This window comes from Mustela lutreola, chromosome 14 (genome assembly GCF_030435805.1).
Source record: "Mustela lutreola isolate mMusLut2 chromosome 14, mMusLut2.pri, whole genome shotgun sequence".
Classification (NCBI taxonomy): Eukaryota; Metazoa; Chordata; class Mammalia; order Carnivora; family Mustelidae; genus Mustela; species Mustela lutreola.
Genome location: NC_081303.1, coordinates 6,318,132 through 6,462,310, shown reverse-complemented (window position 1 = coordinate 6,462,310; position 144,179 = coordinate 6,318,132). Strand labels below are relative to the sequence as shown.

Below are 144,179 nucleotides of genomic sequence, written 5' to 3'. Positions count from 1 at the left end.
AATAATGACATATGCACAGGGTCTTCACTGCAATGGTTTTTAACATCACTCTCAGAACAGCAAAGTATTAGAACCGGGTTATGGCTGCCCAGATCCCCGGCCATAGGAATAAAACATTCTCACTTTGGACCTGGCTATCGACCCATGTACAGGAAGAATAGGTCTGGAGTTGTGTATTGCTCAGATAAGGTATAAGAAAGCAGCAACCCAAGTCCAAGCATTTACACCTGCTGTACCTACGTGAACACCTCCATTAAGTTGAACTATTCTCCTAAGCAGAATGGACATATCCTGCCCAGCAGAAAGTTATAAGATAAAGACCAGCCCAGCAATTAGATTTGGGTTCAGATAGTGAACCTGAGAACTGTATAGTTACAGAGCTTCAAAACTCCTTAGAGAGGAATGAACATACACTCTAGTCTCCCCAGGAGAGCTCCAGTTCTTTCCTAGGGCTGGTATAATTCACTGTAGAAAGTAAATTGTATGATCGACCTGCTCAGAAATTACCTAGTGTTCACTTTACAGATGAGACACTTGCCTGGGCAATGAAGTAACCAGCCCAAAGTCACAAAGCTAATAAATTTAATGGCACTTTAACGGAAACATCCTAAATGAGAAGAATGTTTTTCATTCCAGACTATAGCCAAAAGGTTCCTTTCTGCAGAAAACTCAGGAGAAAGCTTTCACTTCTCTATTAGGCAATTCTACAATTACTGAAGCAAAAACTGAAGGAAAACACTTCAAAGAGACTATTTTGTTTCCCAAGGCTTGAGCTCTAGAAGCGTTTCTTCATTCCTAAAGAAAATGCATAGATCTAGGAGGAAACATTTTGATCTGACGCTGACATTGGCCTCATCTCAAGTAAAACCTGTAATCATGGCCATCCAAAGGGTGATGAACTCCAGTTCGGTGGCCCAAGCGGGACTGAGACTCTTCCTGGCATGGGAGGCAGGATGGGTAGTCTGGCCACCAGGAATAACATTTACTGCCTTCGTATTAGTGCACTGGATATTTATAGACATATTTTTTAAGGATTTGTTATAAAACATTCCTTGCTACATAATACTTTGGACCCTAAAACAACTCAGTACAGAGATCACATTTAGAGGTCAGGGAAAGTCTCCAGTAATCTTAAGCAATCCATTGAATCTTCACTGACAAAAAATAAAAAAATAAAAAACAGTTGAATCATCTCATGAACACAGAAAGCATAGTGAAGATACGTGTGGTCCTTATGTCAGAGGACTAGTTCCTCATGCGGCTGGCAGGTTTTCCCGGTTCAAGCTTCTCACAAGAACCCGGGTTAATCTTTCCAGTGGATGATCCAGTTGACTCCATTATTTCCCTAGTTTCAAACACAGAGAACTCATGGGCCTAAGGGAAATTTTAAAATATCAGCAGAATTTAATAAATAGGTGTCTTGCAAAGGCCCAAACACGGGGCCCTTATTTCAGATGCCTTTGGTCCCTTAATCTTCCCTAATGTTGTCCAGTTGTGTTCACATCTCCAGAAACAGAAGACCAGGTGATTCTCCACAATGAGAATTTCCTTTCACTTACAGTCCTGGGCATACACAGCAGTCCCAAGATGTTTCCTACCAACCTGAGAACTTCTGTCTTCTGAATCTCCCTAATGGCTCAGCTCTAGAAGAATCTGTAACACAGACTGTTCCTTTACAGAGTAGAAGAAACTCACCCCCAAACCTGATGGGTTCCAAACTCTTAATAACAGGAACTGTGTGTCTTTTTTTTTTTTTTCCAATGTGAAGTATGTTATTTATTTATTTATTTATTTGTTTGTTTATTTTATTTTCAGCATAACAGAATTCATTGTTTTTGCACCATGCCCAGTGCTCCATGCAATCCGTGCCCTCCATAATACCCACCACCTAGCTCCCCCAACCTCCTACCCTCCGCCCCTTCAAAACCCTCAGGTTGTTTTTCAGAGTCCATAGTCTCTCATGGTTCACCTCCCCTTCGAATTTCCCTCAACTCCCTTCTCCTCTCCATCTCCCTATGTCCTCCATGTTATTCCTTATGCTCCACAAGTAAGTGAAACCATATGATAATTGACTTTCTCTGCTTGACTTATTTCACTCAGCATAATCTCCTCCAGTCCCGTCCATGTTGCTACAAAAGTTGGGTATTCATCCTTTCTGATGGTGGCATAATACTCCATAGTGTATATGAACCACATCTTCCTTATCCATTCGTCCGCTGAAGGGCATCTTGGCTCTTTCCACAGTTTGGCGACTGTGGCCATTGCTGCTATAAACACTGGGGTAAAGATGGCCCTTCTTTTCACTACATCTGTATCTTTGGGGTAATACCCAGTAGTGCAATTGTAGGGTCATAGGGAAGCTCTATTTTTAATTTCTTGAGGAATCTCCACACTGTTCTCCAAAGTGGCTGCACCAACTTGCATTCCCACCAACAGTGTAAGAGGGTTCCCCTTTCTCCACATCCTCTCCAACACCAATCTGTGTGCACAACTTCCAAAGTCAAGATGTTAGCAGAGTTATGCTTCCCCAGAAGCCTCTCAGGAAGGACTCTTCCTCATCTCTTCTAGAGACTAGTGGTCCCAGGCACTCCTGGGCTTGAAGCACAAGAACTCCTCTATCTTCACGTAGCTGTAGTCCATCTGTGTCTATGTCTGTCTCCAAATTTCCCATTTCTTATAAGGATATCACTCATATTGGATTAAGGGTCCACACTCACCATTTCATGTTAATTTGATGTTGTCTGCAAAGGCCTCATTTCCAAATAAGGTTGCATTCGTAGGTACCCAGGGTTAGGACTTCAAAATATCTTTTTAGGCAGACACAATGCAATTCATAATAAGGATCATCATTGGTTAAAGATTTCTTCCTCATGCCTTATCATTCTGTTTTCTTTCTTGATTCTGCTCTTTCTATATCCTTTCCCTTGGAATTTTGGTCCCCTTCCATAACTTCAAACTGAATCTTTATTCAGATGATCTCAGTGTGAATCCTCAGCTCAACTTCGCTCCTGAGCACTTTATAACTACCTAAAAGAAATATCACCTATGATTCAATGAATCAGGAACACTAAATCAAAAATTAATCATGTACTGTAGGGTGACTAACATGACATAATAAAAAAATAATAAATCTGAAGAAAAGAAATACCACTTAGATGCCTCACTATTACTTCAAACCCATTATTTTCAGAATATTATTATTATGGAATATTTTTTTCTCATCTAATCTAATTTTCATTCTGACTTTCCAGTTTCAATTAGTACTAAGATAATTGACCCCCTTACTCTGGTCAGTAAATAGCCATTCTTGACACCAGTGTTCCTCATATTTTCAACTGAGGTCTTCTTATTTCTTCCATGATGATCTACATTTTAATTATCCAATTTGTCACTTCCTTTCTCTTCATTCCCATGATCCTGTCCTTGTTCTGGCTTCATCACTTTTTGTATGATAATCATGTAGTCCTCTCTTCTTCATTCTGGTCTATCCTGGAGATCACACCATCTATGCCCTAACTGGCTTATTTAGTAGATAAAACACCTTTGATGATTCTACATTGTCTATATGATGAAAACCAAAGAAATGAATCCACAAATGAGTGAATTAATTCAAAAAGAATAAAACTCAGCCTGATGCAATAAGTCGTGGCTGTTACTGCACTTGTTTGTCCAGAAAGTTTGCTCATTTCTCATAGGATGACAGGTGAGCTGGGACACAGGCTTGTCCAGTCACAATGCCCATTCTCACTGTTACGTGATTGGACGAGGGTCATCACATGACCGAAGCCAAGTGGATTAGAGCCCAGTCACTTGGTTTCCTGATTTAGAGCTGGAGAAGAGGCAGCTTTGCCTCTAATAGCAATAATAGAGGGATGGGTAGTTAGGGTGATAGGGGGCCATTGTTTTTAACTCTATTCTGCAAAGACTTGCAGAATAGCAGGAGAGAAAACAACCAAACCAAGAGAAGAAAATGAAACAAATGGGTGGGGGCGGGGGGGTTGGAGTCCTAGAGCCCGGCATGCTGGTTGTCACCCTTCTCATCCCTGTAGTCTTCTCTTGGTTTTTTGAAGTGCCATGAGGTTTTTCCAACACCTTATTTTCCTGAAGCCTAGAGGTTTTTTGTTGTTGTCATTTGTTTTTGTTTATTTTCCCGAAGAGCTCTAAGTTATTCATGTATTTTGCATTTAGTTGCTTACAATGAATGAATGCTGACACAACTGCCATTCTTGACCTTTCTAGTGACCCATGTCCACTCTGCAAATATTCCTCCTATTCCTTCCCATCATCAAGGCTCTCCTCTGGATGAACAGGCCTGCACGCTCCCTGAGCCATCTCTGAGCCTGCCAGCTCTCTTTGTTCCTTGTTGATCTACCTTCTGGGAACGTTCTTCCCCTATACTTCTTTTATTCCACGGACCAAAATCCTCCTCATACTTCACAACCGAGTTCAAATTTCACCTCCTCCGAAGCCTGTCCTGCTCATGAGAGCCAGAGTAATCATTCCGTTGAACTCCATAATGTGTTTCATCTCTGCTTTTGCTTGCATTTTGGATAATTGTACACAACCGGACTCTTGTTCATGCAGGGCTTTGTTTTGTGTTGTTTGCATTTCCCAGAATTCTTATCAGAGTCCTATTCACAGAGTGCCCAGTAAGTATGTATTGAGCAAATACCCCTATAGCCATTCGGGATTGCTTTTTCAGGAAGCAAAGGGATCTTTCCAACATGAACCTATCTTATGAAAGAGGACAACCTTCCAGAAATTAGAAAGGAAATCAATGAAATTTTTTGACTATTCCATCATAAACACTACCTCTCTGCCTCTCACACACTCATGTGTGCATGCGCACATGTATGTAACCACACAAACGCACTTCCTTTCTGAACATAGTGATGTAACTTGCTCCCCTCCTAAGGGGTACTTGTGGCTTTAGGAAAACAGCATTATCTCCATGGAAAAATGTGGGAAGGTTTTTAGAGGAAAAATTGTACTTAAATATTGACATGTATGTGATAGTACACACAGGGTCAGGCATCTTACCAAACACCTAGAAATGACAAACTTGTAAGTGTGCGACTGAGTTAGAGAAACTTTAACTTTGGAGGTGGACCTGCATATTTGCAGGCTTTTCTTACTCCAGACACATCCACTTGGAAGTTTTTAAAATGTGCTTCCAAAAGTAATTTCTGGAATCCTTTGGGAATCGTTTTGGCCTTTCCTGTTGTTCAAGCGCGTCCACATGCCTCTTAACACTTCAGGCAAAATAGGAACTCTGACACCATGCTGGCGTGGCCACATGGCCACGAGTTTGGAGCAGTTTTCTTGCTTTCATGGTGGGGATAAATTTAGGGAACCAGATCGTGGACAGAGAGAAGGAAAGTCATTGGATAGGGGACTTGCCATGGCTGGTCAATTAAAAAAGTACGTGGGTATAACACTGAAACTTAGCTGGTTCTCTGTCACTTCATGTGATCTGGAAGGCTTGCCATCCAAGTCTCTCTTCCAAGTTCATGGGATGCTGACAATGTGTTGTCCCAGACCTGGTAAGGAAAAACCTCTGGATTTATCCCAAACCCACTGCATACTTTCCATTTTTTAAAAAAGCAGCCAAGTACATTTTCCAGCAGGGACACTTCAAAGCCACTGCTGATTCATCAACCCATTCAGTCAGCAAATATTTACTGAGCACCTATTATGTGCCAGACATCATGGTAGATGCTCAGGGAAATTAATAGAAATGGGATATGGGCCCTGCTCTCCAAACCTGCTCATAATCTGACAGGAGACAACCATAAATGAACAGTTACTCATAATACAAAAATAATAATATCAGTAAGGTCAGTAGGTAGCAATTATTAAAGAAGTATAACACATGCCAAACATAATGCTATCCTCATTTATACATTTTTTAATTCTTAGCACAGCCTATGAGTTTGATTATTATTATTCCAACTTTATGGATGTGGAAATTGAGGCTTGAAGAAGTTAAGTAACTTAGTACAAATCATAGAGAATTTATTCTAGATCTAGGATTTGAACCCAAGTTGATCTGCATCTAGGGCTTATGACCTTAACTACTAGGTCAAAGGAACAGGGGCTCTTGACCTTCCAGATCATGGAAATAATGATGGTTGTAGCGTCAGAAGGAGCTGGGGTGAGGAAAATGGTGTGGATCTCCTTCTGAGGAGTTGTCTGGGGTGGGCCTTGAGATAAACTCCTGGTGTAGCTCAGGACATACCATCTCTCAGCAATGTAAGTCCTTAGGCCAGAATGGGCAGGTATTCACACTGTCAGTCTTCATTTTCCATGAAAACACAGATCATGTTCTCAAAATCCCACGGGCCAGAGTATAAGCCGTAGCTCACTGCCTTCTAATCCTCCCCCTTGGTCATGCTAAGATGTGGAGTATAAAATGGAGCAGGCTGCTTTTGAATTTAATACTTAGATAGGGGTCTGTCGAACACACACCAGGTCTTGGATTATCTCTACAATCAAAGTGACAGATAGCTTTGGAAATACTCTCTTGATATCTTATACATAAACCCTTCATCCTCTCTATCTATTCTACTCTAGGTCCCCAAACTGGCTCTTTCTTTAGTTTTCAATCCCCTGTTAAAGCTCACTTCTTTCAAAAACTCTACCATGGTACCAAACTAGGGAAACCCTTCCCAAAAGGATGGCTTTCACATCTGGAAAATTAAGGGAGAGATAAAGAAAGTAAAAAGCAAACAATCTAGATTTTCCCAGGTGTTTTGCTTTAATACTCCTTAAAAAACAAACAAACAAAAAACAAATACTTCCTGAGAACCTGATTTCTCTTTGCAGCTGCAAACCCAAGGGACCTTAGTCAAGTGATTTAATTCATCTAAATGCCAATAGATATACCTGAAAATTTAAAATAAAACTCACCCTGTGTCTCTCTTACATTTGAAAATCAAGACCAAAAAAATGTATGTGAAGAGAGGTGCCTGAGTGGCTCACTCAGTTAAGCCTCTGACTCTTGACTTCAGCTCCCCAGTCATGATCTCAGGGCTGTGAGGCTGAGCCCTGTGTCAGGCTCTGTGCTCAGTGGGAAGTTTGCGCAAGGTTCTCTCTCTCCCCCTCCCTCTGGCCCTCCTCCTGCTCACTCACTCTCTCTCTCTCCAAATAAATAAATAATCTTTTTTAAAAAGTATGTGAAGTATTTGGAAAGAAAATGCATATAAATGCTAGGTGTATCCATTTTCTCCTCATTCATAGGTACCACAAACATAGACACTAAATACCCTTGGAGTAAGCTCACCATTCTGTAGATCCAAAGTCCAGATGGGCTCATCTCGGATGACGTGCAGGACATCACAAAGCCAAAATCAAGGTATTGGTTGGGCTGGGTTCTTATCTGGAGGATCCAGGAAACAATCCATTACCAAACGCATAGATATTTGGGCAGAATTCAGGTCCTTGCAGCCCTCCCACCCTTAGCCCCTCTAAGCTGCCCACACTCATCACATGCCCCTCCTCCCCACCGTCAGAGTCAGTCATGGAGTATGGAGTTTCACACTTTGAATCTCTCTGATTCCTTCTACCTTCTTCTCTGTCTTCCTCTTCTGCTGTCAGCCAAGGAAAGTTCTCTGCTTATAGAGGCTTATTTTCTTAGATCAGGTCCCCTGGAAAGTGTTTCCATCTTAAAGTCAGCTGTGTACTATAGACCTGTATGTACCATGATGTAATCACGAGAGTGGAAGTTACTCGTGCTCACAAGTTCCAGAGATTAGGGTGAGGAGTTTGCCGGACCATTTTTTAGAACACTGACTATACTATACTGAAGCATTGAACTTAGCCAAGCCAAAGGAAAAACAAAATGTAGGCTACCCAGTGAAACTGAATGTTAGGAAAGCAACAATAATCTCTTCATAAATGTCATGCAATATTTGAGACATACTAAAAATTTCTATTGTTTATCTGAAATTCAAGTTGAACTGGGCATTCTATATTCTACCTGGCAACCTTAACAAATATAAACCACTATTATCATTCTTTCTTTGCCTTATTATGCCAAAAAATAAGATTCCTTATGTGTAGATACATTCACTTAATATAACTTTTGGTTTGATGAAAAGTTATGTTCTAATGAATCTACTCACACAGAAACTGTTTGTATCTACTAACTCAAAATTACTTAAATACAAAAGGAAAAAAATAAACACTTCTGAATGGATACTATATACCAAGCACCTAATTAGCCATATAAACAGGGGAGAGAGAGGAACGTAAAATTATAGACATATATTCTGCTTTATGCCTCACAGCACAACACTACAAAATAACTTCATTACTCAGATAGTTTATCCCCATTTCTCAAACTGTATTAATCATTAATCCCATATCTTTATTTTCTGTATTTTTGGTGCTTTGACATTTTGAGGGTTCCGCTGCTGGAGAGACTAACCTTCCCAGGACCAGCCAATTCCTAGAGATAACAAACAGTTCACCTTTGAATAGGTCTTTCATATGAAAACAAGAGCCCATATACCCAATCACCTCCTTCATGGGCTGTCACCCTCTGGACTACTATCCACCTGCCCCAATCACCCCAGGACCAGACACCAGACAACTAGGGGTAGCCCTTGGGCCCCAGATCCCACTGAAATAATTCAAGCAGCTAATCCTAAAGTTAACTTGACTTGTTCCCCTCATTCCTTCCCATTGAATATACGGTAAAGGCCCGTGTTTTTGCCTCACTTTCTCTGCCTCCTGACTGACCTCAGTGCTTCACCATGTCACCCTACAAGGCATGCTGTGCCTCCTGCTTCTAGAATCTGTGAGTCTAAAACACTTCTTTCTTCATTGCAGTCATTCCTGTGTCTGCACGTCTGACTCTATCCGAACAATATAAATCCCAAGTCCCCATAAAACACAAACATTTCACGAAAAGTCAACTTCATGCATGTTATTTCCCAATGGGTAGTGGGAAGGATGGAGGACACAGGGAGGAGTAAGGCTCTCAGAGGTGTTGATTTTCGAGATGGAGGGTGCACTTCTCCTACACAGAGTCCTGGAAAGTAAATGGTTTGCATAGGAAACAAGGGCTGAGAATACACATTTCCTGCCTCAAGTTTCCAGATGGAAGCTTTGGTCTTGAAGCACGGACTTGATGTTGCGCTATCATTGCTTTGCTACCTCCTCATCCAGATGCTCAGGACTGGATAGCAGGTCTGCTGAAGCATTGTCAAGTTTCCCCTACCAGCCATTTTCAGTAATTTTTCCATAGAATTCATGGGAAGAAATATAATTTTTGAGTCATGTTTATAATACATAAACATAATTCACATAGCAACTGGGTATACATATATAAGTATGTAATCATATACAAATCGGAAGCAAAACTTCACATCAGAAAATCTGTCCTTATTACATGTACTTTGAAATTTTCTGTTCCTTTCTCTTTTCTTCTATTTCATCCCATGTCATTATTTTTAATCTTGCTGGTCACAAACCACTAACTAACTAACTTGATTTCACTTGATACACTAATGTGTTAGGGTATCGAATTTAAAAATCATTACTCCGAATACAGTGGATTAAAAAAATATGGTGGCAGCAGTTTTCTCAGAGTCTGGGGCCCAGTTACAAATGTTTCTATCCTTCTTCCTTCACTAGCTATCAAATAGAACTATTGTTTGGGGGACTATCTGTCCATTTGAAAGTGGAATAAAAGTGGTAGGATTTGGTCCAGGAGCAAGATGGCGGAGGAGGAAGAGACCTAAATCTCATCCGTCTAGTCCCAAGAGTTCAGCTAGATAGTTACCGAACCATCCTGAGCACCTACAAACGCAACAGGAAATTGAAGAGAAGAGCAGCAGCAATTCTACCAACAGAAAGGCGACCACTTTCTGGAAGGTAGGACACGCGGAGACGTGAATCCAAGGTGATATGCGGGAAGACAGACTGCAGGGGGAGGGAGCCTCCATCAGCCACTTACCTGCAAGTGAGAGAGCAGAGGAGCACAAAATCGGCACTTTCAGAAGTCTACTCCGTGGAGGGACGTCACTCCAGTGACTAAGCGGGGGGTGGAGCCCTTGCGGCGACAGTGTGGTCTCAGGACCCACGGGGCCACACAAGGGCCGGGGGTGTCTGAGTGCAGCAGAGCCCCGGGTATCGGAGCGGGGCAGCCGGGGGCAGAGACAGAGCTGAGGAGAGGGCTGTCAGCTCGGGGTTGTCATACACTGGGACCTGAGGCACAGTCGGGCCACTACTATTCAGCAGGAAACCCGCAAGAGGCAGATGCGGGGAGACGACTCCTTCCATCTCCGGAAGAGCGGCGGGGGAGCGCAGCAGGAATCTGCTGGGTTTGGAGACTCCAAACGGGGCCGCACCAGAGACAGAAACGCTGGGTCACAGGCCAGGGGAGCTCGGAGCGCGGCCAGAGACCAGGGAGACGGGAGGGACTGACAGCTTTTCTCTGAAGGCGCACTGAGGAGTGTGACCGGGAGCTCTCAGTTTCTCCCGCCAGAGACTAGAGGGCCGCCATCTTCATTCCCGTCCTCCAAAGTGGTACGGAAAGCGCTCAGGGAACAAAAGCTCCGAGCGCGAACTGGAGCAGATCGCTTAGCCCCGCCCCTGGCAAGGGCAGTGCGGTTCTGCCTCCGACAAAGACGTTTTAGAATCAGGGCAACACACCCCTCCTGCAGAAGATCAGCAAGAACATCCAGCCAAGACCAAGTTCACAGATCAATGAGCTGTGGGAACACGGCACATGGAACTCATGCCTTTTTCCCCGTGATACTTTAGTCTTTCAAAGTTAAATTTTTTAAATTTTATTCTTCTCTTATTCTATTTTTTAATTTTTCCTCTTTCTTATTTTAACCTTTCTAAACTATTTTATCTTATCAATTCCTTCTAAAAAATCTTTTTAAATTTTTATTGTTATAGTAATATTCTATCCCTTCATTGTATTTAACCTTATTTTTTTGTATACATATAAATTTTTCTTTCTTTAAATTTTGAGATACAGTTTTTTCTAACAGATCAAAATATACCCTAAATCTAGCATATGGCTTCATTCTAATCTCCAGCCTGATCACATTCTCTCCTTTTTTTTTTTTCTTTTTTCAACCAACTTCTTATGTCATCAATTCTTTTTTTAGAATCTTTTTGAATTTTCATCTTTACAGTCATCGTGTTTACCCTTATTTTTGTATATACATAAGTTTTTCTTTTGTTAAAATTTTAGGAAGCAGTTTCTTCTAACAGACCAAAATACACCGAAAATCAAGTGTGTGGCTCTGTTCTATTCACCAGTATGTATATATGTATGTGTGTGTATATATCTATATACACGTGTGTGTGTGTGTGTGTGTGTGTGTGTATTTCCCTCCTTTATTCTCCCCCCAGTTTAGGGTCTCTTCTCATTGGTTAGTATATATTTTTCTGGGGTCATTGCTACCTTTTTAGTATTTTGTTCTCTCATTGATCTATTCTCATCTGGATAAATGATGAGGTGGAAAAACTCACCTCAAAAAAAAAGAACAAGAGGAGTACCAACACCTAGGGACCTAATCAGCATGGACATTAATAAGATGTCAGAACTAGAGTTCAGAAAGATGATTATCAAGATGCTAGCCGGGCTTGAAAAAAGCATAGATGATACTAGATAATCCCTTTCTGGAGAAATAAAAGAACTAAAATCTTACCAAGTTGAAATCAAAAGAGCTATGAATGAGGTATAATAAAAAAATGGAGGCTCTTACTGATAGGAAAATAAGGCAGAAGAGAGAATTAGTGATATAGAAAACCAAATGATGGAGAGTAAAGAAACTGATAAAAAGAGAGAAAAACTACTACTAGACCACAAGGGGAGAATTCAAGAGATAAGTGATACTATAAGATGAAACAATATTAGAATAATTGGAGTCCCAGAAGAAGAAAGAGAGAGGGGGCCAGAAGATATATTGGAGCAATTTATAGCAGAGAACTTCCCCAATTTGGGGAAGGGAAAAAAGCCTCAAAATCCAGGAGGCACAAAGAACTGCCCTCAAAATCAATAAAAACAGGCCGACATTCTGTCATCTAATAGTAAAATGTACAAGTCTCAGTGACAAAGAGAAAATCTGAAAGCAGCTTTGGACAAGTGGTTTGTGACATATAATGGTAGAAATATTAGATTAGCAGCAGACCTATCCATAGAGACCTGGCAGAAAGGATCAGCATAGTATATTCAGAGCACTAAATCAGAAAAATATGCAGCCAAAAATACTATACCCAGCTAGGGTGTCATTGAAAATAGAAGGAGAGATAAAAAGCTACAGGGACAAACAAAAATGAAAAGAATTTGCAAACACCAAAACATCCCCACAGGAAATACTTAAAGCAGTCTTCTAAGCAAAGAGAGAATGTAAAACTAACAGGCCAGAAAGGAACAGAGACAATATACAGTTAACAGTCATCTTAGAGGCAATACAATGGCACTAAATTCATCTTTCAATAGTTAGCCTGAATTAAATGGTTTAAATGCCTCAATCAAAAGACACAGGGTATCAGAATGGATTAAAAAAACAAGACCCATCAATATGCTCTCTGCAAGAAACTCATTTCAGACCCAAAGACACCTCCCAATTTAAAGCAAAGGGGTAGGGGCGCCTGGGTGGCTCAGTGGGTTAAGCCTCTGCCTTTGGCTCAGGTCATGATCCCAGGGGCCTGGGATCGAGTCCCGCATTGGGCTCTCTGCTCAGCAGGGAGCCTGCTTCTCCTCATCTCTCTCTCTGTCTGTCTCTCTGCCTATTTGTGATCGCTCTCTCTGTCAAATAAATAAATAAAATCTTTAAAAAAAAATAAAGCAAAGGGGTAGGAAACTATTTACCATCCTAATGGACATCAAAAGAAACCTGGGATGGCAATCCTTATACCAGAAAAATTAGATTTTAAGCCAAAGACTACAATAAGAGATGAGGAAGGACATATCATACTTAAAGTGCCTTTTAAACAAGAAGATTTAACAATTTTAAATATCTATGCCCCTAGCACAGGAGCAGCCAGGTGGGTAAACCAATTAATAACAAAATCAAAGAAACACATCAACAATAACATAATAACAGTAGGATACTTTAACACCCCCCCCCTCACTGAAATGGACAGAGCATCTAAGCAAAAGATCAACAAGGAAATAAAGGCTTTACATGACACATTGGACCAGATGGACATCACAGATATATTTAGAACATGCCATCCCAAAGCAACAGAATACACATTCTTCTGTATTGCACGTGGAACATTCTCCAGAGTAAATCAGTCCTGGATCACTAATCAGGTCTTAACCAGTACCAAAATATTGAGATTATTCCCTGCATATTTTCAGACCACAATACTTTGAAAATAGAACTCAACCAAAAGAGGAAAGTTGGAAAGAATTCAAATACATGGAGGCTAAAGAGCATCCTACTGAAAAATGAATGAGTCAACCAGGAAATTAAATAAGAATTTTAAAAATTCATGGAAAGAAATGAAAATGAAAACACAACAGTTCAGAATCTTTGGGATACAGCAAAGGTGGTCCTGGGAGGAAAGTATATAGCAATACAAGCCTTTCTCAAGAAACAAGAAAGGCCTCAAATACTCAACCTAACCCTACACCTAAAAAAGCTGGAGAAAGAATAGCAAAGAAAGCCTAAACCCAGCAGGAGAAGAGAAATAATAAAGATCAAAGCAGAAATCAATGAAGTAGAAACCAAAAGAACAGTAGAACACAGCAACAAAACCAGGAGCTGGTTCTTTGAAAGAATTAATAAGATTGATAAACCCCTGGCCAGACATATCAAAAAGAAAAGAGAAATTAGCAAAATCATGAATGAAAGAGGATAGATCACAACCAACACCAAAGAAAAACAACAATTATAAGAACATATTGTGAGCAACTACACACCAGCAAATCTGACAATCTGGAAGAAATGCATGCATTCCTAGAGATATATAAACTACCAAAACTGAACCAGGAAGAAACAGAAAACCCGAACAGACCCATACCCAGTAAGGAGACTGAAGCAGTCATCAAAAATCTCCCAACAAACAAGAGCTCAGGGCCAGATGGCACCCCAAGGGAATTCTACCAAACATTTAAAGAAAAATAAATACCTATTCTCCTGAAATGGTTCCAAAAAATGAAATGGAAGGAAAGCTTCCAAACTCATTTTATGAGGCCAGCATCACCTTAATCCCAAAACCAGACAAAGACCCCATCAAAAAGGAGAATTACACCAATATCCCTGACAAACATGGATGCAAAAATTCTCACCAAAATACAAGCCAATAGGATTCAACAGTACATTAAAAGGATTATTCACCATGACCAAGTGGGATATATTCTTGGGCTGCAAGGTGGTTGGTTCAACATCCACAAATCAATCAAAGTGAAACAATACATTAATTAAAGAAAAAAAAAGAACTGTATTATACTCTCAATAGATGCTGAAAAAGACTTTGACAAAGTACAGTATCCTTTCTTAATCAAAACTCTTCACAGGATAAATACTTCAATATCATCAAGGCCATCTATGAAAAACCCACAGCAAATGTCATTCTCAATGGGGAAAAACTGAGACCTTTTCCTCTAAGATCAGGAACACTGTAGGGCTGTCCAATATCACCACTGCTATCCAACATAGTACTAGAAGTCCTAGCCTCAGCAATTGGACAAAAAAAAAAAAAAAAAAAAAAAAAGAAATAAAACACATCCAAACCACCAAAGAAGAACTCAAACTCTCAATTTTTGCAGATCATATGGTACTTTATGTGGAAAACCAAAAACACTCCACTCCAAAACTGCTAGAACTCTACAGGAATTCAGGAAAGTGTCAAGATATCAAATCAGTGCGCAGAAATCAGTTGCATTTCTATACACCAACAACAAGGCAGAAGAAAGAGAAATTAAGGAGCTGATTCTGTTTATAATTGCACCCAAAACCATAAGATACCTAGGAATACATCTAACCAAAGAGGTAAATAATCTGTACTCAGAAAACTATAGAGCACTCGTGAAAGAAATTGAGGAAGACACAAAGAAATGGAAAAATGTTTCATCCTCATGGATTGGAAGAACAAATGTGGTGAAAATGTCTATGCTACTTAGAGTAATCTACACATTTAATGCAATCCCTATCAAAATACTACCAACTTTTAAAAGAAATGGAAAAAATAATCCTAAAATTTGTGGAACCAGAAAAGACTCCAAATAGCCAGAGGAATGTTGAAAAAGAAAACCAAAGTTGGCGGCATCGCAATTCTAGACTTCAAGCTCTATTACAAAGCTGTGATCATCAAGACAGTATGGTGCTAGCACAAAAACAGACAGATTGATCAATGGAACAGAATAGAGAGCCCAGAAATGGACGCTCAAGTCTATGGTCAACTAATCTTTGACAAAGCAGGAATGAATGTCCAGTGGAAAAAAGACAGCTTCTTCAAGGAATGGTGTTGGGAAAAGTGGACAGCCACATGCATAAAAAGGAATCTGGACCATTTCCTTATATCACACACAAAAATAGAATCAAAATGGATGAAAGAGCTCAATGTGAGGCAGGAATCTACCAATATCCTTGAGGAGATAACAGGCAGCTCATCTGCATCAACTTCTTCCTAGAAACATCACCAAAGGTAAGGGAAGCAAGGGCAAAAATGAACTATTGGGAGAAGAATGAAGAATGGGAGAAAAAAAGTTGGAAACTTAATACACAGTCGTTGCTTAATATAAGCTAAAAGTTTATTTCTCATCTATTTTTCCCATTTGCATTTTCATCATCCTCTGAGACTTACTAATATTGATTATAACTTACTATATATTCTATATAACTAGTATTAATAATAGTATTTACTGAGTACCTATATACTATACAACTTGTGTTATCTTCATTTTCTTACTTAATCCTCACAATAACCTTTCAGGTAAGACACAGCTACTAAACTACTAATACCTATTTACAGGTAAGAAAATAGGGGTAGGAAGATTAGGTAATCTGCAGCAAGTTACAAAGCCATTAAAGAACAGATAGAGCTAGTATCAAAATCAAGTGTATTTCCTTAACCTCCAAAGTCTATTTCCTCACAGGAGACTATGATGAAAGAAGTGATGTACCATTTAATTTACTCCCTGATTAGAACAGACCCCGTGCTCAGAGTGAATACATTATCATCTTAGGATGCCCAGTCATTAAAGGGTAGAGAGATGCTGTGTTTATGGCTACTTCAGACTTGATGATGGAGAGTCCAGCAAGTAGAGTAGTTGGGGAAATCTGGCATCTTCTAGGCAATCAGCAAGGCAAAAAGAGTTTATTAACAAGCCACATATGTCTACACTCACCACATCAGTCAGACACATATGTGGCCCACACTGACATAATAGCAGCCATGGGGTCTGAGCTAGAGGATTCCAGCACCAGGTTTTACAAGGAGTTGGTGAAAGACTCCATGTAACCGCACAGTAGTACGTTGTTTTCTTGGAACAGCCTCAACCCTTTGTGTTTTTGTCTTTTATTATATCTCTATTGTAAAACTACCTAATTCTCTGACTTTCCACCCTAATGAAATAAGAGCCCCATTCAACCCAATATTCAAATACCAGAACCTATAGGAATTGTTCTGATGTGCGAAGAAGCATTCAGACTTAGATGACATAAAGAAGGATGCTAAGGAACAGAGGAGGGTCAGATACAGAAGAACACCGCATTAGAACTTGACAGAATTCATTGCCACTTGACAGCTCTGTGAATTCAAGCAAACCAATTCCTGACTGAATTTTTGAGTTCTTTTCGCTGATGAAAAATTTTGTCTAATTTAATCCTCCAACATGCTTCCAAATGTTCCTCCCCGAAGGATAAAATATATTTTCTTCAGCCGATGTACCTATTCTGGGCTGAACTGTGTCTCTCCAAAATTTGTATGTTGAAGTCCCAACCCCAAGTACCTCAGAATATACCTCTATTTAATTTTAAGAACTTTTAAGACTTAAAGCTAAAATGAAGTCATTAGGGTAGACCCTAGTCCAGTCTTACTGGCCTCCTTATAAGAGAAGATGAGGACTCAGAGACCCACAGAGGAAAACCCATTTGAAGACACAGGGAGAAGACAGACATTTTTAAGTAAAGGAGAGAGGCATTCTGGGAGAACCAACCCCGCTGGCACTTTCTTCTTGGATTTGCAACCTCCAGAACGGTGAGAAAATGAAGGTCTGTTGGTTAAGTTACCCATTCTGTTAACTTCATTATAGTAGTCTTGACAGCCTCTAGTAACACTTCGTAGAGCTTAGGAAGTTGGTGTTACAGTGGCCATGGGGTCCTTCTCAAAAGGACATGGAGCCCAACTAAGAGTAGCAGAGCCTCTGTATATTGCCGTGTGCCAGTGCTGGTGTGAACACTCAGCAGGGATTAAATTAGTTTACCCTCACGGAGAATCCTATGGGTACCCCTACTACCTTATTGTACAAATGAGAAAATGGGTAATTAAAGATTGGGGCACTTGCTGAGAATTTTAAAATGAGTAAGCAGTAGAGCTGGGACGTAAGTCCAGACACTAGGCTCCTAACCAATGAGAGGTTTCCAAGAACCTGCAAGAAGAGAATGTAACCATTCCAAAAGGACAATCTGCTTCTACTGCCACTCTTCCTTCTTAGTCCGTTTCTTATCTGTTCAACCTGCTAAGATCTGAAAGATCTTACTTCTTTACTAAAACTGTTCTTCCAAGAATCAAAGGTAGCTGCTTCAACCCAAAATGTTGGATAAGGTTAATTGGCATTTGGTACCCATTTCCTTCATCTACATACCCCCACTCAGCATCAAAAGGGATGAAAGGGTGAAACTATGGTTTCTAGACTCCAGCGCAGTTAGAGTTCCAGGTACAATTCTGTTCAGCAATGAGAGGCATCCCTGTGAGACTCAGAAGGCTGAGGTATAGCAGATGCCCTCTTCCTGCTGATGGGGACAAGGGTGGTGCAAGAAGTTCTACGGCCAGCTCCATGGAGGGCGGGGTGTGGTGACAACAGCAGGAACAGGAGCAGAACTTTGCTGACCACTGGATTTCCATGAAGATCACTTCTTCCTTCCAACCCTTAAGTGTTATCACTCAGGACTCTGGCCTCGATTCTCTTCTTTTTGTCCACACACACTTTCCCTTGATCACATCTTTTCCCATAGCTTCAGGTACAACTTTTAAGATAATAATTTTCAAGTGTCACCCAAACTCTAGAGTCCAATGTTTTGTAATTGCTCGAACCTCCTCATAATATACCCTGCGGTCACTTGAGACCCAGTTGAACTCAGTACCTAGGTATTTGTCTGCCCAACCTCAACCCTCTGTCAGTCCTGCTCTTCCCAGCTTCTGGCCCTTTCCAGGAATCCCATCACCATTCATTTCCGTCATGCGGACTCAAGGTGCTCTTTGCCCTTTGTTTCTCTTACTTCTTCTCTCTAAACCATGAGACAGATGCCCTTTCTATTTCCACAATTCCATTCACATAGTGTGGGCCCTTCTTAACTTATCCAGGAATCTAATGTGTTACCTTTTCTCTTTTTCATTCATTTTCTTCTTTTTCGTTCATTGCAAATTTTCATGGTGCACCCACCATAGGCAAAGCACTGGAAAGAGGCCAATTCATATTCAAGTTTTGGTCAACTTCCTCTTTCACTTGGTGTTTTTCTTCTTCATTTGTATTTAGCCAAACTATGTGGTTAGGTTTTGTTGCTATTAATGACTATATGAGGACACTGATTGAAAGAGTTCATGTTGCAGTATGGAAGACAGATACACACATCTCTGTGTAATACACTCATTTATGTGTATATGTAACAGCAACAGGAAGTAAACTGACATCACAGTGGTGTGAGTACACTGCAATGGGACAAACTAACTCTGCAGAAGTAACTAACTCAAACTTTGATGACAGAAAAGGATTAACAGAGGAAGCGATACCTGAATGGGTCCTTATTGAATGAGGATTTAGGTGGGAAAACTAGGAAGGAGAGAATACTTAGGCTGAAGGAAGAGCCTAAGAAAAGGGCAAACACTGCATGCATACCTGTTTGGGAGAAGGTCAGATTGTTTGGAAAAGCTGAAGGATAGGATGTGTGTGTGGTCAGGATATGTTAGGGAAGCAGACTGGAAAGTAAATTAGGTAATATTAAGAAGACCTGTGTATAAAATTACAGAAATTTATACCTCAGTTTGTAGGCAATGAGAGATCCATTCAAAATTTTAAACCATAGCCATGGCATTTTTATTTCTGGCTTTTTTGGCTTTTTTATTTCTTTTTATTTCTTTTTTTGAAAGCTCCATCGGAGAGAGTTCTGGAGACTAGACTGGATCCATGGTTTTCTACCTGGATTCTACCAAGCCTCAATAAGGTTATGGTTGCCAACAATTAAATATGAATTTAAATTGTGTATGTGATTATATGCATTTTTCTAAAGAAAGTGTCTATATTGAGACTGCCCAGGAAAATGTAATGTGAGCTACACATGTAATTTTAATTTTCTAGCAGTCACATAAAAAATAAAGGAACAGGTAAAATTAATTTTAAGAAAAAGTTTAATTTGCTAAACCAATCTGTCAAAATATCATTGTTTTAACATATAATCAATAAATATATTTTACATGCTTTTTTAAAATATGGAGTCTTTGAAACCAGGTACGTATCTTACAGTTACAGCACATCTCAGTTTGGACAAGCCACTGTTCTAATGCTCTATAGTCACATGTGGCTGCCATATTGGACAGTGCAGGTCTCTACATTTTAATAGACTCCCAAAGAAATCCATGGCTTACCAGAAAATTAAGAACTAGCGAAACAGGGGAGAGGAGTGGCAAGCAAAAAAATGTCGTTTCAAAAGTGTATGAAAGATATAAAGAGGATCTGAGCTAGAGCAAGGAGATTCAAGATGATAACAGTACTTGGTCATCCGCTGTACAGAAAGCTCAGCTGAGGGAGAGAGGAAAATAAAGATGGCTGGAGGATTTCCAGCACTAGTAACTGGATGTTGGGAGATGCCATCTGCCTCTCTCCCTTACACATCCCTCTATAACTCAGAGTTATCTTCCAAATATAGACTGTGATCTTGTCACACAAATCCTTGCTCCATGGTCCTCAATTATCATTCACCCTTCCCTTGTCATTTCTGGAAACTAGTGATTCCAGCTCACTCCAGGTGTCTGTCCACACCAACATCTGCTTCTTCCTCCTGGTGTCCACTGAGGGTTTGCCAGGTTCCCTGGCTCTCCGTGCATGTGCTTCTCTCCTTCTGCTGCTCCTATGCCACTGTGTGTGGTCACGGTCCTATGAGCCTGCTTGAGCCTCCTCTGCCTAGATCACCCTAAGGCGTGTCAGCTTCGCACTGCATGAGAAGAATAACTAGGACCTCACGGGTTCCCTCTGTCTTCATGGGACTTAGCCCCGGGAGGCAGTTGGGGTATCTCCTCAGACTCCCTTCTGAGAGACCCTGAACAATTCCTAAGTCCGTTGCATTTCCTCAGGCTGTTCTGTCTTTCACCAGCTCTGGGGACGTTTTTCCTCCTCTTACATTTGCGTGCATGATCCTAACTCTATTATCCGTGGTTGGAGTGACTATGAGTCTCTCAGTGTGTCTGGGGACAATCCAGACCTAACCTCTTTTCCCAGCATAATGAATGGTGCTTCCTTTCACAATCAAAAGTGTCCTGGTTTGGAAGACAGAAAGTCTGTTTTGACATTCAAAAGCTGAGCATTGAATAAATTCTTTCTCTCCTCAAACTTGCCCCAAAGCATGGATGAACATAAAGAGGAATAACCACTAACTACATTTTCAAAATATTCTCTTACTGCCAAAGAATTTTTCCCTACCATAATTAACAAGTATAAAATAACATATAATAACATGGATATATACATATAATAACAACTATGATATTTATAAGAAAGATTTATATGTACCAATCACCCACTTTACTTAATGGGGAAACAGTAGAACTTTCACTCAGGAGGGAAAAAACCTAAATCTGTTGATTAGCATCTATGTTACTGTGAAAATCCCCACAGCCAAAAGGATCAGACCATTATTTTGTTAGTGAAGGGTTGATTAAAGCAGGGAAGTGGGGAAATCATTTATTTAAAATATAATCTATATATAAAACACATGTAATCTAACATATATACAAAAATCTAGTCTAATATAAAAAAATCTAGTCTAATATAAATTAGAAGCATTAGTTATTCCCCAAGAATGTCATCTCACACTATGTAATGAAATACATTTCACCTAAATTAGACTGAATTTACTTAATATTACTTAAAATTAACCAATATTAATAAATTCCTCTTATTAAGCTGCTAAGTTTTACAATTCAAACATAAATTTATAAAAAAAGAAATACAGGCAGGGCACCTGGGTGGCTCAGTGGGTCAAGCCTCTGTCTTTGACTCAGGTCATGATCCTGGGGTCCTAGGATCAAGTCTCACATCGGGCTCTCTGCTTGGCGGGGAGCCTGCTTACCCTCTCTCTCTGCCTGTCTACCTACTTGTAATCTCTCTCTCTCTGTCAAATAAATTTAAAAAAATCTTTAAAATAAAATAAAAAGAAAGAAAGAAAGAAAAAAAGAAAGAAAGGTAGGTAGGTCCTGGGCACCCTGGTGGCTCAGTGGGTTAAAGCCTTTGCCTTCGGCTCTGGTCATGATCCCAGGGTCCTGGAATCGAGCCCCACATCAGGCTCTCTGCTCAGCGGGGGGCCTGCTTCCCCTCCCCCCAGTCTCTGCCTGCCTCTCTGTCTACTTGTGATATCTCTCTCTCTCTCTCTCTCTCTCTCTCTTCAAATAAATAAATAAAATTTAAAAAAAAGAAAAGAAAAAGAAAATACAGGCAAATTTGACTTCATCCTTGGATGAAGGTTTCAAATATTGCAAAATAATGAAAGAAATAACAAAGAAATGTATTGCTATATTAACAACATACACTTCGGAACTTGTAGGCTGTATTTCTACAGTAGCACGGGTAGATGTAGAGGGAAACAATATATTATGGAAGCATTTATGATAAACATGACAAAGGGGTAATACCATCACTACCTGAAGAGCTGTTGCATAGCTTCAGAAACTACATACTATGATCTGGAAAATTGAAGGAATAGAACACATGCAAATAAACTGTGCAGAATAGCAAATGCACGTGGTTATCATAAACACCGGCTCCTACAGTACAGATGAAAATAACAGCTAACTCGGGCTGGCTTGCCCCTGGTCCTCCCCTCGGTGAGTGTCAGCCAGTGCATCTGAAGCCAGACTCACACGTGGCCCCCACGCTCTTTCATCTCCTGGATGGCAAGAGTGAAAAGCAAGAGGCAACTGTAAGTGGAGAAACTGGTAAACACGCATTGAAAATTTAAAACACACACACACACACAAACATCTAATTGTCCTGTCTCTAAAAACAGGAAACGATAAACAACACATCTCACATCTCAACTTGGACAAATGAGAAGAAATTAATCACCGGTATTAAGAACTAGAAATTTCACATATTATGGAAGAGCAGATGTGGACAGCAATTTTCAAGCAATTTTAGATACGTGTAGGAGTAACCTTTAACAGCATTATGTACTATAGACATTCCTTGAATTTATCACGTTTCTGAAAACCCACTCAAATGCCAAACATGGGAAAGCTGACCAGTGGAAAAGTAAGTTCTGAAGACCGTTGTTTTCCAATTTTAACGTGGCTAAGATTCTCCTGAGGACTTTATTAAAATTCCATTTCTACCCTTACTCCGGGTAGAAGCAGAGGAATTTACATTCTTGAAATGTACCCCAGGTTATTCTGACACAGACTATCCACAGGCCACACACTAATAAACAGGTCTAAGGGGAAATTTCAATGATCAAGCTGCTAAAAATCATCCTAATACCCCGAAGTTCACTTCCCTTTTTAGGTACCATCTTTTATAGGAATGTCCAACATTTCATATGTTTCTTAACTGTGAAATGACTGAAGGATGGTAAGGGTCAAGTGAGGATAAAAATTTGTCACTTTGGCTATACATAATAACTCCCATTTTCTATCTTCCATAATTTCACTCACTTTTATAAAATAAATAGGATAAATACATAAAATATGAAAATGATTGACAAACCCTTGGTGTCATAGAGACGAATGAAAGCTCACAGAGAATGCACTGGAACCTGGAAAATATCTAGCATTTCTTTTCCGGGCAGAGACGAGGCAGAACAGTGAACCATTCAGGATTATAGAGGACCGAGGTAGTCAGACTTAGAGTGTGATTTATATGAATTCTTTGAGGTTCACGTTAAGCTTGGCTCTGTCTGGAATCCTCTCAGAGGTATGTTAATCACCAAAACCTAAGTGCACAAACAAATATATATTACATTAAAGAAGATATTGCCAGAAATGAAGAGCTTGAAGTATTCGTTAGCTGATGCATGGAATCCCAAATCTAGCATGTCAATAGGTGACTCAGGATGTCCCCATGAGAAAATTAGTGTCACTTATAAGCTGAGTGTACAAAATGTATGCTTAGAATGTACAGATGCTTTCACATAATACATTTTTTAAAGATTTTATTTATTTATTTGAGAGAGAGAGAGAGAAAGAAAGCACAAGCAGGAGGAGAAACAGAGAGAAAGTGAGAAGCAGACTCCCCACTGAACAGGGAACCCCACATGGAGCTCGATCTCAGGACTCCAGGATCATGACCTGAGCCAAAAGCAGCCGCTGAACCGAGTCACCCAGGTACCCCTACATAATAGAATCTTTTTACAGTTTATTTATAATAGCTTATCTCTGGAAATAATTTAAATGTCCGATAAGAAGGATTGGTTTTTGTATTCATACGTATCCATATATATCCATTATGTGCCCGTACATACCCATAATGCATCCGTGATCCAGAATATCATGTAACCACAAAATTATTTATAAACAATCTTGTTTCATATTTGAAATGCTCTGAGATAATATTAAAGAGAAAAGCCATATGGAAGTTGAATACGGAGTATGATCTCAACTGAGCACAAAATGAACAGTCAGAAAACAGAATACTAAAAATGTAGAGGTAGAATTAGGACTGATTTGCTTTCCTTTAACTGTGCACTTCTATAAAGAGCTTTACAGTAAGAATGAATTACTTTTTAAAACAGATTTTATTTATTTATTTGACAGAAAGAGAGAGAGCACAAGTAGGCAGAGAATCAGGCAGAGGCAGAGGAAGAAGCAGGCTCCCCGCTGAGCAGGGAGCCGGATGTGGGTCTACATCCCAGGACCCTGGGTCCATGACCCGAGCCAAAGGCAGCCGCTTAACCCACTGAGCCACCCAGTATGATCTAGATCATATTCTAGATCTTCAGTTTTCTGATTAGGGAAACCTCTTGTTTCTTTACCTTTAAAATCAGAAAAATGATATCTAATATAAAGCATTATAGTTAAGTTTAAATGAGTTAACCCCGGGGCCCCTGGGTGGCTCAATAGGTTAAATGCCCAACTCTTGGTTTTGACTCAGTAACGATCTCAAGGTTGTGGGATGGAGCCCCACGGCCAACGCTGCACTCCTCCAGGAGTCTACTTGAGAGTCTCTCTCTCTCTCTCCCTTTCCCTCTGCCCCTCCCCCTGCTCTCTTTCTACTTCTCTACCATAAATAAATAAATCTTAAAAAAAAAAATAGTTAACCCATTGAAAGTGCTTAAGTCTCAACAGACCTTTAAGAAATGTTAGTTCTGGGGCACCTGGGTGGCTCAGTGGGTTAAGCCTCTGCCTTCAGCTCAGGTCATGATCCTGGGGTCTTGGGATCGAGCCCCACATCAGGCTCTCTGCTCAGCAGGGAGCCTGCTTCCCTCTCTGTCTCTCTGCCTACTTGTGATCTCTCTGTCAAATAAATAAATAAAATTAAAAAAAAAAAAGAAATGTTAGTTCTTTCTCTTAATTTATCCCAATTCCAGTGAAGACATGGTAAGGAGTTCCTCAGTAGTGTAACTACTGAGTAGAGAGAGGAAGCGACCAAGGTGCTCAGGTGTGTAGTGTGATATATCTAAACGCCGTGGTGTCTCCCATTAAGTTCAACCCTGTCTTGCATCCTGTCGGTGGGTGACTGCCAATACACACAGGCATACATGCATACACACATACAGAAATATTAAAGAATCTTCTTGATAATATGAAACCAAAGAACAGACTCTGATTTCAGACCTATTTGCCAGGACATGGGGTGTGTCTACTGGTCTTGATTTCTTTACCCACCCAAGGTCTGATTCTGCTGCCCGAGTTAGAGATCAATGTTACCAATCAATTTGGTTCACTTTATTAACTCTTAATAGTCTGACACTTGGGTGCAGAAGTTGAATCAATATTTTCCTATGGTGGCCACATGCATTTATTCAATATTCATGAATTTCTGAATTTTCAAGACTAATAGAACATACTCCTATTATAACCAAATCCCCATAGATCTGTGACTTCTCGACCCTGACTCTATAACCACCCTTGATGAGAAAATCCCTCCAAAGGCACCAGCTGGGGAGAAGCCTCTCATCCTTGCTTTTCTAACAGGACAGGCCTGCAGTCCTTATGGGGCTAAGCTCATTCTGAGGCCAGCCAGCTGTCCCCCTGTCACTGATCCCACAGGGAGATATGTCACTCTCGGAAGTTCATGCAGGGGAGCCCAAGATTCACAATAATACAAGACAGAGGTCAAATGCTGTTCCGTACTAACTTCTGTTCCCTTCCAAATATATCAGGAACTTTTGCTTCGGGTCCTTTCAGACAGCAGGAATGTGTGTGGGGGAGAACAGAAGCAGCAGTGAGGGTTGCTTTATATTAATTCTGGCTCTGGACTGGAGAGGGGAGCCTGATCAATCGACTTTGTAAATAACCCAGAGCAGAGGTTAAGAAATAATAGTATTGTATATTGCCATTCTTAACAGAAACTAATTAAAAATTAATACTTTCTACTATTACAAGCACAACTAGAGAAAATCTCTTCAGAGTATTTAAATTCTGCCTGTTCCTCCAGAAATTGCTCTGAGATGTAATCTATGGCTATTATGCAGTAGTTGGGCAACACACCTATTAAATAAAATATACCAGAAGATGGGGAGGAGAAGTGTTTCTTACCACAATGGAATAAGCAACCTTTTGTTCATTGGACAAAGGTTATTTGTATGTCTCCTACCAAGAACTCTGCTGGATACATCCATGAGGAAGGGTTATGGATGTCCCTCTTTCAAGATGGGGAAACTGAGTCAGAGAGCGATTGAGAGACACTGGTAGAGCTAGGGCTTGAACCTGGGATGTCTGAGTCCAGAATTCTTTCTCTTGAAGATGTTGGCTAAGAATAACAAGAGAAAGAGAGACTTCCTATGGTGGGAATTCTAGAAGGAAAGGAATGCCTGATCCACGACAGAGGAAGGTGAAGGACAAGGTTGGCATCAGGCTGAGTCTAGAAGGAGCAGCATGCATTTTCAAGGTGGAAAACTACTTCAGAAGGAAGAAAGTGCACACTTTAGTGTGTGCCATTGTTCAACACTTTGCTTAGCTAGGGGGTCATTTTTACACAATGTTGGGTGGTAAGTCTTAGCATTCCCATCTTACAGATGTGGAAACTGAGTCCTGTAAAATGTGGTAAGTCATTAAGGCTGGTAAGATTATAGCCCCACGTTTGCTATTGTCCTTCCTAGGGGGCCCTGAAGAAGGAAGGGAGCCCAGACACATTCAGAGGGCCAGTCGGTCTGGATGTTCATTCCAGGACCACAGTTGTCAACCCAGTGTGTCCTCTGTGGCCACATGTCAGGAAATGAACTTCAGCCATAGTCACCAAGTGATTCACGTGAGTCTTGTATTCAGAAAGTGTATGGCACTGGGGCGGGGGGAGAATGAACACTAAAAGGAGATCTAGGTGCAAAATCTGATACTTTTTTTTGTTTTGTTTTTTCTTTATGGGAATTTCATAACATAGCATTCACATTAGTATAATATCTAGTTTAAGTAAGACAAGAGGAAACATCTATTAACAAGCATACTGAATCTTATCTATGCAAAAGGATTCTGGTCTCTGAAAAATGACTTAAAATGTATAGTATATGTATAAATAAACTGTGGAGTATCAGTCGGCTGAGGCTATGTTGTGTGACAGTTACCAAATGACTACAGAATTACAGTGGTTTGTGACAGCTAAGGTTTATCGCTCATCCTCGTATCTGTCTCAAACTGCTTATGCTCATGACATCCTGATTCAGAAACCCAAGGACCTTGCTGGTCTCCTGGCAGGAAACAAAAGCAAGTGGGGGGTGGGGGCCGTGCATGGTGACTGTTGCTTTGTTTGGGAATTACACGTGTAACTTGTGCCCAGAGTAAGCCAAATTGCCAAGCCTCAATCAGGGGGAGAAGGCATATACAAGCCTCTCTTAAGGATAAGTCCTGTAGAATGCAGAAATGAATATTTTGAACAATAATATAATCAACCACTATCAACCACTTAATTCAGACGGTATTTCTATTGAACAGAACAGATTGGAACCCCTTCTTTAGAATTACAGTCCAAGCCAGTTCATAATCCATATAAAGAAGTTTTCTTTCCATTAACAATTAACCCATCCATCAGTTAACTTTCTCATAAGAGTAGTTAGAAAATAAGTCATTGAACTAACCTTGACTGAGGGCCAGCTATGTACCAGACACAGTGGTAGGTGCTGGATATAGCAAATTAAATGAGACATAGTCCCTGCTTAAGGAGTATAGACTCATACAATTACACTACCTTAATCTGTGCTAAAATGGAAATAGGCAGCTTCTTCTCTTCCCATAAGGCACAGCTCAGAACGACTTGGGATTACTTCTAAAAATCAAATCAGGGACGCCTGGGTGGCTCAGTTGGTTGGACAACTGCTTTCAGCTCAGGTCATGATCCCGGAATCCCGGGATCGAGTCCCGCATCGGGCTCCCAGCTCCACGGGGAGTCTGCTTCTCCCTCTGACCTTCTCCTCGCTCATGCTCTCTCTCACTGTCTCTCTCTCTCAAATAAATAAATAAAATCTTTAATAAAAAAAAAATAAAAAATAAAATAAAATAAAAATCAAATCAGTAGACTATACTGTGTGGGTTAAAGCCAATTCTAGAGAGGACACCCTCCCCCCAATTCATGTGGAATAGCCAGATTCTCCCCTCCACATCCAAACATTGATTAGTGAATTTCAACAACTCCCGCTATCCACGGAATATGAAATGCCTGCTCCAGTGAGCTTTAATTCCTTATCTTATTAAGTATTTTCTCCGGACCAGGCCCTGTATAATCTCTCTGAAGCCAAATCTACTTTAATCGTCCTAAAACTCGACATTATAGGTATTTTAACCTTATTGTATATATGCCAAGACCAAAACCCAAGAAGAAAAGCAGAAATCCCAAACAGTAAGAGACTCAGCATTCACACCCTTTGTTGACATCGAAGTCCACACGCCAAACGATGTGCAAGAATGTCCGTCATTTAAAACTAGCCTGAGGTTAACCTAACTTTTCAGATTATGGGAGATGCCCCCCTATTTCACTGTTTTTTTTTTTTTTTTCTTCTTGTAGTCTCCTTTCCCAGGAGGAGAAATTCACAAAATTTACCTCGAGCATTGGGAGATTTAGTATAAGAACACACACAGAAACAAGGGAAATAGAGGTACAGCCCATTGAAGCTGAGAAAGAGTGAGCAACGGGACACCCCCTTGTCTTGCATTCTTAGTCAAAACTTCACCAATGATCATTTTCAGCGTAATCATACATAGTATATTCTCCTTTCTCTGATTTTCAGACTCTTAAAGATAATATCATTGCTCTCAACTGCGAACTATAGATGGATAGCTAGATGGATAGGTAGATAATCAGAGCGATCAATACCCAGATAGAGCCGTAGTTTAAGATCTTCAAAAGAGGAAATCTGATTGGCAACTAGCCGCCATTATCTCTGCACGGCCGGCAGATTATTTGCCTCTGAGCCTACTACCCGTAGTCAGATCAACATGAGGATGACTCTTCTGTACTCATGTACGCAACTTTCTAGGAGGGCTTCCTTAGCCCTGGGTTGTGAGGTTGGGGAAAGAGCTGTGGGGCGGCAGGCACCATGACGGAGGCTGTCCTGGCCATTATCTCAACGACGTTTGTCATTGCTAAATCTTGTTTTAGCCGTCTCCTCTGTTTGCTGTGCCATGAGCACATTGAGGTCAAAGGCTGTTGTATCTTCCCTTCACCCTGATTCTGCTCTCTTTGCCTCTTTCCGTCCATATCTCCGAACTAAGAGTACAACGCAGAGGCCTTGCTGACATCTAATAAGCATGAACTAATGAATCAAAAAAACCCACAGCCACCTGCTCCCTGGGTCTTAAGGGAAAATATAGGGCTTGAGCTGAATATGTGGTCGTTCCCTTTCTTGTTAATTTCCCAAGCTCCTCTGTGTGTGGGTCATACTCTCTGCGCCACTGGGGTGACACAAACATGACAGATGGCACTCTCATGCCCAAGGAGTTTATTCTGCAACCCAGGAGGGGCTATATTTTTTCCTATAAAAACTCTTATAAATCTTATAAATCACTCTTGTGCATTTGGTGCAGGAATATTGTGACACGAGAAAGAGAAATGCTGTTCCATCCACATAAGCAGTAGCAATGTGTGGGTGGTAAGTTTTAGATGCCGATAGATCCGTGAATCCTAAATATTAATCCATTTGGAGATTTTGATGTATATATACAACATTAATCAGTAGAGTTTTGGCCTTTCTGTAAAATGAAGATTTTAATCTGATGGAAGAATATATATTTAAGTCGAAGAATTAAAAATTTCATATATCAAATTCACTTTAATGTTAAATTTAAACTGTTGTGATAACCTAAGGAAAATGACTATAACTATAAAAGAACTAAACAAACACTTATACATTTATCAATAAATTGATAGGGTAGAAAAAAGCTACTAAGATGAGTATGAGATAACCAAGAAAAAAAAGTCAGCATTAAAAAGGCATCTAATACAAGTTGGAAAGAAAATGATAAATCAGTATAGAAAACATCAAGAGAATGATGCTTATTAGAAAGTTAATCAGTCTTCAGCATACTAGCTATGTGGAAATCTCATATCTTTGAGTAGTAAAGAAAAATTGCAAACTCTTTTCTTCTTCTGTATGGTTTTTTAAAGTTTTCTGTTATTGCAAATGATGCATAGTCGTCATATGGATAAAAGGTTAAAAGGCCATCTCTAATCATCTTTAGTTCATAAATATATTTATATCATAATCATAACTTTTTTAACTTAATAACATGTCATTAGAATCATTTAGTGAAATTATAAGTTCTCTTACAATATTTTGAAGTTCCATAATAAAACCAAAGATGCTGTCATCTTTGATCCGGAAGAAACCCGGGATCATCTAATCTCTTTAGATGACTGTGAGCCCTTTCTTGACCACTTTGGTCACTGGGAAATCATCGATTTGCCAGGAAATCCTTGCATTTGCTTGCATGCTCTAATTATGAAAAGTCTTACTCTGAATTTTATTCACCTCCTTTAACTTCTCCCCAGAAGAGCACTGGGCTTGGCATGCATTTCAAGTTTTCCCATCCTTTAGTGGCATAGCCTAACTAAATCATGTTTACTCTACTCTACTTTTATACGGACTTGATCTATAAAATCAGGTTAATACTCTTTGCCCCATATTCCTCATCGGCTTGTTAGAAGATTCAAGTCAGAAAATACTTGTGAAAATGACAATACGCTTAAAGCATCTATGAATGATAAACATAATCCCTCTTTCATATATATTATTTGCAAATTGTTACCATGTTTACCTCAAGTCCCTTCTGCAAGACAAACTGCCCAATTCTCTTCATCATCTCCTATAAATTATAATATCCAAGACCACTATCTTAGGGACTCTTCTGGATACATGCCAGCTTGTGAATGTCTCCCATAAAAGGCGCCATATGAGCTAAACAGGTGACCCTGATGTGGCTGAATGAGTGGAAAACGAAATAGGATTGTTCTGCTGTTACTACGCCAGACAGATTACTCTGGTGTCTTCTGAGATGAAGAGTTTTTCTTATTACCACCACCTATGTTATTTATGAGAGCTAATTTAATTGCAGCATTTGAGAAATATCTTTGAAGAAAACCTTTTTAAAAGTAGCAAAATGATCAAAAGAATAAAACATAGAAAAACAAATACTAATAATTTATTTTCTCTAAGTTGCATGACTAATTGGGTATAAGAGATATATGCTTCCATGAATGAAGGAAAGAAGGCTTGAATCATCACCTAAAACAAAGTTTAAGATTTATCTGTGATTTTAAGCGATCCATGATTTTATTTTAAGGTCTTTTCAGGAATATAACGTGCAACAGTGATCCCCCCAAATAACAAGCAGAAAACATAACAACCTGCTTGATTTTATCAGTCGCATCTCTCGTTTTGGAAAGGCAACTCTAAGAAAGTACAAATTATTGGCAGCTTATTAGAACATACCATCATCTGTCCTGGGATACCGTGTAAAATAACTATTTACCAAGTTGGTCAGATGATTTCAAGAATTGTTAGCTCGTCTATGCAAAGGCACATGGGAATGCAAACCTGCTATAACACTTCCCTTCTCTTCGGATTGAATACTCTGTATAGAATAGTAATCTCAAAAAGGTAAGAAGGAAAGCAGTTATCCAATCTCCCAGCTCTGCCTGCTGTCTACCTTCATGACACAGGCAACTTTATCCTTCTCTGACTTTGCTTCTCCACCTGGAAAATCTGGAAAATCTTACCTATGACTCCTTTCTTTCTAGGACTGTTGAGACCTTTAGAAGAAATAAGCTTCACACATTCAAAGATTTATGTCAGTGTTGTTGTTGGTTTTTTTTTTTTTTTTTTTTTAACTGCTTACTTGAAGAAAGGGAATGGATTCGAGTTGTAAAAGTTATTTGGAAGTTGGATTGTTGTTGGTAGAAACCAATGTGGCCAAATGTGGTTTTGTTTTGTATTTCTTTTGTCAATTTCAGCTGGTTTCAGGTTGGCCCATTCCAAAAAATGAGGCTTCTTGGAACATGTCCAAGTAAGAAAAGCAAGCAGGTAGTTTGTTTGGTGACAGTGAATTCCAAAAACTAATTTTTGTTTCCTGTGACTTTACAACAAAAGGTGTTAGGAGCTGGGCTGAAACCAGGACATCAAATACCAAACTAGTAGACAGAAGGCATAACACTGGGGGGAAATTTTCCAATCAAAACCCAAAATACAGCTCAGTGATTTCAGAAGCAATGTTTCTCGTCAAGAAGAACCGTCATTAAAATTTAAATAGGCACAAGTGAAAATGATTTAGGGGTGATGGCCGCTAAGGGAGGGTCTGTTTTAGAAAACACAGGGAAGTTTTATTTTATGCTTAACTTCCCCCAGTCAGGTTTGTCAGATCTCAGAAGAGAAATTGGGGGGGGGGGGGTTCATTCTCAGCTGAGCATTTAGCACTCTTGACCTACACAGACTGAAAATTTTAATCCAGGCAACTTTTTCAGCAGAGTCTCACCAGCTTTCTTTGGCCAGTGAATCCCACTAAGTGAGTGTCTTCAGACCATCAGTGCAGACAAGACCCCAAAATTTAACAACAACAACAAAATGCAGGCGCACACAGGCGTCCCCGGAGCCTTCCGATGAGACACCCGGAGACCACGCAGCCCAGGGATTGGTCTGGCGCCATCGCTCCGTGTTCACTGGACGCTGTCAAGTCTGATTTGCATTAGAAACCTCTGTATTCAATAAACAGAAATAAGGATAATGACCAAAGCGCTATTTGGAACAGAAAACAAACTCAAGCAGTGAGTGTTTTCTACTGAATTCATTCAAGATTTTAGCCGTGGAGCTCTCACTTCGGTGATGGGGCTCGGCTTGCCTTTAATGTCATTGGCCTCAGTTACTCAAAACAAAAGGGGCCTGATGGGTGCGTTTGTGTGCGCGCGCGTGTGTGTGTGCGCGCGTGTGTGTCCGCACACACACGGGCTTTGTACGTCCCTCACATTCAGACCCATCCCCCAAGGGAGGAGACCTGAGGGGAGTGCGCGGGTTTTGCGGGCCCGGGGATGGAGGTTCCCCCACGTAAGCAGGGCGGCTCGGGGGAAGTCCGCTCGCAGCCGCGCTCCCGCCACCGCAGCGCCGCGCAGCCAGCCTGCAGCCGGCGGAGGAGACTCCCCGCGAGCGAGGGCCCGGCGCGGGGCCGCGACGCCTGCGGGGCCGAGCGAGGCCCGGCGGGGGCGGGGGCGCGGCGCGTGTCCTCGGCTCGGCGCGCGGAGCCAATAGGAAGCCCGGGCCGCGCCGAGACCCGGGCGCAGCGCCGCGCGGAGGCACAGCCCAGCCCCGGCCGGTGCACAGCCGCCAGCCGCAACCCCGCGCGCCCCGCGCCGCCCCCCGCCCGCGCGCGCCCCCGCAGGCGCGTCCGCGGGAGCCCGGCCGCCGGCCCCCGAAGGCGGCAGACGCAGAGCCGGCGCGCAGCCCGCGGGGCGCTCTGTGGCTCGCCGGACAGGGCCCCGAGGACGAGGCTCCCATCGCGTCACTGCAGGTACGTCGCGACCGCGGGGCGCGGACACGGCTCCCCGTTCCTGCCTCCGCGGGGCACTTAGAAGTCCCTGGCGCCGCTGCTTCCTCGGCGCGTCCCCGCCGAGAGCGGCGAGGGCGCGTCCCGGGTCCCCCCGAGGGAGAAGCGGTTGACGCGCGTTCGGAGGGCGCGGGGTCCGGCCACCCACGCGGGTCCCCGCGGCTGCGACGGGGCCGTCCGACTCGCTCGGCGTCCGCGTCTCTGCAGCCGCGCCGGGCTCTGCGCGCTGTCACGCTGCCCCCGGCAGGTCACGGGGACCCCGTCGTGGCTGAGACCGCGGCGAGGCGGACGCGGCTGGTTGTTGGGAAGCGCGCTCCGAGCAGTCCCCACCGCCCCCGCGGGTCGGGACCCTCCTCCGAGGAGCAGGAGCGCGCGCGGACGGAGCACGGGTTTGAGCCTAAAAGCGCGGCCGGCGTGGGCCGCGCTCGGGAGTGGGAACAGCGCCGTGTCGCGTCGCTGTGGCCGGAGACCGAGGAGGGAGGACGGGATGTCTCGGTGAAATGGTCAGCGACCCCTGCTGTGTGCCTGATTTACCCGGGCATCGTCTTCGGAGGTGAACGTGCGTCGGTGTTGTGCACCGTCCGGTGGGAAGAATTCCGAGACCTCCCGGATCGCTACACTAAAAAGTCATGAACTTGGAACCGTGTCGTAGGTGGGATCTTGGGAGGACGTGCCCATCTGGGGCTTGATTTTATTTGATACTAGAATCCGTAGATGCCTGGCCATGTCCTGGCCTGTCTTTATTCATTTTATTTTGAGACGTGAATTTAGTAAAAATAAATAAATTAAAATAAATTTATATATATATATATATATATATATATATATATATATATATATGACCATGTTTGATTTCAGATTTTGAAGATGGTTACATAACTTTTTTTTTTCCTGTTGATTACTTGTGATTAAATTAGCATTGCCTAATGAGTTCAGCCTTTGCCTTGGAAAAGCCAGTGGGGACTGAGTGGAGGCTGAGTTAGAAGATTAGCCTTGCTTTGGACGATCCTCAAACAGCTGGCATAGAACTGCCCTGAATCCCCGAATAAGAGCTTTTCCTGCAGTGAAGGACTCTGGTTCCACGAGAGAACCGCCCTATAGCAGGTGCAGGGCTGGTAGAGGATGTTCTCTTACTAGAGAACAAGAGAACTTGAGTATGTTCTCGCTCTTCTCGGTGGATTCTGGGTGGAACATATTCAAACCCTGCACTGTTCCCCATTCTGTCATGCCTGGATTGTAGGGTACCCCTGATCCAAGACATGTGCCTGCCCAAAGTAGATAAGGCAGATGTAAGAAAGGTATTTGTTTTACATATCACAATGGAGAATTTACACTGACCTGTTTTTTTAAATCAAATTAATCTTTGTCATTAAGGAAAAGGCATGCTTAGCTCGACCATGGAGGCTTGAAAACTGTTCATAGGGTTGCCCAATGCCAAGTTCGAATGATATAAGGGGGTATTTTTGAAACCATGTCAAAGAAGAGACATGGCAAGTGAGTATTTTATTTTGCAGAGAGCATTTTGATTTTATATGAATATTTTTCTCTTTTTACATCACAAAGGAAACTAATTGTCAGGAATTTACCTATTTCAATAAACACTAATTAACTGACCCCACTCAATTTTATTTGCAGTTAAAAGTGTAGTTTTGTGTCACTATACACATTTTTCAATCTAAAAGTATAATATCTGCAATACACAGAGACCCGTTGCCTTTTGCCATCCAAGCTCAAGAGCAGTTTTGGGCATGTCAGTAGTGACTGTAAATGTGAGGCTGAATATGTATACTTACACACACACTTTGTCTGGACTAAGAGCTTTTCAAAGATAAATGTAAACCGTGCTTTGATTACTCATTGTTTCGTGCTATCACTCTTCGATGGGAGAAGTAATCGAAAGTTCATTCCCTCTGTGTTTTAGGATAGCCAGCTAGAGCTTTAGATACCATCAAGTTATAAGTTTGGTAAAGTTTAAACAAGGTACTTGCCTTGAAATCTCTTTAAAGTAAACAACAACTCCTTAGTCCTCTTCTTCTAAAGCAAAGGAATGGAATTAGGCTTCCAGTCTGGGCGCTGAGTTCTTATTGATATGGAGAGGACTGGCCGACCTAGGTCAAGGACAAACACCAAACACGGAGAGGCTGCCGAGGCACACAAGAGATCAGACCAGCCACGTCCTGCCAGGTTGCAAGCACTTTGTCAGTATCAGGGTCCACTAAGTATTTAGGAGAAAGTGGTGAATTAGAGCAACTGCCTGGGCCAAGTATTGGGCTTAAAACAAGTCACACAGAGAGCCAGCAAATAAGACAAATTGTTTCGAAGGGGAAATACACGGTTATAAACTTGGCCTCTGGTGCTGTCTACTCCTGTGTTTGCTTAGCTGTTTCTCTTCCTACCCCAGAGTTCTCTTTTCTCTAAACTGGACACACTGACCTAATCATGTGTAGAATGAATTTTGAGCGCAAGTCAGGCTAAAGTATGGTCATCAAGTCCCTAGTCTAAATACAGGTATTTCCCACAGCCACCACTTCTGGGTGGAGATATGTCTTTGACTGGCCAGCTGGTCTGTAGGACCCAGCTCACGCGGACCACTGATGTGCAGAGCAGAGTCCCAGAGCCACGTGTCCTTAAGAGGGTGATGAACAGGGAGAGGGTCAAAGCACCGAGAGTGTGGGGGGAGAGGGTATAAAGATTGTCATCCTGAAATAGGAACCCAAGAGTCAAAGGCTTAATAATGAGTGTGTTTCCTCAAATAAGCTTCCGGTATAAACTTTCAGTGTGATTTCCTGAATATTTTAAACAAACTCTCATGTGTACACATGGACCTTGCACCCAGGTATGGGATGAAAATAAATACATGGGGTGTGCTGTTAACACTCACCAGGAGAGGGCAGCGTGCAAACTGTAAAAAGTGACGTCTCCTCTCGACCAGGGGTTCTCCGATCTCCAAAATAGCTAAACCTGTCTCCCTAACAGTAGGCACGGTCTTCCCTTTGGAAAAGCAGAATCGAGAGCCTTACTTAATACGGGATACACCGTTCAGAAAGATTTGTTTCTACTTTTGCCCCCAGAGTTGGAGCCGCCCAGCAAGAACAGGAAAGCAGCCTATTTAAGAGAGAATTCAACTTCTCTGTCTGAATTAGCTTCATTCTTTTTGAAGCAGTCCAAGTGGTCTTTATCTTGATTCTGCCAGGAGAGGGGTAGGAGAAAGGGAGGTAGAATACAGAGGGGAAAAAAGAGAGAGAATAGGGTTTTTTTGCGTTGGTTCTCGAGGGGAAGTTTTTATGAGCTGCTTTCTCTGTACACCTTGTCATTGTTTCAAGCATGTCTCAAAGGCAGGTTCAGGGCCACAAGAATACATTTTGTAAATTGACAGTCAGTAGTGTCTCTAGTGAATTTGGTTTCAAAACAGGAGAGCTAGAATAGCTTTTTTTTTTTTTCCAGAGTCTAAGACTTGTGCTATTAAAAAATAAATAAATAAATAAGGATTCTACATCTACTGCTTAGAATCTCAGAATCTCCGAGATGGTCAGACCTAATCCCTACTACACCTAGTGCAGCCTTTGAAAAACTCAAGGCTGATAAGCCTCGCACTGTTCTTACTTTCACAGATCAGCCATATTCTAGGAACAAACTATAAATGTGCACAGGAGAGAAATAATCACTCTTCAAGTGGGCGACCTGGAGCTGGCGGCGAGAATCCCTGCACGCTTCATTCTGATTGAGCTACGTCGGGGATTTTAGCTTCAGGAACACCCTTGTCTCTTTGCCGCGATTTGTGCCGTCACATTCCACACACAGCTTTGCTGCTAAATATGAAGGCTGTTTAGAATGCAGCTCAGAGGGGGCTTTAAAAACAAAGTCTGGGAGGCCCCGAAAAAAAGCATTCTTGATGAAAAGCTGAGGCTTCTCCTGAGAGAAGAGGAGGCAGAAGTGACGCTGGGCTGGGGATGGGCACACGAGAGTGAGGGAAGCCATGACCTCTGTGTCAAGAAAGGGTAGTGCTGAAGCTTCTGGAAAGCAAGCCCTGGGACCCTCAGGACCTGCCCAGGAGGCCTCAGCCTTGAAAGCAGGTCTCTCTGGGGCCACTGTACTCTGCTAGGAGGCGTGGTGTCCTTGAATCAAAGCAGGAGGTTTTTTCAAGGACAAAGTCAAGATGTCTCGGTGTCTGGGAAGAAAGGGAGGTCACTGCGTGTCTCCCCCATTCTCGGCCAGATTAGCCTCTGCAGCACTCCCGTGTACTGTCTGGAATGACGCAGTGCCCCAGTGCTGCTGAGGGAGCTTGGGTAAAGGGGGTAACATTCGTCCAGGGTCATCGTAGAACCCAGCACAGTGCCACAATAGTGGGGCATCAGCCACAATGGAGGGAGAGGCAAACCCTAGAGGCTGAGAAGCTGCATTGCTGTTTCTCAGTTTTTGATGTAGCCCTTCCCAGCTCCTTCAGTCAGAGAAACTCTGGATTCCATCTCTTTTTTCTAGATTACTTTGTAATAAAGGAATCCCATGGCTGAAGGATAAATCTGTTTGAAGGCACTTACCTGTTTGAGAGGCAAAGCAGGGTAAGTAAGATTGTAGGCTGCTGGCGAATACAGTAACCCTCAGGAGAAGACACACCTGAGGGTTTGTTCCAGTAAGAAAACATTTCCGGATTGTGAAGGCAAGGGAATTTGAGACAAAGGAAATACATGACTTAATGAAAAAATTCTCCCCAAAGAGGGTTTTTGAAGGCTATGACACCAAGAACACAAAAATTCACAAACATGACTTTTGTGGTATGGATTAGTAGTAGTTCCAAGCTAAAATCCTCCACTCTTGTAATTTATTTAAACATCGAGAGAGGGAAAAAAGTAGAACACACTGAGCAGGGGAACACTTGACTAGCTCATGTGAAATGCTAAGCTGAGTTGACTTTGCCTAGAACAAATACCATCTGCGTTCACAATGATCCCACCTGGTTCTATAGTTGGGACTCTAAAAGCTGAAGGAGGCTCATCTTATCACCTATGGGAAACTCGCCACCTCTCTCTGCTTTCGTGCAATTACAACACACACCCTGGATAATGCATTATATTTTCTAATTATAGTAGCACTGTTTCAGGCAAGTCGATAGATGTGTGATATTGTACTTACAGTTAATAAAAGCCCAGCAGGTCTATAATGAGATTTCATTGCCACTTGCTTTTTCTAGGAATCTAAATTTCATCCAGTTTTCAAGCTATCTTTAATTTTCCCTTACTGATCATTTTACAAATTAAGATTCATCTAACACTTGTTAAGGGCTGAACACATGCCAGATTATACTAAACACGTTCCTGCATAATATATAATTTAACCGTTACATGAACTCGGAGGATTTATCTTCTGCAAGTTTTATTAAGGCATTGATTATAACCAGGACATTTGAAAGCTAAAAACATAACCATTTATGCAAGCATTCATTCAATAGGTAGCTGTTGAGCTTCTTTGAACAGCAGTAACAAAAGCAACAGTAACAAAATGATCTGGTTATTATTGCTAGATGATCCTTTGCATTTTGTTTCCACATACATTGTTGCACTTAATTCCTGGATCAGCCAGTTCCTCACACATGTGTAAACAACAAGCAAACATCTTTCTACAGCACCAACTCCTCACTTCCCGATTGAAACTATGTATGTGGAAATAATCTTGCCTGACTGTTGATTGAAGTCTGTGGTCATAGGAGTGTCTTATTTGATAAACAGATGAAAAATAGTCACCCTCAAGCCCACTACTGGAGAGAAAAAATAGGTTGTGTCTATTTTAACCCCTTTGCTGAGGACGTGTTCATGTCTCAGGGCCACATCCTCTGGCCGGCAGACAGCCCCCCTCATTGTAGCTCGTTAAATATGTGCAGCAATACAGAAATGTGTAGCTTCAGGTATATATATCTGCCTCCTAGACGTCAACTTGACAAATGATATGGAAAAAGTACTTAAGATATCTCACTTCTGTGAATTCAGAGAATGTAAACTTTGGAGAAAACAGACAATAGCAGACAATGGCATCACAGTGTTTCAGAAGGCCAAATGATATTAAGACCCCTTTGACCTAGGAGGGTTATCTGGTTATTATTAAAACTTATCAAGTTAGGAAAATGAGAGGACCAGGTTTGCACCTGTTCCTGTTTTTCACATTGGGAGTGTGGCCTTAAGGAGAGCCTACGATCTCTTGAGCTCACTCTTTAAAAACAGAAATGGAAGTGGATCACTGTATTTCTTTCCAGGCCTAAACATCAGTTCTACATGCTTCCTTCTGTGACCACAGCTGACATTCCTTGAAGGATGACTGTTTTTCAAGTCTTTTATAGGTATCATCTAAGCTTTATCAAAAGCCTAATATTCTTGTTATTATCCCCACCTTACAGGTGAGATATCAAAGACTTAGGGGGATTAACACAGCTTTCAATTGCGAACTAGGATTCACACCCCTCCCCACCTTGCCCATTGTATGTTGCACCTTCATTCACTTATTTATAGTATGTGGAGAGGATTCTGTGTGCAAGGTGTTGTGCAAGCTTATGGGGATAATCATGAAGAGCTCAAATAAGTAGGAAAGACAATATTCTAGCAACTCTAAGGGTGTTTGCTGAGTATGGTAATACAGGAGGCTTTGCAAATCTATGGTATTATTTTGCCTTGTTAACAAAACCATTTGACAGTTTAAGTCTACTGATTGGAAGAGCTCAACTCTTTTCTTTGTATCATTTTGGATAGTTCTCCCCCTCCAAGATAGCGGGGTGTTAGTCTTCCTTGTATAATTATTTTTGTCATATGTTTACATCTTTCACTAAATTTTAAATTTCCCTTGAGGACAGAAGCCATTTCTTATTCATCTTTTGGTTCCCCAGCACAGAATTGATGCTTAATGAATTTTACCTCTGCTGATCTCCTGCTATGTCTAATTTATGGCTAGCAGCAGAGACTCCTGTTTATCTGCGAAAAGGTGCAGTCTTCAAGAGCTTTAAATAGGGAATCCTGGGTGGCTCAGTGGGTTAAGCCTCTGCCTTCAGCTCAGGTCATGATCTCTGGGACCTGGGATTGAGCTCTGGGTTGGGCTCTCTGCTCAGTGGGGAGCCTGCTTCTCTCTCTGTCTGCCTCTCTGCCTACTTGTGCTCTCTGTCTGTCAAATAAATAAATAACATTTTTTTTTAAGGCTTTAAATACACACATTCGGTGTAGGCTAAACAAATGATAAACTCAGTCATTCATCTGGGAGGAAAGAAAACTTTTTTTTTCCTTTTTCCTTTGTGTTCCTGATCCCTTGTGTAACACATTAAAGTTTAAAATGATCATTTCAGTAGGAAAATCAAGCCATCATTAAAAGTCAGTTAATCCTCTTTTTAAACAACTTACTGCTTTGACTTTAAAATACTTAATCAACCATTTTGACAGATTTTTCTTACCCAAGTGAGAGATCACTTCATCATTAGAGGGTGCCAAGGTGTCCCTCCAAGTTTATCCTTCCTTCCTTTGGGGATGTGTGGGCTGGTCATAACACACTGGAATGCTTGCTAACTTTCCGGGCGCTGTGCTTTCATTTGGAAATTAACAAACTCTAACTCATGCAGAGAAAGCGATAAGGTTACCAAAGATTCTGGAAACAGTGTCGGGTTTGAATCGGAAGGCTTAATTTAGGAGAAGCAGGAGAGTTCAAGAGGACCGATTTGCTCTGTGTGGCTGCAAAAAGCAGATTTTTAAAAATCTCTGTGAAAAAATTCTTCACAGAGAGTTCTTTCTCTGTGGGGTTAGTCTGTGACAATTCTGGGGTAATCTATGACAATTCAGGGGAGTCTATGAATTTGGGTGGTAAAAAATGGCATCTTTGTCTCTACTGCCCTGAAACTGAAATTTCCCTTTCCCTTTAGCTCTGAACGTCAGCAGCATACCCCAGCAGTATTAGCAGAACCATCACCTTGTCACCAAGAGAAATCAGAGCTATTTTCATACTACACCACAGTTGATACAAATGTTTCAAAATATCTCTTACACCTACCACTACTTCAAAATTATGGTGCTTATGATACCTACTTCTAGATCTTAGTATTAACATGTAAGGAAGACCACATAAATCTATATCACACTTTTAAAAAAATATGTTAGTATATATATATTTTTATATTTCTACACACATATTTATATATATACACACATACATGTGTGTGTGCATGTGCGCACGTATACACACACACATACATAGTTCCCTATTAAGAATATACATTTCTGGGGGAGCCTTGGTGGCTCAGTTGGTTGAAGGTCTGACTCTTGATTTCAGCTCAGGTGACGATCTCAGGGTCATCAGACTGTGAGCTGAGCGTGGAGCCTGCTTACGATTCTCTTTCTTGTTCTCCCTCTGTCCCTCCCTGCTCATTCTCTCTCTAAAAAAAGAGAGTATGCACTTCTGACCTTAGAAACATGATCCTGAAAAGGAGCTTTACTAGACCAAAAGGACGTCCGTGCGGGAAAAAATCTAAAACTCCTCAGTCTAGAGGGTGGTAAATTTGGCTTCTTAGATGGCAAATGTTCTGTCAGCTGAAGTTGCCCCAAATGGAACAGGCCACCCTGGGAGCCCAGGAAGCTTGTGCTGGTGCGGGGCGGGGCAGCGGTGGGGACGGATCTCAGTTGTGGGGAGTCCTACATCAGATACGGGGTCGGGCATGATGCCAGCACCCAACACTGAGGCTACGTGGTCAAGAGCAAGAGACAAAGAGAAGTCCATTGCTTTCCTCAATTTCGGTTTGCAAGGCTCTGAGCCTGCTGGCTTCAATAAGGAGAAAGAGACAAGAGTCCTTCAGTGGTGCACACCATGCCACATATCTTGGTGTTTGTTTCTAGGTTAGTCTCAAACATCAGTAAGTACTTGTGAGTGGGGTGGCTGAGGGCCACCGTTACCGATCAGGTCTGGCTAGTGTCCTGAAAAGTCAGAGACTCACCGCTTGGGGTTCCTAGGTACAAAATCCCAGGCTGGATTGTAACTGTGCTTCCATTTCTGGCCTCCGCTCCTGTGCTGTGAGATATCTCAGGAGCCATGCATTGGCTTCTTGATGTCTCCAATCCAAGAGACTTCATGTCTAGCAAACAAATCGGTGGATGCCCCTGTAGAGGTCACTGCTGTTGCAGAACCAGTGGTCCCATTTTTTAAAAATAAATTAAGGAAGAAAATATGAGAAAGAATATTTCTGATTTTACTCGATATAAGTATCCTCATGGGATGGGCTCTCAGAGAGCATAGTTCTGGATCACTGAGTAGCCAAGTAAAAACCTCAGAGAATTCTGTTCTTGGCGAAATGAGAAAATTCTCTTCAATTGAACTCAATGGAAATGTTGACAGCAAAGACCTTTCAGGGTGGCTGGGGCCTTGGTGGTCTCTGATATCTTTTTGGGAGGTAAAGCATTTTATTCAGGATTTGGTCAAACTGAGGAGAAGTTCTCCTTCACAGGGATGCCAAGGTGTTCCTATACATGCAGAGCTCATTCTTCCACCCTTACAGACTTTGGGAAGGTGGGGCTCATGCTGGAAGGCAGAGTTGGGAGGGGACAGGAAGGACCTACCACGCAACTACTGTGCATTTTAGGTATTTGAACATACAATTCATCATCAAGTTTTTATAAAAACTTTTTGCAGTGAGTGCTGCTGTCCACATTTCACTGACAAAAAAACTGAAGTTTACTGAGCTTCAGTAAATTTCCTAACTTCACACAGCCGCTCAGTGGCTCAGTAAGCATCATTCCGAGAGCTTAAGAACTCCAAATACAAGTCACTGCCTTTTCACTACAACAAAGCTTGAAAACACTGCCTTTGTCTTCCATAATTTTGGTTCTGTTGCCTCGCAGTGATGCAGGGTTCATGCTAGAGACAGAGATAAGAGTCTAGGTATGTTGTGTTGGGAGAATATCAAACAGAGAGGAAGTGTTTGTTCACTTCTAGTTTAAAGCATGAACTTTGGAGTCGGATAAACCTGGCTCCGTTCCTATCTGAGAGCATTGTTTCTTAGAAGCAGTAATCCTCATCTAAAATCTCATAGTACGGTTTTAAGAATTATATGAAATAATGGTGTCATTCCAGGCACAAAAAGCAGTTCTCGTTATTATCTGCGTATTTATTTAGCAGCCTTTTAACATTAGTGGGTAAAAAACAAAGGTCTTCAGAATGGATATCAGTGAATATTTAGTAAAAGAACAGTGCATTGCTGTGAATGCCTTGGAATTAGAAGCTCGAATCCAATTTTATGAACTGAGGCAAGTAAAACATTTGAGTCTGAAGTTTCTCTTTTAAATGTAATAATTATTTAGAAGAGTTCATTAAACACTCTCCCTGGAACCATTGATTCTTTTGACAAATATTTACGGATCCAGAGCTGGAAATGGCAGAATATCAAAAGACGGATCGTCTTTTCAAGGAGCTTATAGCCAACGGGGAAGATAAAACATATGTGTCAATAATGAGCACACCAGATGAAAACTGGATAAAATTGGTAATGAGGCAAACAAACGAGGGGACAGAGGCATTGGAGGAGTGAGAAGTTATTTCCGTTGAAGAACTTTCGATGCTCCAGGAAGGCCTGGACACACCATGCCATGTGCCACTTTGGATTATTTCCTGTCTGTTTTCTCCAGCCGATGACCTGTGTTCTGTATCACTCTCTTCTGGCTCGTTGAGTTTTAGAGATACAAAGTAGCAATTTATTTAACCTTCTCATTTCACACAGAGGGAACTGATAGCTCAGAAAGCTGTGTGCCTTGTAGAACTACACGTGGAACCCGGTTCCCTGTCTCCCAATCTATTCCTCTTCCTACCACACCATGCCCGCCAGTGGGCCTCCACCAGGAAGCTAAGCCTAAATCAACAGTACACAAAGTGCTGCAGGAGGTTTCACAAAGGTCCAAGGTGCAGGCTGCAGGATGTGTGCCCCAGCGGGGCAGAGACCATTTTGCTTTGGGGACAGTAGAAGGATTTTGTATAAATGCCATGTAGTCTGTTGTTGTTTAATTTGGACGAACTTTTCTCCTGCTCTCTGCAATACCAGATAATCCTAGAGCTTGCACTCCCCAAGGCTGAGGTCCATTGAAATAGTCTCAGTCATTTTTGGAAGGTCCAGCAGTGCCTTCAAATCACATCATGAACAAATGGAAAATGGAATGAAGTGGTAAGAGGAGGAAAGTCACTTTGCATTCTCCTTCCCAGGCCACCAAGTGTCATAGTGCTTTTCGGCTTATTAAAATAATAACGGTGACTTTCCCTGCCCTCTGTTTGGACCAAGGATGGATCTTTTTTTGTGATCTATGCAGTCAGGTTTTTCCACATCCCCGGCAACCGGTGTTTTCTCTAGTTCAAATGCCCTAGTTAGACAGGTTTACTTGGTCACACTTAGAATGACTTTAACCGACAAATGCAGCCTCTGGACAGGATTTGGGAAAAGAAAAGAGCTGGTGTCACACTCCATCCAGAATTTTCCCCCTCCTGTTTGTCAGAGGAAGGGTGCTCTCTGGAGGAACACTTTCTTCTCTTCCTCAGCCAGCTCATTTGGCTCAGTGCTCCTTCTCCCTGCTCGCTCCTTTAATTTTTGGAAACAGACATGTGTGGAACCAGACAGCCCCCTGGGACAAGCCGCCCAGCAAATAGTGGGCACCTCCCTCCTGCATGGCTGTTCCTACCCATGGTGCCCCTAGATGACTCTGAGGGTCAGCAAGAGACAGATTTCTCTCTGTGGGAGAAGAACTGTCCCTTGCACAGCCAGGAAGATGTTTTACTCCAGGAGAGAAAGCCGCAGGAAGCAGGGCATAGACCAAGCAGGGTATGTCCGAGGCTGGAAAGCCGTCCTTCCTGGTTACTTCATTCATGACTGCTGCCCTACTCCAGCTGAGTTTACATGCCATTGACCTCAAGTAATTGGGCTGGGGAAGATGAAACAACTAACTCTTCATGAAGCTTCTTTTTATCCAAATTTGGAGCAAAACTCGTGAACTCTATTCTTGGGGTTGAATGAGACAACATTGCTGAAGGCTTGTGTCTGAATAGGCACCATATGGATTTGTGCAAAGGGAAGCAAATAATCCTCAGTTGTAAAAATATCTCTGGTCTTCCTAAGGGTGATAGGCACCCACATGTTTCTGTCAGGTGGTTTTGCTATAAACAATTATTCTTGGACTAATAGGAAAATTTCCTTTTATAGTGATTGTACGTTTTCCCAGATTATCAGTGTAGCATGCAAAATCCCACAACTTCAGAAACTCCAAAGATCAAAGTCAGAGAGGCCAGTGAAGTCATTAGACTCACCACCCACCAGAACAATAGTTTGGCTACCAGAGAGCCCCTTTGCTGACAACAAGAAAGTGTGCTCTCACAATTGCCAAACTGCACTGTGAAAACTGATATGCATTCCTAATTCCTGCATTTGATATTCCTGTTGTTTCTCGATGGCAGTAAAACTCAGATTGTCTCCATATGATTAAAACATTGGCCAGCTGAGGTTTTGGGGCCGTTCGGTCAATATTAACGGCTGCGGTGTTGAACTGATTTTCTGTTTCAAGCGACAGCCAAGACTATCAAGTAAACCCAAAAATATTTATTAGAGCAGCTTCTGAATATATAGGCTGTGGCTCATGACACAGACTCAATAATCTCATTAAAGGACGGGAAAAGATTTTTTTCCCATCTGTGTAAACCCCATCGGTAGTTGGCCTGTGGTGTAGGTGCATTGGAAATGTCTTTGGAATGCATGAAAAAAATGAGTAACTTAGAGTGTGTAGATTGGAAAGTAAGGACCTGAAGCTGTTGAAATATAAAAAAGAACTCACAGATAATGTTAACAAATTGACCACCCATTTAGCAGTTTAGCCTTGTTTTGTCAAGGTTCTGATTTATATACAATCAAGCATTCCTGAGTGTTTACCGTGTGGCAGGCTCTAGAGTCTAGAGAAGGATGAAGATCCGGTCCTGCCCTCCAGCAGCTCCCCGTCTGGCAGGGGAGACAAGCACTAGGCAGGTAACAGATAACCGCAACAATGGCAACGTGACTCGCTAGTTTTGCTTTGTAGAGGCTGTAAAGCACACGTCACACCGGAGGAGACCGTGACCCTGACCGTGAGCTCATTACGCAAAGCGGTTCACAGCCCGCATACATCATCTCTTCCGTGGTTTCATTTCTTGGTTTTGGTTTTGTGGTTTTTTGGTTTTGTTTTCGTCCTTGTGACAGGACAATAGACCTGCTGTGCAACCTTTTCCTGGTCCCTTGGACTACTAGTAAAATGCAAACAGTCTATGGCATCTACAATGTCCTGTTGACTCGCTGGCCTGTGGCTTAGGAGGCTCCTCCGTCCGGGCACTCAGGACACTCTGGCTTCTGGGTTTTGCTGCACACCAGAGACAGTGGTCTCATTCCTGGCTTTTTCCAAAAGGTTCGTAGCCACGATCATAAAAAAGGATTACTGGAATCCCAGCAAGTCACATTCAGGTGTAGCTCTTTGGAAAAACATGATCTGAAGAAGGCAGTGTGCCTCGGTAGAGCAGTAACACTCCTTGTTTCTGTTTTCCGTTCTGGCGTTGGCTGGGTTTTAGCTCACGACAAAGAATGGCACGGCCGGCTTGTCGTTTCCAGCCCTTACTGACTTGTGTACGGGCCAGATGCAGGATGGAGAAGTGAATACCAGAAGGTCAGATCCTTTTTGTTTTTCTCCCGAAGTACGCACAAGGAGATAACCAAATGTTTGTTTTTCTGTCAGAGCATAAGTTTGGGTACATCTACGTGCCTGGAGGCAGCTGAACGAGAATCCTGTTTCATAACAGGGGCTTACGTGGAGTGATCTAAACGGCTCTCCACAGCCCAAATGACATTAAACATGAATTCAGTCACCTTGTTTTATCGGGGTGTGGGGGGGTGTGCACACAAATGACCACAGTAAGTAGCAATGGGGGACCAGGAAGGTCAAGGCATTTCTCTGTAGTTTTGCATTTCCTTAGCTGCCCCTGGAAAAATGCAATGGATTTCAAACCTTGACTAAGTTTCCCTTCCATAAGAGATATCATATAAAATGACTGATTCAATTCAGGATTCCACCTCATGTTTAAACAAGCAAGATATCCATGTCCCAAAGGAATTCAGAAATGCCAATGATTCACTAATAATGACAAGAAAAATAATTTCTGTCATTCAGTGAGCCCATCTATAGTGGAATAATCTAATTATAACTGTTACTAGAGAAGGCCACACCTCATTTAGAACTTACCATATTCCAAGGACTGGAGTCAATCTTTTTACATGCATTCAAGCCCAAATAACAGTCCTGAGAAAAGCACTGTTATCTCTGTTCTCCAGAACTCTGAGAGTCGAGTTTATTTCCCCTTGAGCAAAAGTTAGACCCCCCTGCCGCCCCCGTCTGTCTACCTCCAAAGCTCTAACTCCTAACCCGCATGCAAGATTTTGACCTTCACATATTATTAGGTATTTTACAAAGACAATCCTGTTAATTTTGAATGCAACCTTAGAGTCAAGTCTTATTATTATTCCTTTCATACACATGGAGACCCAGAGCCCCAATGCCAACAGCAAAGAGCCAGAATTCAGACCCAACTAGGCCTGACTCCAAAGCCCTTGCTTTCCATCGACTCAGTGCACTGCCTCCAGAAGTGTTCCAGGACGCTCTCCTCATTCGCGGGTTGCCTTTCTTCCCAGTGGGTTTTCTGGTGCCTGAAATTCCCTTAATAGGAAATAACACCTTTCATTCCACAACTTGGAAGCTGACTTGGAAAGAAAAACACTGCTGGGGTATTTGAAGATTGACCAAAGAACTCTGGGTTGTCAAGGCCTGTATACAGGTGCACGGGGGGAGGGGGACAAAGGAAAAAGGGTGTGTGGGGAGGGTCTGAGGGCACGACACAGAGGACTAAATAAATTAAGAAAAGGAGCCTGAGGATTAATGAGGAAAGCAACTACTTCACCGTTTTTCTAAGGGCTAGGTCAGGGAACCGCATTGCTTAGTATTAAACAAACAAACAAACAGAAAACTCTGAACTAGGTTTTCTTTTTTTAATTTCACTGTAGCATTCCCTGAAAATACTATTCACAAGTAGATATGAGGCCAAAGAGCACCTATACCCTTAACTTGGGTTTTTCTCGGATCTTGATCTTATATCTTGTTTTCGGTTTATTATTAAATTCTCTAAAGTTCTACTCACATAGGGTTATCCCACCTCTAATCCTAAATGGCAGAAAAAATTTCTCAGTCCAGTATTCCTATCTTCCTAGACTCGTATCCAAAATTCTACCCTATTTATTTCCCCCCAAAAGGAAAATAGTGTCCCAGTTTTTATCCATTTATTGTTTTATCAGCTCTTTATTGAACATTTTCTCTGTATGAAGGATTTCAACCCTAGACAGCAACTGACCAACTGCTCCCCATGTCAAAAGTTGCATGTGGGGGCGCCTGGGTGGCTCAGCCGGTTAAGCATCTGCTTCGGCTCAGGTCATGATCCCAGGGTCCCGAGACTTGAGCCCCGCGTCGGGATCCCTTGCTCAGCAGGGGAGTCTGCTTCTCCCTCTTCCGCTCCCTCTGCCCCTGCTCGTGTACTCTCTCGCTCACTCTCTCAATAAATAAAATCTTTAAAAGAAAGTAGCTGTGTTTTGCACAGCAAGGAGCTTAATTTCTGGCCATAAAACTGATGAGACACCTCTCAAAACTAGGGTGACCATAAAATTTATTGTCTAAACCAGACACTTCCCAGAGGGTGCTATTAATAATCCTGCTGGGACAACAGGCAGAAGGCAGGCCACTGCACGGCAAACAGGGGCATGAAGAACAGGGGTCCGGCCCCTCCCAGGACGTAACCCCTTCAGGAGGGCACAGTCCTGGGAGACCACATAGGATGCTGAAAGCAATCACGTATATTTATCGGTGAGCACGAAGAATGCTCTGTGTGCTAAGGCAGGGCTTGCCACTATTAAGGATTCACTGATGAGCCTCACAGTCTAGTGAAAAAAGACTCGTACCCGACTTGAGTTTGTAACAGTAGCAGCGCTAACCGACATGCACTGAGAACTGTCCACATGACCTACGATGGACTTTTTTGTTCATTATCTCATGTAGTCCACGCTCTGTCCCATGAACTGAGTGGTATTTATTCTGGGTTTTCCAGTCGGGACACTGAGACTCAGCGGGGAGGGCGTGTCCAAGATTTGTCACACACAACTGGTGGAAGCAGGGTTCAGGCCTCGATGTGTGTGCAGGTTCCAGGCCTGGGCTCATGGCCACCATGCTTTGCTTCTTCCCTGTGGAGGACACTGAGACACGTCACAGCGAAGACAGGAGCCGGGTGACCCTGGAGCACAAAGAAGGCTCCCACCACTTCCTGTGAGGCATGTGGGCCACTTGAGGAGGAGAATGTTACAGAGGAGGTAGCATTTGAGATGGGCCTTGATGAAAACCGAGAATTCCATCAGGATGTGAAGGAGTGGGATGGAGACACTCCAGGCAAAGGTCCAGGGGAGTAAATTTCTCCCCAAAGCACCAGGTATAAAGGGCAGGGACAGAACCTGGGTCTTCGAAGTACTTGTCTCTGCAGCACAGAGGAGGAGAGGGCCTAAAGGTGACAGGAGCTTGAAGGCACATAGGCCTATGATTGTAGGCAGAGTTGTGCTTTAGGATCAAGATCCCTGTTAGGGCCAGAGCTGGATAAGAACCTTGGTGCCCGTTCTGCCCTAAGCTCTTCCTTTCACTTGACAAATTCACTCCAAAACTTTTTTTTTTTTTTTAAGATTTTCCTTATTTATTTGGCAGAGAGAGACACAGCGAGATACAAGCAGGGGGAGTGGGAGAGGGAGAAGCAGGCTTTCCACCAAGCAGGGAGCCCGATGTGGGGCTGGATCCCAGGACCCCGGGATCATGACCTGTGCTGAAGACAGACGCTTAATAACTGAGCCACCCAGACACCCCTTGACTACAAATCTAATGTTGTTGCTGGAAAGTAGTTTCCATCACATTTCAGAATTCTAATACACTCCCTGTTATGCATTAAATCAAAGAATAAATCAAGAATCGAAAGACATGCTCCTGGATTGGAAGAATAAATATTGTGAAAATGTCTATGCTACCTAAAGCAATCTACACATTTAATGCAATTCCTATCAAAGTACCATCCATCTTTTTCAAAGAAATGGAACAAATAATTCTAAAATTTATATGGAACCAGAAAAGACCTCGAATAGCCAAAGGGATATTGAAAAAGAAAGCCCACGTTGGTGGCATTACAATTCCGGACTTCAAGCTCTATTACAAAGCTGTCATCATCAAGACAGCATGGTACTGGCACAAAAACAGACACATAGATCAATGGAACAGAATAGAGAGCCCAGAAATAGACCCTCAACTCTATGGTCAACTAATCTTCGACAAAGCAGGAAAGAATGTCCAGTGGAAAAAAGACAGCCTCTTCAATAAATGGTGCTGGGAAAATTGGACAGCCACATGCAGAAAAATGAAACTGGACCATTTCCTTCACCACACACAAAAATAGACTCAAAATGGATGAAGGACCTCAATGTGCAAAAGGAATCCATCAAAATCCTTGAGGAGAACACAGGCAGCAACCTCTTCGACCTCAGCCGCAGCAACATCTTCCTAGGAACAACGCAAAAGGCAAGGGAAGCAAGGGAAAAAATGAACTATTGGGATTTCATCAAGATCAAAAGCTTTTGCACAGCAAAGGAAACAGTTAACAAAATCAAAAGACAACTGACAGAATGGGAGAAGATATTTGCAAACGACATATCAGATAAAGGACTAGTGTCCAGAATCTATAAAGAACTTAGCAAACTCAACACCCAAAGAACAAATAATCCAATCAAGAAATGGGCAGAAGACATGAACAGACATTTCTGCAAAGAAGACATCCAGATGGCCAACAGACACATGAAAAAGTGCTCCATATCACTCGGCATCAGGGAAATACAAATCAAAACCACAATGAGATATCACCTCACACCAGTCAGAATGGCTAAAATCAACAAGTCAGGAAATGACAGATGCTGGCGAGGATGCGGAGAAAGGGGAACCCTCCTACACTGTTGGTGGGAATGCAAGCTGGTGCAGCCACTCTGGAAAACAGCATGGAGGTTCCTCAAAATGTTGAAAATAGAACTGCCCTATGACCCAGCAATTGCACTACTGGGTATTTACCCTAAAGATACAAACGTAGTGATCCAAAGGGGCACATGCACCCGAATGTTTATAGCAGCAATGTCCACAATAGCCAAACTATGGAAAGAACCTAGATGTCCATCAACAGATGAATGGATCAAGAAGATGTGGTATATATACACAATGGAATACTATGCAGCCATCAAAAGAAATGAAATCTTGCCATTTGCGACAACATGGATGGAACTAGAGCGTATCATGCTTAGCGAAATAAGTCAAGCAGAGAAAGACAACTATCATATGATCTCCCTGATATGAGGAAGTGGTGATGCAACATGGGTGCTTAAGTGGGTAGGAGAAGAATCAATGAAACAAGATGGGATTGGGAGGGAGACAAACCATAAGTGACTCTTAATCTCACAAAACAAACTGAGGGTTTCTGGGGGGAGGGGGTTTGGGAGAAGGGGGTGGGATTATGGACATTGGGGAGGGTATGTGCTTTGGTGAGCGCTGTGAGGTGTGTAAACCTGGTGATTCACAGACCTGTACCCCTGGGGATAAAAATATATGTTTATAAAAAAAAAATTAAAAAAAAAAAAAAGAATCGAAAGACTTCAAGAAACCCTATTTGTCAGGTGACATCCAGTGTTGGAGAGCCACCTATGTGAATTTTGAAAGTAATTGAAATGTACCATTTTAATGGCCATTTTTTTGAGTTAAAATATTTTTTTCCTGATGGAACTATTTCCAAAAAGTGGCATTTATTTTCCGGCACTATTCAATGTGACATACGAAGGGTGATGAAACTCTCTTCTGTAAAACCGCTGTCATCCTGGAGAACCTCTGTTGTCCTCTAGGCCCTCATTTTGTATTAGGATCCATATTTATTTATATTGATTTAATAAGCAGCTATAGAGTAGGGGAGGGGCAAAGGGAGTGGGAGAGGAGAAGCAGACTCCCCACTGAGCACGTAACCCCACATGGGGCTCGATCCTAGGACTCCGAGATCATGACCTGAGCTGAGATCAAGCGTCAAACACTTAACTGACTGAGCCACACAGACACCCCGATGCTATGGTTTCTTACTCCTTACGCCTCACCGTGGTGAATTTGCTTTACTAGCAACAGCAAACCAAACAACAGAGCTTATGACAGTTCAGTATAAAATGGAAGGACCCAAGCTCGTGGAGAAGATGGTACAGGTAGAGGATGGTCTTTTAAAAACTGCTGGCGATTTTGTGCATGACTTTTGTGCCACCCATTTTTGTTGCCCAGAGGTTATTTTGACTGGGTTTCCCGGCCTTGACCGTGTTCAGAGGTGTCAGATGTGTTTAGGGAATGAGGAGCCACTTGAATAGTACAACTCTAGGAAATACAAGCTTGTAACTTCCCTTTAGAACCGTGGATGCTGACCTTCAGCACAATCTTGGCCAGTTTATATAAGCATGTTCTTTGGGCTCTTGTGACTCAAGTGGTGAGAATGAGTTGTATGATATTCGTGGAACTTTGGCAAGAAATCGTATGTTTGGAGAGGAAGACGTTCCACGTGATGAACGAGGGTAGAGCTTCCTTCCAAATACCCACAAGGCCACCGTATCCTGGTCTCTCATGGCGTCCATCAGCACAGTTAAAATACTTTGAAAACTAATAATCTCTTTCCACATGAACTCGGTTTAGGAACAGTATCTTACAGTTCTGATTGCATTTCACCTGAGAAATCATAGGACGTGTTAATTAATACTCTTTTCCTCAGCTTCCAGATGAAATTGAACTTTAGAAGTAGTCTCAAATCAGCCCTACCAACCTTTATCCATTGCTTTTTTTTTGTTTGTTTGATGCATTTTGTCTCCCAAAGCCAGGAAGGAGTGTCTCTCAGCTGTAGCCTCAGCATTTATAATTCTTCCAGTTGTAGCCCGGAGTAGAGGCTCCAATCACAGAATTTTATATCCTTGAAACAAGACTGTAAAATTTTATAGCCAATTGTAGAACCATGGTCTGAAAAACCTATTCAGACATTTCAAATATGAACTTCATCATATGGTAGAATTAAGAGTCATTTATTTTCTATCAAAAGCATCATAAACAGCTCCATACCTCGTAGTAAATCAGGAAACCAGATTGCCAGGGAAGGTACTGGGCCTACTAGTTTGGCTGCTGGAGCGGTTTCAAAAGCTGCTGGATGACCTCCAAAGGCCCCTTCCACTTCAAAAAACTCCCTTTCTTTTCAACAAGTCATGACTTATGACCGGGTCTTGGGCAACTCAATCCATGGCCATCTGCAAAAAAGCAATCCATTTCCAGATCATTAGGAAAATTACCAAGCCTCGCACTTAGTTGAAACCACGTCCAGAAAATGCTGGAGGTGGGAAATGAGGGGAAGAAGGAACAAATGTCCTGGAAGGAAATTCCACCTAGAAACGATGCTTTGGCAAACATGAGTAAGGACGGCCAAAATTGTAAGATATTCTGCACACTTGAACCAGCATGTTCCGTAGCCCTCAATACAGACCTCCATAATCAGAGGCTGAACACCTGATTTAGGTATATCTCTAAGCAATGGAATGTCTTTCCAGTTTTCTAACAACATGAATCCTACTTCATTCAGTTTATTCATTCAACAAACTTTTCTTCGCTTCTTGTGTATGTTGGTCACTCTGCCACGGTCAGGCCATATCCTGAAGACTATGACTGTGTGATCCATAAAGAAGAAGCCAGTGGGGGGCGCCTGGGTGGCTCAGTGGGTTAAAGCTTCTGCCTTTGGCTCAGGTCATGATCTCAGGGTCCTGGGATCGAGTCCCACATCGGGCTCCCTGCTCAAGAGGGAGCTTGCTTCCCCCTCTGTCTCTGCCTGCCTCTCTGCCTACTTGTGATCTCTGTCTCTGTCAAATAAATAAATTAAATCTTAAAAAAAAAAAAAAAAAAGAGAAGAAGAAGCCAGTGGGGGATTGGAGGAAGGGGGTCAGAAGGTACAAACTTCCAGATACGGGACAAGTAAGGGCTGAGGATATGGCGTAGAAAATGGTGGCTACTACTAAGACTGCTGTATGATATGTGGGAAAATTGTGAAGAGAGCAAGAAATCCCAAGAGTTATCACAAGGATATAAATTTTTTCTTTCCTTTTTTCCCCTCCTATTGTATCTACATGAGATGATGGATGCTCAGTAAGGCTACTGGGGTAACCGTTTCACAACATACTCAAGTCAAACCCTTCTCCTGGATGCCTCACGTTCATACAAGGCTCTATGTGTGTCACACCTCAGTGAAAGTTGGGGCGGGGGCAGGGGAGGAAACCAGTCGTGCGGAAGCTGGGAAAAGAAGCCGTGCAGAATCCCTGGGCCAGGGACGAACAGAAGCAGGTGTTTTCCAGGAACTTCTAGAAGCCAGTGTGCTCTGAGCTTGGTGTGCAGATGTCAGTGGCGCAATCTGAGGTGGACAAGCGGGCAAAGGCCAGATACCATGTGGTGTCAGAGTCACGGTAAAAGACTCTGATATGGTTCTATGTTAATTTTATTCTATAGTAAAAGGAAGACTGAGTACAGCACAATTAATAGTGTCCAATAAAAAACCGTGTCTTCAGACAAATATTCTTGAACTGTAGATTGAATTACGACGCTTCCCTGCTAACAGAGCTGCCACTTGCCAAGTAAGACGGTAACTCCCGGGCATTGAGGGGAGAGTTCTTCGCCATATAACGTTAAAGGCTCACCTTCCATCCCTGACGATGTGCTCTGGGAGCCTGTAACCCCAATCCGCTCAACATTCCCTGAACCCGTAGTGCATTTTCCTTTGTTCATGCTGCTGCTTCCTTCTCACCCCTCCCTACCCTGACATCCGCCTGCTGAAATCCTACCCATCCTTCCAGATCCAGCTTACAGGCCACCTGTTCCATCAAGCCTTCCCTGCTCCCCCTGCCAGAATGGATCTTTCCTTCCTCTGTCCTCCCAGAGGACTTACCACCCGGCCTTGAACTCTAACTATTTATGTACGTTGCTCTCCCCCAGGAGTCCAGCCTACTAGGGTTCGACCAAATGGCCCTTGTGAGTTTGTGATCCCGTAGACTGCCTGGTAGAGACAGTCCCACTTAGGTGACAGAGGAAGTGAAGGCGTGCCGCGGAAGTGATGTAAAGAATAAAGAAGATGGGAAGTAAGGATTAGAATCAAGAATGAAACAGTTGTTGAGCAAATAACTCTGCTTTTAAAATCCTCTGAATAGACCATATCTCAAGGTTGAGGCTCCCTAAAAGCAATGCGTATTTTTCCCAAGTCAACCTCACTTTTGACACATACGTGCTACTTAGCAAAGATACAATTTCCTAGTTAAAAAGAACAAAAAGCAAAAAACAAGCAGGTCTGGTACTGGCTCTTCTAACTAGCTGCATGACTTTGTCCAATATTTGCTTAACCTCAGAGTCTACAGTTTTTCCATGCGAAAAATGAACTTGGTGTTAAGAGCCCTGCTTTTCTGTAAATGCACCAAATGTTATACTGATGTGAAGTAAGAAGAGAGTTCCCATTGCGTGACTGGATGAATTCCTACCCTACCTCTGCAGCAACACAGAGGCCATGCTTTCGGAATTCCTGCTGGTGACGAGACTGGAACAGGTGTCTTAGTTTGGGTAATACCAGAAGCAGACCTCGAGCCAAGGATTCAAGTGCGAGTAGTGTATGGGAAAGTGCAGGGACACAGGAGAGTGACAGAAGTGACAGGGAAGGCAAGGCAGTCAATAAAGCATGCATTTTAAACTAGCAACCACAGAGAGCAAATGGTTCTAAATCCAGTGGGACAACACCCAGAAAACAGTGCAAAATACAATCTCACAGTTATCTTCACCTTGAAGTAAAAGAGCTGAGATATTAATACCCCTACGCCTGTCAATCATTCATTGATGCCCAGTGTAACATAATGCAGTGAATAAGAATAGTATGTTAAGGCTTATTTATTTACATGGAAAGATGCTAAAAAAAATGAAAACACAAGTTTAAAGATATATAATATGCATGCTATAAACATGCATAAAAGTCTAGAGGGAAATATATTTGTGTGTGTGTATGTATATAAAGTGTTCATTTTAGCAGAGGTTATCTTTGGGTGGGATGTTTCTCAGTGACTTTATTTTCCACTTATCTTTACCTTCTCATTTTTCTTTAATGACACGTATTGTTTAGAGCAACTTAATTTCAGAATAAAAAAAAAAAATCAGACCCAAAAGTCGGATCAGATAATCAGACTAGAGAGTAAAATCCAAGTAATTCAGAAATATCTATAATATACATCACATGTATTTTCAGAATTCTCCACTGATTGCTGTGGTAACTGATGTGTAGTATTAAGCCCTTTTTAAGAGACTTTTTTGCAGTCTCTGATTTTTCCAGTTTAAATTCACTCTCTGGGGAAGAGTGGGCTGACTGGAACCTGGGAAGCATTTTCAAACATGTAGCTTCTTTGCCTGAGACATCTTTAGAGATTGGATGAAGACTGAAGTCAACACTTTAGAACTTACTTCTTTGAGCGCCATCTTGTTTGTCACGAGATAAATGGTTTTTCCGCTCTCTTTGAAGGAAGCAACATAGGAAGGTTGAAGGCTGATGGGTCTCAATTCTGTATTCTCTGGAAAAATCAACATGAATGTGTGCGACTTACTTTTTGTTCTCCTTTGGGGTTGGGAGCCTGGTTCCTGGGTTTCTCCTCAACCCTTTACCCCAGGCCCACCTCTTTCCTTACGTAGCAGCCGTCGGGCACTGGGTATCTTTTCTGCTAAAGATCATAGTCCTAGACAAGTTTCTGCAGTTGGAGAACTCACTGGACACAGAGAGGGTATGATAAAGAGAGAGAATGATGCTTCAAGATCTGCTTGTTCTAAAGATCTGCTTGTTCTTTGCAGAGAAGGGAGTCAGCATCCTTTTCTGCTAAGCAGCAATCAGGAGAAAGTCCAATCAGATTAATTACCTAGAATAAAAATGGACTTGTACTTTTGCTAGTAATGGATTTCCAGTCCAGAGAACTTTGCAAGTATTAATAGCATGCTAGTTCTTGGCAGGTGATAATCATTAGTGAGCAAGGAACTCTATCCTCCTGAGATGATTTCGCTTTGTCACTATGTAGTAATCTTTGTCTTAATGTTCCGTTGAGGCAGGGAGAAATTTTCCCTCAATCTGCTTGGGTAGCATTACAGTTTCGAGGATAAGACTGAAAGAGGGCTTCCTGCTCTAATTACGTGTGGGCTTTGCTTGTTTGTTTTTAATGTGGGTTCTGAATTAAATATAGTAAAATTATTCTAAATTCTTTTCTTCGAGGACCCAAGTGGAAAGATGTTCAGAGAAGGAGCTCCGTCGATGCAAATTCTTTTTTTGAATGTACAGGCCTCCTCCCTACTGGTACTCTCTTTTTTTTTTTATTTATTTGACAGAGAGAGATCACAGTAGGCAGAGAGGCAGGCAGAGAGAGAGAGAGGGGGAAGCAGGCTCCCTGCTGAGCAGAGAGCCCGATGCGGGACTCGATCCCAGACCCTGAGATCATGACCTGAGCCGAAGGCAGCGGCTTAACCCACTGAGCCACCCAGGCGCCCCAACCTACTGGTACTCTTAACGTCAGTGTCCTCGAAACCCAGGACCAGCCTCATTCCTGGGTAGAGTAGGTCACCAGAAAACTATCGCAAAATTTTGAGGGGATCTTTCACCATCTAGGAACTTTATTTCTTTTTCTGTAATCCCCAAACTGCTAAGTACATCTCCCCTGGGAGAAAGAATAGTATTAAATCTGTTTAATGTCACTCATTCACTCTGATTTAACCCTTTGGTCACAGCTGGGTTGCAGTTAAGGCTGGAAATTGAGGGCAACCTTCACACCCTGCGTGGGCACAGCCCTAAGAGTGAGCGTCTCCTTAAACTTGGCACCTGGGCACCTCACTGGCTTCACCCTCCTCCTGGCCCTGACATGTCGGTTATGCTTAAGGAGCCTTCACCTAGATAGTCTAATTTGATCCTCACAGGCATCTTATGAAACCAAGCAAATACAGTGACCCCCACATCAATAAGGAGCCTAATTTGTGTATGAAGGTCTTGCAGGTAGCAGATGGACTAGAGCCTAAAGCTTCATTTTAATGCCATGCTCTCTGCACAAAAACATGCTCTTTTGTCCAAATGGAAACGAAACTGCAAAAATGGGAGGGATGGAGAGACAGGATGGCCGTCGGGAGAAACCGCGCAGGACCCCCTAGCTCACTCTTGTTCAGGCACCAGGAGGGAAAGGGAGTAGACGTGTCTTTGGCGAGTTCAGCTTCAAAACTAGGTGTGATGCAGAATCAAGTGCCCAGGATCAGGATGAAGGAAGAAAGCAGGAAGAGGGGGATGGAAGAAGGTGATTTAGAAGCTGGAAGTGTGTGCAGCGTGTTTGTTCATCCAAGCAAAATTATGGGAGGCAATTCAGACCCCGCTGTTTGAAGGGAGCGCTTGCCCCAAGAAAAGGCACTGACCTCAGGTACATTTGGTATCAGCCTAAGCAGGGAAATCTCCTGGTACCCATGCTTGCCGAAACAGCAACATTGGCAATTTCTCATGACCTATTTGCCACATCTTTATATTTTTCCTAAGTATTGTCTGCATTTTGTTGTTGGATACTTCTGATGTTTACTCAGACCGCACATTCTCTCATTCTCGTCTGCCCCTTTTTCCTCCACGAGACTAATGCATACTATGCTGGATAAGCTACATTTTCTGCAATTCAGGATTATTTCCGAAGTGTCACGTTCCAGAAATTGTTTTTAAATGGTGATTCGATGTAATTATAGATGACAAGGGAATGTGCAGGTAGATACAAGGAAATATTTTTTTTTTTTTTAGGACATACCCAGACAAAACAAAATCCTGAAATCCCATAAAGGAAGATTGTCATCATTGTTAAAGTATGGTGAGGAGGAGAAATAAAGTACTAGAGGTCTTAATAGAGCATATCTAAAGTGGGGGGGAAAAAAAAAGTCAGTCATGGGATCCAGAAATAGTTTTCTGAGAAACACATTTTCCTAGATTTTATTTACCCTTTGGAATTCAAGGACATAATATATAGAGAAGTTGAATCACCATGTTGTACCCGTAAAACTAATGTAACATTGCGTGTCAACTGTACTCAGAGAAAAAATCTAAAAAGAAAAAAAAGGACAAAAGAAAAAAATGCACACAGATATTTGATCCTTGGTTCAAAGAAGGGGGAAAACACAAGATTTCTATCTCTTTGTTTAAAAAGATTTTATTTAATTATTTGACAGAGAGTGACACAGTGAGAGAGGGACGGCAAGTAGGGGGAGTGGGGGAGGGAGAAGCGGGCCTTCCCCACCCCTCCCCTGGCAGGGAGCTCAATGGGAGGCTCCATCCCAGGACCCTGGGGTCATGACCTGAGCCAAAGGCAGATGCTTAAGGACTGAGCCACCCAAGTGCCCCTATGTAACAGATTTCTTAATAAAGTTTTATTCATATTAGACAATTAGAATCCAAAATTTTAAATTCTTATGAATTATAGCAGTGGTCTTCAAAATGTGGTTCTTGGACCTGCATCATCAGTATCACCTGAAAACGTGTTGGGCAAATTCTCACCCTGTCCCCTTTCCTCCTGAACCAGAGAACTGGGGATGAAACCCAGCAATCTGGACTTTAAGGAGCCTTCTGGTGATTCTGAAGTTTGAGGACCACGGTGTTACAGAATCTCCTTGCAGGATCCAGAGAGATATCTACTGAAGAGTTTACATAAATTACTAATATAAATGCTTTATTTTGGAAGACCATCAAAATGAATTTTATGTTCATATATTTTGTAATTACTAAGGAGCAGAGTCCGCAGCGGAAGCGTGCTGGGCTCATATATTCTGTATTACTATCTCTTTAAAACTTAAAAGCAGAAATCTTTGTGTTGAAAATTTGAAGTCAAAACACTTACTCAGTAAGCAGCTATTTATATATGTAAATTGATAGGCAGAGGAAAGTTCAAGTTCAACTTTAATTCTTTATCTAAAGACTATTTCATGCCAAAAAATGCTTCCTGAATTCTAAAGAATACAATTGAGAAAAATAAATTTATTTTTTAATAAATTATGAATTATTATTTATTACAGGAATATTATTTTTATAATACCGTTAATGTAATTATATAACTAATGTAATATGGCATATATTCATATCATTTATTTTTATGTTATATTTATTATATATTATAATATCACTCTTTTCATACTGCCTATATTGCATAATATAGTTATATATAATATATGTGCTGTGTTATTTATTATAAAACATATTGCTTTTATTTTGTAAATAATAAAAATATAAATTATCAATTTCTATAACTGGATTTAAAAAGTTATTTGATGTAATATATTTTTATTAACATTGTTATGAGACTATAAAACCCTCTTTAAACCTTTGAATAAGAGTCAATTTGACTTAAAATATTTGGACTTAATAGTAGTAGGCACAACTCAGAATGTACTGCATGTCGGGCTTTGCTAGTCTTTACAGCAGCTGTGTAAGATGGGTACTATTAACTATATGCTGCATATGGTGACTGACACAGAGAGGTTGATAACTGGCTTGAGATCGGAAGTCTCCTGAATCTCAGGGGGGGCACCTGGGTGGCTCAGTGGGTTAAGCTTCTGCCTTCAGCTCAGGTCATGATCTCAGGGTCCTGGGATGGAGCTCTGCATTAGGCTCTCTGCTAAGCAGGGAGCCTGCTTCCCCCCCCGCCCCCCTGACTGCCTCTCTGCCTATTTGTGAGCTCTGTCAAATAAATAAATAAGATCTTAAAAAAAAAAAAAAAAAAAAAGAAGGCTACTAAATCTCGGAACTGGTTTCCCAGCCCAGGCTGTCTGACTCCAGAGTTCATGTTCTTAGCTAGCAGGTCATTTCAGGTTTTTAATGCAAAAGTCTATATAATATAAACAGTATCTTGAATATTTTATAATAAAATTTTGCCTAGAAGATGATGTATGTAGTAGTAATTAATAAGGTAAGTGTCTCCATAAACTTTTTGTGGAGGAGAGTTATCACTTATTTAGACAAGGGCTCGTATCTTGTTAAGCATGCCAACAAGTGAAAATTTTAGTTGATCATTGGTATGAAGAGAAAGCTTGTGAAAATGCAAACCATTTTTATTTTAATAGGCTAAGAGGAGAAATTTAATAAAAGTCTAATGTATCTATTCATGCTCCTTCCCTGTGTACATATTACTGTGAAATAGATTAGCAATGACATGAACTTTTTTCATCTTGTTCTAAAGTTGCCCTGATTTCAGCATCTGGGAGAGAAATCTCTGTTTTTAGAGGCACATGGGCTTCAGATTCCTGTGAGTCTCAAGAAGGGCGACAAGCCTGTCTGGTTGACTCTAGTCCTCCACTTTTATAACCTCTCCCCTTTCTGCCACGTGGAAGGGTGTAGTCCCAAAGTAGAGATGGATTTGGGGGGTGGGGGACAAAGTGTACCATTTCCCAAGCACATCTTCCACTCTCTAAGGTCTACATTATTCCTCACGTCCTTTCCTTCTCCAGAAACACCCCCTCCTCTATTTGCCATTTGAGATCCTATCCACACTTTGAAGCCCACACGATACACTGTCATGCACTGCAACAAAACTCTCCTGGTGATCCCAGGCAAAGTCTCTCCCCGCTTCACTACCATGGCCTCCACCCACATGACATTCACGCTATGGCTGCTCAAGTAGCTGTTAACACCCTGGGACACTGCACTTACTCTGAAAAAACGTGTCTTCAACATCCTTGCATTCTTGGAACCTCTATCGCAGCATCTTGCCCATGAAAATAAGAACGTTTTGCTCGGGCATTAGAGTTTTCAAAGTGCCTGCCCCCCGATATCATTTCATCCTCACATCTACCCTGTAAAGTAGACATCGTCATGATTCTCTTGTGTCACATGAAGAATCTGAAATTAAGACTTGGGAAGTGCTTTGCTTAGTATCACTCCGAGTCTCCTCACTCTATGTCTAGGCTTCTTCCATGCATTCTGTCCTCAAATATGTGCTGAAAGAATTAACAAATTTAAAAATAAATTAATCAATTCTGGGGTAATCAGGATCCTATTGCGAGGTTGATTTAAGGTCTTCCATTACTTTCCCACAACCTTTTAGACTTCTCTGAAGATCTCCACCGTTTCTCCACAGACAGTAGTGGCAGAGAGAATTGGGTATGGATGTAATTGCCGTGTGGAATCTGGCAGCTGTGGCCTAGAGAACTCATCTCCCCTCCCAAAGGTTTTCGAGGAATACCCTGACAATGAGTATCTGAACAGGAGGGAGATTCTTCTAGTTTCCAAAGTGCCAAATACCAGATGAATTCCTACCTGAGTGTGAAGATTTTTCCTTCTCAATCCCAATCTTTTTTATGGGACTCACTATATATATATATATTTTTTTATATTCTGCTTTGTATCGCCCAAATAATCAATTGCCTACCATCCCTTACAAATGATTTTAGTTGGGTATCTCAATGAGAACTATAAACTAGTTGTCTCACTAAGGAAAGGGAGAAGCCGAGAACAGTAATGGTGAATGACAGCAGTCATCCTGATTTCAGCTATGACATATGGCTCAAGCTTGTTCTTCATGCCCTATCATATAAAGAAAGCCTGAGATATAAAATTTTCAAATAAGACTCACCTCCCCTTACCCAGTCTTGAGATTGTTTAAGAATGCAGATTCCCAATCTCTGCCCTAGGACTTCTGATTTATTAGTGTCTACCAGAAAGTCTTATCATCTGCCCTTTAAGTAAACTCATAGGTAATTCTAATAAAAGTGATTAGTAGACCACAATTTGGGAAACAATCAGATACAACTGTGCCTCTTGTGATTCTGGCATGTGGATTACTTTTGTGATCATTTTAACCTGCTATCTCTTCCCAAGATCCTTTCATAGATGTTAATCTTATTAACCCTCATAAGCAGCCAGAAAGCTTGCCATGGATTTGGCTGAAGCCCATAAGAATTTATGGTGTAACATCTGTTAAGAGTTCTAATTTCATTTATTTTACTGTCAGTGAAATTGAGGTCTCAGAACCTGGGCGGAGGTAGGTTGGAAACAAATAAAAAGAAAAGAATTGACTGCAAAATAAGACGTACTAATCAGAAACGTTTTTCAGAAAGCCTCGATAAGGCTAAACAGTAGAGAAGCAAGTTCTTTTATACCCATTGTTTAGATGAGCAAACAAGGAGAAAAAGAATTACCTTGCCAAAGGTTGTGGAGTAAAGAAGCCATCAAGAAAAAAATAAGCCAACTACCTACAGTCTTCAGACCACACACCTTCAGCTTCCCGCTCTTTGAATTTAATGGCACATGTATGTGAAGATTCATGACTTGCTCTCAAGAAATGATGACCTTGAATTCTTGGATATTTGGTCTTTAGAAAATAAGTTGTTTACTTGGCTCAGTTATTCTAAAAACATAGGTTTGCTCACATAGATTTAGTCTGTGCCTGATTCTTTTTCATTGTGAATTTCCGTAAATCTAATAGCTAAAATTATAAAATATTTTATGCAGAATGTACACATAGGTAACCATAAGTTTATTATTTAGAAATTACAGATATTGTTAAGTAGGTAATTTAATAGTTTGTGAATTGATCAAAATATCTACAAACTTGGTATTAAGGCTAACATCCCAAACTCTAATTGCTCAAAGAACTATGTTTCGTGATGCTCTAGTTTTCAAGTTAGGACCAAAACCATATTCAAGAAATATCCGTGTAAATAGTAGACCCACCTCTCATCATCACTCATATATGTAAACTTTGTTTTTTAATGCAGTGTCCAAATGGTGGGAACCAAAATCGAAAAAAGAAATTCCTTCAATACTCAAGAGTAACACAACATATTTGTGTGTCATTGTTGGAGAAAGTTATGTTTATAGTAAAGAAGAGGAATCTAAATTAGGAACACTCTAAGATTTCCCTTATTTCCATTTTTTTTTTTGGTATGACACATGAGAGAAGAAACATGTTTTTAATTTTAGAACTTCTCTTTGTTGAAATAAGTTGCGACAACATCACTTTTGTGGCCCACTCAATTCCATGTTAGTTCTGAGGAATGGAACTTCTATTTACTTTGATATTGACAGTGCCAGGAATGTTTTTAAAGCTCAGTTAAAGAAGAGATCCTAGCTTTGCATGACTCTGAAAGAAAAATAAGAAAGATCCACTATAAACCAAAGACTAATTTTGGCGCCTACTTTAAATAGAAACAGAATAATTCATTTGGAAATTATGTGTAAATCTTTCAAATATGAATCTATTGATTTGTTTATTAGATAAGTACTGAAACTGAGTGAGGCAAAACATGTAGCATGTTACTAAGAAATATACCTCAGAAACAGAATAAAAAATCTACCAAGTAATTCTTATGTATTGTTTCCTGAAATATTGACTACATGGTTGTTTAAAAAAAAAAAATACTACAAACAAATATAAAAAGAACTAGCAGAGCTTAATAAACCTCAATTCATTGAGTTTAATTTAGTTCTAATTGGGATATCTGAAATTTAAAGAAAAAATTGTTAAAATTTCTGATATATTCTCTATCACATCCAAATATCTAATAATTTTTACTCCAAAGAGTTCAGTTTAAAATGTTTGAAAGTCTTCTGAATATTTTATTTATTTATTTTTAAAGATTTTATTTATTTATTTGACAAAGATCACAAGCAGGCAGAGAGGCAGGCAGAGGAAGACGCAGGCTCCCCGCTGAGCAGAGAGCCTGATGAGGGGCTTGATCCCAGGACCCTGGGACCATGACCTGAGCCAAAGGCAGAGGCTTTAACCCACTGAGCCACCCAGGCACCCCTCTTCTGAATATTTTAATTGGAGTTGTGTACTTTAACTTTCACCCCTCCCCCATAGTTAGTACTACAGTACTAACTAGGTCAACCAGGGATACTTGGCAGCCTCTGGGACTATAGACTCGTTGTGTGGTTTCACAGTTTCTTAAAAAAAGAAGAAGAAGTTTTGTAACCAAACCAAACCAAAGCTATGATTCTCCAGATTTTGTGGTTTCCCTAAACTCTGAACAGGAAATATGGAGGGGCGATGCTAGTAACGTGACCAGCTGTCACAAAGGCTACATTACATTCCCCAGATGAATGCAGGAAACTCAGTCAAGAAAGGGAAGGCAGGGGCACCTCTCTGGCTCTATGGGTTAAGCCTCTGCCTTTGGCTCAGGTCATGATCCCAGGGTCCTGGGATCAAGCCCTGCATCAAGCTCTCTGCTCAGCAGGAAGCTTGCTTACCCCTCCCTCTCTGCCTACTTGTGATCTCTCTCTCTCTCTCTCTCTCTGTCAAGTAAATAAATAAAATTAAAAAAAAAAAAAAAAAGGAAAGGAAGGCAGATCCATTTACAAGATTCATAAAAGACTACATTTGGGAGGAAGCGGTTGGAGGAGCTAACCCAAGGTGCAGAAAGAACATAGTCAATTCTGTTGTGGGCCCCAGTAAATTAAAGTGGGTTGTCTATGAATTCAAATTTTTACTTAAGCTTTCATGCTGCCTTGGTGAATTACTGGTGTACATCACTGAGCTCATAGGTTTTCTTTCTTCCTTTCTTGTCTGTTTTCTCCAGAGAATTCATTTCTATAAGGTGTGTGGCTGTTTGCCTTGGGAAGTTGGAAGAAATGTTTTTTAAAATTACCTCCATAGGATGCATAGGAATTCAATTAATTTTTCTTCTTATTTTGGGCAGATAGCCTCTCTATATTGGGGTTTGCCATTGACAAATGCTCTATGATTTTACAAGAGTGATTTTGTTCTTTCTTCTTTTTTTCCCAGCATAGCATGTATCACCAAAATTCTGATATTGTTTTACATTCTCCTTCTGTGTAAGTTTCTTAAAAAAATAGTCTTTCTATGATGGTATTTGGAATGAACGACATATTAATAATATAAATGTTATAACATACCAAATGTAAGAGAAGGGTTACCCTTTAGGAAATATCCAATAAAAGTTACTGAAATCCAAGTTTCAATTAAGTAAATCTTAGGTTCATATTCTTTTCCACCATGTAATCTCAGTTTTGTTCCCACTGGAGTATAATCTTGTGGTCTTATTTTTTGTAAAAAAAAAAAAAAAAATTAGAATAACACTTACCACACTTACCACAAAGAGTCTTCCAAAACTGTCCACTTGCCTTTGCCCTCGCCTTCCACATTCTTCCTGCCCCCACCTGCCCACCAGCGGTTCCAGTACCCTACTTCACTGACTTCCAAGCTGGCTGTAGAAGGTTACTAGTAGAACCTTACTAGTTCTACCTTCAAATACCTGATATTCCTCTTGTCTTCTGCAAGTAAACATTTTCCCTTATTTTTATCCATTGACACCTTCTCGGAGGAAAAGCACCCCTTCCTGCTCCAAGGGCTTTCCTCGGTGTCCCAGAGTTCTTAAATGCATCATAGAAGTACTTGGGTGAAGAAATGTAGGAAAAGCCCTAGTGCTATGGGAGAGAGTTTATTGCTTCATCATTAGGCTATACAGTGCTAGGTTCTTCCTCTGAGAACTTACTCCTTAGACGATACCTTTTTGCCTTACCAGTTCCCTTTTTTGACTTTTTAGGACTGAATCCTGTCCAACAACAATAACAAAAATGTTAAACATTCCTCCCATTTGAGATAAGTAGCCCTTAACTCATTCCTGGATCCCTATCAAACTATAATCTCATCTCTGAGATCGTTAGCTCTGAATTTACCAACCCAGAAACAGAGCTCTAGCTCCTCTGGAGCTGTTAGACTACACAGCAGCTTTGAGACGTATTCAAGCACAATTCTCAACAGAAGGCCTGATGAGGCCTGATGCTAAATCCAGATTTCACCACTTACTGACTATGTGACTTTGGAATTTCAGTCTCTCATCTTGGGCCTCGAAGTAGAAAGCTGGGCCTGACAAGAGCAAGACAAGAACAACTCTGGTACAACATGCAAGAGAGTGCCAAAACCCTAAGTAATCAAGATAAATAATACTTTCATGCAATATTTTAAAGAATAAAAATGAGTGCAAAAATCCATGATGAACAAAACATCAGCATTTTAAACATAGATGGTGTCAGCAATGATACTCTTAGTCATATGTACTAAGCTCAAACCAAAAGGGGAAAATCCAACTAGCATTGATCCTATCTTTATTAAAATTTTGATGTTTTTATTCATCTTGGATTTTTTTCATGGATTTGGTGTTTGGTTTTGTTTCCTAAGCATTTCTTGAAGTGTTATTTCTCTTAATTACTAAGGTTTTGGGTCCTACTTCAGTTTTTATTTCAGGGAAGTGCCTTACTTCCTTACCCTGATCCCTGCTCTGCCCACACATTAGCACTGTTTTGATAGGTTTGCTTCCAAACGCCAGGGACTAATTTTAATGTAAGATTAAAGACTGATTCAGATAATAGAAACATCATTTTATTTTGCCAGTAAGGGACGTTGACAATTGGTGTCAGTCATGTTAATACACCCAAAGTCCCTTTTCAGAGCATTTCCCTCCATACAGCTCACTGTGGGCTACCAGTCTAGACACCTGGGTAAAACAAATGCTCAATTCAGTGATCATCCAACAAGTCATCTGACTTGACTTGCTTGCCTGAAATATTTAGGTGATTCAGTCAACATTTTTGACTTGATGATTTCCCATACCACCAATCCACCAAGAAAAACGAAATAAGAATTATGGGAGACTACCTCACAAGTGTAAGAAAACTGACTTTTAACCCTCCCTAATCATTAGCCAAAGGTAAAACCCAGCAGGGGATAAAATAGACTTGATGCTGGCAGTGTCTCTGATTGTTGACATAGGGACATCAATGGTCAGCTGCTGGAGAAGACGTTACTCTTTAAGATAATTTGAGTTTCCGGTGGTATGTCTAATAATATAGAATGCAGAAAAATAATGCTTAGAAAAGTCAGGATAAGTCTTATCTGTCAGGTAGTGCCAACTCCTTCCATTATTGTTCGAGTGCTTAATATTCACTTTATAGAGAGCCAAAGTAATGGGGAACACACTGGTGAAACAAACTCAATTTCCTCATTAGCTGCTGCTTGAAATTCTTCCACAAAGTATGTGCAGTGTAAAAGATTTGTCCGAGTACACCAGAACGCAAATACATCTTCTTTTAATGGAAAATTTTAAAAATTCCTAATAAATCTATTGGAATATTCCAGCCATAATGAAAAGTAGGGAAGACAAGAGAATGGGAAGAATTTAAGCTTATTTAGTCCAGCGTCAGTCACAGCTTGGATCAAAAGGTGCCAAAATTCTCATGGGGCCTTGTGGGTGTAATTAGACTCTCTCCAGGAGTCAGCCAGTTCTGAGTGGTGATACTGACGTAGGTGCCTGGTCCTGTTAGTCAGAATGTCTCGGGGACTAGGGAGTTGATGATGAACCCAACACTTGCATTTGGCTTCATTATCTCCTCAAACAAAATCAATAGTTCAAATTCCTCAATTTGAAAACTGAGAAGTAATTGGTAGTGGAACTTGAGGGCCCATGTGTCACCCCTGAAAAGTTCATTGCAGGGCAGGGACTACCATCCATGCCAGAGAAGAAACTGATCTGAATTCTTCTCTAAAGATCGGTCCTAATCAGGTATTTAACAGTGGGCGGCTTCTTGGAAATCCATGGATGCAAACAGTTCTCATTCTACAGGTGATGAAACTTCTTCAAGGCCACACACCTTTTAGAATAGAAGCCAGATTTATGGGATTCCTTTTCTAGTGTTCCTTTTGAGGAATGCCATCTGGTAAGCTGAATATCGTTAGAATATCATCAGTTAGACTAGAGTCAGGAAAACCGTTGAAAAATACTTACGCATGAATGTTTCTTATAGATATACTGGTTCTATATCAAAATCAATAACAATTTCAGTGTTCCAAATGTTGAAATATTATATGATTGAAATGGGTAATATGCAGATATTTAACCCGGATAGACCAGGTCCTTCCTGCCTCCACTGTTTCCCACCTAAATCACGAGTCAGGCTTCATTCATTGCATGCCCATAGGGTATGAAGCACTAAGCTCAGAACAGGGATGATTCATATCAAAAGAAAACAAGGGATTTAATATTGTAATACATGCAGATGATTACATCTACATACATTTTACTAATGTACTCACTCAAAAAGAATGTAGAAAAAATATGTGGGACATGACCTACAAAAACATGATGCCTTGGGTTACCTGGCACTGTCATTTTTGGAATGATTTCATTGGTGTTGGTAAATGAAAAAGGAAAACCCCAGAACAGAACTGTCAGGACTGTGTTAACTTCTCCCAGGAGACACTCCGCAGACCCCAGGGTAGAGCCCAGTTCCGACGGGGGAGTATCGCCGTTTGTGGACATGAAGTGTCTCAGACCTTCTGAGGCACATTTGTCCTTTACTGGAGTTTCCTCAACTTTCTGAAAGGTGTTCACAAAACCTTCCCACCCTAATTAATTTAGTTTTAAAAAGATAGTATCAGAGACCTAACAACACCAAGCTTCCCCGTGAAAGCATTTCAACACCTATGAAAATCAAATAAACACGCCCAGCTGTACATCTACAACTGAAAGCACTGGAAGAAAACAAGATTTCTAACCAAATCGTAAGAACATAATGGATGGGAAGTCCACGTGACCACCAGAAAGCTAGTGGGAGGCAAAGGACAGCCAATATAACATTGACACACTTTTTTTTTTTTTTTTTAAGATTTTGTGTATTTATTACAGAGAGAACATGAGGGCGCGGTGGGGGGAGGTCGGAGGGAGAAGTGGACTCCCTGCTGAGCAGGAAGCCTGATACGGGGCTCCATCCCAGGACCCTGAGATCGTGACCTGAGCCGAAGGCAGACGCTCCACCGACTGGGCCACTCAGGTGCCCAACACACATTTTTAATTGCATTTTTCAAAAGCTTTACTAAGGGGGTGCCTGAGTGGCTCAGTCACAAAGCGTCTGCCTTCAGCTCAGGTCATGATCCCCGGGTCCCAGAATGAAGTCCCGCATCGGGCTCCCTGCTCGGTGAGAATCGGCTTCTCTCTCTGCCTGTGCCACCCCCCCCCCAACTCCTGCTGTTTCTCACTCTGCTGTCTCTCTCTCTCTCTCTCAAATAAATAAAATTTTTTAAAAAAGCCTTAGAAAGATATGGTTGTCATACAATAAACTATGCTTAGTTAAAACGTACGTTTTGACCTATATCAAGACGGTGAGCATATCCAGCACACTCAGACGTTTCCTTGAGCTCCTCCTGAATCCCTCTACCACCCAGTGCATTTTCTAGAGTTTTCTGTAAATACAGTCCATATGTCTAGCTTCTTTAATTCATGATTATTTTGATACTTACCCATGCTGTTTTATCAATAGTTCAGTGTTTTTTTTAAATTTTCTATGTAGTATTCCATTGTATGGCTCTCCTACAATTAGTTCATCTATTCACTTTTCGTGGACATTTGAGTTGTTACAAATACAGCTGCTACCGACCTGTTTGTGCAAGTCTGGATAAAGGGATCCTTTCCTTTCCCTTGGTTAAAGCCTAGAAATGAAGTGACTGTATCAAATTCTAGGTATGGGTCCAACTTTTTAATTTTAACTAAAGTGGTTTATTTTCTAAAGTGGTGGTACCATTTTACATTTGCACCAACAGTGAAATAGTCACAGTTCCTAACATTTGAAATGGTCACCCTTTCTAGCATTTTAATAGGTATGCAGTAGTGTCATGTGACCTTAATTTGCATTTCCCTAATGACTGCTGATGTGAAGCATCTTTACATGTGCTTTGATGAAGTGATGATTAAACCCTTTGCTCATGTTTTGGGTCATTTTCTTACTAATGAATTTTGAGACTTCAGGATATAGTCAGTCTGGATACAAGTCCCTTATCTGATAGATGTTCTACAAATATAGTTTCCTAGTCTGTGGCTTATCTTTTCATTATTTAAATGACCTCTTTAACAGTTTATTTTAAAGAGCTGACATTTTAAATTTTGATGATAAAATTCAATTTATCATTTTAAAAAATATATTGTACTTTGGGTATCATATCTAAGAAGTCTTTGCCTGGCCTAAAGTCACAAAGATTTTCTTCTATATTTTCTTAAAGAGGTCTGTATTTTAAGTTTTACATTTATACCTACCTCAAGTAACTTTTTGCATACATTGCAAAGTACAGGTCAAAGTTCATTTTTTCATATATCGGTTGCCCCAACTCCACTTGCTAAATAATCTATCCTTTCTCTATTGAACTGCCTGTACATGTTTGTCAAAAATAATGTGTGAATCTATTTCTGGACAATCTATTCTTTTTCTTTCATTAATTTGTCTAGATGCTAATGACATGCTATCTCAATTACAGTAAATTCATAAGAAGTTTTGAAATCAGAAAGTGTTCACATACCAACATTGTTCTTTTTTAGATTTGTTTTGGTTATTTAAGTTCTTTTCATTTCCACATGAACTTTAGACTCCGCTTGATAAAATACCCACAAAAAAAAAAAAAAGGCCTGCTTAGGATTTTATTGAAATTGAATTAAATCAGTAGATCCATGTAAGGATTGTTGTCATCTTAACAATACTGAGTATTTCAACCCATAAATAAGATGTCTCTCCATTTACTCGTCTTCTTTAATTTATGTCAGTAAAGTTCTGTAGTTTTCAGTGTACAGGTTTGTGTAATTTTCGTTATTTTTATTCCTAAATATTTCATATATTTGTTATTGTGATATCACTTTTTAATTTCAATTTCCAAATTTTTGTTCCTAGCATATAAAAGTGAGGTTGAAGGGGTCAGCACCTGTGTCATTCAGATGTCAACTATAGTTTCTATTGCTATGTCCTCGAGTTCATTAATCTTTTCTTTTATCATATATAATCTTTCATTAAAATCCTTATCCCGTGTATTTTCTTTCAGTGTATTTTTAATCTCAGATATTGTAGTTTCCATTTCTAGAAGTTGATTTAGGTCTTTTCTATATTTTTCAGGTCTCAACTTTCTGAACATAATGGGATATAGCTATAATAACTCTTTAATGTACTTTTCCGCTAATCTTACCATTTGTGTCCATTCTTAGTTGGTTTCAATTGATTGCTTTTTCTCTTCATTGTGGTTTATATTGTTCTAATTCTTTGCATTCCTAGTAATCTTGGATTGGATACGATACATTGTAAATTTTACCTGCTGGGGACTGGATAATTCTTTAGTGCTTTAAATATCCTTGGGTTTTGTTCTGGGGAACAGTTAAGTTACATGGAAACAGGCTGATCCTTTTGGATCTCTAGTACATTTGGAGAATTCTTTTCCTGGCCCTGGGTAGTTGCTTTACATGAATTCTCTGATCAGTATTCAGCTGAACTCTAGAAGGGGACCCACTGAAGATACCTGAAGTTCTCTCCCTGCGGCACTCTCTACTCTCACAGTTTCGGTTATGAGAACTCTAGCTGCCTTGACCTCCCCAGACTTTCAGCTTTATTTCTTCAACTCAGGAAATCCATTGGGCTCCACCTGTGTCCCTCTCCCTGCAGCACCACCCAGAAACTCTCTCAAAGCAATCATCTGAGGCAATCATAAGGCCCACTTTGCTTGTTTTCCATCTCTCAAGGATCAGTGCCTTTTGTTTTCTTGGTTCCTTGTCTTGAAAACCACAGTTTCAAGTATTTTGTCTGTTTTATTTTGGTTTGGTTTTGGTTTGGGGGTTTGGTTGGTTCAGTCAGGAGCATAAATTCAATCCCCTCTTTTTTAACTTGGCCAGAAATAGAGGTCCTCAGTTTAATTTGTAACCTGTTATAAAACTAATCTGCATTTTCTTTTGGAAGATGTGTATTTATATTTCTCAGAATCTCTAATAATTTAAAGTTTGATGCTGAAATATCAAAGGAAAAAATTGTTCCCTGGTTTCAAAGAAAAACACAAAATCTCAAAGATTAAATGATTTAGTGTCCATCTGTGGCTTTGATGCAAACTACTGCCTATAAAAAGTCTTTCTTGAGTGTTCAGAGTTAAGGATGACTATTCCTTAAAATGTAATATAATTTAGTGACATCAAGTTTACGGAGGAAACAATAAATAGGAATAACTTCTTAGTATACTTATTTGAAATGACTGAACCCAACATGTAAATAAGAGGTATGTCCTCCCTAAAACATTGCTTTAATTGATGACTCTCATTGTAATTGGTAGACATGGAGCCCACAGAACCATCTGTAAAATGTTATTCATATCTCAAGCTTTCTCACGTAAATTTATAAAATACAATGAAAGAAGAGTGTAGTCAATTTGGGTAATAGAAGGTGCATTCAATTTTAGTGATTTAGATTGTAATTTGACACTGTCATTTCCTAAGTAAATACAGTCTAGCATTAGGAGATACAGAGGCTATGCATAGCTTCCGAGTAGACTTTTGTCCTGAACTAAATTTTAAAAAGTATAATTAGGATCCCTCAGACATACATTGAACAACGGGGGATCCTCTATCCATGTAGATCAAAATGTTACATAAGGCAAACACCAAGAGACATATAAAATCAAGTCAGGGGAAGACCCAAGTTTGGTGGGGCTTAAAGCTTAATTTGAGAAACTTCTTCAAGGAACAAAAATCCCAAAATTATAAATATGTAACTCTGACAAAAAGGAAATCCACGCGCTCATTCTAAAAGTCGTCCATTACTGGAAGTTCATTCACCCACATATAGGAGTGCCTGTGAACCACGTAACTATATCCTACCAAACCCAAAATGAATGTGTGTCCAACTCTGATTCTCCCAGAGATGTGCAAAATATGCTCCTGGCCACGCCAGTGTTTCCTGACACAAAGCAAGGTATGGAACAGGGTGGGGTTGAAGTGCAGAGGGGTTCAGTATTTAACAACCGCAGCTGATACAGCTTCCCTTTGCAAATGTTACAAAACCTTATGATCGTGTGAAAATACGGCTAGCCTCTGCAGGATCCTGAGGTTACACTTTGATTAGCCTTATCCCAGATCTAACTCAGAAGGAAGGATACAGAGGAAGTCCAGACCGGTAATAGGGTTTAAAGTTGTCACAGTTCTGCCTTCCTCCAGAGTAATTTTAGAAAACTCAACAGTGGGGACTCATACAGACCTTGCCTTGAATATATCCGTAAACACCACAAGTTCAAAGGCCACTGGGAACAAGTTAGCCTGTACGTTTAGTTTAACCAAGCACATGAAGTGGAAGGTAACTTAAAGGAAACAAGCGTGTAAGGGATGGGAAGGTGAGGCCATCTAGATATGCGGTCCCACCAACACGACATTTGCAAAATGATGTGGGATTCGAGGTTCACCTGGTCCTGCTAGCAGTCGCTATGGAAACGGCCCGAGTTTCCCATGCGTCCCCTTGACTAACGCCCTGGGAAAGGCAGACAAAAGGTAGCAATCCTATCCCATCCTTGGATTAAGAGCTGGGCACAGAACATTTTTTTCCATCCTCCGCTATTTTGTTCTTGTCTAAATCAATTTGTTCTGCCGTTATATTACAGAGCGTAGTCCTACAGCCATTTTTGCTCCCCTGCTTCTTCCCCTTTACTGTGCAGCCCCGAGCAGGCAGGAGCCCATCCTTCCCTGAACCAACCTGGGGAGCAGTGTGTTCTCCACCCCCCAGACTTCATACTTTTGGGCATATGCGGTGGGTGTGTAAAGAGATGTGAAGTTCAAAACCAGTATGTGTCTGCACGGGCACAGAAATGCACACCGCGGGCTCTGGAGTCCTACAGATGTTTGCACGGGAAAATCTGCAGGGAAAGCCCTGCACCAGATATAAATGATTTCCCCTAGAGATATTGGAAATCCCGGGACCTTCTCCAGGACCCTGTCTCTTGGTGTCTTTCCCACAGAGTAATATTAAACTAATGTCGTGGATTACACCTACAGTGAAGGGCGACACCGGACACCAGGCAGCCCCCTGGAGGATTAAGTCCTGCTTTCTGACACCACCTGTCAGCGTTGGAATCGTAATCCCTGGGAGCACAGGATGGCTGGGGCTCGGGGGCAGGGCTGCTTCTAAAGGTTACGGCAGCTCTTGTCATTTTTCAGTTTCAGTCATTTCCTTAGACTGACAAGGTGAATTGACTGTATTAGGAAGGCGTCCGAGCCACCGCCGTGGATTTGGTGAGCCGGGGTCATGCGGTTCACAAAAGGAACGGGGCCCCGGGACCATCTGTTTATGTTTACCATCGCTCTCCTCTGAGTCAGCAACGAGACGATTGCATCACCTCCCTCTACACAACCACCGGCACCCCACACGCACGCTAATCCAAACAAGTTTATGTGGTGGTGGTGGTGGTGGTTTTTCCCCTTTCTGTAGGGAATCTTTCAATTAGCAAGAAGCAGCGTCGGGCTGCATTTGATCTTCACAGAGTAGCCCGTAATCCATTTCCCTCATCAATGTTTCGCGAGGCCAGGTGACACCTTATTAAAACGAGATCTTTTTATGGGGTGGAGGAGAAAGAACATGACTTTTGGGTTCAGACGACAGTTCCCAACCCGGACGTTCTGTGACTTTGGTCAAGTTTCTTACTCTTTCTAAGCATTAGGGAACTTTTCTCTCCGTGAGGTTGATAATAGCTATTTTGGAGACCTGGTGGGAGGACTCAGAAAGTGATATCCAAGTATGTGACGATTACTAAGTACACAGTGAGTATTTCCAGCTCACGGTTCCTATGGCAGGTGGTTTTTTTTTTTTTTAAAGTGCAGCATTATTTTGTGTGACTGATGACAATGGTCTCAGTTTTCAGCAAGCGTCTCAAGGAATTTTTTCAGCAAAAACCTTGTTACTTTATTCAGTAAAAACCTTGTAAAATCCAAGTATGGGATAGGAATGCTAGGATAAAAATGATTGATTCTGAGAAAATTTCATTTTATTATTTTTATGGCAAGAGCTATTTAATGTGAAGGTATTTATTTATGGAACCAAAAGGCCTTACTCTTTTTAACTGCATTTTCCATGTCCACCCTTGCCTGGGCCTGTTATGGTGGACAAAGAGAATGCAGTGGAATCAACTGGAAAACTGGAATCTGCAATCTTCACTTGGCTTTACCACATATAACCCTTCAAGTCTTTTCACTCCCTTATGGGTGATCTTTCTTCCAACTAGCAGCCCTTACTTTCTGCATTCAATTAATCTACAAGTGTTTACTGAAGACCTACAGTAAGCCTGTACCATATTAAACACTATGGAGTCTGCAAGAGAAATAAATGATGACAGATTTTAGAGTACTTATTGGTTCACGAGCCCCTCATGGAACGTGTCTCCTTCCTTCCTGGTCTCATCTCGAAAGAGATGATTTCCGTACTCCAGGAGCTTGATACCTGGGAGACGTGAGTCATACCTACGAGTCAACTAGCAAACAGTGGCCTGTCTGTGTATAAAATTAAGTCTTGTGACCGAAACATAACCTAAACCATTGGCCAGGGATGACATATGTCACTAGGGTCAGGTCACCAGGACGTACATCATAAATATGTTTGGATTTTAACCAGAAAGGAAAGACAAGGGAAAACAGAGAGAAGTAGGAAAACAGTGAAAGGATATTACCTGCAGAGGACCTGGGCCATCGTGTATTTGAAAGAGGTTAAGTGATTAATTAGGGATCAGAGATAAGGGGCTATCGACAGAGATATTGGTTTTAGCTGGAGGGGGAAGTCTTGAATGCAAGGCTTGGTGGTAGAGTGGTGTGTTCTCTAGGCCAGTATCATGCCCGCTGAGAAGCAGTAGAGGCGTGGGAGATGAGTGGAGGCCAAGTTTTAAGGAGAATAATAAATACGGTAATATCATTCCGAAGTTTTCATTTGTTTTTTAAGGGTCCATCTCTTGGCATGTTCTCCCGTTAATTTACCCACCGTTTTTGCCCATGAATGTTTCGTTTAACTATCTTTATTCAAGTCAACATACTTTTTGACCACCTTTTATAGAAACAAAGAAGAGTAAATAAGAATTAATCACCACTTTCCAGGAGCTTATGATTTAGCCCAGAAGGAGTCCCTAAGACAGTTTCTGGCAGTCCAAAAGGTCACGATAATACTGAGACATTATTGGTCTTTTTAACTGTGTTGACCTTGGCACGATGGTATAAAAAGCAGCAGTGGCTAAAAATTCTAACGTCTCAGCACCAGTCAGGGCTGTGTCTCCAAACTGTACTGTAGTTGTATTTGACCGTGCAATCACAGAGGGGGAAAGATTGCCAGTTTCACCTAAGGACATTCTCAACACAGTGGTAAAAATTCCTAATTTTATTAAATCTCAACCCTTGATGAGATGTCTTTCGTACCATATGAGGCAAGTGGGAAGCACACACACAAAATACGCCTGCTGCATGTGAAGTAGCAGGACTGTTTCAAGGCAGAACACTCGTGTGAGGGTTGGAGGTGAACGCATTGAGTACCATCAGATACCAACATCGGGAAAACCAGGATTACGCCAACATGTGTAGATGGGAAGACTGAACAAAACAAGTGTGTCACTTGGAAGAAAGCAACTGACAGTATCGATTGCCAATGAAAAAATCTGAGCCTTCAAGCAATTATTTGAATTTTGGGGAAAAAATTTTAAGATTTTATTTATTTATTGTAGAGAGAGAGAGAGAGAAGGAGCAGGGAGGAAAGGGAGGCGCAGGCTCCCTGCTGAGCCTGATGCAGGACTTGGTCCCTGGACCCTGGGATCATGGCCGGAGCCAAAGGCAGACGCCTAACCGACTGAGCCACCCAGGTGCCCTTAGTTTTGGAAAATTTCATCTGCTGCCAGTACCTTGACAGCTTGTCAAAGACTTTTGATGAGATTGGTGGTGAGAAAATGTCTTGTATACTAAGCGTGTCAGCATTTTCAGGATCTTTGCATTTCAGTAAGCCAGTGTGTGATGTTGATAAAAACCTTGACTACAAGGTCCATTTGAAGGGCATGGTAGACCAATGGGTTTCAGTGTAACAGAGTTCAAGAATTTCATTCATATCATCTTCAATTCCACATTTCAGCTAACCCTTAAGACACAATTTCATGTCAGGTATTGGTGTACTATGGAAGAACATTCACAATAATTATCTAAAAAGCTACATAACTACATGTCTTTGTAAGGCCAGATCTTCTTCACACACTTCAACTGAAACGACACAACAGCTTGAACGTAGAAGAAGATGGGAAAATCCAGCTGATTTCTGCTCAGCCGGATAGTAAAGAGATCTGCAAAAGATACAAAAGAAGGCCATTCTTCTTTCTCTTTAAAAAATATAGTTCCTTTTCATAAAACATACACTGAATTGATGATCAGTATTTATAAATGAGTTAAGAAATTAATTAAAATTTGTTTTAATTTCTAATATGGTTAATATGATAGATATAACCCACAGAAACAAAACCTCTTCATGAGTGTCAATGATATTTTTAAGAGTAAAAAAGGCTCAAAAGACCAAGTTCAAGAATTGCTGTCTAGCCCATCGTGGAGTGTCCAGGGAAGACTCTTTCAATTAACAGGATCACAGTGTGGAAGAAAGAAATCAATGTAGTTCTCTATCAGTTGCAATTATGATTCAGAACTTGCTGAACAACTTCTGTCTGTTTTTATATGTTACGCATTTCCTTTCCATAGTCAGTGTTTTATTTATTTAATTTGAATGTCATAAATGCTTTTCAGGCTCTTTTCTTTTTGAGTTCATTTTTTATTTCATCAACATCACATTTTCATAGTTCGGAGGCAAATTTTTCTACAAAGCTTAATCAAGAAATCAGAAACCCCTCAGCTGCTAACCTAGCCCCAAATTTTCAGCTTCCAAAAGAAAATTATTTCCAATGTTTCTGGCTAATCCTCTTGGTATTTATTTCTCCTTCTCTATATAACATGCTTATATTTTGAGATCTAAATTTTTTAGCTGTTAGCAGTATGTACTGACTCCCCACTGTGGAAGATGAGGACTGAACTCTCTGTCACCTTATGCCACCAAACCCATCACTACCACCTCCCAAATACACACGCGCGCTCACACACACAGGTCCCATCCTCCTAATACTACAGTTCTGATTAGATAAAATTTTAACTTCTTGGGGCGCCTGGGTGGCTCAGTGGGTTAAAGCCTCTGCCTTCGGCTCAGGTCATAGTCCCAGGGTCCTGAGATCAAGCCCCGCGTCGGGCTCTCTGCTCAGCAAGGAGCCTGCTTCCCTTCCTGTATCTCTGCCTGCCTCTCTGTCTACTTGTAATCTCTGTCTGTCAAATAAATAAATAAAATCTTTTAAAAAATATATTAAAAATTTTTTTAACTCCTTATGCCATCATAAACAAGGACACACAATTCACAGTGGAGCTTTGTAGTCCGCTCTTACTAATTTCCCTTTCCTGCATAATTTTTTACTTTCCCTTCATTAATAATTGTTTTTTATTTTCATATTCGTTCTATTTATTGCTTCTCCAGCCACACACTCTCCATAGTTGCATAATCTCCTGTTGATATTTTAATCGCATTCGGTGTTCTCTGATGTTGATGTTCCTGAGGTCGGTGTTCTCTGATGTTGATGTTCCTGAGGTCGTGTCTCAGAGTGCCCTCTGACGTGCCCCAGTCTGGGGGCTGCGTGGCCATCTTTGGGATCTCTCTCACCGTCGCAGCTCACCAAATACCGCCTCTGTTTCTGATCCCATGTCTTTCTCTTTCTTAATTTTCTCCTTAATTTGGTGCAGCACACTCTGGTTACTTCACCCAAAAAGGGACATGGAAGATCGAATTTCTCAGGATGTGCATGTTTGAAATTACATGTATTAATAAACTAATAAATTAAATAGATTTATAAATTAAATTATAGAATAAATTAAAATAGAGTTATCAATTTGAAAGAGAACTGCAGCTTGAAAAAGCATTTTGTCTCAGAATTTTATTTTTTATTTTTTTAACATAAATGTATTATTTGTTTTAGGGATATAGGTCTGTGAATCATCAGTCTTACACAATTCACAGCACCCACCATAGCACATACCCTCCCCAGGGTCCATCACCCAGCCTCCCCCTCCTTCCCCCTCCCCTCCAGCAGCCCTCAGTTTGTTTCCTGAGATTGAGAGTCTCTTATGGTTTGTCTCTCTCCCTGGTTCCATCTTGTTTCATTTTTCCCTCCCTACCCCCCCACCCCTACCCTGTTTCTCAAATTCTTTGTATCAGAGAGATCACAAGATAACTGTCTTTCCTCAGAATTTTAAAACCCTGTTCCATTATCCTCTGCTTTTAGTATAGCTATTGAGAAGTCCAGCGCAATTTTCATCCTTGGTTATTTATATAAAAACTATTCTTGTTTTTTGTTTGTTTGTTTTCCTTTCTGGGAAAACTGGGGATTTTTAACCTTGTCCCATTTTTGAAAATTCTTAATGTGCTTTGGGAAGGTAGGTTTCATTCATTATGCTAGATACTGCTGGATTCCTCTACACCGGAACATTTTCTTCAAGTATTTTCTTGATAATTTTCTCCCTTTACTCCTTCTAAAGTTCCTTTGATTCAGATAAGTCTTCTTGAACTGGTCCTTTAATTTTTTTTTTTTTTTTGAACATCTCTTTCTTCTTTTCCATCTTTTTTTGTTTTGTCATTTGTAAAGATTTCCTGAACTTCATGTCCCCATTTTTTTTTAATTTTTGCTACAGGTTATTTATTATTATTAATTATTTTGCTTCGGAATATCTTAGCTTCCAAGAGTTCTCTTTTATTCTCTGGAGTCCTTTTCTGGTGGTGTCTTCTTTTTTTCCCAAAGGCACAATAGTTGCCTTGAGAATTTTGAGATTTCTTCTCTCCAAATTGTTTTTTTCTTTTCTCTGATTGCTTCTGCTCATTGGTTGGCTTATTTGGGGCTTTCTGTAATGCTAGAGACTTTCTCAGATGTTGACAGACATCCTGGCAGTTTGTGGTACAAATTTAAAATTAAAGAACTAAAAAACTGATTGGCAGTGCAGTACTGCTGAATAGACTTGCTAATAGTAAAATGTACTGCAAGGGATCTACTTTAGTTCTTTATTTGGGGCAATCCCAAAGGCAGTATCATCAAACCTTCTTCTTCTTTTTTTTTTTTTAATCCTGCACTGGGTTAACAGATGTCCCAGGGAAGGCTCTTCCTATCCTGGCTGGGAGGTATAAACCTGACGGCCAGAGTTTTGGGTGCTGAGTTGGGACGACGTCTCGGGACTCCCTATTCCAACATTCACTCAGTCGCCCTCTTTGTCGCAAGCGTCCTCACTTTCAAGTGGTGTCCTAGAGTCCAGAGCCCTTCTGCTTTGACTGTCTCCAAAGAGTGAATGTACGTGTGCATATGTGTGTTCAGAACATCAATGTACATCACGCCCTGGGGTAAGACAATCTCCTTTGTAGAACAGTGGAGGGGCCGAAGTCTGATTCTGTCCTAACCAGATGGTTAGGACACTTCCCTGATTTGACCCCCAGCTCAGCCCTACTTGTGAGACTTCTTTCACACTCAGTGATTCTTTGACTGCCTCCCTGCTGGCGTAGGGTCTTTTTTTTTTTTTTAAGATTTTATTTATTTATTTGACAGAGATCACAAGTAGGCAGAGAGGCAGGCAGAGAGAGAGAGAGGAGGAAGCAGGCTCCCCGCGGAGCAGAGAGCCCGATGCGGGACTCGATCTCAGGACCCTGAGATCATGACCTGAGCCGAAGGCAGCGGCTTAACCTACTGAGCCACCCAGGTGCCCTGGCATAGGGTCTTTAGAGAATGATCAACCCCCCTCCTTGCAGCCTCCGAAACTCTGTTGCTATTGTCTGCTCTCCTACTTGGATTTACATCCATTTGGATTTCTGTCTCCTTTTTTAACTTAATACCTTCCTCCTTCTCTTAATATCCTGTCATTTAAGTGGCTGTTTTGGGAGGTGGGGGCAGTTTTTGTATATGTTCAACTTGCTGTCTTTAAATAAATAAAGACTCACTTTGATTTTTATTGCTTATTGTTTGGCAAAATTTCCAGGAATTGTCAAGAGATTTCATATTCCAGCATTTGCAAAGAAACATTTTAAAGATCTTATTAAAATTTGATATGATTTATAACAACTGAAGATTTATTCAATTTTCAAACATCAAACATGACTTATATGAATATATTACATAAAGCCTCTTATAGATATTGGACTCCAATGACAGAGAAAAATGGAGCTTGTTATTAAATGATGACTACAGTCAATCTCTTGGGTGCCTGGGTGGCTCAGTGGGTTAAGCGTCTGCCTTTGGCTCAGGTCATGATCCTAGAGTCCTGGGATGGAGCCCAGCATAGGGCTTCCTGCTCAGTGGGGAGCCTGCTTCTCCTTCTGCCCTCACCCAGCTCCTGCTCTCTCTCTCAAGTAAATAAAAATCTTTAAAAAGGTAAAGTCAGTCCCTCATCATTTGCAACAAGTATTTATCGAAAAAACACTTTTAGGATATATTCTACTAGAAACCCTTATAAATTTCAAGGAAGTGTCACAAAGCTAACATTTGTCCTATCTTAGAAAAATAAATTTGACAGGAAAAACCAAGGGCTATTAAATCAAAGGTGACTAAAATATCCTGGCAATTAAAATCTATCTGCTCTGTGGGAATTATGAATTAACTGCAGTTTTTGCATCTGTTTCAAATCATACTATTCTCCAAGGATAGTTGGAGTGAATGCTTAATGAAGAACATACTTTGAATATCTTCCCAGTACAAGTATCTTCAACTCAAATCACTGAAGGCCCATTTTACACTTATCTCTTGATCTGCTGATAAGTTTCTCCTAAATACATCATCTGCATCCAAAATACAGGTGACGTCAACATTCCCTGGTGTGCACACTCAATTCTGTTGTATGTACAGCTTTCTTTTCCATCCTCAGAGACACAAGGAAGTCCTATCAAACACTGTTACAGTTTCATCTTACATCATTCATTTCTAATTTGTCTTGATCCTAATCATTTTTATTTTTAAAAAATATTTAAATTATTTATGACACTTTAGAAGCCAACTTGTACTCATTTGCACATTGCCAATAATTATAGCTATTTCTTTTTTTTTTTTTTTTTTTTTTAGATTTTATTTATTTATTTGACAGAGAGAAAGAGAGACTGCGAGAGAGGGAACACAAGCAAGGGGAGTGGGAGAGGGAGAAGCAGGCTCCCCGCTGAGCAGGGGGCCCTGCATGGGGCTCCGTCCCAGGAGCCTGGGATCATGACCTGAGCCGAAGGCAGACACTTAACAGCTGAGCCACCCAGGCGCCCCAGTTATAGCTCTTTCTAATGCTCGCACGCTGTGGCAGGTCCTGTGTGGTGCGCTTTCACATATGAACTATCCTCGGTCCTTATCACAACCCATTATTATAGTTGTAGAACCAAAGCAGTGAATCCAGGCCTTGAATACAGTTCCATCTGCCCCAAAGTCTACGTTATTCAAAATGATAAAATATGGCCTCCCGATTATGGGGTCATCGTTCTTACACTGTGATTGATTCTTAACATGAGCGTAACTCCCGGTGAGAAGGGAGAAGAAGGGCAGAAGATACGCCAACTCAAATTCCAAAATGGACAATACGCTGTAATGATGGGAATGAGACAAAAGTGTGAATGCTACAGGAATTCCAGGGTGCGGGCTGTGAAGCTTAAATACCAGTTCTGTTTTCTGTATACAATGTAAATGGCAATTTTTGTAACAATTGAATAATCCCTGCTGCTCTGCCCATGCAAATGTGTCTGTCCTTGCCAGCATTTACTCATGAGAATTAGTGCTTACTTGGATAGTTCGGCTGTGGTTAAGCGCTCTCCCTGCTGCAACCAAATAACATGGGCTCTATGAAAAAAACAAAAAACAAAAACCTGTCACACTGTAGCCTGTGTCCCTGGGGGTTCCGTTCTGGAATAGATTTCAGGACTCTAGTGCAACATTTTTGGATTTACCCGTTTTTTTCTGTGTAGCAATCATAAGCTGAAGTCTGAAAATTCTTAGGATTATACCAAAAAGACTGTCAGATTTAAATAAGTATGACTCAAGAATTATGTAATATCTGAAAATTATAGAGCATGAAAACTTTAGCTTATTCAATGATTATCTACAGTCCTAACTTTTCTTTTGAAGTTAACTAGTGATTTATAAAGTATGAACTTTAAGTTTAGCTGCTGTAATCTTCCAAATTAAAAATATACTTTTTCTAGAAATTCATAGGATAATATCCCTGATGAACACAGATGTAAGAATCCTCAACAGAACTTTAGCAAACCAACTGTAACCGTACACTGAAGGGATCATACTCCGAGCAAGTGGGTTTTACTCCTGGGAAGCAATCACGAATCCTACATGTGATACACCACATTAACAAAATGATGGATAAAAATCACATCATCATCTCAGCCTAAGTGTTGGTCAACAGATGGGTGGACAAAGAAAATACAGTGTATGTATATGGCGCGGAATATATTATTCAGCCTTTAAAAAGAAGGAAATGCTGCTATTTGCAGCTACCTGGATGAACCTGGAGGGCATGATGGTGGGTGAAATAAGCCAGGCCAAGACAAATAATGCATAACATTAAAAATAAGGTTGAGCCCATAGAAAGAGTAGAACGGTGGTTGCCAGGAGCTGGAGAGGGGGGGAATGGAAAGAGGTTGGTGAAAGGATGCAGGGTTTTGTGATAAAACAAGTAAGGTCTGAAGATCGAATATAACAGGGTGATTATAGTTGCTAGCGTTGTGTTGCGTAATTGACATTCGCTGAGAGAGTAGAACTTAAGTGTTTTCATTTTAAAAAAAGAAAAAAGAAGATAAAAAAGAATGCTGCCTTCTACTTGTTCTCGATCACTCTTCCGACCCAGAAGAAAACCCATGACATTTTTAAGAATATCCTGTGGGGTTATTTGTCATGCATTTTGATAATTGTTGTAAGACATACAAAGACAAATAAGATCCGGTTTCTGCTATAAAAAGGACCTAAAATCGAGTGAAAGAAGAATCAAGTGGAGAAGGGCTAAAACATGTTGATAAGCCTCTTATAACAAGAGGCAAGAGATGATCCACTTCAGATGAGAGACACAGTGCAAGAGAATTGTTTACGTGATGGAGAAGGAGGCGGTTATCTTTAATTTCCATGGGCTAATCGGGGCAGAGAAGCATTTTGCCTATCCTGGCATTATTGGTCCTCTACTGACTGCGTGCCAGGAATCCATGAGCCATATATGCTTTGCTGTTTTTAGTAGTTCCAATGCCTAGAATATAGATGATCAATAAATACGTTTTGAATATGTTCATTCATTATTTTATACATTCATTCAATCTTCTGTATCATCCCCACTGCTCTTCCAGAGTCAGTAAATTCTCATGTTTGTTTTCTATTTGTTTTTATTTTTTTAATTGCCAAAGAATTATTTGTAAAAGTCTAACTAAGCGTGTTACCAAGACAGATACCCTTAGCAGAAGGGAATGATCTAACCCAAAGGGACCTGGTCACACTCATTTTATGAAATGAGTGAAGGGAATATGATAGCAAAATCAGACAGGGATGCATGAGTTGATTTGGTTTTTGTTTGTTTATCAGAAGTTTAAGATCCAAGAAGGATTTCTGCAGAGTCCAACTCTAGATGTCCAATAAGTTCTACTTTTTAGAAAGGAGGATTTCAGATAATGACTTCAAAGAGATAAACAGTAAAACACCTAAAAGACAGCTTCCCTAATGTATAATTTTTCTGTAGATTGTTCCCATATTTATCCATTTACTTCTAACTCTGTAACTCACGTATCAAGTGTCTTTGAAGACTCAGGTTAGAGGAAGTTTTTTTTTTAAATTCTCTACCTTCTTCATTTGCAAAGTAAAACTCAAGTGAACACATTTCTTTTTCTCCTTTTAATTTGAATTGGAATAAATGAATTTTTAGATCTCCAACTCACAACTCCATTTTATTGTATCATGTGGCTTTTCTGAATTTGTAGGCAGTGTGGCATGAGGTTCGCAGTCCCATTTATGCAAGGCAGTGATAGTCCTCTGTTCTAGAAGCTATTCCTAGCTAGCTGCAAAGAACATCTATCTTCTGGGGTCATAAGTGGTAGTCGAGGAAGAAGTGCTGACTCTAGAGACTAGTCCAAACACCTGGAAAGTGATAGATCATAGGTCACTGCTTCCTTCAAGGATCAAAAAGAAAGAAATGACGCAAAAAAAAGAAGACAAGACATTGATGCATTTAGCACCCAAGTCTGGAGTTGATGATTCAAGCAACTCTAGAGACTGGGGACTTTCTAGACTCATGGGACAGTGGCAAGCCCTTCGGCCAGACTGATTATTCACTCTTGGATAAGAGTTCATCTACCCGTACCTGAAATTTTATTTTCTCTTCACTTTTTTTTTTTCTTTTAGATCAGTGTATTCTAAAGCAGATTCATATTCTCTATAAATCTGTGGAGTGTTTTCCATGGAAATTTAGGAGGGGAATTAAGAAAACCAAACTCTGTAAAGATTAAGCATGCAGATGTGACCCATTGAGGAACAGGCATTCTGCTTCAGATTATTTATAGACACGTGCACCGCATTTTTTTTTTACACTTCTCCATATACATTTCATTTCAATTGGTCTCAAAAGAATTCATTGTATAAATAAATGGTGGCAATCCTGAGATCCCACACCACATTAAACATGAAGTGTTAACTGCTTAAAATGTGTGAGCTCGTTTATGATTTCTAATTGGGAACTTGTGCCTAATTAAAAATGGAGTCCTGCCAGATTTCCAGATTTCCAATGTCCATGTTTCATGTAGAATTTAGGAGATTTTTGCACATCTGACAGGTTCAAAGGTATGTCAAGAGTCCTAGAAAAGACATCAATAGAAAATTGTATAATCTAACTCCTGGAGAATAAGGAAATAACAAATAAAAATTGAATGTGTCATTTATTCTGTAGTCCTGAAAGCTTCAAGAGAATTGAAAAATAGTTTAGCCTTCCACTATCTGGCTGGATTCTCCTTTCAAGCCATATCATGGTCAGGATGGAAAGTACCTTTACTTTGACACTGTATAAGCTTAAGGTGTGCAATGTAATGATTTTATATATATATATATATATTGTAAAATCGTTGCCACAGTAAGTTTAGTTAACATTCATCACCTCAACTAGTTACAATTTTTTCCCTTGTGATGAGCTCCCCCCCCCAAAAAACTATTTTATTTATTTTTTTGAGCGTGAGCGGGGTGGGGAAGGGGAGAGGGAGAAGCAAGCTCCCTGGGACCCTGGGATCATGACCTGAAACTAAGGCAACCGGCTAACCGACTGAGCCACCCAGGCGCCCCCTTTGTGATGAGAACTTTTAAGAGCTACTCTCTTAGAAACGTTAAAATACACATTATTAATTATAGTCATTATGTTGCACATTTTCTCCCCAGAACTTAATTAGCTGATAACTAGAAATCTCTGCCTGTTGCCCACCTCACCAAATTCCTCCACCTCTATCCCCCGCCACCCCTTCATATCACTTAGCATAATTCCCTCAAAGTCCCTCCACATTGTCACAAATGACAAGATTTTGATTAGGGGTCTCTCTGGCTCGGTGGTCAAGATGCAGACACTTCAAAGCCTTTGTGATTTCCCATAGACTTCTAATATTCTTTGGCATCTCAGAATGCTGAAATTGGGTTGCCATATACAATTCCTCATTCAAAGTCTCTTGCAGAAATACCACTGAATTTCTTTCTTATATTTTCCAGGTACTTAGGTAGTGAAATGCAAATGGTAGAGGAGAAATGCTTAAAAATGAGCTTAAGAGTCCCAGGATATAGAATGTGGTCGCCAATGACTCTTAATATTCATGGAACACTACGTAAGAGCACAGCTTAATGATTAGGAAAGGAAGTTTTAGTTAATATAGCGGTTTACACATGCATTTTTTCAAGAACTTTCAAATATAGCATCTTATGTAAGATTCATCCCTACATCAAAGTAGGACAGAAGAACTTTCTCATTCTGTATTCACAGCCAATGAAACGATGTTTAGGAAGACTGGAAGTTGCACCACACCATTTGTACGCAGCAGGTCCATGATAAGATCAAATCTACCGATGCCTGTCCTGGGGCTCTTTAGGCTGCACCCAAACTGCCTTTCCACGTAGAGAAATACATTTTTTTAAAAATAAAGGCTATTGCCAAGAAGATCTACAAGTGGCAAATAAGCGTAGGAAAAGATGCTCCACACCATATGCCATCAAGGAAATGCAAGCGAGAAGAGTAGTGAGAATGCACAACCATCAGAATGGCCCACATCCAGAACACGGGTGATTCCACGCGAGCAAGGCTGCGGAGCAAAAGGAGCTCTCTTTTACGGCCAGCGGGAATGCAAAGGAGCACCGCTTAGCAGTTTCTTATCAAACGTAACGCGCCTTACGATCCAGCAGTCACACTCCTTGGTATTTATCCAAAGGGACTGAAAAGTTGTATCCACACAAAAACCTGCCCAAGGATGTTTACACGAGCTTTATTCATAATTGCCAAGACTTGGAAGCAATCAAGATGTCCTTCAATAGTTGAGTGGATAAACCGTGGTATATCTACAGATAAGGATACAGATGTATTATTACGTATTATGTGTTACTCAGCACGGACAAGGAATCAGCTATCAGGCCATTAAAAGGCATGGAGGAACCTTAATTCACATTATGAAGTGAAAGAAACCAAACTGAAAAGGCGACATACTATATGATTCCATCTACACGACATTCTGACAAACACAAAACAATACAGTGAAGAGCTCAGTGGGTGCCCATTGTGGGGGAGGGCAGAGCACAGAGGATTTTTAGGGCACAGAAAATGCTCTCTATGATATTATATGATAGAGACACATCACTATACATTTATCCAAACCTGGATGAGTTACAACCCAAGAGTGAACCTTATGGTAAACTGTGGAATTTGGGCAATTATGATGTGTTGATCTGGTTCATCCTTGATTTTAAAAAAATGTGCCATTCTGATGAGTGATGTTGATAATGGGAGAGGCATGCGTGTGTGGGGACAGGTAGCATATGGGGCATCTCTCTACCTTCCTCTCAATTTTTTTTTTTAAACCTAATATTCTAAAAAACTAGTCTTCTTTTTTTAAAATGAAGGCTACTAAAAACTGAAACCAATTTCAAAGATAACTACTAGAAATTCCTTTAGTCGAGTACTTTAAATGCAGCCGATCACTGAAAGCAGAAAACAAAATTAGATGTTCCATAGTACTAACCCCCTAGAATCTTAATGCTGTCGCTACAAGGAAGATCTGTGCTCTCTATGGAAGTTTGTCCAGTTACTGAATTAGTTGGGTTAAGAGAAACTTGAAAGAGGCAACGTGATGTATTGGAAAGTACTAACCAAACCAAAAGTTGTGTTGTGTAGTCCTGGTTTATTTACTAAATAGGTATGCAAACCTACACACATCATGTTGTTTTTGTAGTCCCGGTTTTCCTGAACTACAAACCTCATAAGAAATGGTGGCATAATCTGTAGGATCCCTTCTGACTCCAAGAACCTATGATTCCTCCTCCTGTTTCTATTAATTCAACAAATATTTGCCTTCAGTAGCCTCAACTAATCCAAACTCAGCATTCAAGGAGGAAAAAAGGAAGAAAAGAAGCAGATCTTATTTCTGTGTGGGGTTTTGTTTTGTTTTGTTTTGTTTTGTTTTTATTTGTATTTGTGCTTCTACTTTGCACCTCATTCAATTGATCATTTAAAAAAAAATGTTTAGGGGTGCCTGGGTGGCTCAGTGGGTTAAGCCTCTACCTTCAGCTCAGGTCATGGTCTCAGGGTCCTGGGATGGAGTCCCGCATCGGGCTCTCTGCTCAATAGGGAGCCTGCTTCCTCCTCTCTCTCTCTCTGCCTGCCACTCTGCCTACTTATGATCTTTGTCTGTCAAAGAAATAAAATCTTTAAAAAAAAAAAATGTTTAATGACAATCAAACCCCAGTAACTCAAAATAAGTATTCTTCACTGAACTCAGATCTCAATGGAAATCAACCAGATTTTTTTCAGCTGTCAGGCAGTTCAGATCCACAGTCATTTCATTCCCAAGAACCAGTGTTTCATCTAAATTCAAATCCTTGTGGATGAGCTCCAAAGGCAAAGTCTCTTCCAATGTTAAAGAAGACTCTGTGCTTGGATCAGCTCCACTGGAAGCACGGGAAGATGAGAAACCAGCCTGATTTCAGAATACAACAGAATAAATCAAATTAAGGGACATTCTGTAATATTTAGCCCATTATAGAACACTTTTATAGATTCTTTTGGCCCTGGAAGAATTGTTTTTTTTCCAAAATCAGTATTCCTTTTTAAATTCTGAGTTTCCATTCTAATTGATCTTCATGGTCTTGCCATAGTAATTGCAGTATGTCCAAATATATGAAAGACTTAATTTAAAGAATATAGTCTGGCAATGTTTGAAAACTATTCATTGCATATGCCAGGACAGTATTTGCCTTCGATCATTCAAAATACTGCAATATACAATGAAAACCATTATAATTAGCATGTAACAAAAGTTATCATTAAACCCTTTTCAGAGTGACCCAAGAGATCAGTCTACAATGTAAATATGGAAAAGGAAATGCCATTATAAAGCAAGAAAATTAAAGATTAGAAACTGGGTGTTGACATTATTCAATAAAGTTCTTTTCTGTCTTTCATTTTTAACCAAATGAGATCCTTTCTAGCGTTTGAGTTAATGCTGTGCTGGCCTTGCTCTGTTTCCCTGTGCTCCCAGCCTACCACACCACATCTCATTGTGGCCCATGGTTTTGCTACCCCCCCCCCCCGTCCTGAGTCACACCCACATTTACTCAATCTGCGGAGCATTGCTAGAGAAAGCAGGGAATCGTGCCATGAGTTTATAACATTAATTTGCAAGCTCACGAGGTCCTCATGGTTTAAGTTTGCCCCATAATCATGTTTTATCTTGCTTCCCCAGGCTGTTCTCAGAATTCTACCCTTCTGATGGCCTCACTTCTTTCCATCAGTGGAACTGTACCTTCTTTTTTATTCCTTGCTACTTTCGGCACGACTCTGAGCCGCATGTTTCGCACAGGCTCCGAGCACATATTCACGGCATGCTGGACCCCTTGCTCTTCCGTCTTCTCTCAGAGCAAGGCTGCACCTCCTCTTCCACAAGGCTAGTCCCCATTTTAGTCATCTCTGTCCTGTAAATCCCCATATCCTCCTGAGCTTTCTGATGCTCTAATGTACATCATTTCCTGTTCTAATGTATCATTTCCTGTTCCTCTAATATGTATCATTTCCTGATGCTGTAATGTACATCATTTCCTGTTGCATCTTTCATCTTTTCCTCCCTGCTGATTCTGTACCTTGTAAATCTGCTCAGATCTCCTAAGGCATACATGCACATCCCTCTTTTTTAACCCTATTGTAGTCTATCTCCTTTTAGTTTGACTCAACAATTAAGGTGTTACCTTCATGCTCTCTTTACTTCTCAAGTCTGATCCAACTTTGGTTGCTACCTTGACTGGATCTTTTTTAAAAATTTACTTATTTATTTTGAAAGCGAGAGCTGAGAGAGAGAGAAGAGAGAGGAGGAGCAGAGGGAGAGGGAGAAGCAGACTCCCCGCTGCCCAGGGAACCTGATATGGGGCTTGATACCGAGACCCTAAGATCATGACTTGAGCCTAAAGCAGACGCTTAGCCAGCTGAGCCAGGCACCTCATAAAGCTTTTGAATCTTGTATGAGAACTAATACAATATAGACCAGAGTGTAAGGGCTTTAAGAGAACCCATGCAAAGCTCTAAGGAGTGTGGCTGAGAAATTAAATCTAGCAATTGGGGAAGATTTGGAAGTTTCAGAAGAAAATCTAGGTACTTTATAAGATTGAAGAGCCTAAATCCTATTTCTGTGTTTCTTACAGAAACATAAACAAAAATCCATATATAATCCTCTTCCCTTTCTAAAAAAGCAAGTATTTATCGCTAAACCCTATTCTCTACCTTTACAACGATTTAACATTCCCCTCTATGAGATAACATATTTGTGATTCTTACATCTGTAAACTCATTTATTCAGTAACTGGTCGGTCAGCATTTACTGTGCTGGAGCTTGACTTCTTCTTGGTGGTTTTTTTAATATAATAAGTAGATGATTATAATTTTCTCGCAAAGACTTCTGTTTCCAGAATTTTCCTTGAAGTGCCGTATTAATCCTCTGAAAACACCTCCTCATGCACTCACTACTCTGTTAAAGGGCTTTTCAGTTATCAAGACCAGTCTAACTTCCTTTGTTTCACATCCGACATCCTTTTTATTTTCAAGATTTTTTAAAAATTTATTTATTTGACACAGAGAAGGGGAGAGCACAAGTAGGCAGAGCAGCAGGCAGAGGGAGAGGGAGAAGCAGGCACTCCGATGATCAGGGAGCCTGATGCGGGACTTGATTCCAGGACCCCGGGACCATGACCTGAGCCAAAGGCAGACGCTTAACCCACTGAGCCACCCGGGCTCCCCCACCTGTGACATTCTCAATCTGGATGCTCCGCTCTGCCCAGAGGCCCCTTCCTAACCTTTTTGTTTTTTCTTCTAAATTTTTATTTAAATTCTAGTTAGGTTAACATACAGTGTAATACTGGTTCCAGTGTTCATCGCTCAAGTGCCTGTCTTAACACCTGTCACCACGTAGCCCCCCTCACCTGCCTCCCTCCGTCAAGCCTCCGTTTGTTCTCTATCATTAAGAATCTTATGGTTTGCTTCTCTTTTTGCCCCTTACCATCGGTTTTGTTTCCTAAATTCCTCATATCAGAGAGATCATAGGATAATTGTCTTTCTCTGACTGACTTATTTTGCTCAGCTTAATACCCTCCAGCTCCATCCATGTTGTTGCAAATGGCAAGATTTCATTCTTTTTGATGGCTGCGTCATGTTCCGTGTATATATATATGTGTGTGTGTGTGTGTGTGTGTGTGTGTGTACGTGTGTGTGTGTGTGTGTGTGTGTGTGTACGTACACCACATCTTCTTTATCCATTCATCACTCAATGGATGTTTGGGCTCTTTCCATAATTTGGCTATTGTTGATAATGCTGCTGTAAACATTGGGGTGCCCATACCCCTTTGAACATGTACTGTTTTATCCCTTGGGGTGAATACCTAGCAGTGCAATTGCTGGATTGTGGAGTAGTTCTTTATTTAACTTTCTGAGGAACCTCCGTACTGTTTTCCAGAGTGGCTGCACCAGTTTGCTTTCCTACCCACAGTGCAAGAGGGTCCCCTTTCTCTGCATCCTCACCAGCATCTGTCCTTTCCTGTGTTAATTTGAGCCATTCTAACTGGTGTGAGGTGGTATCTCATTGTGGTTTTGAGTTGTATTTCCCTGATGAAGAGTGACATGGAATATCTTTTTATTTGTCTGCCAGCCATCTGGATGTCTTCTTTGGAGAAGTGTTTATTCATGTTTTCTGCCCATTTCTTAACTGGATTATTTATTTTTTGGGTCTTGAGTTTGGTAAGTTCTTTATGGATTTTGGATACTAGCCCTTTATCTGATATGTCATTTGCAAATATCTTCTCCCATTCTTTTTTTTTTTTTTTTAAGATTTTATTTATTTATTTGACAGAGAGAGACACAGTGAGAGGGAACACAAGCAGGGGGGAGGGGAGAGGGAGAAGCAGGCTTCCCGCTGAGCAGGCAGCCGGATGATTGAGCCAGGCTCAATCCCAGGACCCCCTAGATCATGACCCAAGCTGAAGGCAGACACTTAATGGCTGCGCCGCCCAGGTGCCCCTCTTCTCCCATTCTGTAGGCTGCCTTTTAGTTTCATGGACTGTTTCCTTCACGGGGCAGAAGCTTTTTATCTTGATGAAGTCCCAGTAGTTCACTTTTGCTTTTGTGTCCCTTGCCTCCAGCAACGTGCCTAACCTTCTTTCACATCAAAATACTCCTCTCCCAGCTCTGCTGTGCGTGTGCCATATGCGTGCCAGCTTCACACTTACCAAGAATACCCTTCAGCATCCGCTCCCCGTTAAATCCCTCTCTTCTTTTTAAGGTCGGAGCAATGTCCACCTCCACCATTAGGCCATCAATAGGCACCTCCGTCTTCAGTGTCTTTCTCATCTGAGCTCTGGTGGCACTTTCTTTCCTTCCATCAGCAAGTTTTCCATGACATCCTATATCACTATGTATTTTTTTTTTTTACATGTGTGTACACAGTCTGCCTTCAAAACTATATTATAAGGCCACAAAAGACAAGTTACTTTTTTGTGTTCCTGACATCTAAAATGGTACTGAAAAACATCCAGCAGACAAGACAAGGGATTAATACTTAGGAGTTGACAACTCCTTTTTTCAATGATATAAAAATGTTATTTTCTCTCTTATTCTCAAAAGATACCATGGACAGGGTCAACACATTGCAGTACATTTTACAAATCTTGGAAAAGGAAGCATACCTTTAAAGCACAAGAACAAGAAGTATTGTTTTTAAGCTTCTCTGTAGTACAGAGAACTCCCTAAAATTCCAATGAGTTTAGGGAGTTATGTGCAAAACCCCGTGGTAGGCACTGTGGGAAGGCAAGATAAATGTGATAACCTTCCCCTTAAGGAGCTACAATCTTGTAATCACACGAGCACATATCCCTACCTTTTAGACCTGTCAGTGAGTGATTTTGTGAGACATACATACAGTGAGCAAATGATGAAGTGAAAAATTCTTCCTGGAGAAATTGGAGACAACAGTGAAAAAATTGGGTAGAAGTAGGGAACCGTTAGTTAGTTTTGTGTTAAACATTTATTTGGTCTTAAATGATAACTAATTAATAAATTACTTGGCTAATTAAATAACTATGAAAGGTTTTAGGTTTAGTTTTATGCAAAACATTCATGTTCTGGATGTTTCATATTTTAGCGACCCGTAATATCCAGTCTACCCTACATGAAATGAGTTGGCGTGGGTAATATTAAGTTCTGGACTTTGAGGATTGTATAACTTTTCAGGGGCTGGAGGAGTGAGAGGATCCAGGGGGCTCTGATAGTTCAGTCCCTTACAACACGTACGCAGATCACAGATAAAACACCACTGGCCACGGAGAGAGGAAAAGGGAAGAGAGCATAGCATTCAGGAGGCCAAAAACACATACTGCAAATGACAAAGATCATAAAATGAAGTAAAAGAGGTGTTTGAAGGGTAATAGGTAAACTTGAAAATGCTTTTAAATATAGGAGGGGAATCATTTGTTTGCTAATAATAGGAAACACATAGCCGTAACTGATACAAAGAGTTCTTGGAATCACAGCTGGAGAATTCTGCATATATGAGAAATCTTAGTTCTCCTCTTGTTTCCATAAGAAAGCATGTAATATGCTTTTTAAATTATAATAGTCTCGTGGACTCTGAGAAACAAACTGAGGGTTTTGTAGGGGGTGGGGGTGGAGGGTTGGGTGAGCCTGGTGGTGGGGATTACGGAGGGCACGGATTGCACGGAGCACTGGGTGTGGGGCATAAACAATGAATCTTGGAACGCTGAAAAACTAAAATTTAGAAAAGAAGAAGCCATATGCAGAACAAACAGTGTACATAACAGCATTGTTTATAACTGAAATAAAACTGGAAACTATTTTTAAAAATGAATTATAGTCGTCTCATAGAGGGTATTTCCCTTAACATATCAAATTTCAGAAATAGTGCTGGGCCTATGTATCAACCCCTTTTGAAATGTTAATTACTTAGTTGTTTCTAGGAAAGATCAATGTCAAGGTGGGTTTAGAGTTAGAGCAAGTTACCTTTGATGACATTTTTGTGTTTATGCCAACTATTTTTTAAAAATAGTTTATAGTCATCATTTCTGGACCTGTTATCTGACACATTTTATAGCGCACTTTCTCTGCTTACCCTGCCGGGCTGTAGAGTCACCCTTACAGGAAGCAGGCTTGGCCCCATCCTTGGGCAATTCCCACTCTGGTGGCGGAGATAAAATTGCAGACAAATAATCAAAATATAGCGATCTAAAAAATTCAGCCTAGGAAATTTAGGGGTGCTTCATAGAGGAATTAATGTTTTTTTAAATTTTTTTATTTTTTTAAAAAAGATTTTATTTATTTATTTGACAGAGAGAGAGAGAGAGGTCACAAGTAGGCAGAGAGGCAGGCAGATTACTTATACCCATCCTGAGGCCCGGGACACAAGACACATTTTGGGACCTCCACAATCCTTGCCTCCATGGTTCCCTCAGATTTAGAAACAGAAACCCAATACTGAATCTGGGAAAATATCTTTATTCTGCACAATTTATGAAGAGACAGAAAAAATAAGTCCTGAATTTTTGGCCCACTGAGGGTTAATTTACCGGAACTCAAAAGTAGATCTATCAAGGGAAACATAATTGAGACCCAAGATAGCAGTAAAATGAAACCCTTCATCATATCCCAGGAAACCAGTACGTCTTTGAATATGGAAAATGGAAATAAATGTAATGTGCCCCACAGAAGAGAGGTAGGAAGTGAGTCAACCAGCAGGGGCTTGAGAATTTGGCTAAAGAGAATGTCCCACAGGAAAGGAGCTCCTAGGGCTCCCAGCCAGGACCAGTGTTTCCGTGGCCTTGGCCTGCTGGCAACCAAAGGGGCAGCTGTAGCCCAGGAAAGGCCAGCCTTGCCCTCCGGTCTTCGAGTCCACTGTGGCAATCTCTGAGACCTTTGGTGTTCCTCTCTCTAGCCTTAGATCCCCACAGTCTGTAAGTATCAGCCTTTGTTTTCATCTCTTACTTTTAAGAACAGTGAAAATGCAGCCTGCTCTCATGTGAGTTGATCCAACCCCTTTGTCCAAGGAAAAGGTTTTCAAAGTGGCTTATAGCCGAGATGCTCCCCTTGTCTTAGTGTTCAGCGCAACCATGAGCCAGAGAAGCCCTGTTATTCCACACAAGTCCCCCCCCCCCCCACCGACCCTGCTTTTTTTCTGATCTGAAAAGACAAGCTAGGAAGATGTCCCAAAAGCAGAACAAAACAGAAGAATTTTCATTAGGGTTGGTGATGTAGGGACTACACTGACAAGTATCATTTCCCTGCTTAGTGACCATCTTATGAAACACCTTTCTTCTTGGGGTTTCTGCATTGCTTAATGTGTTTTCTGCTGTTAAAGGTAGAGATCCTGGTCTCACTAGATCACAGCCTCCCTGATCAGTTTCAGACCAGCATGTGCTCCCGAAAACAGCCCACTCAAGGGCTCATCTCCTCATTCTGCTTTATTTGCCTGCTTGGTTCTATTCCTATTTTTCTCTCCTCTTTCCTTGGCAGGAATTGAAGGACTAACGATGTCCCTTTTACCCCCGCCCCCACCCCTTTGGAAAAGGAGCTCTTCAATGCAATAAGTTAGTCTAGACAAAGAAAATTAAGGTAATTAGTAGAAAGCTTGCAAATGTGCTGTGTAGGAGGCCCTGTCATTACAGACCCTCACCCAGGCTCCTGTGGTTTGGTATGCGTACAGAATGGTTCTGGGTTTCCTCTCTGTAGAAAGGAATAAAATAATGTTGGCTTTCAATTAGAGACATAACTGCCGCTTAGTCCAGGGCAGCGAAGAGGGGAGCTGACAGCTATGCCAAGCTCATGTCATAAGACGTGAAATCCCAGCCCGTAGCAAGGGATCCTGAGACATCCGCGTTACCGCAGGCCTCACACACAATAAGACCCCAAGACTAGCAATTAGGATGCAGACAGAACAAATATTTACATTTTGAGAAAACAAAAGAGGAGGCATCAACAACAGAATGAATCAAAAGCCGCAGGATCTCTGATGTGGGCAGGCCAAGTGTCGCTGTCAGTGTGAAGCAGGAAGGCAGGACTGGTTTCCAGTATTTGCAATTCAGAAATCCAGATTACTGGAAAATTTACAATAACACTGCCCTTTAAGATCTCCACTCCAGCTGTGTTACACGGCGTTTAACATGACGAGTCAATTGCTCTTTTCCTCCTTACCCTCTCGAGCCTACTGTTAGCTCCAAGTCATTTCTGCACCATGTGTATATGGATTATGTGTTCCAGGGAGACTGAATACATTATTTCAAGAGGTCCTTCAAAGTCCTGCAAGGGCTCAAGAGTGTTTTAAAGCCATGTATCAATTCATAAATGTATCCTGTTCAAGAGCCTGGTGTTGTAAGTGACTGGAGAAAGTGGTAAGATCTAATAGGAGAAAATCAGGGCTTTGCCTGGGGGTCCAGGAAAGGAGAGAGATGTTTGGCTCCTTCCTTGTCTAGAAGCAGTAGACAATTTTTTTCCCCCTAAGTACTTTTAGATGGTTTACTCGGACACGCTCATCTGGGGAGGAGGAAAAAGTCTGGCTTGCCAGGCAAACACAGAGACTTGTCACCAGCAGGAAGATTCTAAGTCAGCCTCGGTTGTAACTGGAGTGAGGCATTTAGTCTTCACAAATTCTGCATGCATCGGCTATTGTAAGAAATCCAGAGGGGGTGGTAAATAGAGATGGAATGACTGGGCCCTGGCTGGTGAGGAAAAGCAGCTCAGTGCACATGGCTTGGCTTTGACATGGCAAATGATGCTAACTTTTCCCTTCCAAATGTCTCTCATTCTGAAATTCTATAAGCATGAGATGGTGTCTCAGCCCCTTTTGATCTATATCAATGCATAATGGACGTCTGCCATGTGCTTGGCATCCGTACTTGGGAAAATGACTTTGCTGCCAATTATCTGATACTGTTATTTCATTTCTCAAATGTAATATCTAAAAATTGTTCATTTGAGAGATGTTTCAAAGCATTCTTCGCCAGTGTGCCAAGTTTCAGATTCATTTTGGGGAGAGACACATACACATAATATTTCACTGCATTTAACATTTTATAGACAGGTAATATTAATTGAGTTATGGTAACTACCAAACTCTGTTCTAAAAAGGCCTCATGTATCCTTAATACAAATGTGGTTGAAAGGATAATCCAACGATTCCGTACTTTTGTCAACTCTTCCCCAGGTTACTGAAGCTAGAGAAGTTACGTTATGTTCCCATTTAATGGGTTGACCTTGTTAGGACAATAATAAATCAAGAAAGAGCTTTTAAAAAAAAAAAGCATTCTCAAGAGGATACAAAAACCTCTTTTTATCAAGAGAGTCAAGACAGAGCTGCAGACCCTGTCATGGGGGAACACATGAGCCTGAGCCCCCGAACAATGTACGTAAGTTTATAGATAGTAAGAGTAACTAAATTTAAGATCAGTGTAGCCAGGATGATTGTAGACAATCGTACTTCAACTTTTTCCTCTATTTATTGACTTTTATTAGTTTTCAGTTCTGTTGTTTCAAATAAATGAAATCTGTTGAGGTTCAATGTTTCTTTAGTTTTAATAAAGCAGTCCTCAGCCTTCTTTTTTTTTTTTTTTTAAAGCTTGTATTTATTTATTTGACAGAGAGAGAGAGATCACAAGCAGGCAGAGAAGCAGGCCCAGAGAGAGGAGGAAGCAGGCTCCCTGCTGAGCAAAGAGCCCAAAGTGGGGCTCCACTCCAGCACCCGGGGATCATGACCTGAGTCAAAGGCAGAGGCTTTAACCCACTGAGCCACCCAGGCGCCCCAGTCCTCAGCCTTCTTATCAGAGAAGGTGCAGTCTGTCAGTCACTTCAGGGCTTAATGTCTGATGCAAGTTTCCACTGAACATTATGGAAGTTATTGCATAAATCATGACTATTTTGCAGAATTTATATCATTGGTGCTTTTCCGTTTTTATAATAGAGTAACACACCCTCACATTTTGTAGAAGTTATTGAACTCTTTCTGTTGTTGCCTTGGACATTAGCTCCCTTCTTCCGGTCCTGCAGTGCTGCTTCCTGGATTTACCATGCTTCTGAAGCTTCTAGCCCCTGTCCACAGCCATGTTCACTTAGCAGACAGCTTCAGAAAATGGAGAGGCCGCCAGACACACATCTCCTCATCTTTAGAACCTCACCTCCCTCTACAAGGTCCATTCTTTTCTCCTTACTTCCATCTTAGAGATGCATCTAATATTGTCCAGTGTTCGCTTTCTTTCCTCTATTTTCCCACTGCATTTTTGGGTTCTCAACTTAAAATATATTTTAAAACTTTCATTTTAAATTTAACTCTAAAAAAGAGTAAAGAAGAAAAGGAAAAAGGAAGGAAGGAAGGAAAAAGAAGGGAAGGAGAGAGGAAGGTTATAATTTTTTTTAAAGATTTTATTTATTCATTTGACAGGCAGAGATCGCAAGTAGGCAGAGAGGCAGGCAGAGAGAGAGGAAGGGAAGCAGGCTCCCCGCTGAGCAGAGAGATGTGGGCTCGATCCCAGGACCCTGAGATCATGACCTGAGCTGAAGGCAGAGGCTTAACCCACTGAGCCACCCAGGTGCCCCAGGAAGGCTACAATTTCTAAGGTCTGTTCTAGTTTCTAGAAAAAAGATCTGTATTATAGTCTCTCCCACAACATAACTAAAACTGCTTTAACTAAGCGGTCTGCTTTGTTAGGAATTAACTGGTCATTTCCACCACATGTACTCTAACATGCTATGCCGGTACACTTTGCTCGGTACTCAGCCCTTCGGTACTCTTGCCTTGGATTCTGAGTGCTCCTCCTTCTGAACTTCTCCATCACTCCCTCGAAGGAATGTTAGTTACCCTCTGCTCATCCCAAGTATTTTTCTCCAAGCTTCAGTATTTATCTCTTTCGAACCTCACATTACTCCTGAAGGATCTTATCCTCAGGCACCGAAGTACAGATGGCTTCCAGATCTACAACCCCAGCAGGAATTTTCTCTTATACTTGAAACCTGTATTTTCAATTTCATACTAGGAAAAATCACTGCACCCCCTCCTGGACTGAGAAAATTTTAATTGTCAGGCACAAGCATCAACTTCTCCCCCTTCTTCATACCCATGTACCAATTTACCCTCCATCATCCTGTATTTTTCCTGGCGTCAAAGACAAATTACCCATCGGTCAGTTCAAGGTCTGCACATCTACCTGTGCACGTGGCTGAATGCCCCTTCCTTCTCGTGGCATTGCAGACCTTGCTCTAGGATTCATTGTAGTTTCTGACTGGAAGATTTGGCTATGACTGTTATGACTTAAACCTCATGCTTCCGGCTACTTTTTACCTTTCAACTTTAAAAATCTATGTACTTGTAATCTAGCCAAATAAATAAATAAGTAAATAAAAATTACCTGTCTGGAGCTGCCCTTCTTCTAACCACTCTAATTGAGATCTGGTTTTTTCCTTCTCTTCTGTTTTTGTTTTAAAGTCAATACATTTTCTTTGGGGCACCTGAGTGGCTCAGTGGGTTAAAGCCTCTGCCTTCAGCTCAGGTCATGATCCCAGGGTCCTGGGATCGAGTCCTGCATTGAGCTCTCTGCTCAGCGGGGAGCCTGCTTCTCCCTCTCTCTCTGCCTGCCTCTCTGCCTACTCGTGATCTCTGTCTGTCTAATAAATAAATAAAATCTTAAAAAAATACATTTTCATTTGAGGAGTTTCACATGTGATTCCTTCTACTGACAATCACCTTAGTTCCTTAAAGGTCTAAGTCATAATCTGCCGGATCGCCCTTTTAAAAAGATCTCCTACTCAATCCCTAGTTGTCATTGTAAGTCAGCCCACAATTCTTTTGGTGCTTGGGCTTCCTGGATCTACTTGTATATAGATACTTCAGAAATTCTCCATCTGTAAACGTTAAGGTCCAATGTCTTCAAGCAATTTACTTTAGGGCCCTATATATAAAATTATAGGAAGTATATTGTTTGCTATTTTGGCAAACGATCTAAAATATATTATTCCTTACTGGTTTCTGATATTGGAAAGTCTTGTTACACCCACTCTTTACTCATGAGCCTAGCTAGGAAACATGACAGGTCTCGCTGTCACCGCTGCAGCAAGCTTGCTGTAATGAAGGCATAACCTGTGGCTGAATGGGTTCAAAACAAAACAAAACAGAAACAAAAAAACAAGACCCATCTATATACTGCCTGTAGGAGACTCACTTCAGAGGTAAGGACACAGGCTGAACGTGAAAGGATGGATAAGACAATCCTATGCAAACAGAAATGAGAAATGAAGTTAGGGAAGATAGACTCAGACAAAATAGACCTTAAAGACTAATAAAAAAAAATTAAGAATATAGACTAATAAAAGTCAAAGAAGGGTATGATATAATGATAAAGGAGCTGGCCCAACAAGAAGTTACAACATTTACAAACATATATGCAACCAACATAAGATCACCAAAATATATAAAGCAAACATTACTGGACATAATGGGAGAAATTGCCAGCAATGCAATAATAGTAAGGGACTTTAATACCTTATTTATATTGATGAATAAATCACTCCACCAGAAAATTAATAAAGAAACATCAGCACTAAATGACATATTATCCCAGATGGACTTAATAGGATGTATACAAAATGTTCCATCCAAAAACAATGGATAATTTCTGTATGTAACACACCCATGAGTAACATCATACTCAATGGTAAAAAGGTCAACGTTTTCTCTCTGTGATCAGGAACAAGATAAACATGTCCACTTTCACCACTTTCATTCAACATAGTGTTGGAAATCCTAGCCAAAGCATTTAAGCAAGAAAAAGAAATAAAGTACATCCCCATCAGAAAGGAAAATGTGAAACCATCACTATTTGCAGATGACTTGATACAGTATATAGAAAACCCAAAAGACTTCACCAAAAAACTAATTAATGAATTCAGCAAAGTAGCCACATGCAAAATTAACATACAGAAATCTCTGGCATTTCTATACACGAATGAGTTATCAGAAAGAGAAGTTAAGGAAACAGTCTCATTTAAAAGTACATCCAAAGAATAAAATACCTAGGAATAAATTTAATCAAGGAGGGAAAGATCTGTACACTGAAAACTATGACACTGATGAAGGCAATTGGAGAAGACACAAGTAAATGGGAAGATATTCCACACTCAGGCATTGGAAGAATTCATATTATTTAAATATCCATGCTACCCAAAGAAGTGTACAGATTTAATGAAATCCCTATCATTTTGGAATGATATTTTTCATAGAACTAAAGCAAATAATTCTAAAATTTGTATGGACCCACCAAAGATCCTGACTCACCAAAGCAATCTTGAGAAAGAATAACAGCTGGAATCACCATGCTTCTCGATTACAAACTATACTGCAAGGCTATAGTAATCAGAAGAGTATGACATGGGCATGAAAATAGATATGTATGGATGGAATAAAAACGATAGCCCAGAGTTAAACCCACACATATATGGACACTTATTTTATGACAAAGGAACCGAGAACATACAAAGGACAGTTTCTCAATAAAAGGTGGTGGTGAAAGTGGACAGGCATATGCAAAGGAAGGAAACTAGACCAGTGTCTTACATTAGACACAAAAATTAAAGAGGAATAAAGACTTGAATGTAAAACCTGAAACCATAAAACTCTAGAAGAAAACATAGGTAATAAGCTCCTTGACTTTGGTCTTGACCATACTTTGATAGATCTGACTCTAAAGACAAGGGTAACGAAAGCAAAAATAAACGAGGATGACATCAACCTAAGAAGGTTCTGCACAGTGGAAGAAAACCATCACTAAAACAAAAGGGAGACCTATTGAATGGAAAAAGGGTTTTGTGAATCATATATGTGACAAAGGATTAATATCCAAAATTTATGAACAATTCACACTTCAACAACAAAAAAGCAATTAAAAGTGGACAAAAGATCTAGATAGCCAGATATTTTTCCAAAGACATACAGATGCCCAACAGGCTCAAGAAAAGATGCTCAACACCACCAATTATGGAAATGAAATCAAACCTACGATGAGATACCACCTCACACCCATTGGAATTGCTATTATCAAAAGACAAGAAATAACAAGTGTTGAAGAGGGTGTGGGGAGAAGGAAAACCTGCACACTGTTGGTGAGAACGTACATTGGTTAACGCACTATGGAAAACAGTGTGAAAAATTCCTCAAAAAATTAAAAATAAAACTGTCATGTGATCTACCTATTTCTCTTCTGGGTATATATCCAAAGAATACAAGAATGCTAATTCAAAAAGACATATGCATTCCTACGTTTATTGCAGTATTATTTCTAGTACCATACAATGGACTACCACTCAGGTATCAAAAAGTATGAAATCTTGTCATTTGCAACATGGATATACTTTGAAGGCATTACGCTGGGTGAGGTAAGTCAGATGGAGGAAGACAGATACTGGATGAAGGGGTCAGTTTTATGGTTGATGGATGTCACTAGATTTTCACGGTGATCACTTTGCCGCGCATGCAAATATTGGATTATAGTAATGTACACCCGAAACTTACATGATATTATATAACAGTTTTACCTAAAAATAAGAGAGACGACTCTGTACTGCGAGGCCAATTTCTCATATCCTTGTCAGTCTCCAGCCTTGTGCAGTTTGGTCTCTGTGACACCTGCCCTCGTAAAATTGTTCTGACAAAGGTCACTCACATCCTACTTATTCCCAACTCAGAGGACTCTCTGGAGTCCTAATCTTACTCCTCGTGGCCACAGCTAACGTGGTAGATCACTCCCTGCTCCCTGATACTGTCTCTTAGCTTACATCAAAGTCTTGGCTGAGCTTTGCCCTCTATCTTTTCACCCCAAATCTCCAGGACCAGTGGATCTTTCCCACATCTGTTCTTTAGAATTGTCGTTCTTGGCTCTTTGTTCTTTTTATGCTCTCTCCTTTTTATGATCTTCCCTCTTTGTGAACTCAAGTATTGTGGCTGAGAAACATACAAACAGAGAAACAGATGAATGAACTCAAACCTGATCTGAGTATCAGCTCTTACACTTACTTTCATCAACAACATAATGCTGGATAAATTACACAATCTCGTCATAATTTATCATCTCTATAAGAAGGATTAGTTCTAGATGTTAAGATTCTTATTGTCACTAGAGTAATGTTTGCATTAATGTAAAATATACATTACTCGATTCCTGCACGTAGTAATTTAAATTATACTTTTTATAGTTTTGTTATTATTATATTTACGTTTTATTATATTGTAATTATGTTTAACTAATACCTATGCCCAGGACATACTTGACAATGCGATTTGTTTACAAATCTGTCCTTCTCTCAAATATATATTACCCAAGGGTAGAACCATATTTTTTGTGACTTGTGATTGGAACATTTATCTACCTGAATGAAACTTCGCGGGCAACTCAAGAATGTCATGCTGTAGGCTGAATTTTTGTCTCTTCAAGTGTTTTCTCTTTCTATTGACTCGTTTCCCCCAAAACAGAGCTAGCTACCGTCCATTTTGTTAGAGCAACCAGAAACTTTGGAGGCATAGCACACTTCTACCTCCAATATCTGTTCCTCCACCAAAATCCCTTCTATCCTGCTCCCCTGCCTCCAAACATCACTCAAATTCAGCTGCTTCTTTGTAGTCCAATAGTTGATTCCTTCGGTTTTAGGGAGGGGGCTGCACATCCTGCAGGAGATTCTTTGTACCCCTACACAGGACCACCGGCACCCTCCAATTTACTCGTGACTTTTCCCTGCTCCCAAAGGGACTTCCCTATCACCTTAATATATCATGTTTGAAATTCTAGAGGGACTCCCTAATGTCTTCAGGATAGAGTTCCATACTTTTAGCAGGAGACACCAAGGTCTTCTCAGTCATAGTTTTTCAGATTCATCTCCCAGCACTTATCAGACACACTGTACCCCACTGATGGAGACCTACTCTCAGTTCTCTGGAAATGTGATGCCCTCACAAGCTTCTGAACTCACCCGTTTTCTCTTTGCTGGAATGCCTTTCCATGAGCACCTTTCTACTGGTTCTTGAAGTGCCTTCCACTTCTTATTCTCCGAGGAACTGATGATTTCCCCAAGCTCTACTCCCAGATCTCCTTTCTCCTTGTGCCATGCACACGTGTCTCCTATACCTCATGGTACCTATGACATTATATTCTAAGTGTCACCTCTCTTGCCTAACTGCATAATTAAACTGCGAGTTTTTCCTAGGTAGGCTTAATGTCATAGTCACCTCTGTATCCTAATATCAATCATAGGACCTATGGTACATAAACACTTGATTGCTGCTTGTTGAAAGAATGAAGGGACCAATACAGAGGAAGTTCAGAGAAGTTCAACAACTTGAAAAGCACGAGGGAACCAGGGTACACTTCAAGGCAGAATGCCAGGGGCAACAAATTACATTGGTTCTAAGCATGACTCTGGAGGATAAAGAAACAGGCTTGAATTCCACCTTGAGTAGCTGCTAGCTATCCATATTTAGATATACACCTAACCTCTCAAAAAATAGTCCTTATCTGTAAAATGGTAATGATGATGTTCTGGCAAGAATCAATTCATATAACTTTTATGATATGGTTAGTACACTACCTGATGTAGATTGGCCCTTAGGAAATGTCACCATTTTTACTACCTTGTGTCTGACAGATTGCTTTAAATTATACTTTCTAAATTTATTAGACTTTTAATTAAAATTTGTTGTAAGCACGAAAATAAACTGTATAACTTTGGTTAACTTTGGAGAACTGCCATTAAGTTCAAGGCTTAGATGTTTGGGATGGAAGGGATGATAAAGACCATTTAGTTCAAAACCCTCATTTTCTAAAACAGGAAGTAGAGGCTAAGAAGATTAAGATCTAATAGATCATATAGCTTATTAGAGGCTAGTGAGTGAAGATCCAGGACTAGAACCAAAGCATATATCAATGCTTATTATTCCCAGTTGCTGGGATTGATGAAATCCGTGTGACTGTTAGATTTAAGGAACAGTGAGAGCACCTTGCAGACTCTGGAGTCCACATCAGGGAGGAGGAAGGTGCCAAATGAGCAGAGAACTGACCGCCCTTGCCACATAGCTACAAACCAACCACACTATCCTGTTACTTTCTTCCTTTTGTTTGGGAGGTTTTTCTTCCCCAAAGAAAGAAGAAAGAGCTCTGTGGAAAATTATGAAATACTGTTACATACAAATCTGATTAAAAGTCCAGTGACTAGTGAGACGGACACATTCCTCGGGGCTGGCACGCAGATCTGACAGGTTTAATCTCACCGCTTCTGTCTGGCTTTAACGAGGTTGCCTTCCCCTGTGACGCTATGTCCCAGAAACATCAAATTTTTAATTATGTCGTCAATTTGTTTGAGGCACACCAGAAGGGTAGGGTAAAGAAACAGAATTTCTATAAATGGAGATTGAGAGAACATGCAAGAAAAATATCACTTTGTGCCAGAAAGATTAGCTGGGAATATTTCTTCCTCCTGCAGAAGTCTAAACGGGGGCTTCTAAATGAGTCGTCTTTCTGGTTAAGGGAGTTTCCTAATCCCTTGAACTTCTTGGTAATAAATTCAGTCATCCCAATTATTTGTCAGCAAATCTGATTGAAAATTCAATAGAATAAAATAAAGCCCTTTAGTAGCACAGGCTTCTCGATACCTGTCTGCATTTCAAAGGTGGTAGGATTGCTTATTTTTGCCCCGAAATTTCTTGAAAACAGCAGAAGTTAGCTCTAGAAAGAATTGTGTTTTTCCATTCCGTTTATTGGTTCACTTTGTACTGTTGTTCACAAGCATTGGGTTGCTAGACAAAATGAATGATTCTTTCAAAGTGTGAGGCCCAGTTTTTGTGATTTATATCCAAGGAAAAATAAGACAGGAAGAACAGCGTTCAACTTGGAGTTCTTTATACTTGTCTACTGAAGAAAAACCTCTGGGCTTTTTGGTACCCGGGGCTCCCCGTGGCACGTACCATTGCATTGCCTGGTGTCCACTGAGCTTCCCATTTTTTAAAAGAGTGAGTTCATCGGGGATTGTTCCATGTCAGAACGGTTAGTGATAACATTATTTCAAACTCTGAGTAAAGTCCCCCTTGAACTGCATGTTTTTTATGCACTACAATTTCAAAATACCTTCTTTTCCTGGAAGCCACATGTGATCCTTTCGATCCTTACCATCGTAAAGGAGTCATATATTTTAGAAAGGAATGCGGAGAGCTAGGTGTATAAGACATATCTGGAGAATAGCTTGGTTTTTCGTGTGAACCCAAGATTATCAGAGAATTTAGAGCAGGAAGAACTCTTAGAGATCATCTTGTCTTTACGTCCCCAAGTATGTCCCTGGCTTGTAACACTAGTCCAGTGATCTACTTCTCCGGTTTCCATTGTCTGACAACTCAGGAAATCCCGCCGCTATAACTCTCTTTTAGAGACTCACATATCACATTAGTCACATTTAAGTCTTTCAGAAAAGGAGGCTCTATAGCCATGTTAACCCTCGTCACCGTAATTTATTTGGTCACAGAATTCCCTTATTCCATAGAACTAGCGTTCTGAGATTGGTGTTTTAGGAAACATTGAGCTACTCCCTTTTCTTGAGAAATCTGGGGGCCAGCAGGGTTGTCAAGTGGTCAGCTAGTATCTAAAACCAGAATCTTGGAATTGAAACATTAACTAGCATGTAGGGATAACCTGTGTCCTAAGATTACCATGTGAATGTCCTTGGGTAGGGAATGTCAGGGCTCTTTTGCTTATTAAATACATTGTTTTTATCTAAGCAGCAACAGTGTTGTCAGTGTCTTACAGGCTGTGCAAATGAACCTAGGAAAGCCCAACTCAAGGGAAATTAATAGTACACTGACATCTCTTGGGAGGTAGATCTCAAACTGTCTACCGTCTAGAAGATTAGGGAAATTTATACAACCAGTGTACTCAACTACCACTTTTCTAAGTCATTAAATATGTTTGTAGGACTTTTTGATAATCCTGGAATTTAGTGAATAAGATTTGTGAGCAAATTTTAAAAATTTTAAGAATTTAAATTTTAAAAATCTGATTTTTTGTTTTGTTTTCTATTCATCTGATATATTCATTACTAATCATAATCGATATGTCAGGTAGATATTTACACTAGCTTGCTGTAGGGTTGAAGCCCATATGGGTTCGTCGGCTGGGAAGTCATTTCAAGATGAAACAGTTTAGCCCTGGGTCATGAGATAGCAATAAGGGAAGATCTGCTGCTTTGCTAGATGAGCTGTCAATTTTTCCATGTTCATTCTTGTTCATGTCCACGCTTTGTTTGTCATTTCCTAAATTCTTGGGTGTAAAGATGCAATCACTAGCTTAAACTTTGTAAGAAAAACCACAGTCACGGGCAATTTTTAAGTAGAGAAGTCTATCAAATGGTTCACAGGAATCAATCAAAAAGGCACAATATAAATTACTATGTCATCTCTGTCTGAGACACAACTTTGCAAGAACCCATCCATTTGACTCCCCTCTCCTCATCAGAAAGTCCAGCAGGGGAAAAAAAAAAATTCCCCAACATCCTGCCATACCTGTGGAGTTAAGGCCAAAAGTTTCATGCCATCATAAGAGGTCAGATAATAAAGGAAACTGAATTCAAACACCCTAGGGCAACTTTGGCTGCTGATATAGGGGTTCATCAAATGCTCCCTTTAGGAAAGCCCCAAGAGCCCTTTCCCTGGGATGTAGGAGTCAGAGATGGAAAACAATTCAAGTTAAATGATTCTCCTTGATGTGGCTTTGGCAAAGCTCAACGCTAAATGTAAAGCTCTTCTTGGATATAAAGGGCTGTTCTAAGGCTAGAAAGTCATAAAACCCCAGCAGGCAGGCTGTTCATCATTTCCCTGGCAAGGCCCTGGATAGTGTTGGAACTGAGGAGACAGAACATTTGGACGTGCACAGAGGGAGCCCGGGAGACGTGTTTTCAAGTCAGACTTCTCTAAGGAAATTCACGGAGCATACTGAGACCAGGCTTGGTGGTAATTAATTAATTAATTAATTGGGTTGATTGCTATTTTGTAGTTATTTTGTGGCTCATAGGCTTATTCAAAGAAGGCTGTTCTTACCATTCCTAAAATACTCCCCTTTCAGTCCAAGTGCAACTTTCTTCTTGTGGCTAGTGATGTTTCTGAAATTTTAGGGATTGGAGACAGGTAAATAAAGGAGGAGTGAGTGGCCAGTGGAAACCATGATCGTGTGGGGCTTAGAATGTGCTAATGACGGGACACCTGGGTGGCTCAGTTCTTAAGTGTCTGCCTTCGGCTCAGGTCAGGATCCCAGGGTCGTGGGATCGAGTCCCACATCGGGCTCCTTGCTTCTCCCTCTCCTACTCCCCCTGCTTGTGTCCCCTCTCTTGCTGTATCTCCTCTGGTGAGTAAATAAAATCTTAAAGAAAATTTAAAAAAGAATGGATAACGTAACAAATATTATTGAGTACCTACCTCTCTAGGGTCACATGGTAAGTCTAATCTCAGAAATTTCAAAATCCCATAGGAAATCTCATTTAAAAGGCAATTGTGGTGCGCCTGGGAGGCTCAGTGGGTTGAGCCTCTGCCTTCTGATCAGGTTATGATCTCAGGGTCCTGGGATTGAGCCCCGCATTGGGCTCTCTGCTCAGCAGGGAGCCTGCTCCCCCCATCCCACAGATGTCTCTCTCTGTGTCCAATAAATAAAAAATAAGATTAAGAAAAAATTTAAAAGGCAATTGTATCCCTCTGAGCAAAATTTGATATTCAAATAAATATTTAAATACAGTCATACTTCTAGGAGCCTCTGTTTCCTCAAATATGACAGAGGGGTAAGGAGTGACCTTACTGTATTTCTAAAGGTCCCTGTAAGGACTAAAGGAGATATATGTTCAGTTCTTGGCACACAGCCTCAAAGATTAGCTATAATAAGTGCATTTTTGTATAACTAAGTTGTCTGTATCTGTCTGAAAATTACTTTGGAACATTTCCACATTAACGCATTTTTCTTTCTATAATTTCATATTCCCCTGTTAAGAAAGCAGAACGTGGGTGATTTCAGTAATTTTACATACTGCATGGTAGAATAAGCAGAGACTTAGAGTTCAGACACTTTGGGATTTGATGCTTGTCTCCACATCTTAGTGGCGGTGTCACCCTGGGTAAGTAATTAAAGCCTTAGTTTGTGCCTGTGAGGTTGGGAGAACAGTGTCACATCTGGGTGCCTGTGGTAAGGATGGGAGATTATAACCCTTTATTCCCGTTTACAGTAAGCACTAAGTAAGTGACAGTTTAGAGACACCTTCCTCTCTTTTCTCCTCCCTTCTGAACGGCCCATGCAAACCTACCAACACACATACCCGAAACACTTTCTCCTGTCAACAGCAGAAATGGCATTATAAGATCTTCTTCGTTTCTCTCTAGTTCTAGTGGGTTGACCTAAACAAGTATTTTCTGCAAAATCTGAGTACACCCTAAGAAGTTGGCCCAAAAGCAAAGACAATAAAATGAATTCTAATCGTCTTTAATGGTATAAACCTGCTGTGATTACCTTTAGGTAGGCCTCTTATAAAAGGACTCTCAGGGGTGCCTGGGTGGCTCAGTGGATTAAGCCTCTGCCTTCAGCTCTAGGTCACGGTCTCAGGGTCCTGGGATGGAGCCCGGGATCGAGGCCCGCATCGGGCTCTCTGCTCAGCGGGGAGCCTGCTTCCCCCTCCCCCTCTGTGTGCCTCTCTGTCTGCTTGTGATCTCTCTTTCTCTCTCTGTCAAATAAATAAATTTATTAAAAATATTTTTTAAAAAAAGATTCTCAGAACTATAAGTGATTTCAAGTAACAAATAATGAATGGTACATGAAGATAAAAAACCGTGCATCTTATTAAACCTGCCAAGATTAAATTTCCCTTTCTTTAGTAGAAGTTAATGTCATTTCCTATCTGGGCTCCTGAGACAAGTAGAAGAGGTTCCCTCTCCCCAAGTAGACTTAATTCCCGTTTCTTGTTCACCAGCGCCCTTTCTTGTTTCCCTCCCTGGAATTCTCAAACTGTCTCACCATCTCACTAGCCTGGGGCTTTGACGATTGCTCTTCCCGAGGACTCTGCTTAGCTAGCAGAACAGCGGCTAACAGGGTTAAAAGGTAACAAGATAACTGACCCTATCCTCGGGGCTCAAGTTTCTCTCCAGCCAGTGCACTTGGGCCATCCCTCCCTATGCCCAGAAAAGCAGTTTAGACGTGCAGTTTTCAACCTGGCAACATTCACTTTTTCTGCTGTGTGTTAATATTCGGAGACTTGCATCACAGCCCAGATTTTTTTTTTTTTTTTTTTAAAGCCAGGGAAGAACAGCGTGCAACTGTCCAGTAGATGCTCTTAAAGACACGTTCACATAAGCATGGAGATTTGGAGTTGCCTCAAAGATGGCTGGGGGTCGGGGAGTGCCTGGTAGATCAGTAATAGAATATTTAAATCAAAGCACTCCTTGGGAGAAAGCCAAGTTTGAGAAGAAGGCCAAAGTAACCTGATCCAGGCCATGGCACCGATGCTAGCCAGAGCAGCTGCACCCAGGGCCCTCGTGGACTGCTTGTCTGGATGGCCAAGCGAGCCAGGGAGAACACGGTTGAAATGCTGGATTAGTGATGAAGGCAAAGAGGAGATTGCATTGCTTTGATTTCTACAGAAACCAGCATGTGAAACTCACATACTGGTTGTGCAAAGGGCTTTAATTCTGATAAAAGGACCCCCCAGTACCCCTCAGCCAGTGTATTGGTCATGATGACACGGTTATAAAATCAGACCCTTAATTGTCTCAGGGATGATTTGCCCACTACCTGGATCCTGGAATCGTAGACCAAGTGATGTGCTCCTAAGAATGTCTACATCCTAACCTCTGGAACCTGCAACTAGGTTACCTCCCATGGAAAAAGGGACTTTGCAGTGGCCATTGAGTTCATGATCCCGAGACGAGGAGGTTATGCTGGATAATCTAGGTGGACCTCATGGAAACACAGGGGTCGTTCAAGGAGAACCTTCCCTGGTTGTGGTCAGAGGGAGGAGACGTGAGCACCAACGATGGTCAAAGAGATGCACCCTTGCTGCCATTTAAGATGGAGAAAGGAGACCATGCGTCGATGGATATGGGCAGCCTCTGGAACCTGGAAAGGTCAAGAATCCTCCTAGAGCCTCCAGAAAGGAACACAGCCCTGTACACACCTTTATTTCAGTCCGCCGAGGCCCGTGTCAGACTTCTACCAAAGTGTAGGGTCCTAAATCTGTGTTGATTTAAGCCACTCGATGTGTGGTAATTTGCTAGGAGAGCAAGAGAAAATCAATACAGGAAAATTACAGGCTTCAGAGACAGGGTCGTATCCTGGCCCTTCACTCTCAAAAGGTCCCGCTCAGCCCCAGGCTGAGAGCCAGGAGAGCCGTAAGAAACACACTTGGGGCTCGCTGCCCATGTCTTCCCAGGAGGGGCTTGAGAGAGAAGGCAAGGAAACCCAGTCCTACCTGTAAAGTCGTCCCAAAACAGAGACTCTGCCCCAGAGTACAGCTAAGCAGTCTTGCGCTAAGAAATCATGACATTTCCTGCCCACTAAGTGTCCGGCTGGGGGGATGTGGGAGACAGGAGGAAGCTTGTGCAGAACTGGATGTTACGGGGGGGGGGGGGGAGGGAGAGGAGGGGAGTGAGTCCCCATCATCGGGCACCTGCGCCCTCTCGGGGCTTCATGTGCCTTCACCATGTTCGCTTCAGCTGAGGTTATGAGAAAGCAAAGAAAACTGAGACTCAGAGCGTCTGTGTGAACTGCCCAAGGTTGTACGGAGTCCCCGTAGCTGAGGCACAAGGTGAAAGCCAGGTGCACCTGCTCCAAAAGCCCACGGGCTCTGCGCGACTCGGAGCCGCTGGCCGTGCAGCTTCCACAGGGTATCAGGAGGTCACCTGCCACTTGTGTCGAAGGGGCCGAGGCCCCGCTGATCTACTGATATGAAAGAGTTCAGAAAATTATGGTAGGGCACAGAAGAAAGGTCATCAAAAAGGAAACAATTTACCTAGCATGCTTTTTTTTCTTTCTTTTTTGTGATATTTGGGAACACCTTCTCTATACCTAGATTATTAACACATACTTCTGTGGCTTCTTCTGATACTGTAACCTTTTAGTTAAATCTCTGCTCCTTGGGAATCTGTACTGGTGTAATGTGAGCCATTAGCTCAACTCTGTATTGCACAGAGGACTTTTCAGGTGTCCCAGCACTACTTATTGTGTGACCTGTAATTCCTCGCTTGTTCAAAATACCAGCATAGTCACTTTCTAAATACCCGTGTGATATAAAGAACTTCTAAAAATCAATGAAAATGAAGAAAGGATATGAACAGATACTCCAGAAAAGGGATATATAAATAGATCTTAAATAAATGAATTCTCTCTCAATGTGGGAATGACAACTAAAAAAACAGCGAAACACCTTTTCTAACTATGAGACTGGCAACAATCTAAATGTTAATAGCACACTATGTTGGCAAAAATATCGTGTTACCAAGAATAGAAATTGATATGGCCTCTAAAAGGGGCTATTTAAAAATACCAATCAAAATTACAAACACCTATAATCTTTGACCCGGCAATTTACTTCTAAGAATTTATATTAAAGGTGAAAGTACATATATTGAAAAAAAAAACCACGTGTGAGATGTTTTTCATAGCCACCCTGCACTGAACTGCAAATATCACACACACACACACACACACACACACACACACACACCCCTAAAGGATTATCAATAACTTATTAGTTAAATAAGTTCTTAAAATGAATTTAATGAATTTTGCTGTGGCTTCCCCAAATAATAAGGACTCTCTTTATGGAGATTTACTGTTACGGGGATTTTTTTTTTTTTCCTAGATGTATTGTTAAAAATCTCCCCAAAGAACATTTGGGCCTACTTGGGGGACATTTTTGGTGTCATGTTCGAGAGGCAGAGAAGAGCTGCTGCTGATATGCAGTGGGTAGAAGCCAGGAGTGCTGCTAGATATCTTACAGTTTAGAGGACAGCCTCCGCCAGCATAGAATGATCCGGTATAAAATGTCAGTAGTGACAAGAAAGAGAAACACTGCTCTAGAATAATGATCAGAAACTGATTATATTACAAGACTATTAGGCTAAGGACAGGGATGAATAGAATGTTTTCCATTCTTTAATATCCATTTTATAATTGTTGAATTAGGTACCTTATTCAAAAATAAACAAACAGTACTGCTTTTTTTTTTAAAGTCATTGTTGAATCTTAAAAAAAAAATCTGTAGGGCTTGTGAAGAAAAATCCTGGATTTGACTCATTTGGTGTTTTTCCCTGTGGCCTCTTGTCCTTTTGAAAAGTTCAAGGACATATATATTGATTGTTTCCACGTAGATGGAGTGTTCTTTCCTGGAAAGGGACTTCAAACAATAGAGTAAAATAGGAGAATGAAGTTACAGTGTACGGTACCTGACCAAACAGGCTTTGGTCTTAGCAAACACCAGAGGAAATGTAACCTAAATTACTAGAAGTTACAAATGTGTAAGTCAGTGTTTTTTCAGCGGCAGGACAAACACTCCCACACAAGGGAACTGATAGGGCAGAGGTGCCTTTGGATTAGAACTCCTGACAACAGTGCCTTTAGAGGTCAAAGGACCTCTAAAACTTTCTCTGGAATCATTTCATAAAGCTACTGTAAGTTTTCATTATTAGTCATTCCTGCTCCATGTCGCCACTCGATGTTGACGGAAAGGTGGTAAGATTGTGTTTACCATCAAAGCTCTACCCTCCCACCGAATTACCGCTGTTTCCAACGCTGCTTTATCAAGGTAAAGCATTCGACCGAGGACTTGAATATGTCCGAAGCCAAATTCATTGTGATCAAGGTAGGACCCTGCCCAGAGTATATTCATGGCTTTTCTTGGCAAAGATGTTTTTATACACACACACACATATAAATTTATATTTATATATTTTCTAATATTATATTAGATAATATAATACTATATTCTAATAAAAAATTGGAATATATGTATATATAAAGGGTAGAAGGAGTTGACCATCTTAAGCACAGTCTGAGAGAACTGAAGAAAGCTCTCCACTGTGAATTGATAATATCCTAATGGATGTTGTTAATATCCTTCCATTTGTCCTTCCTTTGGGATCTTTACTCTCTTTCCCTGTTTCATATTTTAAATTTATAAAAATAAAAAACCATAAGCAAGAGCGTACTAATGATGTGTATAAGCTGCCAGCATCACTCACAAGACAAAATCAGGAAAATAGGAAGCCTTTGTAACTCAGAGGAGAGAAACCAGAAGAGCGTAAGGGACTCGAGGATAGAATTTAATGGGATCATCCAAAAAAAAAAAAAAAGTTTACCTAAACTCTAGTTATATTAGGAGTTTATTTTGGTATTTTAGTCTACTTTTTCTGCTTTCTAAAGAATATGAAAGACAGGATGCTAAGCCAGATTGTTGGTTCAAATTGGCCAAAAAACCCCAAAAACCTTTTTTTGCCCACTAATACAAAATGTTATACAAAAAAAAAAAAAAACCCAAATCTTTAAAATGATAAATATATGTGAAAAAAATTCCTGCTGTCAATGATTTATACTCTAGATAGAAAAAAACCACTCTATGAAACATGTGTTTTATAACTGTCCCTTGAAGCAGTCTCTCTGGAAGCAGAGTCTACATTCCATTCAGAATCTCATCCCAGTCACTGTTTGTGAAAACAGAGTCAAGAGCTTGGGTTCCTGTGTTTGAAGAATGGACAACAAGACCACTGGGGCCCATTCCAGTTTTAAGACATGATGCCTGCAGTCAAAGACTTTAAGAACAAATCAGAAAAATGGAGCATAAGGGAAATGCAGAAATAGTGATAAGTTGTTCCTCTACCCTCCCCCGAAAAAGGAGAGAGGGGGAACCATGAACTTGTGATATACACCAAAAAATGTTTTCTGAAGTAGGTGGGTTTGAGCTGGCTTTTATACGAAAGCAACTTCTGAGTCCCTGTAAACCCCAGACTACCTTCTGAGTACCCGCTGATGACCTTTTCATAGCGTTTTTAAATCTTTTTCATTTTGCCTTAAGTTTATTTCCATATATTGATTCTATTATTGAGAACAAGAAGGGTGTCCTTCTGTTCCCAAAACATACTAGACAAACACTAAGGATTAACTTTAAGAGACCAAGAGAAATGAAAAGGTAAAAAAAAGAAAGAACACTTCATCTCTATCAATATGAATATGGCTTCGGATTTTTTTTTTAATAAGTTTTATGTGAATACCACATATGCTAATATTCAGCTTGTCTTGAACTAGAGCCTAAAAATAAATATAGAAATTTAATATGATCGGCTGGTTTACCGATGAGAATAAAGCAATTTTATTTTTGGAAATGGCGGTCATAAAAACCATGTTACCAGGAAAAAGAAGCGAGCGAAAAAATAAAGATGATAACTGAGAAAAGAAAAAAATGAAGAAGTTAGAAGAGAGTCACGAGAGAACGATCAGTCCAAACAGCAACACTAGCAAAAAGCTATTGTTATGGGCAAGGAGGGAAAAAATACCAATTACAATTATATCGCCAACCTAAGAGCAGTGAGTGTGTGAGCAGATGACGTTATACACATCCTTAACCTCTGCTTTTCAGGTAAACTAATATGTGAAATGTACATTTGGAAGACTTAAGGGGTGATCCTCCAACTTCCAAAAAACATCTCCTTTTTAAAAGAATACGTTGCAATAGTCTTTCGTGTAATTACAAGCTGTTAGCCTAATACATTTAAAATGAGTAAATTTCTAAAATTCAGTTTCCACCAAGACTGTTCCCTTTTGAAGCGGACTGTCAGCTTTCTTCCTCCCCAAACTCAGAGAACTTGAAAAAGCAAAACACCATCAACAACAGCAATTTAATGCACTCTGAAAACCCACGAGAACACTGACTGGTCTTTAGAATAAGTGACATTCTTTCAAGAAATAAATTAATCAAGAAATTAAAACGTGCTGTCCTTGTGTAAAGACAATATGTACTTTGAGAGGTTTTGTTTCCCAATTAGTGTCCAGTCAAGCCAAGCCATCCATGTAGTTTTGTTTTGTTTTGTGTTTTTCTCTAAAGTCTCTTTGGTCCAAAAGCACAAATGTGGGGGTAGGAACAGAGTGAAACTTATTGCCACTCAGACGATGTTTCTTTTTGGGAGGTGAATGTTTCTGAATGAGATATACTTCTTTGATCAAAACGTAATTTTCAAATGGAGTTGGCTTTTCTTATGAATTCATCTAGCAGCAAATCCAGAAACTCTTAGGCTTCGATAGTCCACTTCGACCTTCAGACATGGGAAGAATTAAGGGTTAAAAGGTGAAAAAAAGCGAGGACACCTTCCTCTCCACATCATATAGACTGACAAGGACATATTTTCTGTTCAGAATTGTTGTCCGTCCTTTTGAGAAAAAGCCAGTACATTTAGCAAGGAAATTATTGGTATTTTTTACCATGAGTTAATTAGTCCTGCCCCTCTAACTGGTGGCAGAATTGCATACGTAACATTTCAAAGCTGCAGTTTTCACTTCTGCACCAGAATCTCACTACTCCATAGCCTTCCAGGAATATATATATATTCCTTTGAAAAGCACAAACAGGTCATTTAAAACTTGAATTAATTGCAAAAAACTGCCATCTTTAGATACATGAAGACCAACTCTTTGGCTCACATGAAAGGAATTTAACAGGCATGGTTTGCAGAAGTGATGATATTTTGTTCTTAAGACTGTGAAAGTTGGGGCACGTGGGTGACTCAGTCCACTAAGCGTCTGCCTTCAGCTCAGGTCACAATCCAGTGCCCTGAGATCGAGCACAGCATCGGGCTCTCTGCTCAGCGGGGAGGCTGCTTCTCCCTCTCCCTCTGTGGTCCGTTGTCTTTCCTCTCTCTCTTTTTCTCTCTCTCACATAAATAAAATCTTTAAAAAATATTTGAAAGAAAAGACTGTGAAAGTGAACAGAAATAATATTGATGACAGTGAACAGAAATAACAAAATCTGCTGCCTCGTAAGGTACCACCTTCCCTATCTTGGCGTCTCTAAAATGTCTTTGAGTGATACTAGATAGGATTTGGGTTTTTGAAAGGTAAGGGTTTCCATCGTGGGCCTATGTCACGGGACTCCTATCTTCGAGCACAATGGATTTTCTTAGCTATAATGTGCTATTTCCAATTAAAAATTTTTTTTTAATTTTATTAAATAATTTTATTAAAAATTATGCATTTTTCAACAAATTCATAATTGAAGAGAAATCAAAGAACTTACCTTGAAGAATAGTTTTATCCAGTGTTAACCAAGGGCACCAGAACAGGCACCAGCAGATGATAAATGTGCTTTATCCCCTCAGAAACCCAGGATGGCCAGGAGAGGCCTGGAGCAGATAGTCCCTAAATTCTGGGCCTCTGTGTGTGAACACCTAGAGAAAATAAAAAATACAGGGCTCCTTGTACAAAATTTACTAAGAAATTCAAAATGGCATGATAGATTGTTCCATTTTTAAATATCACTTTATTGTTTTCTTTGGATATTTAACTGATAATGAGAAAGGCACATTAGTAAATTATTAGAAACTAAGGGGGTTTTAATTTTTGAATAATTGGGATATATATGGGAAGAGCAAGGAACTTTTTTGTCAGGCATAAATTTGAATCCTGGCTGTTAATAATGATGGCGTTTCAGTTTTCTTGTCCGGTTATCGATGAGGAAACCACAATACAAGGAGAGTTCAAAACTTGCTGCCGTTTTTGCCAGTGGAAAGTGTTGGACACAGGGTTGCAACCCAGGCAGTCTGATTCGAGGACAACACCAGTCACTGCTTAGCCATCACCTTCCCGTGTGTGCATCACTGGATTCTACCAAACACTAATCATTATAAGAACAAAAATAAAACCCACAATTCAAGCATGGATTTGGGGCTCGGTCACTATACAATGACTCTCCCGTTCCTATGGTTTTCTAGCTCTCTGACATTAAAACCTTGAAACTTTTGCATAATTGGAAAGCAATATAAGCAATTGTTTTTATTATTATTGTTTAAATCTAGACATGAGGGCGCCTGGGTGGCTCAGTGGGTTGGGCCGCTGCCTTCGGCTCAGGTCATGATCTCAGGGTCCTGGGATCGAGGCCCGCATCAGGCTCTCTGCTCAGTGGGGAGCCTGCTTCCTCCTCTCTCTCTGCCTGCCTCTCTGCCTGCTTGTGATCTCTTTCTGTCAAATAAATAAAATCTTTAAAAAAAAAAATCTAGACATGAGATTACAAGAGACAAATCAAATAATAAGCAAAACAAATCAATTGATAATAAATCAAACAAGTCAACAGTCTTTTGGAGACACAGTATATGATGCTATATTTAATGGAAATTCCTATGAAAAGTATTTCTTCCCAGATGACCCCAAAGGTATTTTTTCAGGTCCTTCATAAATGCTCTTCTGATATCTCCATTTAAAAATACAGAAATAAAAAATAAAGTCTAATGAGATCCCCAGGGAAGATAAGTGAAGTTAGCAAACAACAGAATAAAATAAAATCACCGCTCTCCACTTAATGCCTAATTTTGACAAAAGAGAAAAGAGATTGGGTTTTCATTATCAAACATATTGATTGATTATACAATTGCTGATAAAAGTGAATTTGCAGATTTGACCTGGAAATACTTCGCAAGTTTCCAAAGAATTGCTATGAAGAGCCGGGGTTGGAGAGAACTCCATGACCTTGATTCTAAACCAAACTTCTCAGAAGTCCATGGAATGCACTGGGGGCAGGAGTGGGAAGACTGCATGGGGGGTCTACCATGAAAGCTTAGATCTTTCTCATTAGAAGAAAGATCCATGATTTCAGTGACTGAGATCTAGAAACCTTTAGGAGCCAGAAGAGTCATCACCTAGTAATTTAGCATCAACTCTGTGGTTTAGTGGTGGTCTTTTTCATGTTTAAGGGGGGAATTGTTCAAACAATATAGTTGGTTTGAAATACATCCAGGACCAATGCAAACACCAAGTGGGCTGCCCAGAAACCACACATTGTTTCCTTCAGACAAAAGATAATGATGCACTAATGAGTTTTACCCTTTATTGCCCTCTCTGGAACACAGCCTCAGGAAGAAAACCCACAAAACAAAATTGTTAGTCCCAAAATTTACAATATTATGCAATGACCCCTATCCCTTTTTCTTTAAGTGCTAGTACTTGTGTCGTGAAGTATTTGTGTTGTTTAACTCATAAATCCCAACCTCGTATAATCTCGAAAGTGCCCTCCCAGAGAGAGAAAGGAAATGAGTAAATGAGGAAAAATAATAAAAGCCTTACTGATATAGAGTACCTCCAAGAGACTTAAAGTACTTCTGAGATACTATCTTATTCTCTTGCCTTTTGACCTCATCAAAGGGGTAGGAGTAAAATAAATTAATATTTGAAATTATGGAGAGGGAAAGTGAGGCAAAAGGACACTGGACTGATAGGTCCCTTTAATAAAAAGCATTTAATGAATAAAACTGTGAGTGGAGAAAAAGTTGAAACCCAATTGATTGGACTTACAGGAGTATGATGTATATTGAGGATTTATCAGATTTGTTGGAGTCATTCGTTGTTTCCATGAAGAACAAGTTTCATGACACCCCTGCACATCACAGACCCTGAAATAATCCCTGACATTTCTGGAACCTCTCCAATTGCCCCCTCACCCATTCCAACCACCATCTCCTTCCTATGGTCTCCTGCACAGCAAAATTCCTCTGGTCACCGTCTTCTTTCCTTACCTCTCATTCTCACCCCATCCCTGCTGAATGTGGCTTCCTCCTAAAGCATCTCCACTGAAATTACTCTCATTCGGTTGACGGTGGCCTCCATAGGACCAAATCCATGGAGCAGGTTTTTTCCTGAAATTCCACCTACTTGATCTCAGCAGCTTTCCAAAGTCTTAACCACGCCTTCTTGAAACGTCCGCTCTTGGCTTGTGTGATGTTTCCTCCTCAGTTCCTTTATTCAGCTCTGGCTGCTCCAGATCTATCTTCTTCACTGGTTCCTCCTTCTCTGCATAACGTTGTGAGGCAGGAGGGCCCCAGAGCTGTGCTGGGCACTCAGTCTTCTCTGGCGCCTGCCTAAATACACTTTTCTGTGTCCCTGGCTTTAAATACCATCTTTTGCCCACTGTCACCTCTCACGGTCACCTTTAGACTCATATTAACAATTTAGTGGATCCTTTGCACTTAGATATCTAATAGGCATCTCACTTCACATGGCCAAAACCAAATCCTTGATTTCTGTCCTAAAACTTCTCTTCCCTTGGTCTTTTTTTTTTTTTTTTTAAGATTTTATTTGCCAGAGAGAGAGAGAGAGAGTACACACAAACAGGCAGAGAGGCAGGCAGAGGCAGGGAGAGAAGCAGCCTCCCCGCCGAGCAAGGAGCTCGATGCGGGACTCGATCCCAGGAGCCTGTGATCACGACCGGAGCTGAAGGCAGCGGCCCAACCAACTGAGCCACCCAGGCGTCCCCCCTTGGTCTTTCTTATTTCAAAAACTTTGCTTCACTCTCAGATCTAACCAAATGTATGTTACATTGTTTTTCATCCTTGAAACGTGTCTTTTTATTTTTTTTAAGATTTTATTTATTTATTTGACAGACAGAGATCACAAGCAGGCAGAGAGGCAGGCAGAGAGAAGGGAGAAGCAGGCTCCCTGCTAAGCAGAGAGCCCGATGTGGGGCTCGATCCCAGGACCCCGAGATCATGACCCCAGCCGAAGGCAGAGGCTTAACCCACTGAGCCACCCAGGCGCCCCCCTTGAAACATGTCTTAGAGCCATTTCCTTGTCTTCTCCACCATTGTTGTTTCTTTTTTTTTTTTTTTTTTAAGATTTTATTTATTTATTTGACAGAGATCACAAGTAGGCAGAGAGGCAGGCAGAGAGAAAGGAGGAAGCAGGCTCCCTGCCGAGCAGAGAGCCCGACGTGGGGCTCAATCCCAGGACCCTGGGATCATGACCTAAGCCGAAGGCAGAGGCTTTAACCCACTGAGCCACCCAGGCGCCCCAACCACCATTGTTGTTTCTAATCTAGATCATCCCAATAGCCTGCTCTACGGTCTTCAGCTTGCTTTCTCACCAACATACTCTCCTTTCTTCATAGAGCAGTAAGAGCGCTAAGATTTTTAGGACGTGAAATCAGGTCATACCACTTTACTACTTTAAAACCTGTGCTGGCTTCTCATTGAACATACAGTAAAGTCTGAACATTCATTTTAGCCCACGAGACCATATACGATCTGGTCCCCACCTGCCTCTTCGCGATGTCTTAATACTGTCCCCCAGATCACTAATCACTAGCCACCCTGGCCTTTCTCTTGCAAGAACGTGACAAGTTGTCCTCACCCCTGGTCGTTCCTGGGCTAGCTCTTGCCTCTTTCCAGAAAGAAGGGTGTCACTCCTTGGTACAGGTGTCAGGTTGTATGTTCTCAGAACAAACTTCCCTTCTAACTAACCTTCTAACGAACCTTCCCTAACTAACCACTCAACGCATGACGGTTCAGCCAAATCTTTTTTCTCCCATCATCCTGGACTTTTGTTCTCCATAGCACCTCCTGCTCTCTGAAAATATCCTGGTTTTGTAACATTTACTGGTTTATTAACTGTGCATCCTCACTAAAATGTAACTTCCAGAAAAAGTGGGACTGTGAAACAACAAATGAACAGTGAGTTTTCGATGAAATATCTTACTATTTTCACTAGGTATTTTAGATGAAAACTGATGAAGACACTTTTTTACATACAGAACTAACATTGCTTTTTAAATTAGTGTGTCAGGGAAGTAAGAAATGTACAGTAATTAGCAAGGAGTGAAGTAATTGCATCAATTATTAAAATCCCTTACCATTAATGCCCTCTACCCCTAAGTTTTGTAACAGAGAGCCCATGTAGAAAAAACCAGAATCACCAGCAAGGCTTGTTAAAATGCAGACTGTTGGACCCCAAAACATCTCATCTCCTCTCCAGAGTTTCTGATTCAGTAGATCTGGGCGATGGAGGTGAGGGCAATTTCTAAAACATTCCCAGGTGATACAGATGTTACTAATCAGGGAACCACACTTTAAGATCAAAATTTATCCATAATTAATTGTGAAAAGAGGAAAAGCCCTAATTGGAAGAAAATAGGAGGAAATTTTATCCATAACTTCTGGAATTATTCTACTAACCTGCTATCGAGCTATTCAGAGAAATCATTTTTTTAATATTTTGTATTTATTTTAATATAGAAGGATATTGTCCATTTGATGTCAAGCCTCCTTTTATTACCGGATATTTATTGATCATGCATACGGATGTTTCATACCGATGCTCTACTCACATATTCCTCACCAGCACATTCTTCTCTTGTATTTATTTAAAGACAGCCTGCCTACATAAAGCTTGTCTCTCACTATTCCCTTGTATGGGAACTCCAAAATTTTCTATTACACTTAGAATCACTTGACAGGAGAGGACAGACAAATAATCAAAGGTCATTCTTCTGCGTCTGCTCAGACCCTATCTCTTCCGGGTTCCGTGGCTTGTCGGGAGTTCTGAACTGTCAGTTTCCAGGCTCATCCTTAGTAGGGTCTGCGGCAGCTATCTCTTCCATCTGCCCCTGGACCAAAGGCACTTGATTCCCTAAGGAAATATTCAGACCCATAAAATCTTGGAATGCAGAGGTCTCTTTGTGGTTAAAGTAATGGCTAAGTCAGTGTGATGCTCCAAACTTCACATACAGAGGTGTTTAGAGCAGTTTTACTTGTAAAGTTGGGAATTGGGCACCAGCTAAATGGAAGAATAATTAAGTACATTGAACACTCACATGTGTCAGAAGATTATATAGTCGTTTAAACTTACTTATATTTCTCTTTAATATTTTCTGAATTCTCCAAATTTTCTACAAGTAACAAACAGAATTTTTGCAACCCAATGAAATTAATATTTTAAAGGCAAAAAGATCAAGTTCTTAAGAAAAGCAGTTAACTTGGGTCATCCATATGGCCACTGTTTACACAATAACGTCCTTGAACAACCACCACAGAACTTTCGTTGCATATGTCCTCAGAGGTAAAGCATTTAATGTGCTATGAATCAAGCCACATACTTCTTTGTATTTGTTTTTGAGAACAATGGTTGATTTTTACTGATTTCAATTTTAACCATAAACAGAATTTTGTTCAAAAAATAGTTTTATGTTAATTTCTCTGCTGTTTTTTAAGAGAAAATTCACATACCATAAAATTAACCATTTCAAAGTGCAAAATTCAATGACAGTACATTCACAAAGTTGTGCAAACATAAGCTCAGTCTAGTTTCAAAACATTCTCATTACCCTCAAAGGGGATCTTGTGCTCATTCATTAATAGTTCCCCCTCCCACTCCACTCCAGCCTCTAGAAACCACCAGTCTGTGCTCTGTCTCTGTGGATTTATGTGTTCTTGACACCAGTCACGTTAAAGAAAAAAACAATGGGGCGCCTGGGTGGCTCAGTGGGTTAAAGCCTCTGACTTCAGCTCAGGTCATGGTCTCAGGGTCCTGGGATTGAGCCCCACATCGGGCTCTCTGCTCAGCGGGGAGCCTGCTTCCCCTTCTCTCTCACTGCCTGCTTCTCTGCCTGCTTGTGATCTCTGTCTGTCAAATAAATAAAATCTTTTAAAAAATTTTAAAAAACAATTTTTTAAAATATTTATTCATTTGAGAGAGAGAGAGAGAGACAGACAGAGAGAGCACAAGCGGGGAAGAGGCAGAGGGAGAGGAAGAAGCAGGCCTCCCCCATGACCTGGGGACCCGATGTGGGACTCCATCCCAGGACCCCAGGATCACGACCTGAGCTGAAGGCAGACACTTAACCACTTGAGCCACCCAGGAGCCCTGACACCAGTCACTTTTTAAAAAGCTTTAGTTGTTATCTTTTTAAAAATGTACACATTTGGGGATGCCTGGGTGGCTCAGTCAGTTAAGCATCTGCCTTCAGCTCAGGTCATGGTGCCAGGGTCCTGAGATCGAGTCCACCTTGGGCTTCCTACTCAGGGGTGAGAGGTGAGACCAGGTGAGACCTGCTCAGAGGTGCTTCTCCCTCTGCCTCTGTTGCTCCCCTGCTTGTGCTCTCTCTCTGGCTGTCTCTCTCAAATAAATAAATAAAATCCTTTTCTGTTTTTTTCAAAGATTTTTATTTATTTATTTGACAGAGATCACAAGTAAGCAGAGCAGCAGGCAAAGAGAGAGGGGGAAGCAGGCTCCCTGCTGAGCAGAGAGCCCGATGTGGGGCTCGATCCCAGGACCCTGAGATCATGACCTGAGCTGAAGGCAGAAGCTTAACCCACTGAGCCACCCAGGCGCCCCATAAAATCCATTTTTTAAAAAATGTGCATATTTGGTAAGAACACTTGGCCTTGGCGCAGCTGCTTGTGGACCGTCACCTGCTCTGAAAAAGGCAGGTGAGGCTTGTGTCCTCCACAGGACAGCCCCTCGGGCACTGACTGCAGCTCTGAGGGATCAATCGATCACTCTCCCTTGTCGCCCAACACTGCCATCACCAGAGCCTCTCCCAAATGCCTATGACTGTCTTCGTATTAAATATGCAGATTTCTTTATGTGGCCCCTTTCTCCGTAACTGATACCTGCTATGGCTTCTCTCCAGCCCTTGAGGCTCCCAGTCCATGTGTGTTACCTGGGAGAGCCCCAGACTTCATGGAAAAGTGGAAGGAGGGAAGGGGAGGCAGGTCATGAGAATCAGACGAGTTGGTCCCTGGGCTGCAGCTTCCGCGTGTTACGTGACTGCCAGCCTCCAGTACACCTGCGTCGCAGTGGCGAGTCCCCGGTGCAGACCCTCTCCCCTGGGGTCTCCGTGCAGGGGTCCCTCCCAACACTGAGGTCCGCAGAGCTTGCCAAAGCCGTGGCACACAGGCTTGAGAAGAAAGGCATTCTAAGTGGAAACATACATCACAATTACTTGCAAATCATCTCCCTCACATCTTCCTGTCACAGACCATGAAAGAAGTCCCCTGCTCTAAACATGGGGAAATTGCTCACAGAAAGAAGAGATGTTAGCTCTGAATTTCAATTAACTTTAACTCTGATTGCTGCGTATTCCTGGATTAGTCTCTGGTCCTTATTAATGAGGATATAATTAATGAAGTTGGCCGTGGGCAGTGGACCAAAGCGCAGATAATTTCATTTTAGACAAATAGTTTTGGCTCTGTTTTTCAGAATAGGGGATGCTTCTTATAAATGCCATTTCTCAGGTTCCAGCCCAAATCTTGGGAATCACAACTCCTGCAGTATGTAGTCCTGGGATCTACACTTTTAACAAGTTCCCATGTGTATCTCGTTCATAATGAGGTTTGAGGACCACTAGTTAAAGAAAAGGAGTCCTATACTGAATTCGAATTGAATGCAAATAGTGGATATTGTTAATAGAACTTGCTCCAAAGAAAAATGTGCCCATCTTTGTGTTTGGAAACCATATCCTAGAAAATATTTGATAAGGTTGGCTGAAGGTATGACTGGCTCTATGTGATGTTAACAAGAAACATGCCCAAGACTTACTTCGAAAGTTCAGTAAGGATCCTTTTTATTTACATTATTTATAATTAGGCTGATCCAAGGAAAGATCTAAACAGAGAGTTATAAAAAGCAGAATGGACACCAAACATATCACGAGCACATGTGCGTTCAGTAAATACTTCCTGCATGAATGGTACACTTACAGTCACTTTGTTTCCCAAATAAAAGGCAAAGGACTGGTTCCTAATCTCTAGGGCTTTCCTTTTTCTCAAATATCAGTTGTAATCTGGCTGTTTGAATACCAGCAGTTATGACATCTGTAATTTCTCTAAAATATTGGACATTTGTTCATTTATTCAATAAATATTTGTCGGTCATTTTCTATACACTGGGATGAGTTCCAGGAATATGGTAGTGGTTAAAAGAGACTGATCTCTACTCCGAAGGAGTTTTCCATTGAAGAGGGCTGGAAGCTTAGGTGTTTGGGGGAGAAGATTAAATGTGAAAATCAGGGTGCCTGGGTGGCTCAGAGGGTTAAGCCTCTGCCTTCAGTGCAGGTCATGATCTCAGGGTCCTGGGATCCAGCCCCGCATCGGGCTCTCTGCTTAGTGAGAGCCTGCTTCCTCCTCTCTCTCTCTGCCTGCCTCTCTGCCTACTTGTGATCTCTGTCTGTCAAAGAAATAAATAAAATCTTTTAAAAAAAATGTGAAAATCAACAGAAATCTCGGAAGGAGTATCAGGAACTTCAAGCCCAGGCATCCGCTCGGTCCTCGCTTCATTTTGCTCAGCTTTTCAGGGTGAAATTGCTTGGGTTACCGATGTTGCGGTTCAGAAAGTACTTTCTGTCCTGTCCAGTTGGTCCTTTGACTTCACTCCGAGTAAACTGTTGACTATTTGGAAGGCTAGATAATGCGGCTTACCAACATTTTAAAGTCTGAAAGTCAGAATCCATTACATATTATCTTCACTTTCCCCCCTCGGCAGTCTTGCCCTCACCCCACTATGTCTCTAAAACTCCTCGCCCCAAGACTGGGGGACCCTCGATCCAGGGAACACGCGTCTGTCTCCCCTCATCTGACTTCTCACAGTCTGGCTATCTCTGCCCTCTCTCGGCCGCCTTTGTAGGTTTCCTTTTCCTCGGTCTCTGGAAGAGCTTATGTACCCGAGTTCCCACCGCTGCCCACTTCTCTTGATCTTCTGACCCTCAGCGAATGCCATCCCTTCAGATAGAGCCTGTGAGGCCCTCCTGTACCAGACAGATTTCCCGTGTGTGGAGACCGCCCTGTCTCCTCCCGCCAGCTCTTCCTCTCCTGTTCTCTGTCCTGAGAAAGCCAGCCTGGTCTTGGTTGTCCCTGTCACTTCTTGTTCATTTATCTTTTTCCTGGCATGAAATGGATATCTTACTCATCTTTGTATCCCATCCCCTAGGAAGGTGCACAGAACACGTGGGATGAATGAACAAACCAGTTAATGCTAACAGTGTTAGTAAAAGTGCTACTCGTACAGGTGTATAAAAAGACAGGTTTGGGTATTGGGTATTATATTCATTTTAAATAAGTTTTTGACATTTTTAAATTTTTCCTTTATTCTTTTTTTTTTTTTTTTTTACTTTTTCCATGACTCCATGTCCATTGGCATAAGTCTGCTGGTTGTCTGTGGTTGTGTTTGTTTTCTTTGGTCGAGAGCCTTGAATTTACCCTTTAGTTTGTCTGAATTCAACATCAATTGAATTCAGGAGCTAACATGAAAAGGGCAGGGTGCATAAGACTTAACAGCAACTGAACCACACTTCTTGTTTCAATTAAATTACTTAATATGGGACTTTCCAGTTCTCTATGGACCCATTAGCCAACAGAGTGTTTTGAAAAACTGTCAGAAAAGAGGTTGCAGAATTTGGGAGACCTGAGTACAAGAATAGGAGAGAAGCAAAGTCTGAGATCTCTCTTCATGACATTTACTTGGGGGCATAAAATTTGTATGTATCAGAGAATTCAAGGGTGAATTAATCTTCTTGCCTGGTATTGTTAACACAATTCTTGTGTTTAGAAATAGTAATATAATAACATGTTTAGTGTACTGGCCTATACTCATTTTTACTAACCTATTATTAAATCTATGTAACCTCTCACAAACTCTGACATATAAATTTGCAGCAAATATTATTTAAAGAATATTGCAACACTGATGTTTTAAAAGATGATAGTCATAATATTCTTTTTAATGTCTCCAGAGGAATCTAAATACCATCATAGCCAAATACCATAGCTATATTTTATGCCCACTATTACACATTTTTTAAAAATATGTAGAAACACTGAAAGGAAATGTAATGTCATTCTTTTCCTTGAATTCGTATCTCTCTCTAGTTCTCTCTCATAGAATTTATCTCATTATAACAGGTTTGGGGTTTGAAAGGCTTTTTTTTTTTTTTTTTTTAAGGATTTTATTTATTTGCCAGAGAGAGAGTGCAGGCACAGACACGCATGCCTTGAGCAGGGAGGCAGGGGAGGGGCAGACGCGGAGGGGGACACAAAGGGAGAGAATCTCATGCTGACTCCAGGCTGAGCTCAGAGCCCAAGGAGGGGCTTAATCTGACAACTCTGATACCGTGACCTGAGCCAAAACCAAGTGGGGCCCTTAACAACTGCATCCCTCAAGCGCCCTGTCCTTTCTCAAACTCTTTTGAAAATCTTGTCAAGTTTAAATTTAGATAGATAGATAAATAGATAATCTTCTAAAAGAAAAACGTGGGGCGCCTGGGTGGCTCAGTGGGTTGAGCCTCTGCCTTCGGCTCAGGTCATGGTCTCAGGGTCCTGGGATCGAGCCCGGCATCGGGCTCTCTGCTCAGCGGGGAGCCTGCTTCCCTTTCTCTCTGCTTGCCTCTCTGCCTGCTTGTGATCTCTCTCTCTCTGTGTCAAATAAATAAATAAAATCTTTAAAAAAAAGAAAAAAGAAAAATGGACAGAAGACATGAACTTCAGGTCAGCATCAGCAAGAGCAAAGACAGGCGGACACAGTTTGCAATAAAACGAGGATGAGGACCTGCAAAAGTATACTACTGAATCATAGGCGTCTATTCGATTGCAAAAAGAAATAAATAAATAAATAAATAATCAGTCCACTTTTAGTAGTTACGTTGACTTCTGATTTTGATAGCTTGGTATTACTAAATCATGATGATGAAAGGCTTTCATAAAAAGCATTATTGCTACTGAAAAGTTAACCCAGTTTCAAGTTCTTCTTTATAGTTTTAAAAATTAAAAACATTCTCAAAAAAATAAAAAATAAAAACATTCTCATCTGTACCAGTGTAGCCAAAACCTATGTAATCATTCCCTCTTTCATTCATTCATACATAAATAAGCATTTTTTTTAAAGATTTTATTTATTTGTCAGAGAGAGAGAGGGAGAGAGAGCGAGCACAGGCAGACAGAATGGCAGGCAGAGGCAGAGGGAGAAGCAGGCTCCCTGCCGAGCAAGGAGCCCGACGTAGGACTCGATCCCAGGACGCTGGGATCATGACCTGAGCCAAAGGCAGCTGCTCAACCACCTGAGCCACCCAGGCGTCCCCATAAATAAGCATTTATAACTGTTCTGGAGACCAACCACAAGTCAGTATGGAAACAGAGGTTAACTATCACGTCTTCCAGTGACACCCACTCCAGTGGGGAAAACACAGACAGCGGCCTGTTGGCTGTGATGAGGCAGGTGTGAGGGCAGCAGTGAGGAAGAGCACGGGAAGCACAGAAGCTGTCGCAACAGAAGTGGAACTTGAATGAAACTTAAATACCCAGCAGTGGTCAAAGAAGCAGTATTTCGGGCAAGAGAAAGAGCCGTGCAAATGTTCGCGGGTGGAAAACGACCTTGCGTGTTAGGACACGTAGTTCTGTGTCTTTCCGGCATAATGTGCTATTGTGAGGGGACAACATGATGAAACGAGAGGGGACAAAGATCACAGAAGGCTCATGCACTGTGCCAAGGACTTTGAACCGGTGCGTGATGGGAAACCTGGCGAGGGAAGACTGCAGGGCCTAAGAGAGACAGATCTGCATGCCAGGATCTCCTCGACGCGAGCCTGGAAGGTGGATGTGAGCGCGAGTTTGGAGGCCAGTGAGGAGAGGAGGACCCAAGCCAAAGTCGTAACCGTGGGGCTCAGCAGTGAGACAAGAAAGACGATCATTGAAGACCATTAAGACAATGGGCTTAATATGTGAGAAGATAAGTTTGGGTACTCCCCATACCCAGATGAAAGGGATTTAAATACTGATGAGTTTTTAATGGACAACATCAAAGTCTAGAGATGAGCATCGGTAGGGATGGTCAGTTCAAGTAGCTTACCCGTGTGAACAAGAATACGGTGGCTTTCTCTTTTGTGCTTTCTGCGGCAACGGTCTGACTCGCATCCCATGCTGTACCCTGCTGGGGGCTGCTGTAGCCTCAGTCTCCTTGCACAAACACAACCCAGACCGGAACAGTAACTTCTTCTGGCATGTCTTTTTTTTTCATCAGGGAGTAAAATTCTCTCCCAGGAGGCTCTTTCTTATATCTTGTTAGTCACTGAGTAGGACCTATCAGCTCCGTACTCCGCGGTATGTAGAAGTGCCCATGAAGAACCTGGACTCTGGTTCCTGGACAACATTGTGCTTCTGTTAGCAAGAAGAATGAAGACGTTGGCTCTCAGGTAGTACATCAACTAGGACTTGCACTTTCAGCTCTCTGGCCTGGGGGAAAAGGAAAAACACTGTGTCACTGAGACAGTAACTTTCAGAAGAGGCGCTGAGTGAAAAAAACAGGATAAGATTTGGGACCTAGAAAACTTGGGGTCCCTATAAGGCATCCAGGGAATGTTCGGTAGGCAGCTGGGTATAGAGTCTGGGAGTCAAGAGCAGATAGCAACTGGTGGCTAAAATCTTGGCACGGATGAAATTCTTAGTAGGAAGGTGAGGAAGGAGAAAATAGGTTTATTAACCTCTAAGAGGAAACCAGAGAAAGAAAAATCCGTGAAAGACATCAAAAGACTAAAGAAAAGGAATAAAAATACTTGTGTCATCAATTCCAGAGGAATTGAAAAGGGGGTACACGGTTTTGTCAGGGTTTCCTACGTGCAAGGTCCCCACCGCTCCCCACTGTCACACAAGTGAAACGAAGTAGCTTGAAGTAGAGGTTGTTGACGGGGCACGTGGTCAAGACGTTTTTGATTTTGCTCACACATTTTAGACAGGCCCCTCTGATTTTTATGGATACACAGACAGAAAATCCAAAGCCTGCTGTCAGAGAAGGGGAAGACTTTTGTTTTAGAAGCTCACCCTGAACACACAAGACTGTCTGAAGAAGACTTGAGGAACAAGGTAGAGAAGCGCAGAATCACTCAAGTATGACTAGTCCCTTGAGCCGCAGCCTAAAATCTTCATCTGAAAATCATCATCGCCATCATAGTAAAGGTTCTGCCTCGTGGCTGCAGAGAACAATGCCACCGGCTATAAAATCCTTAACGGATCGCTCATAATTTCTTCCTTCCTTTCAAATAAAACACATGGTTTTTCGCTCTGAGAGGACTTGGACCATGACTGGATCTCAGTGCCACATTCTTCATAGCAGCGACATGGAATGGAGGTGGCCAGTACTATTAACACCATTTTACAGACGGGGACCAGGGAAGCTTAGGAGTGAGTCACACAGGGTCACGAGATGGGCAGCTCCAGGCCCAGAAACCATGTTCTCACTCTCATTCCCAAGTGGTTCCACTCTTGAGAAAAGCAACCATGTGCGTAGAAGCGCACAGCATTCAAAGAGCTTTCCCATCCATTTTCCTACTCAACTTACTGCTTTTCTGCCATCTTACCTCAACGTGACATTTCCCAGACCGAGTTTATCCCGATTGTTTCAAAGACTAAGAACTCTGATTACGAATTCCTAAATGATACACTTGCTATCCAGAAGTCAAAGTAAGTAATGATAGTATCATTTCTTCTTTGGTTGAAAACCTTTTTTAAAAACATAATATAATTTTTCCAGAGGAAATTAAACTTCTCCTGGAACAAAATGATAGTCAGTGTTCCACTCAGACAATGTCACTTGGAAAAGTAAATGAATCCATTTGGATTCCACACTTCTGAGTCATATGGGATGCCCTGATCATTCTGCTTTGAAATTGCAAGCCACTGCCTATTTTTCTCATAGGAAGTTCAGAAGATTTATAGTTAGTACTTATTTTTCCTTTCCTAATGTTTTCTTTTTCTTTCTTTTTTTAAAAAGATTTTATTCATTTATCTGACAGAGACACAGCGAGAGAGGGAACGCAAGCAGGGGGAGTGGGAGAGGAAGAAGCAGACTCCCGCCGAGCAGGGAGCCCAATGCGGGGCTCAATCCCAGGACCCTGGGACCACGAGCTGAGCTGAAGGTAGACACTTAATGACCGAGCCATCCAGGCACCCCATCCTTTCCTAATGTTTTCATTTCTCCACTTATAATAAGTTGCAATCCCTCCCTTTAGTGTACAACTACAGTATTTGAGCTTGGTGAAAAACTCACTTGGAATCAGAAGGATGCAAATTAAAATAATAATAATAATAATAGGATGCCATTTCAAACTTTCCAGATGGGCGAAACATCATAAATCTGGTAACACCAAGGGTTAGCAAGTGTGTGCAGCAGCACAGATTACTCTGGGGGGGGGAAGACTGGTGCAAGCACTTGGAAGGTGATGACGGGACTTTGTCAAGCTCTAGTTGTACATCACCCGTGACGCAGCATTTCCACTTCTCCGTGTCTCCTCTAGTAAACCTGTAACAGGTAGGCATAAATACACACACACAAATCTGTTCAGGACAGCACTGTTAACAACAATGACAGAGTAGAAGCAACTTCACGGGCCCCCAGTAAGCAAATGCACACACTGTGCAGTGGAGGTGAATAGATCCTTCTCAAAACATCCACATGAATAAAATCTCAAACACCAATTGTTGATTTTAAAAGGTGCTCCAAAAATAAAATGAATAAAATACAACATAGTAAAATCAAATCAAATCAAATCAATAAAGCAAAAGTTGCTCAACAAGAGTGTAGTACTAGATACACATGAAGGTCACGGGCACACACGCAGACATGCCCTCACCACAGAACATACCAGGAAACACGGAAAAGCACTAGCAGGAATGACATAATCAACTTCAGGACACTGGTCATCTCAGCAACAGCAGCAGAAGAAAAGAACAAAACTTTGGCTTTACCTATATTGTTTCATTTCTCTCAAAATTGAAGGAGATGGCAAAATAAAGATTGGAACTATTAATACTGTTTTAACCTCCATGGTGGGCAGCTAGGGTTCATTATGTGTTCTAGCTTGCTCTATGTTTGAAATGCTTCATAGTGAGACTTTTTTTTTTTTTTTTTTTTTTTTTTTTTTGACAGAGAGAGATCACAAGCAGGCAGAGAGGCAGGCAGAGAGAGAGAAGGAAGCAGGCTCCCCGCCGAGCAGAGAGCCCGATGAGGGGCTCGATCCCAGGACCCTGAGATCATGACCTGAGCCGAAGGCAGAGGCTTTAACCCACTGAGCCACCCAGGCGCCCCCATAGTGAGACATTTTAAAATGCAGAGCTACTTTTCGAGCCAGAGCGCACAAAGGGAAGGGGAGAGCAATGAGTGAATGGGAGAGGAAAAGTTAGCAGCAGGATTCGGCAAACTTTTTCTGTGAAAGGCCCCATAGTAAATATTTTTGACTTCATGCGGTGTGTCTCTGTCCCCACTACTCTGTCTTTGTAACCCAAAAGCAGCCAATGAAGAAAATGGAGCTAAACAGGCACGGCTGTGTTCAGTATAACCTTATTTACGGAAACAGGGCGCAGGCTGGGATCAGCCCATCGGGCCATCGCAGGCTGTAGATGACAGTTGCTGAAAGTCAGGGGGTGCTCCCCGAGCCAGGAATGTGCACCTTTAGCTGGAGAGCTCCGCCACAGCCTCCCAACAAAGGCTCCATGTCACGGATGAAGTACCTTTGGCTGTTGAGGTTCTAGTAGTAAAATTCATAAAAATAATCATTGCATTCTAACACTGTCAGGGGCTTTTGTTTGGAGTTCGCTGCTGGATTCGGAGTCTGTTTTCCCTTGGGCCGTGGAAGCAGGTTTATCCCAGATGTGCCTGCCCATGTGCAGCCTTGGGCGCTTCCCTCCAACCTGCCCGGGCTGTGCAGAATTCTTAGGTCACAGAAAATGTTTGAGTTCCATCCCATTCGCCACTCATGCACAGCCTGGGCCTGACCTCTAAAACCCAACAAGGTCGAGCTGGGAGTGAGTTAATCGGCTTAGCTGAACCCTTGCCTTCAGTCACTTACACCTTTTGGCAGGGAGGATCTAGCATGGCCTCAGCCTTTCCTAGAACTTAGGAGGCATTACGACTCAAGAGTCTATGTCTCTAGAAAAGGCTGATGTTCTAGAAAAAGGCCAGTGATCCTTTAGCAGCCTCTGTACTATCCTGGCCTGTGCAGCCCTTGTTCTGACACCAAGAAAGCCCGGGCCCCAGGGCATTACTTAAGAGGAAAGTGCTTTTGCTTCCTCTCTCTCTACCCAACCCACAGCGACCAACCCACACTGCTAGCAGATCAGCATTTACGGTCCTGGCGCCCCTTGCAAACTGACAACATTGTCAGGCCCCAAGGATCGTTAATAAAACCGAAAGGAATTATTCACGAGTTTCTTCTGAGACAAGCCAAACACAAGATGTGAGGATAAAATGAAAGATATTCGTGCTGTGGTACCAACGATTATGGCAACGCTCCGGAGAGGTTGATCGTATGCCAACCATTTCTCTGAGTAGCAAGGCAAGTTTCTCTGAGTGATTCAAGGCAAAAGAAGACTCTGAGGGCTAAATTCAGGGTGTGGCGGGGCCACTGACGGGTGTGTGCAAGAGCAAGTTAGCCAGCTGAAGAAAGAGGCATGCAGGACCCTGAGGACCCCCGCCATACACAAGGGCCAGAGGAGATGCACTGTGAGCAAAAACTCAGTTGCTTTGGTGCCCTTGATTGGAGTGAAAAGCATAATGGTCACTCAGCAGAATACCTCTTGCCTCCTTGCCTGTCCCGACACCAAGATTCCAGATCCTTGGCAACATTCCTGTTGCTTTGTGTGAAGGAGTAAAGACACGAGATGGAGGGGAGGAAACCCCCAGTTGGCCCCAGTCACCGAGCGATATCATCAGCCTCTTTTCCTGCCCTTACAAATGGGAGGTTTGCTTTCCCCCTAGGTTCTTGGGAAGCATAACTTCTCCGGGTGATTGCCAGATGTTGTGAAAATGTTGCAAAGCGTTCAAAGAAGGCATGTTGTTAATCATCACATCTAATACTGTGAATCTGAGAGTTTTTGCCCCAAATTGATCGGAACATGTTTTAATTCTGTTCTCCCTGACAACAGCTAGGACCTGTTGAATAAAAGCACGCATCGTTGAGCCTATCAAAGATGCCTGTGAAGCTGTTCCTGGAACTAGGGGGTCTTGAGGACCAGGCTGACTCTGTAAATCTTTCCTGGCTGGGACTTGCAAACTTTGGGTTGTGTGTTTTTTCAGAATGTTAATAATTTTAGAAATTATTAAAATGGAACCAACATACTTTCTTTTTAAGAGACTATTGAGATCACAAATCATTCTGCAAGTATAATAAGCTGTGTAAGTTGAGTGAGTCCAATACTCAGTGCTTGCCATGAATCTGCTGGGAGTGTGGCCATTTTCATGTGACAATTCGTGTGTGGAACTAAGGAGGCATGAGGAGACTAAGCAGGGTCGGGCCTGGTTAGTACTTGGATGGGAGAAGACATGACGAAAGTTCTTCAACAGTTCGGTCTCAGAATCTCAGGAATTGTATTGCCCCAAAATGCTTTTACAAAAAAAGAAAATCTTTCCCTTTTTCCCTCTTCTGTTCTCAATTTTTCCTTTTTTAAAAAATTTTTTTATTTTTAATTTTTATTTTATTTTATTTTATTTATTTTATTTTTTAATTTTTACTTCTCTTGCCTCTTGTCATTACACTTACCTAACTCTGCCCTCTTGGCAGTGTCACCGCCTGGAAGAATCCTATTTGGAGTTTAGGACACTCGTTAGCTGTTAATTCCTGGGCCTCTCCTGTTCCCTATCCAGGAGGAACCGATGCTCTTTCCCTGTGTCCCCATCATCCCCTGCGGCACTGGCCCGTGGAAGCCACCGGAAGCAGTTCTTTGAAACACAGATCTCAAACTCCACCTCGACTCTGCTGGTTTGGGGGTGTTTTGGGGGTGGAGCTGAGGAATCTACATTCTAAAGCATCCCAGTGGTTCAGATGTTCTTGGCCGTGCAAACCTATCCCATTGTGCCTCCATACTCTGCATGCCAAAAGGCGTGGTATTTGTGTGTCCTTCCACACGAATTTATTGAGTATCTACTTGGTACCAGTCACTGTTCCAAGTGCAGGACATACAGTATGGTTTAACAGATGGTCCTTCTTTCTTGGACCTTATATTCTACTTGCGGAAGTCAGACAATGCAAAAATCCGTAAGATCTTACCGTACTCTCTTACCGGATGCTAAGTGCCATGGAGGAAAACAAAGCAGGGATGAAGGAGACAGTGAATGTCAGGGCTGTGATGAAGTCACCCATGAAGGCCTCACCCAGGTGGCGATAACTGAGCACAGACTTGAAGACGGTGGTAGAAGACCATGTCAACATCAGAGGGAAGGCAGACGTAAGGCCCTAGAGCAGAAAAATGCCACATACCTTCTGGAAACAGAAAGGTGAGCAGGGTTGCCGGAGCAGAGCAGGTAGAGTGTCGAGGAGGAGGTCCGTGGAATGAGAACAGGGAGAGCAGATCTTGTCAGGGCTCGTCCGACACTGGAAGAACTTTCTCTTTGTCTCTGAGAGAGGTACTGGAATTCTCAGGGCTTATCAGAGTTTGTTCCAGAACACATACTCAGCGAAACTTGATAAATGAAGGAATTCTCTGCTGTGTGGTTTCCAAAAGCCTCTTGTGGTTTACGCTTAGATTAACAATAATGACATACAGGAATATTTTAGCATAGATATTTTAACACAAAAAAATTTTTTTTAAAGATTTTGATAGAGTGAGTGTGAGAGAGAGAGAGATCACAAGCAGGGACAGAGTGAGGGAGAAGCAGACTCCCCACTGAGCAGGGAGCCCAGACATACGGCTCGATCCCAGGACCCTGGAATCATGATCTGAGCCAAAGGCAGATATTTAACCAACTGAGCCACCTAGGTACCCCTTAACACAAATATTTTTAGCTATAATATAGCTACCCTCACCTGGAGCCAGGGTTCAAATATTTCACATAGTGGACATATGATCTTGGTACGTTGTGAAGCCTCTCCATGCCTCAGTTTCCTAATCCGTAAAGTGGGAGAAATATTAATACCTGTTTCATAGAACTGATATGTTTATACATGAGAAGAAACTGTAAGAGGGATGGGTTTTGAACACCAATAAATACTATTATTATTAGCAGAAACATATGTAAGACCTTGATAATAGTTCAGGGGTGTTAATATATTTAATATCAAATTTATTTATATTTATATAAATTATATTATCATAATTATATATTTATGTCATATAAATATAAATTTAATATTAAATAAAAATTAAATATAAATGTGTAGTACACATTATAGAACTATATAATGGTATATATATAATTTCTACATGCCATTTTGGTGTGTGCATGTTAAAGGAACCAGAGTCTCGTGCAGGTTCTCGAGGTGGTAAGATATCCAGGGAAGCAATGAATAAATGCGAATATGGTGGCGAGGATGATAAGGGTAATGAAAGAGCTGCCATCCTCAGCAGACAGAGATCATCTTTGCTGGGGGGTGGGGCAGGGTATTGCTGTCCCTGGAGGGATTCATGGAAATGTAGCAATGGGAACTGAATTAAGCTTCAGAGAAGTCCATCCTTCAGGCAGACTTGGTTTGCTTCCTACAAGACCTGATTGTAAGGAAGCTCCTCCCAAGCTCCCATCCCGGCTCGCTGGGGTCTTGAGGCCCTAAGACACAGAAGGCAGAATCTAGTCATGCCCTTACGGTTGGGTTCTCTAAGGCCGTTTTTTTTGTTTTGTTTTGTTTTTAATATTTTATTTGTTTATTTGACAGAGAGAGATCACAAGCAGGTAGAGAGGCAGGCAGAGAGGAGGAAGCAGGCTCCCCGCTGAGCAGAGAGCCCGATGTGGGGCTCGATCTCAGGACCCTGAGATCATGACCTGAGCCGAAGGCAGCAGCCTAACCCACTGAGCCACCCAGGCACCCCTCTAAGGCCGTTTTAATAAGGGCCTTGGAGAGTTCTTAATTCCCGACTGGGAAGTGGTTTCCGCTCCTAGACTCTACTTCATGACTCTCTTGAATTAACTTGAATATCTTTGTGCCGAGGTTCAATGTACTTTTGTATTCCTAACAATTACCAGAGGTGTAAATATTACTTTCCCCGGTCTGTGTCCATTGGTAGGTTAATACTTATTTTGAAAGAAACTTGTGACCCACACCCCACCCCGCTTGCCTTTTCTTTTTGCCGATCCTCCTGATCCGGTCCGTGTCTCCTTTTGGTGGCTCCGGAGACAGGTGCGTGACTCCTGGACGTTCCTTAGCGATTGTGCCACCGTGGGCCAGTTCCTAACGTCTGCGTGCCTCAGTTTCCCTGCAATGTAGGGAACTTAGACGTGTTTTGAGGGTCCCATGGGGAAAACACGTGGTGTGCGTGGGACAGGACTTGTCCCCCACTAAATGAAGACGCAGGGAAACGCAGTCGCTATGGCTGGCCCTGCGGCCCGCCGGCGGGGGCTATCGCTGGCGACCTTGGCCTTGTCATTCTTGTGTAGTGCAGCCGAGTGAGTGCTCTGTGTTCTTTTCCGCTCGGCCCCTCGCCCCTCGCGTCGCCTTTCGGAGGGTGTCCCCGTGTCCCCGCCGCCCCGAGGGGCTCCAGGCCTCTCCCCTGCAGCCGCCGCACCCGACGGCAGGTCCTCTCGTGAAACCAGCTCCGCCCCAGCCAACCCCTCTCACTCTTGTCTCGTTCGCAGGATGTTCTGGAAGCTCTCCCTGTCCTTGTGCCTGGTGGCCGTGCTGGTGAAGGCAGCCGAGGCCCGGAAGAACCGGCCGGCGGGCGCCATCCCGTCGCCCTACAAGGGCAGCAGCAACCACTCGGAGCGATGGCAGCACCAGATCAAGGAGGTGCTGGCCTCCAGCCAGGAGGCCCTGGTGGTCACCGAGCGCAAGTACCTCAAGAGTGACTGGTGCAAGACGCAGCCGCTGCGGCAGACGGTGAGCGAGGACGGCTGCCGCAGCCGCACGGTCCTCAACCGCTTCTGCTACGGCCAGTGCAACTCCTTCTACATCCCGCGCCACGTGCGCAAGGACGAGGGGTCCTTCCAGTCGTGCGCCTTCTGCAAGCCGCAGCGCGTCACCTCCGTCCTCGTGGAGCTCGAGTGCCCCGGCATGGACCCTCCCTTCCGACTCAAGAAGATCCAGAAGGTGAAGCAGTGCCGGTGCATGTCCGTGAACCTGAGCGACTCGGACAAGCAGTGAAGCCCCCCGCGGCTGCCCGCGAGCTCCCGGGGCCGCCGCCGCCGCCGCCGCCTTCGTCCGCGTCCTCGGAGCCCGCGCGGCGCTGCCCGGTGGCCCCTCCGCTGCCCGCGCGGCTCCCAAGTGGCGCTTCGCCGCCGCGTCCGGCCGATCGCGGGGCCCCCGCGCGCCCCACCCCTGCGCGCCCCCAACGCGCTGCGCGCCGGGCCCCGAGGGACGCGGCTGGAAACCCGCTCGGCGCCGGCCGGCGGCGGGAGAGGACCTTCGGGGGCCGCGCGGCCCGTCCGGCGTTGATGTTTCCACCATGTGGAAAAGCCCAGCTTTCCCCGGCCTCCCCCGACACTCCAGCTCCCGTCGCGCGGAAGCGAAGGAGGCGGCGCTCGGCCCTGTCCCGCGGGCCCGGGGGAGCCTCCACCCGGTGAAGGGGGCGCTGCCCTCGCGCCCAGCGATGCGGGCCTGGACCGCGTCCCCGCGCGCGGAGGGGAGGTTCTCCTCACCAGCCCGCTGCCCGCTGCCGGAGGAGACGCCTTGAGCCACTGGGATCCTGAGACGGGCTTCCCTGGGGACCTTGCTGGCAGCGGGCCGCCCTCTCCCCCGCCCCCAGCGCCCCCCACCTCTTCTTCCTCACTCCTCCTCCCCCCACCTGCGGACTCCGAAGAACTCGGGTGTGCATGCTATTAGCGCTGCATTTAGAATATTATTCCACACGACGGCCTCCGCAGCAACGCTGGTTTTGTAACCGCCTGTATTGTAAAGGGCTGTGCAGAAGCGCCCTAGACCTACCCACGCATCGTCTCCCGAGTTTGGACTCCGGCTTTGCAGCACGGTTCTGAGTAAGGCTCGGCAGGGGTTGAGCTCAGGAATAATGCCCGGTCAGCAGTTCACTGTCCAGGACCCAGCCTTACATTGGGCAGGGAGGTGGCAGGTGATCTCACATTGTGATCCTACGGTGAAAACGGATTCCCTGCAGGTACTAAATAAATCATCGCAGCACAATAAATAAATCTGGAAGTGGGTTGGGACGGATAGGTGTAGGGAGGGGACTCACTGGGGACTCTTTCACAGGGAACTTAAAAGCCCTGTGATGTTTAATAGTCGTATGTGCCCGTGAGAAGCTATACCACTTTACTGCCCTGACTCGAAACAAAAAAATATTTCCTGCTAAAAGAGAGAACTATTTAAACATATAAGGAATCAGGTCACTTTGTGCTGTAGGAGGAAATAAAAAATAAAATATATAGAATAGAAATCTAGTTAAGCTATCCTACAGGAGTTTCGTTTTCAAAGAATGGATTTTTTTTTTTTTAAGGACGATTAAACATCAGCTTATGTTTCATGTTTATAATGAATCGTTGAGGATTATATGTTGAGGTCTCTTGGTGTAAGAAAGCTGACATAACTTATTTTCTTGCAAAATTATACTTACCTTGTGTCCCTTTGCTAAATTGCCCCACAGAGTCTTCCCTGTGAGTAGTGTTGGTGGGATCTGATGAATGTGAATGAGATGCTATTGGTGGAAATCAGCAAACTTTGAAAACCTTTCTTTGGTCGTTTCTGAGCACCAGTCTCATGTGCTGCTGCCAAGGGCACTCAGAAAGGCCCACTCCAGGTTTGTGAGACCCTCTACAAACTGCTTGGGGGAACTGAGGCTTCCTGATGGGGTGTCTAGGGGCATTCACCTGGAGAGCGAGGTGTGGCGTGTCCCTGAATCTCTTTCCTGCCCCTGAACTGCAGGTTTCATTTCTGTCTACCCCGTAACTCCACGAGACCCGAGCGCAATATGCTGTTGTAAAAGGGGGTATTGGTTTTAGAAATGGGGGATAGACAGCCCTCCATCAGGAGGCAGAACTCAACAGAAGTCCTCGAAGGCTGCAACCTTGGGATGGGAAGAAAGAGCAGAGAATGTGTCCAAGTTGAGAATTTATTCTTGCCTGAATTGGAAAACCTCAAGTTAGACGCGGCGCAGAAACACGGCAGAAAAGCTGTGAAGGGGGGAGGCCCACATGACTGAAATGGAGGCCAGTGGGTAGAGGAGGTTGGGAGTGGTTGGGATTCTCTGGCTGACTGCAAAGCCAACCCTGTCATTTTATGAACACATAACCCACGCACATAGAGGAAGGATTAAGCTATGAACTCACAGTATACACACATGAGTACACTCTCTTTGAACCCAGTTGTGGGTGTAGCAATGGAAACAATATGATATGCTGCAGGGTTAAGCTCCTTCTGGAGGTTCTTCTATGTACAAAGTTTACCTTATAATGGCTCAAATTGTATTTAATTGTTTTTTTTTTTTTGGTTTGTTTATAAATGAAGAAAAGCTCTAAGTATAATGTAATTATTTTATAGGTGTACTATTAAGTTATAGAACAAATAAAGATACTCTAGGATTCTTTGTGATCCTGGTGTGATGTGCGATAAAAATGGAATTCAGCATTTGTTTCCGTGGGCCGTGAAGGGAGCACTGTGTTCAGAGGGCTTGTGTCCCGTCACAATGAGTTCAACCCTTAGCCTACAACATGCAACCTCCTCTGGAACCTGGCTTCTTCAAAGAGAATCAGAATCAGGCATTCAACAAGTAGAGGTGATGGGGATGGCTCTCAACCCTGGTCTTGGGCGATTTCTAAGGCTCTTAGAGAGTACTCAGCAGCTGAAGACAGAAAT

The 144,179-nt window shown here is 41.6% G+C and overlaps 1 protein-coding gene and 1 long non-coding RNA gene across 6 annotated transcripts; one reads left to right on the top strand and one right to left on the bottom strand.

Moving 5' to 3' along the window:
* Nucleotides 1–32,959: 32,959 nt before the first annotated feature.
* On the top strand, nt 32,960–143,915 carry GREM2 (gremlin 2, DAN family BMP antagonist). Of its 5 annotated transcripts, none has more exons than XM_059145238.1 (3): nt 33,257–33,543; nt 47,155–47,249; nt 141,014–143,915. In XM_059145238.1, the coding sequence occupies exons 2-3, from the start codon at nt 47,221–47,223 to the stop codon at nt 141,516–141,518; spliced, it is 534 nt and encodes a 177-aa protein (XP_059001221.1). In that variant the 5' UTR covers nt 33,257–33,543; nt 47,155–47,220; the 3' UTR covers nt 141,519–143,915. The 5 variants fall into 5 exon arrangements, with proteins under 5 accessions (XP_059001219.1, XP_059001220.1, XP_059001221.1 ...); XM_059145239.1 differs by lacking the exon at nt 47,155–47,249 and adding an exon at nt 140,559–140,641 and having other exon boundaries at nt 33,258–33,543; XM_059145236.1 differs by lacking the exons at nt 47,155–47,249; nt 141,014–143,915 and adding an exon at nt 140,446–140,571 and having other exon boundaries at nt 32,960–33,543.
* On the bottom strand, nt 131,339–139,349 carry LOC131814379 (uncharacterized). The gene is made up of 3 exons (XR_009347292.1): nt 139,254–139,349; nt 138,708–138,967; nt 131,339–132,693 (listed from the first exon to the last, which is right to left on the bottom strand). It is a non-coding gene; the product is annotated as an uncharacterized LOC131814379 (long non-coding RNA).
* Nucleotides 143,916–144,179: the final 264 nt, after the last annotated feature.

Bases quoted from the DNA above. Each gene is read 5' to 3' on its own strand.
- GREM2 (XM_059145236.1), top strand. From the start codon at position 33,068: ATGGAGGTTCCCCCACGTAAGCAGGGCGGCTCGGGGGAAGTCCGCTCG. The intron at 33,544-140,445 runs GTACGTCGCGAC...GTCCATTGGTAG, and splicing joins CTCCCATCGCGTCACTGCAG to GTTAATACTTATTTTGAAAG.